This window comes from Dendrobates tinctorius, unplaced genomic scaffold (assembly GCF_039654945.1).
Source record: "Dendrobates tinctorius isolate UK_male_01 unplaced genomic scaffold, ASM3965494v1 ptg000028l, whole genome shotgun sequence".
Lineage (NCBI taxonomy): Eukaryota > Metazoa > Chordata > Amphibia > Anura > Dendrobatidae > Dendrobates > Dendrobates tinctorius.
This window is the reverse complement of record NW_027361696.1, coordinates 8,868,343-9,012,521: the sequence shown is the minus strand read 5'-3', so window position 1 is coordinate 9,012,521 and position 144,179 is coordinate 8,868,343.

The window sequence follows — 144,179 nt, the reverse complement described above, 5'->3', positions numbered from 1 at the left end:
GCACACACACACGGCTCCATTCATTACACACATGGCTCCACTCCGTACACCTCGTACACACACGGCTCCGCTCTGTATACCTTGCACACACACGCTCCGCTCCATACACCAAGTGCACACACAGCTCCGCTCCGTATACCTCGTATGTCATGGTTAGGACATGGTTAATGTCCTGTTCCCACAGGGTTAACTTTTGCCGGCCTCTCTTTGGATCTGGGAGGGGTATTTATACTCACTCCAGACTAGCATTCTCTGTCAGCTATACTGTTATTCTGGCTGTGTGTCTGACCGACCCCCCTGGTGTGGGTTTATTCTGCATTGCTTGTTTGACTCCCGTGTATGACCCGGCCTGTTCCCTCACTCTGTACTCCGTCTCTCGTTTTGGTACTATTGTCTTCTCCGGTTCTGACCTCCTGGCTTGGCTATTGTTACTCCGTTGCAGTTTGTCCCTATTGTACCATCCATTACCCGTTCTGGTTTTCTGATCTATTGCTACGTCCTGGCTATTCGCTCTGTCTAACCCTTTGGTACTGTCCTGCTATCTCGTGCTTAGACCCGGCTTGATCTGGTTTCTGTCTCTGTCTATGCCCCTTGGTAACATTGTCTTGTAGTTACCTTTCTAGGAGTTTCCCTGCAGCTCCTAGCTCTGTGCAGCTTAGGCCATGCCCCCAGCAGTCACGTGCTTCAGGTCCTGGAGCATGCATCGTCACTGCTGCTGCCCACTCCACAGGTATATTTGAGCACTGTTTTTGTACTCAGGACACGCACACTGGCTCAGTGAGCAAGTGCAGTGCGGTGTTCCTGACATCGTACACACTCCGTGCACCTCGCACACACATGGCTCCGCTCCGTACACCTGGTACACCACGAGTCCGCTCCGCACACCTCATACACACACAGTTCTGCTACAGGAACCCTGTAAACCCCTCCTGACCCCACACATAAACTTCTCCTCATCCAGTACCATGAAAACCAGCACAGCAGTCCTGCATACACTGAGGCCCCTGATCATATGACTCCTGACTCCTCCCCTCCTGTGATCTCATCACAGGTCCTGTGCACACAGAGCAGCGCAGCGACGTCATTGCTGGGATTTATAGGATGATGTGGAAATGGCTGGCACAGTGCTCATGTGGCGCCCCGGGGGCTCAGTCGCCACAGAGGTACTGCACCTCCTCCTGAGGTGTGGTATCCCACCATCCAGGTAAGGTGGAGACTCCTGACCACGCTCCAACACCTGCACCCCACACCACAAAGTAGTATAGCAAAGCACCTTCGGCGGCTCCCTGCTTGGAGTATAGCAAAGCACCCCTTGGTGGCTCCCTGCTTGGAACACAAAACGTGCTGGGAGGTGGGTGGAGTTAGATGACATTTCTAGGAGCGGGAAGAGTTTAAGTGGGTCAGTCAGTAGTTGGTTGGAGAGAGAAGAAGATCCCTAGAGAGAGGGATAGATGGATGGAAGTGCTGCAGCAGATCCCAGTGACCTGGGTCTGCTGGCACGGGAAAGGGAGAAAGAGAGCAACATAGACTGAAAGCCTGACTCTCCATAGAAAGAAAGGATTAGTACGGAATGTGAGGAGTAAAAGAGAAGAGAGGACGTGGGTGAGAAGAGAACCCTTCCTAGAAGTTCTAAGCGCAAGGCCGGGGCCCGGTCCCCGAGGTTGTATGGATACTAATGGTCCTGCAGCAGACACCGGAGGAATAGAAGTAGTGACCACTTTATTCCCACACAAGACTTGGGGGCACAACAGCAACTGGATAGTGAGCCGGGACTCAGTAGCAAGGAGTCCCCGAAGCAGGCTACAGCTGTCTGTCGTACAAGTAGAGTTCATAGGAACATCAGACGAGAGGAACTCCAGTGTAACTCAGTACTAGGAGTGCTTCATCTAAAGGCGCTATAAGAAGAGACGTTCAGAAAAGCACAAGTTGTCGGAGTGTTGGAAAGGAGTGCTTCATCTTGCCTGTAGGTTGACTGAGTCCCAGACCTGGAGGACACGGCGTGGAAGCAGGCACCTGTTTGTACACAGACTGTGAGTAAAGCTTTGGAACTACATGCTCTGGTGTTCTCCACTTATTCCTGTGTCAACCTGCCTGGCACTGCTACATCCCCTGCGCCTGACACTACACCACCTAAGTGTCACCATACCTACTCTGCCCTGGGACAACAGCCCTACCTGTGGAGGGCTATACCATCAATGCTGCACCACACCATCTGTCCCAGAGGATCTGTCTGCAGCATCGACCTAACATCTACATTGCCGAACACCACAGGTGGCGTCACGACTTATTCATTGACACTGAACATTTACAATGGGCCACGGGCCGGGCCACAGCTACTGTGACAACTCCCATTGAGATCCACCGGGCCTGGTACCGAGTACCCCACAGCCCTGGGTGTGAGGGCGTCCCACTCTCAGCTGGATGAGGGGAGATTGCGCCTAGTCTAGGAGTTGTGCCCAGCCACCAGTGCACCTGACATATGCACACAGCACTGCCGGTCAGTTGTAGGCACTATTGACATATTGACATGCAGGGCAAGGACTAATGAAGGAGGCAGGAGCTGAGGCTGGGGGCGGGGCCCACCGGAGGATTCTTTGGTGTCCCCGTGCCTCAGTCCGACCCTGATCAGGTCTACCATCAAAGAACAATTCCAAACCAAATTACAAGAGCCACTGGAATATCAAGGAATCACCTGCTACATTACAACGCTAAAGAAGAAAATAACTGGGTGCCTTTAGTAGTCACCTACAACCCAAATCTGGGGTTGCTAAGGGGAGCTGCACGGAAATTTCAACCTTTACCATACCTCCCAACCATCCCAGATCTAGCGGGGCAGTCCCGATTTTGACCCTCCCACCTGCTGTCCCGCCCGGGAGTCGATTTTTCCCGCACTGCACTGAGATAAGCCGCATGCACCACATCCTCGCCCTCCCAGAGAGACCCACCGCAGCCCCTCACAGCTAGCAATGATGTCACTAGGCTTTTCTCTTCTGTGCACACAGGACCTGTGATGAGGTCACAGGAGGGGAGGAGTCAGGTGTCACATGATCAGGGGCCTCGGTGTATGCAGAACTTTGCTGTGCTGGTTGTCATCGTGCTGGATGAGGGGAAGTTTATGTGTGGGGTCAGGAGGGGTTTACAGGGTGGATGTAGCAGAGCTGCACATGTACAAGGTGTTCAGAACGGAGATGTGTGTGTACGAGGTGTACGTGTGGTAATTGCAGGTACGCAGGATGCAGTGACGAGTCGCAAGACAATTTGGTGCTTTCTAAAATAACGTTTATAAGACTAGAAGGAACTTTCCTCAGTTTTGCCCTGATCCCCAACAGGGGTATCACTCGTTGCCCTCGCAGGGGCTATAGACAAGCAAACACAAATAGGTAGAACACGACTACTTCCGGCAATAGCCGGTCACTATAGGGCCGCGGTATGGCCGACTACGGGTCCTTAATTGTAAAGTCAACTTAGCTGTCCAGACGTCCCTCGCCGTTCGGGTTGGTGGTCTTTCGGCGTAGCAGTTGCTGGGCCCAGTTGCTGAGGCATTGATGGAGTCTTTGCGCTGGTGACACTGGAGGCCCACAGGCCCCGGCGGAGTCCTTGGACAGGTGGGCCGCAGGCCCTGGCCTGGGGCAAGCGGTAGCGATGGGTGGTGGCGAATGACAAGCCACCCGCGCAGCTAGCGGCTGCGACGGGGAGTCCGCGGTCAGCAGAGGCCCGGCCCCTGATGCGGACCAGAGTGGGGCAGTGGTGGTCGCCGACAGCATGGTACCTGCCACGGCCACAGGTGAGAGTGAGGCTGCGGCGAGTGTCAGGGAACAGGCCACAGCCGCAGGCTGAGGGGCAGCGGCGGCGGCAGCCACGGGTGACCGCGGGTGGGCTACAGCCGCGGGCTGAGAAGAGGCAGCAGCGGCCGTGGGTTGAACTGAGGCCGCAGTGGCCGTGGGCTGGAGTGGGGCAGCAAGTCTCGGCTGGTCGCCTTGGCACCGTCCCTCTGGAGTCCTCGGTGAGAGTCCTCTCTGGCACTGGTGGGTCGCTCTAGCTTCCGGTCGCTCTAGCTTCCAGTCGCTCCCACGCTTTCCTGCAGTCTCTGTCCCGGTCTGCTGACTCATTGTCCGGGGAATTCCCCGCCTCCTTTATACTGGTCCCTCCCCCAGCCCATCTGTCTGTCAGAAGGGTCCATCCTCGAATTATGGGTCCCGGGGACCGTTTGCCCCGAAACCCAGATGACGGCTCCTTTGGTTCCGGCCCGGACACTCGACAGGGGCCGTTCCTCCCACATACGGAGCAGAGCCGTGTGTGTACGAGGTGTACAGAGTGGAGATGTGTGTGTATGAAGTGTACGGAGCGGAGCCGTGTGTGTACGAGGGGTACGGAGCAGAGCCATGTGTGTATTTCCAGGAAGAAAAGAAAGACCGCACTCCTGATGCTGATGAAATATCGCTGGGTTTATTAGTACATGCTGTACATGTCGGCCGGGGGAGTGATAAAGAAGTGGAGAAAACAGCTGACAATGGCCGTTTCGTGCTACCTGTTGAAGTGCTTTGGTAGCGCGAAACGGCCGTTGTCAGCTGTTTTCTCCCCTCCTTTATGACTCCCCCAGCCGACATGTACAGCATGTACTAATAAACCCAGCGATATTTCATCAGCTTCAGAAGTGCGGTCTTTCTTTTCTTCCTGGAAATAGTCAACGTTGTGGATCTCCAGACCAGCACCCGCAGCTGCCAGCATTGAGTGCTCTGGATACCGCACACCACTAGTAGTCATATGGTAACAGCGGTGCCGTCCGCGTTTTTTCTTTTTATATATTATTAGAGCCATGTGTGTACTTGGTGTACGGAGCGGAGCCGTGTGTGTATGAGGTGTACAGAGCGGAGCAGCGTGTGTATAAGGTGCACTGAGCGGAGATATGTACGGAGCGGAGATGTGTGTGTATGAGGTGTACAGAGTGGAGCTGCGTGTGTATGAGGTGTACGGAGTGGAGCCACGTTTGTACGAGGTGTACGGAGCGGAGCCGTGTGTGTACGAGGTGTATGGAGTAGAGCCGTGTGTATGAACTGTACGGAGCAGAGCCGCATGTGTACAAGGTGTACGGCGTGAAGATGTGTATGGAGCAGAGATGTGTGTGTGTACGAGGTGTACGGAGCTGCGTGTGTACAAGGTGTATGGAGCGGAGCCTCATGTGTATGAGGTGTGCAGAGCAGAGCCGTGTGTGCAAGAGGTGTACGGAGCAGAGCCGCATGTGTACAAAGGTGTACGGAGCGGAGCCATGTGTGTACGAAGTGTGCGGAGCGGAGATGTGTACGAGGTGTACAGAGCAGAGCCGTATGTGTATGAGGTGTAAGGAGCGGAGCTGTGTGTGTACAAAGTGTACTGAGTGGAGCCTTGTGTGTACGAAGCAGAGCCACGTGTGTACGAGGTGTACGGAGGGGACCCGCGTGTGTACGAGGTGTATGGAGCAGAACCATGTGTGTACGGGGCGTACGAAATGGAGCCCTGTGTGTACGAAGTGTACGGAGCTGAGCCGTGTGTGTACGGAGCAGAGCAGAGCCATGTGTGTACGGGGTGTGCGGAGTGGAGCCGCATATGTATGGAATGGAGCCATGTGTGTACGAGGTGTACAGAGCGGAGATGTGTGTGTATGAGGTGTACGGTGCGGAGCCATGTGTGTACGAGGTGTACAGAGCGGAGATGTGTGTGTATGAGGTGTACAGAGCGGAGCCGTGTGTGTACGAGGTGTACGGAGCAGAGCCATGTGTGTACTTTTTTGTACAGAGCGGAGCCGTGTGTGTATGAGGTGTACTGAGCGGAGCAGCGCGTGTATAAGGTGCACCGAGCTGAGATGTGTACGGAGCGGAGATGTGTATGTATGAAGAGTACGGAGCGGAGCCGCGTGTGTACGAGGTGTACGGAGTGGAGCCATGTGTGTACGAGGTGTACGGAGCGGAGCCGTGTGTGTATGAGGTGTATGGAGTGGAGCCATGTGTGCATGAAGTGTACGGAGCATAGCCGCATGTCTACAAGGTGTATGGAGTAGAGATGTGTATGGAGCGGAGATGTGTATGTACGAGGTGTACGGAGCCGCATGTGTACAAGGTATATGGAGCGGAGCCTCGTGTGTATGAGGTGTACGGAGCAGAGCCGTGTGTGTGTATGAGGTGTATGGAGTGGAGCCATGTGTGTATGAAGTGTACAGAGCCGCATGTGTACAAGGTGTACGGAGTTGAGATGTGTATGGAGCGGAGATGTGTGTGTACGAGTTGTATGTGTACAAGGTGTATGGAGTGGAGCCTCGTGTGTATGAGGTGTACGGAGCGGAGCCATGTGTGTAAGAGGTGTTCGGAGAAGAGCCGCATGTGTACGAGGAGTACGGAGCAGAGCCGCATGTGTACGAAGTGTACGAAGCAGAGCCATGTGTGTACGAAGTGTACGGAGAGGAGCGGAGATGTCTACGAGGTGTACGGAGCAGAGCAGTGTGTGTATGAGGTGTAAGGAGCGGAGCCATGTGTGTACGAGGTGTACTGAGTGGAGCCTTGTGTGTACGAGGTGTACGGAATGGAGCCCTGTGTATACAAAGTGTACAGTGCTGAGCTGTGTGTTTACAGAGTGGAGGAGAGCAGTGTGTGTACGGAGTGGAGCCGTGTGTGTATGGAGCTGATGCGTGTGTGTACGGGGTGTACGGAGCAGAGCCACGTGTGTACGTGGTGTATGGAGGGGAGCCGCATGTGTACAGGGTGTATGGATCGGAGCCATGTGTGTACGGGGAGTATGAAATGGAGCCCTGTGTGTACGAAGTGTACGGAGCAGAGCCATGTGTGTATGGGGTGTGCGGAGTGGAGCCACATATGTATGGAACGGAGCCGTGTGTGTATGAGGTGTACGGAGCGGAATCGAGTGTGTACGAGGTGTATGGAGCAAAGCCGCAAGTGTACAAAGTTTATGAAGTGGAGCCATGTGTGTACAAGATGTACAAAGCGTGGCCGCGTGTATACAAGGTGTACGGAGCAGAGCTGCATGTGTACGAGGTTTACAGAGTGGAGCCATGTGTGTACGAGGCATACAAAGCGGAACTGTGTGTGTATGAGGTATGCGAAGCCATGCATGTACAAGGTGTATGGTGGGGAGCATTCATACCTCCCAACCATCCCGGATTCAGCGGGACAGTCCTGATTTTGAGAGTCTGCCCCGGCCGGGAGCTTACTTTTCCCACGGACACAGGAGTACACGGCAGAGCCCCGAGGAGCATTTTAAAATTCACACGTGATGTTCCACTGGAAGTGACGTCCTAGAAGCTGACTGGAAATTATGTAATTTCGGGAGGAGATTATGACGGAACCATGGAGGCACTTCATGGAATGCTTTAGATCCATCATTGTCCTCCTCTGACAGAGCGGACAGTGGGATGGCCTTGGATTCGGAGATGTTGGCCATGTGAGCAGATCATGATATGTCCTGCTCAGGTGGGCACTACAATGGGAGCCGGGCTGCTACAGTATCTTTATAGAATCTTTCTTTCTCTCTCTGTTTCTTTCTCTCTCTGTTCTTTCTTTCTTTCTCTCTCTGTTCTTTCTTTCCTCTTTCTTTCTCTCTCTCTTTCTTTTTTTCGTTCCTTCTCTCTGTTCTTTCTTTCTTTCTCTCTCTATTCTTTCTTTCCTTCCCTCTTTCTTTCTGTCTCTCTGTTCTTTCTTTCTCTCTTTTATTTCTTTCTTTCCCCTCTTTCTTTCTCTCTCTAATCTTTCTTTTTCTGTTCTTTCTTTCACTCTCTGTTCTCTTTCCCATTTTTCTTTCTTTTTCTCTCTCTGTTCTTTCTTTCTTTCCCATCTTTCTTTCTCTCTGTTCTTTCTTTCTTTCTTTCTTTCTCTCTCTGTTCTCTTTCTTTCCCATCTTTCTCTCTCTCTGTTCTTTCTTTCCTCTCTTTCTCTCTCTGTTCTCTTTCTCTCTCTCTGTTCTTTCTTTTTTCCCATCTTTCTTTCTTTCTTTCTCTGTTCTTTATTTCTTTTCCCTCTTTCTTTCTCTCTCTGTTCTTTCTTTCCCCTCTTTCTTTTTTCTCTCTCTCTTTTCTTTTTTCCTCTCTTTCTCTCTCTCTGTTCTCTTTATCTTTCTCGCTCTCTGTTCTTTCTTTCCCATCTTTCTTTCTCTCTCTGACCTTTCTGTCCCCTCTTTCTTTTTCTTTCCCTCTCACTTTCTGTTCTTTCTTTCCCGTCTTTCTTTCTCTCTCTGTTCTTTCTTTCTTTCTCTCTCCGTTCTTTATTTTTTCCCTTCTTTCTTTCTTTCTTTCTCTCTGTTCTGTTTCTTTCTTTCTTTCTATTCTTTCCCCTCTTTTCTTTCTTTCTTTCTTTCTTTCTTTTTTTCTTTCTTTTTGTTCTTTCTTTCCCCTCTTTCTTTCTCTATCTAATCTTTCTTTCTCTCTCTGTTCTTCCTTTCTCTCTGTTCTTTCTTTCTCTGTTCTCTTTCCTTCCCTTCTTTCTTTCTATCTGTGCTTTCATTCTTTTTCTTTCTCTCTACTGTTATTTCTTCCCCATCTTTCTTTCTCTCTATCACTCTGTTCTTTCTTTCTTTCCCCTCTGTCTTTCTTACTGTTCTTTCTTTCTTTCACCCATTTGTCTCTTTCTCTCTCTGTTCTTTCTTTCTTTCCCCTCTTTCTTTTTTCTCTCTCTCTGTTGTTTTTTCTGTCCCCTCTTGCTTTCTCTCTCTGTTCTTTCTTTCTCTCTCTCTGTTTTTTTCTTTCTTTCTTTCTATTCTTTCCTTCTTTCCTTCTTTCCCCTCTTTCTTTCTTTCTTTCCTTCTTTCTTTCTTTCTTTCTTTCTTTCTTTCTCTCTGTTCTTTCTTTCTCCTCTTTCTTTCTCTCTCCCTCTTTGTTCTTTCTTTATCCCTCTCTGTTCTTTCTTTCTTTCCCCTCTTTCTTTTTTTCTCTCTCTATGTTCTTTTTTCTGTCCCCTCTTTCTTTCTCTCTCTGTTCTTTCTTTCTCTCTCTGTTTCTTTCTTTCTCTCTATCTCTCTGTTTGTTTCTTTCTTTCTCTCTATCTCTCTGTTCTTTCTTTCCCCTCTTTCTCTGTTCTTTCTTTCTTTATCTCTCTGTTCTTTTGTTCTCCCTCTCTGTTCTTTCTTTCTTTCTAGCTCTGTTCTTTTTTTCTGTCCCCTCTTTCTCTCTCTGTCCTTTCTTTCTTTCACCTCTTTGTCTCTCTCTGTTCTTTATTTCTTTCCTTCTTTCTTTCTGTTCTTTCTTTCCTTCCCCTCTTTCTTTCTCTCTCCCTCTCTGTTCTTTCTTTCTCCCCCTCTTTCTTTTTTCTCTCTCTGTGTTCTTTTTTCTGTCCCCTCTTTCTTTCTTTCACTGTTCTTGCTTTCTCTCTCTGTTTCTTTCTTTCTCTCTGTCTCTCTGTTTGTTTCTTTCTTTCTCTCTATCTCTCTGTTCTTTCTTTCCCCTCTTTCTCTGTTCTTTCTTTCTTTTCCCACTTTCTTTCTCTCTCTGTTCTTTTGTTCTCCCTCTCTGTTCTTTCTTTCTTTCTTTCTTTCTTTCTATCTCTGTTCTTTTTTTCTGTCCTCTCTTTCTCTCTCTGTCCTTTCTTTCTTTCCCCTCTTTCTCTCGCTCTCTCTGTCCTTTATTTCTTTCCCCTCTTTCTTTGCCTCTTTCTTTCTCCCTCTGTTCTTTCTTTCCCTTTTTCTGTCTCTCTCTGTTCTTTCTTTCTTATTTTCTCTCACCTTTCTTTCTCTCCGTTTTCTTTTTTCTCTCTCTCTCTGTTTTTTCTTTCTTTTCCTAAGTGCCAGTCAGTGTGCCCACAGTACCAGCCACTGTGCCCTCAGTACCAGTCAATGTGATCAGCAGTGCTAAATGGGTGTGGTTGGGGCATGGACATAGGTGTGACTAGTTGTGAAATGTCCCTTTGTCCCTCTTTCCCTTCTTCAAAAGTTGGGAGGTATGCCTGTACTACAAAAAGATGCCCGATTACAATCCATTTTTCCAGACCCCCCACTACTGTGTTTTAGTCAGCCCCCTAATCTAAGAAGCATCATTGTCAGAAGCTCCCTGTCCTCCCCTACAGCTGTAGGAACCTTTCCTTGCAACTAGAAAAAATTTAAAACCTGTCCATTTATAATGACCACGAACAAGATAAAGATCCCCAATTCACATCAGGACTACAAGATCCCAGGTACTTTCAGCTGCATCATATCTAATGTGATGTACTTAATTATTTCTACTAAATGTCCAACTGGGAGTCTGTATGTCGGGGAGACAGGGCAAAATCTTAGAACAAGGATGAATTCTCATCCCCACACATTAAGAGAAAAAAGAATGGATCTTCCTGTGGCCAAACACTTTTGTATGCCAGATCACAGCACCATAGGCATGAAATTACTTGCTTTGAAAGGTAATTTCAAATGTCAGAGAGACAGGAGTCTGGGAGTATAAGTTTATGACGACCTTTGACACATTCAATGAATGAATGTGTTGCATGGATTTATGTCTTTTTACATCAATTAAGGAATTTGCCCCTAAGACCTTATGGGGGCATTGCAACACAGAACCAGAACCCAATCAGAGGACTATAAAACTTTCACACTCCTTGTCTATGAACTGCTGTAATATTTATGGCCACAACTACTTATCACTCTCCCATAATGATATTTCTGCTTCATGTCATGTCACTTGTCTTATCTTTTGTATTATTTCCTTCTGTGCTGTGTTGTGCATAAATATGTGATTCTTCAGAATTTGTATTAGTCTAGCCTGAAGAAGAGACCTGAGTAGTCTCGGAAGCTTGCAATTTGTTACCATCTTTTGAGTTAGCCATTAAAAGGTATCAACCACTGAGGACTCTCAATCCATTTTTTTTAAAACATTCCAAAAACTCCTGTGAAGCACCTGAAGGGTTAATAAATTTCTTGAACGTGGTTTTGAGCTCCTTCAGAAGTGCAGTTTTTAGAATGGTGTCACTTTTGGGTATTTTCTATCATATTGATACCTCAAAGTGACTTCAAATATGATGTGGTCCCTAAAAAAAATGGTGTTGCAAAAATAAGAAATTGCTGGTCAACTTTTAACCCTTATTACTTCCTAACAAAAAAAAAAATTTGGTTCCAAAATTGTGTTGATTTAAAGTAAACATGTGGGAAATGTTACTTACTAAGCATTTTATGTGACAAATCTCTGTGATTTAAGGGCATGAAAATTCAAAGTTGGAAAATTGCCAAATTTTAAACATTGTCACCAAATTTCCATTTTTTCACAAATAAACACAAGTCATATCAAAGAAATTTTACCACTAACTACAATATGTCACTAGAAAACAATATCAGACTCACCAGGATCCATGGAAGCGTTAAAGAGTTATTACCTCATAAAGGGACAGTGGTCAGAATTGTAAAAATTAGTCTGGTCATTAACATGCAAACCACGTTTTGGGGTAAAGGGGTTAATGTCCCAGTGACCTCCCGCTATCCGGCTGGTGGAGGACGGATGCAACTGGGGGGTGGGAATTATAGGCTGCACTTTTTCGTTAACTGAATTGTAGAATCTGTCCAAAAATGTTGACTTTTGGGGACAGATGTGTGCTCTGCTGGTTTGTATACACAGGCGGAACAGACTGAGCTTGTTAACAGGCGGTGGTGCAAAAATAATGAGTTATTTGAATTAGCCGTGACCCGAGAAGTTCAGGTAAAATGTCTCAAATTCAACATGATCAAGTCAAATATAGAAATCCATTGGTTCTGAACTGACGGTGTCCACGTGCTTCACATTCTGCCTATTTGCTGAACTTTCTATTTTACTGAAATGTCAGATTTTCTTTGTAGTTTTTGGTCATTTGATGAACTTTCTGAATATTTGGTCGTTCTTGTCTTTATTTGATTCTGGTTTTGAGTATTTGGTAGAATTTTCAGTTTGGTGAAATTTCTGGTCATTTGGTAGCTGGCTAGCTGCATATGTTGACCTGGCCGTACTCATCTGTCTTGACCTAACCATGCTCATGTGTGGTGACCTGGCAATGTTCATGTGTGGTGACCTGGCTGTGCTCATGTATGGGAGAGTCTTCTCCTTATCTTCTTCTAGTCACCTCCAGCAGAGATGTGTGTACTGCAAAGGATTCTTGTCACGGCAGGTAATCAGCAGCTCATTCCGAGCAGCGGCTATTATCTCTCGGCCACTTTCAGTCTGTTCTACTCAGCGGGGCCCTATTGATTTCTGTATTTTGTAGCTGAGACTTCAGAAGCTCCACCTGAAAAACAAGCGGAAAAGGACACAGAGCAAGGATGGGGCCGAAGCTTCTACCAGATGTTTACAGGCAGAGGGCAAATCCAACACTCCCGTGTCCTTCACATCAAAGCAGACATTGGAGGTAAAAAGTATCACATACAACTGCAGGTGATATCTATTACATTATGTGCTCTTACAAAGGACTGCAGGCAACATCTACTATATTATCTGTGCTCTTACATAGGTCTGCATGTAACATCTACTACATTATCTGCGCTCTTACATAGGACTGCGGGTAACACACTGCATTATCTGTGCTCTTCCATAGGACTACAGGTAATGTCTGTTAGGTGCCAGGATTTTCCCACTGCACAGGATGGATCCCGAGTCTTGTCTGGCCCTGCAGTCTCCCATTCAGGTCTGGCGGCTGAGAATGCTGCTCAGCACAGATGTCGGTCCTGGTGTCTTGCTCAGGTTCATGCCATGCGTTTGGTTACTGATGACTGTCCAGCTAAGCCTTTAGTAACCAGTGGCATCCGGGTGCAGCCTTGTGCTCTGGAGGCCAAGTCCAGAGATTACCTTACTGAGCATGTCTGTGATGTGGCATCTTCCTATTGGAGGTTGGACGTCAGCTGCTTAGGTGATGTGGCAGCTCTGGATTTGTCCACGGGCAAGGTCCTGTTCATCTAGACATGAGCCTAATGTATAAAAGGTTCTCACAGGTGCACGCTGGTGCGCTAGTATCATTTATGGTTGGTGTGTGTGAGTGGATATGCTACCAATCTGTTTGCACGTGTGTGTTTAGTTACCACCTGAGTATAAGCCAGTTAGGGCTTTTTGTACCCGCTTGGCTTAGCATCTGTTTCCCACATGTGTGCAGCTAGCACAATGAATGTACAGGGCAAGATCCAACCAAAGAGCTGTGCTCCCTGTGAAGTCTACATGGTTTGTAGTTAGCTTTAGTTTTTGTATTTTTCTTGTGTCTCAGAATCTGTTTCGGCCATGTAGAATCATAGAATGGTAGAGTTGGAAGGGACATCCTGGGCAGTGGTGTAACTACAAAGTTATGGGCCCCAGTGCAAACTTTCACATGGTCCCCCCATGCCAAAATACATGCATATCTCCACTCGGTACACCTCGTACATACGCGGCTCCGGTCTGTACACCTCGTACACACATGGCTCCGCTTCATACACCTCGTACACACACTGCTCCACTCTGTACACCTCGTACACACATGGCTCTGCTCTGTACACCTCATACACACATGGCTCTGCTCCGTACACCTTGTACACACACGGCTCTGCTCCGTACATCTCGTACACACACGGCTTTGCTCCGTCCATCTCATACACACATGGCTCCGCTCCGTCCACCTCGTGCACACACGGCTCCGCTCCGTCCAAAATTGTATACACACTGCTCCGCTCCGTACACCTCCTACACACAAAGGCTCCACTCCATCCAAAATTGTACACACAGCACTGCTACATCCACATTGTAAACCCCTCCTGACCCCACACATAAACTTACTCTCATCCAGCACCATGTCAACCAGCACAGCAGAGTCCTGCAGACACCGGCCCCTGATCATGTGACCCCTGACTCCTCCCCTCCTGTGACCTCATCACAGGTCCTGTGCGCACATTAGAGAACAGCCTAGCGACGTCATTGCAGGCTGTGAGGGGCTGCTGTCAGTGCAGTGGGAGGGCGAGGATGTGGTGCATGGGGGGCATGTTGGCTCATTGCAGTGAGGGAAAAATAGACTCCCGGGTGGGACGCGGGTGGGGGGGGTCAAAAATAGGACTGTCCCGCGAGAATCGGAACGGATGGGAGATATGCCTGCTGGGCCCCTGACTCCCCCGGGCCCAGTCAAAGTTTCAACTGCTGCGATCATTGTAGTTACGCCCCTGCTCCTGGGCCATCTGGTCCAACCTGCTGTTCAAAGCCGGATTCACTAAATAAGGGGTCCTCAAACTTTTTAAACAGGGGGCCAGATTACGGTCCCTCGGACCGTTGAAGGGCCGGAATATAGTTTAAAAAAAATTATGAATAAATTCCTGTGCACACTGCACATAACTTATTTAGAAGTAATAAAACAAAAATAGGAACAAATACAATATTAAAAATGAAGTTAAATCATCAAACTTACCGATTTTTTGGGTTCTTCGAATATCCTACACTTCGAGTCAATTTTTTCTCTTTCTTGATATCATTGTTTCCTAGGGATTCAAAATTGCTATTAGTAAAATACCAACATATATACAGCGCTACAAAAACAATATACCAGCAATAAAACTGCCTACACAGAGACATACAGACTGCACTGCCCATCAATGCAGCCTGATCAGTGCCCATCAATGCAGCCTGATCAGTGCCCATCAATGCAGCCTGATCAGTGCCCATCAATGCAGCCTGATCAGTGCCTATCAATGCAGCTTCACCAGTGCCCATATTGGTGGAACTCCACTTTTACCTCAGGCTCAGACTGGTGTGGTGCAAGAATCCCCAATAGGCAGCATTGGTCCCTAAAAGGCAGGTAAATGTCCCCAATAGGCAGCATACGTCTCCAATAGGCAGGTAAATGTCCCCAATAGGCAGCATAGGTCCCCAATAGGCAGGTAAATGTCCCCAATAGGCAGCACAGGTCCCCAATAGGCAGCACAGGTCCCCAATAGGCAGGTAAATGTCCCCAATAGGCAGCATAGGTCCCCAATAGGCAGGTAAATGTCCCCAATAGGCAGCACAGGTCCCCAAAAGGCAGGTACAGGTCCCCAATAGGCAGCAAAGGTCTCCATTAGGCAGGTAAATGTCCCCATTAGGCAGCACAGGTCGCCATTAGGCAGCACAGGTCGCCATTAGGCAGGTAAATGTCCCCAATAGGCAGGTAAATGTCCCCAATAGGCAGAACAGTTCCCCAATAGGCAGGTAAATGTCCCCAATAGGCAGAACAGGTCCCCAATAGACAGGTAAATGTCCCCAATAGGCAGCACAGATCCCCAAGAGAAATGACAATGCTGCCCCCTACTGTTATATCGTCAATGTCTCCTATATGTAAAGTATAAGAGAAACGACAATGCTGCCCCCTACTGTTATATCATCAATGTCTCCAATGTATAAAGTATAAGAGAAACGATAATGCTGCCCCCTACTGTTATATCATCAATGTCTCCAATGTATAAAGTATAAGAGAAACGAGAAAGCTGCCCCCTACTGTTATACCTTATACATAAGAGACATTAATGATATAACAGTAGGGGGCAGCATTGTCGTTTCTCTCATACTTTATATATAGGAGACATTGATGATAAAACAGTAGGAGGCAGCATTGTCATTTCTCTCATACTTTATACATAGGAGACATTGATGATATAACAGTAGGGGGCAGCATTGTCGTTTCCTTGATACTTTATACATAGGAGACATTGATGATATAACAGTAGGTGGCAGCATTGTCGTTTCTCTTATACTTTATATATAGGAGACATTGATGATATAACAGTAGGGGGCAGCATTGTCATTTCTCTCATACTTTATACATAGGAGACATTGATGATATAACAGTAGGGGGCAGCATTGTCGTTTCCTTGATACTTTATACATAGGAGACATTGATGATATAACAGTAGGGGGCAGCATTGTCATTTCTCTCATACTTTATACATAGGAGACATTGATGATAAAACAGTAGGGGGCAGCATTGTCGTCTCTCTTATAACTTATATATAGGAGACATTGATGATATAACAGTAGGGGGCAGCATTGTCATTTCTCTCATACTTTATATATAGGAGACATTGATGATATAACAGTAGGGGGCAGCATTGTCATTTCTCTCATACTTTATACATAGGAGACATTGATGATATAATAGTAGGGGGCAGCATTGTCATTTCTCTCATATTTTATATATAGGAGACATTGATGATAAAACAGTAGGAGGCAGCATTGTCGTTTCTATTATACCTTATATATAGGACACATTGATGATATAGCAGTAGGGGGCAGCATTGTTGTTTCTCTTATACTTTATATATAGGACACATTGATGATATAACAGTAGGGGGCAGCATTGTCGTTTCTCTTATACCTTATATATAGGAGACATTGATGATATAACAGTAGGGGGCAGCATTGTCGTTTCTCTCATACCTTATATATTGGAGACATTGATGATATAACAGTAGGGGGCAGCATTGTCGTTTCTATTATATCATCAATGTCTCCAATATATAAGGTATAACAGTAGGGGGCAGCATTCTCGTTTCTCTTATACCTTATATATAGGAGACATTGATGATATAACAGTAGGGGGCAGCATTGTCGTTTCTATTATATCATCAATGTCTCCAATATATAAGGTATAAGAGAAACGACAATGCTGCCCCCTACTGTTATACCTTTTATATAGGGGACATTGATGATATAACAGTAGGGGGCAGCATTGTCGTTTCTCTTATACTTTTTACATAGAACACATTGATGATATAACAGTAGGGGGCAGCATTGTCGTTTCTCTTATACTTTATATATAGGAGACATTGATGATATAACAGTAGGGGGCAGCATTGTCATTTCTCTCATACTTTATACATAGGAGACATTGATGATATAACAGTACGGGGCAGCATTGTCGTTTCCTTGATACTTTATACATAGGAGACATTGATGATATAACAGTAGGGGGCAGCATTTTCATTTCTCTCATACTTTATACATAGGAGACATTGATGATAAAACAGTAGGGGGCAGCATTGTCGTCTCTCTTATAACTTATATATAGGAGACATTGTTGATATAACAGTAGGGGGCAGCATTGTCGTTTCTCTTATACTTTATATATAGGAGACATTGATGATATAACAGTAGGGGGCAGAATTGTCATTTCTCTCATACTTTATACATAGGAGACATTGATGATATAACAGTAGGGGGCAGCATTGTCGTTTCCTTGATACTTTATACATAGGAGACATTGATGATATAACAGTAGGGGGCAGCATTGTCATTTCTCTCATACTTTATATATAGGAGACATTGATGATAAAACAGTAGGAGGCAGCATTGTCATTTCTCTTATACCTTATATATAGGACACATTGATGATATAACAGTAGGGGGCAGCATTGTTGTTTCTCTTATACCTTATATATAGGAGACATTGATGATATAACAGCAGGGGGCAGCATTCTCGTTTCTCTTATACCTTATATATAGGAGACATTGATGATATAACAGAAGGGGGCAGCATTGTCATTTCTATTATATCATCAATGTCTCCAATATATAAGGTATAAGAGAAACGACAATGCTGCCCCCTACTGTTATACCTTTTATATAGGGGACATTGATGATATAACAGTAGGGGGCAGCATTGTCGTTTCTCTTATACTTTTTACATAGAACACATTGATGATATAACAGTAGGGGGCAGCATTGTCGTTTCCTTGATACTTTATACATAGGAGACATTGATAATATAACAGTAGGGGGCAGCATTGTCGTTTCTCTTATACTTTATATATAGGAGACATTGATGATATAACAGTAGGGGGCAGCATTGTCGTTTCTCTTATACTTTATATATAGGAGACATTGATGATATAACAGTAGGGGGCAGCATTGTCATCTCTCTCATACTTTATACATAGGAGACATTGATGATATAACAGTAGGGGGCAGCATTGTCGTTTCCTTGATACTTTATACATAGGAGACATTGATGATATAACAGTAGGGGGCAGCATTGTCGGTTCTCTTATACCTTATATATAGGACACATTGATGATATAACAGTAGGGGGCAGCATTGTCGTTTCTCTTATACCTTATATATAGGAGTCATTCATGATATAACAGTAGGGGGCAGCATTGTCGTTTCTCTTATACCTTATATATTGGAGACATTGATGATATAACAGTAGGGGGCAGCATTGTCGTTTCTCTTATACTTTATATATAGGAGACATTGATGATATAACAGTAGGGGGCAGCATTGTCGTTTCTCTTGTACCTTATATATAGGAGACATTGATGATATAACAGTAGGGGGCAGCATTGTCGTTTCTCTTATACCTTATATACAGGAGACATTGATGATATAACAGTAGGGGGCAGCATTGTCGTTTCTCTTATACTTTATATATAGGAGACATTGATGATATAACAGTAGGGGGCAGCATTGTCGTTTCTCTCATACCTTATATACTGGAGACATTGATGATATAACAGTAGGGGGCAGCATTGTCGTTTCTCTCATACCTTATATATTGGAGACATTGATGATATAACAGTAGGGGGCAGCATTGTCGTTTCTCTTATACCTTATATATTGGAGACATTGATGATATAACAGTAGGGGGCAGCATTGTCGTTTCTCTTATATCATCAATGTCTCCTATATATAAGGTATAATAGAAACGACAATGCTGCCTCCTACTGTTATATCATCAATGTCTCCTATATATTAAGTATAAGAGAAACGACAATGCTGACCCCTACTGTTATATCATCAATGTGTTCTATGTAAAAAGTATAAGAGAAACGACAATGCTGCCCCCTACTGTTATATCATCAATGTCTCCTATGTATAAAGTATCAAGGAAACGACAATGCTTCCTCCTACTGTTTTATCATCAATGTCTCCTATATATAAAGTATAAGAGAACCGACAATGCTGCCCCCTACTGTTACACCATCAATGTCTCCTATATATAAAGTATAACAGTAGGGGGCAGCATTGTCTTTTCTCTTTTACCTTATATATAGGAGACATTGCTGATATAACAGTAGGGGGCAGCATTGTCGTTTCTCTTATACTTTTTACATAGAACTCATTGATATAACAGTAGGGGGCAGCATTGTCGTTTCTCTTACACTTTATATATAGGAGGCATTGATGATATAACAGTAGGGGGCAGCATTGTCGTTTCTCTTACACTTTATATATAGGAGACATTGATGATATAACAGTAGGGGGCAGCATTGTCGTTTCTCTTATACTTTTTACATAGAACACATTGATATAACAGTAGGGGGCAGCATTGTCGTTTCCTTGATACTTTACACATAGGAGACATTGATGATATAACAGTGGGGGGCAGCATTGTCGTTTCTCTTATACTTTATTTATAGGAGACATTGATGATATAACAGTAGGGGGCAGCATTGTCGTTTCTCTTATACTTTATTTATAGGAGACATTGATGATATAACAGTAGGGGGCAGCATTGTCGTTTCTCTTATACCTTATATATAGGAGACATTGATGATATAAGAGAAACGACAATGCTGCCCCATACTGTTATATCATCAATGCCTCCTATATATAAAGTGTAAGAGAAACGACAATGCTGCCCCCTACTGTTATATCATCAATGTCTCCTATATGTAAAGTATAAGAGAAACGACAATGCTGCCCCCTACTGTTATATCATCAATGTCTCCTATATATAAGGTATAAAAGAAAGGGGGCAGCATTGTCGTTTCTTATACTTTATATATAGGAGACATTGATGATATAACAGTAGGGGGCAGCATTGTCGTTTCTCTTATATCATCAATGTCTCCTATATATAAGGTATAAGAGAAACGACAATGCTGCCCCCTACTGTTATATCATCAATGTCTCCTATATGTTAAGTATAAGAGAAACGACAATGCTGACCCCTACTGTTTTATCATCAATGTCTCCTATATATAAAGTATAACAGTAGGGGGCAGCATTGTCTTTTCTCTTTTACCTTATATATAGGAGACATTGATGATATAACAGTAGGGGGCAGGATTGTCGTTTCTCTTACACTTTATATATAGGAGGCATTGATGATATAACAGTATGGGGCAGCATTGTCGTTTCTCTTACACTTTATATATAGGAGACATTTATGATATAACAGTAGGGGGCAGCATTGTCGTTTCTCTTATACTTTTTACATAGAACACATTGATATAACAGTAGGGGGCAGCATTGTCGTTTCCTTGATACTTTACACATAGGAGACATTGATGATATAACAGGGGGGGCAGCATTGTCGTTTCTCTTATACTTTATTTATAGGAGACATTGATGATATAACAGTAGGGGGCAGCATTGTCGTTTCTCTTATACTTTATTTATAGGAGACATTGATGATATAACAGTAGGGGGCAGCATTGTCGTTTCTCTTGTACCTTATATATTGGAGACATTGATGATATAAGAGAAACGACAATGCTGCCCCCTACTGTTATATCATCAATGTGTCCTATGTATAAAGTATGAGAGAAACGACAATGCGCCCCCTACTGTTAAATCATCAATGTGTCGAATATATAAAGTATAAGAGAAACGACAATGCTGCCCCCTACTGTTATATCATCAATGTCTCCTATATATAAAGTATAAGAGAAATGACAATGCTGCCCCTACTGTTATATCATCAATGTCTCCTATATATAAAGTATAAGAGAAATGACAATGCTGCCCCCTACTGTTTTATCATCAATGTCTCCTATATATAAAGTATAAGAGAACCGACAATGCTGCCCCCTATGGTTCAATTATCAATGTCTCCTATATATAAGGTATAAGAGAAATGACAATGCTGCCCCCTACTGTTATATCATCAATGTCTCCTATATATAACGTATAAGAGAAACGACAATGCTGCCCCCTACTGTTATATCATCAATGTCTCCTATATATAAGGTATAAGAGAAATGACAATGCTGCCCCCTACTGTTATATCATCAATGTCTCCTATATATAAAGTATAAGAGAAACGACAATGCTGCCCCCTACTGTTATATCATCAATGTCTCCTATAGGTAAGGTATAAGAGAAAAGACAAAGCTGCTCCTTACTGTTAAATCATCAATGTCTCCTATATATAAGGTATAAGAGAAACGACAATGCTGCCCCCTACTGTTATATCATCCATGTCTCCTATATATAACGTATAAGAGAAACGACAATGCTGCCCCCTACTGTTATATCATCAATGTCTCCTATGTATAAAGTATGAGAGAAATGACAATGCTGCCCCCTACTGTTATATCATCAATGTCTCCTATATATAACGTATAAGAGAAACGACAATGCTGCCCCCTACTGTTATATCATCAATGTCTCCTATGTATAAAGTATGAGAGAAATGACAATGCTGCCCCCTACTGTTATATCATCAATGTCTCCTATATATAACGTATAAGAGAAACGACAATGCTGCCCCCTACTGTTATATCATCAATGTCTCCTATGTATAAAGTATGAGAGAAATGACAATGCTGCCCCCTACTGTTATATCATCAGTGTCTCCTATATATAACGTATAAGAGAAACGACAATGCTGCCCCCTACTGTTATATCATCAACGTCTCCAATATATAAAGTATAAGAGAAACGACAATACTGCCCCCTACTGTTATATCATCAATGTCTCCTATATATAAAGTATAAGAGAAACGACAATGCTGCCCCCTACTGTTATACCATCAATGTCTCCAATATATAAAGTATAAGAGAAACGACAATGCTGCCCCCTACTGTTATATCATCAATGTCTCCAATATATAAAGTATAAGAGAAACGACAATGCTGCCCCCTACTGTTATATCATCAGTGTCTCCTATATATAAAGTATAAGAGAAACGACAATGCTGCCCCCTACTGTTATATCATCAGTGTCTCCTATATATAACGTATAAGAGAAACGACAATGCTGCCCCCTACTGTTATATCATCAATGTCTCCTATATATAAAGTATAAGAGAAACGACAATGCTGCCCCCTACTGTTATACCATCAATGTCTCCAATATATAAAGTATAAGAGAAACGACAATGCTGCCCCCTACTGTTATATCATCAATGTCTCCAATATATAAAGTATAAGAGAAACGACAATGCTGCCCCCTACTGTTATATCATCAATGTCTCCTATATATAAAGTATAAGAGAAACGACAATGCTGCCCCCTACTGTTATATCATCAGTGTCTCCTATATATAACGTATAAGAGAAACGACAATGCTGCCCCCTACTGTTATATCATCAACGTCTCCAATATATAAAGTATAAGAGAAACGACAATGCTGCCCACTACTGTTATATCATCAATGTCTCCTATATATAAAGTATAAGAGAAACGACAATGCTGCCCCCTACTGTTATACCATCAATGTCTCCAATATATAAAGTATAAGAGAAACGACAATGCTGCCCCCTACTGTTATATCATCAATGTCTCCAATATATAAAGTATAAGAGAAACGACAATGCTGCCCCCTACTGTTATATCATCAATGTCTCCTATATATAAAGTATAAGAGAAACGACAATGCTGCCCCCTACTGTTATATCATCTATGTCTCCTATGTATAAAGTATGAGAGAAATGACAATGCTGCCCCCTACTGTCATATCATCAATGTCTCCTATATATAAAGTATAAGAGAAATGACAATGCTGCCCCTACTGTTATATCATCAATGTCTCCTATATATAAAGTATAAGAGAAACGACAATGCTGCCCCCTACTGTTATATCATCAATGTCTCCTATGTATAAAGTATGAGAGAAATGACAATGCTGCCCCCTACTGTTATATCATCAATGTCTCCTTATATAAGGTATAAGAGAAACGACAATGCTGCCCCCTACTGTTATATCATTAATGTCTCCTATATATAAGGTATAAGAGAAATGACAATGCTGCCCCCTACTGTTATATCATCAATGTCTCCTATATATAAGGTATAAGAGAAACGACAATGCTGCCCCCTAATGTTACATCATCAATGTCTCCTATATATAAAGTATAAGAGAAACGACAATGCTGCCCCCTACTGTTATATCATCAATGTCTCCTATATATAAGGTATAATAGAAACGACAATGCTGCCCCCTACTGTTATATCATCAATGTCTCCTATATATAAAGTATAAGAGAAACGACAATGCTGCCCCCTACTGTTATATCATCAATGTCTCCTATATATAAAGTATAAGAGAAACAACAATGCTGCCCCCCACTGTTACATCATCAATGTCTCCTATATATAAAGTATAAGAGAAACGACAATGCTGCCCCCTACTGTTATATCATCAATGTCTCCTATATATAAGGTATAATAGAAACGACAATGCTGCCCCCTACTGTTATATCATCAATGTCTCCTATATATAAAGCATAAGAGAAACGACAATGCTGCCCCCTACTGTTATATCATCAATGTCTCCTATATATAAAGTATAAGAGAAACGACAATGCTGCCCCCCACTGTTACATCATCAATGTCTCCTATATATAAAGTATAAGAGAAACGACAATGCTGCCCCCTACTGTTATATTATCAATGTCTCCTATATATAAAGTATAAGAGAAACGACAATGCTGCCCCCTACTGTTATATCATCAATGTCTCCTATATATAAGGTATAAAAGAAAGGGGGCAGCATTGTCGTTTCTTATACTTTATATATAGGAGACATTGATGATATAACAGTAGGGGGCAGCATTGTCGTTTCTCTTATACTTTATATATAGGAGACATTGATAATATAACAGTAGGGGGCAGCATTGTCGTTTCTCTTATATCATCAATGTCTCCTATATATAAGGTATAATAGAAACGACAATGCTGCCTCCTACTGTTATATCATCAGTGTCTCCTATATGTTAAGTATAAGAGAAACGACAATGCTGACCCCTACTGTTATATCATCAATGTGCTCTATGTAAAAAGTATAAGAGAAACGACAATGCTGCCCCCTACTGTTATATCATCAATGTCTCCTATGTATAAAGTATCAAGGAAACGACAATGCTTCCTCCTACTGTTTTATCATCAATGTCTCCTATATATAAAGTATAAGAGAACCGACAATGCTACCCCCTACTGTTACACCATCAATGTCTCCTATATATAAAGTATAACAGTAGGGGGCAGCATTGTCTTTTCTCTTTTACCTTATATATAGGAGACATTGCTGATATAACAGTAGGGGGCAGCATTGTCGTTTCTCTTATACTTTTTACATAGAACACATTGATATAACAGTAGGGGGCAGCATTGTCGTTTCCTTGATACTTTACACATAGGAGACATTGATGATATAACAGTGGGGGGCAGCATTGTCGTTTCTCTTATACTTTATTTATAGGAGACATTGATGATATAACAGTAGGGGGCAGCATTGTCGTTTCTCTTATACTTTATTTATAGGAGACATTGATGATATAACAGTAGGGGGCAGCATTGTCGTTTCTCTTATACCTTATATATTGGAGACATTGATGATATAAGAGAAACGACAATGCTGCCCCCTACTGTTATATCATCAATGTCTCCTATGTATGAAGTATGAGAGAAACGACAATGCTGCCCCCTACTGTTATATCATCAATGTCTCGAATATATAAAGTATAAGAGAAACGACAATGCTGCCACCTACTGTTTTATCATCAATGTCTCCTATATATAAAGTATAAGAGAACCGACAATGCTGCCCCCTATGGTTCAATTATCAATGTCTCCTATATATAAGGTATAAGAGAAACGACAATGCTTCCTCCTACTGTTATATCATCAATGTCTCCTATATATAAGGTACAAGAGAAACGACAATGCTGCCCCCTACTGTTATATCATCAATGTCTCCTATATATAAAGTATAAGAGAAATGACAATGCTGCCCCCTACTGTTATATCATCAATGTCTCCTATATATAACGTATAAGAGAAACGACAATGCTGCCCCCTACTGTTATATCATCAATGTCTCCTATATATAAGGTATAAGAGAAATGACAATGCTGCCCCCTACTGTTATATCATCAATGTCTCCTATATATAAAGTATAAGAGAAACGACAATGCTGCCCCCTACTGTTATATCATCAATGTCTCCTATAGGTAAGGTATAAGAGAAAAGACAAAGCTGCTCCTTACTGTTATATCATCAATGTCTCCTATATATAAGGTATAAGAGAAACGACAATGCTGCCCCCTACTGTTATATCATCAATGTCTCCTATATATAACGTATAAGAGAAACGACAATGCTGCCCCCTACTGTTATATCATCAATGTCTCCTATGTATAAAGTATAAGAGAAACGACAATGCTGCCCTCTACTGTTATATCATCAATGTCTCCTATGTATAAAGTATGAGAGAAATGACAATGCTGCCCCCTACTGTTATATCATCAATGTCTCCTATATATAACGTATAAGAGAAACGACAATGCTGCCCCCTACTGTTATATCATCAATGTCTCCTATGTATAAAGTATAAGAGAAACGACAATGCTGCCCTCTACTGTTATATCATCAATGTCTCCTATGTATAAAGTATGAGAGAAATGACAATGCTGCCCCCTACTGTTATATCATCAATGTCTCCAATATATAAAGTATAAGAGAAACGACAATGCTGCCCCCTACTGTTATATCATCAGTGTCTCCTATATATAAAGTATAAGAGAAACGACAATGCTGCCCCCTACTGTTATATCATCAGTGTCTCCTATATATAACGTATAAGAGAAACGACAATGCTGCCCCCTACTGTTATATCATCAATGTCTCCTATATATAAAGTATAAGAGAAACGACAATGCTGCCCCCTACTGTTATACCATCAATGTCTCCAATATATAAAGTATAAGAGAAACGACAATGCTGCCCCCTACTGTTATATCATCAATGTCTCCAATATATAAAGTATAAGAGAAACGACAATGCTGCCCCCTACTGTTATATCATCAATGTCTCCTATATATAAAGTATAAGAGAAACGACAATGCTGCCCCCTACTGTTATATCATCAGTGTCTCCTATATATAACGTATAAGAGAAACGACAATGCTGCCCCCTACTGTTATATCATCAACGTCTCCAATATATAAAGTATAAGAGAAACGACAATGCTGCCCACTACTGTTATATCATCAATGTCTCCTATATATAAAGTATAAGAGAAACGACAATGCTGCCCCCTACTGTTATACCATCAATGTCTCCAATATATAAAGTATAAGAGAAACGACAATGCTGCCCCCTACTGTTATATCATCAATGTCTCCAATATATAAAGTATAAGAGAAACGACAATGCTGCCCCCTACTGTTATATCATCAATGTCTCCTATATATAAAGTATAAGAGAAACGACAATGCTGCCCCCTACTGTTATATCATCTATGTCTCCTATGTATAAAGTATGAGAGAAATGACAATGCTGCCCCCTACTGTCATATCATCAATGTCTCCTATATATAAAGTATAAGAGAAATGACAATGCTGCCCCTACTGTTATATCATCAATGTCTCCTATATATAAAGTATAAGAGAAACGACAATGCTGCCCCCTACTGTTATATCATCAATGTCTCCTATGTATAAAGTATGAGAGAAATGACAATGCTGCCCCCTACTGTTATATCATCAATGTCTCCTTATATAAGGTATAAGAGAAACGACAATGCTGCCCCCTACTGTTATATCATTAATGTCTCCTATATATAAGGTATAAGAGAAATGACAATGCTGCCCCCTACTGTTATATCATCAATGTCTCCTATATATAAGGTATAAGAGAAACGACAATGCTGCCCCCTAATGTTACATCATCAATGTCTCCTATATATAAAGTATAAGAGAAACGACAATGCTGCCCCCTACTGTTATATCATCAATGTCTCCTATATATAAGGTATAATAGAAACGACAATGCTGCCCCCTACTGTTATATCATCAATGTCTCCTATATATAAAGTATAAGAGAAACGACAATGCTGCCCCCTACTGTTATATCATCAATGTCTCCTATATATAAAGTATAAGAGAAACAACAATGCTGCCCCCCACTGTTACATCATCAATGTCTCCTATATATAAAGTATAAGAGAAACGACAATGCTGCCCCCTACTGTTATATCATCAATGTCTCCTATATATAAGGTATAATAGAAACGACAATGCTGCCCCCTACTGTTATATCATCAATGTCTCCTATATATAAAGCATAAGAGAAACGACAATGCTGCCCCCTACTGTTATATCATCAATGTCTCCTATATATAAAGTATAAGAGAAACGACAATGCTGCCCCCCACTGTTACATCATCAATGTCTCCTATATATAAAGTATAAGAGAAACGACAATGCTGCCCCCTACTGTTATATTATCAATGTCTCCTATATATAAAGTATAAGAGAAACGACAATGCTGCCCCCTACTGTTATATCATCAATGTCTCCTATATATAAGGTATAAAAGAAAGGGGGCAGCATTGTCGTTTCTTATACTTTATATATAGGAGACATTGATGATATAACAGTAGGGGGCAGCATTGTCGTTTCTCTTATACTTTATATATAGGAGACATTGATAATATAACAGTAGGGGGCAGCATTGTCGTTTCTCTTATATCATCAATGTCTCCTATATATAAGGTATAATAGAAACGACAATGCTGCCTCCTACTGTTATATCATCAGTGTCTCCTATATGTTAAGTATAAGAGAAACGACAATGCTGACCCCTACTGTTATATCATCAATGTGCTCTATGTAAAAAGTATAAGAGAAACGACAATGCTGCCCCCTACTGTTATATCATCAATGTCTCCTATGTATAAAGTATCAAGGAAACGACAATGCTTCCTCCTACTGTTTTATCATCAATGTCTCCTATATATAAAGTATAAGAGAACCGACAATGCTACCCCCTACTGTTACACCATCAATGTCTCCTATATATAAAGTATAACAGTAGGGGGCAGCATTGTCTTTTCTCTTTTACCTTATATATAGGAGACATTGCTGATATAACAGTAGGGGGCAGCATTGTCGTTTCTCTTATACTTTTTACATAGAACACATTGATATAACAGTAGGGGGCAGCATTGTCGTTTCCTTGATACTTTACACATAGGAGACATTGATGATATAACAGTGGGGGGCAGCATTGTCGTTTCTCTTATACTTTATTTATAGGAGACATTGATGATATAACAGTAGGGGGCAGCATTGTCGTTTCTCTTATACTTTATTTATAGGAGACATTGATGATATAACAGTAGGGGGCAGCATTGTCGTTTCTCTTATACCTTATATATTGGAGACATTGATGATATAAGAGAAACGACAATGCTGCCCCCTACTGTTATATCATCAATGTCTCCTATGTATGAAGTATGAGAGAAACGACAATGCTGCCCCCTACTGTTATATCATCAATGTCTCGAATATATAAAGTATAAGAGAAACGACAATGCTGCCACCTACTGTTTTATCATCAATGTCTCCTATATATAAAGTATAAGAGAACCGACAATGCTGCCCCCTATGGTTCAATTATCAATGTCTCCTATATATAAGGTATAAGAGAAACGACAATGCTTCCTCCTACTGTTATATCATCAATGTCTCCTATATATAAGGTACAAGAGAAACGACAATGCTGCCCCCTACTGTTATATCATCAATGTCTCCTATATATAAAGTATAAGAGAAATGACAATGCTGCCCCCTACTGTTATATCATCAATGTCTCCTATATATAACGTATAAGAGAAACGACAATGCTGCCCCCTACTGTTATATCATCAATGTCTCCTATATATAAGGTATAAGAGAAATGACAATGCTGCCCCCTACTGTTATATCATCAATGTCTCCTATATATAAAGTATAAGAGAAACGACAATGCTGCCCCCTACTGTTATATCATCAATGTCTCCTATAGGTAAGGTATAAGAGAAAAGACAAAGCTGCTCCTTACTGTTATATCATCAATGTCTCCTATATATAAGGTATAAGAGAAACGACAATGCTGCCCCCTACTGTTATATCATCAATGTCTCCTATATATAACGTATAAGAGAAACGACAATGCTGCCCCCTACTGTTATATCATCAATGTCTCCTATGTATAAAGTATAAGAGAAACGACAATGCTGCCCTCTACTGTTATATCATCAATGTCTCCTATGTATAAAGTATGAGAGAAATGACAATGCTGCCCCCTACTGTTATATCATCAATGTCTCCTATATATAACGTATAAGAGAAACGACAATGCTGCCCCCTACTGTTATATCATCAATGTCTCCTATGTATAAAGTATGAGAGAAATGACAATGCTGCCCCCTACTGTTATATCATCAATGTCTCCTATATATAACGTATAAGAGAAACGACAATGCTGCCCCCTACTGTTATATCATCAATGTCTCCTATGTATAAAGTATGAGAGAAATGACAATGCTGCCCCCTACTGTTATATCATCAATGTCTCCTATATATAACGTATAAGAGAAACGACAATGCTGCCCCCTACTGTTATATCATCAACGTCTCCAATATATAAAGTATAAGAGAAACGACAATGCTGCCCCCTACTGTTATATCATCAATGTCTCCTATATATAAAGTATAAGAGAAACGACAATGCTGCCCCCTACTGTTATATCATCAATGTCTCCAATATATAAAGTATAAGAGAAACGACAATGCTGCCCCCTACTGTTATATCATCAATGTCTCCTATATATAAAGTATAAGAGAAATGACAATGCTGCCCCCTACTGTCATATCATCAATGTCTCCAATATATAAAGTATAAGAGAAACGACAATGCTGCCCCCTACTGTTATATCATCTATGTCTCCTATGTATAAAGTATGAGAGAAATGACAATGCTGCCCCCTACTGTCATATCATCAATGTCTCCTATATATAAAGTATAAGAGAAATGACAATGCTGCCCCTACTGTTTTATCATCAATGTCTCCTATGTATAAAGTATAAGAGAAATGACAATGCTGCCCCCTACTGTTATATCATCAATGTCTCCAATATATAAAGTATAAGAGAAACGACAATGCTGCCCCCTACTGTTATATCATCTATGTCTCCTATGTATAAAGTATGAGAGAAATGACAATGCTGCCCCCTACTGTCATATCATCAATGTCTCCTATATATAAAGTATAAGAGAAATGACAATGCTGCCCCTACTGTTATATCATCAATGTCTCCTATATATAAAGTATAAGAGAAACGACAATGCTGCCCCCTACTGTTATATCATCAATGTCTCCAATATATAAAGTATAAGAGAAACGACAATGCTGCCCCCTACTGTTATATCATCAATGTCTCCTATATATAAAGTATAAGAGAAACGACAATGCTGCCCCCTACTGTTATATCATCAATGTCTCCTATGTATAAAGTATGAGAGAAATGACAATGCTGCCCCCTACTGTTATATCATCAATGTCTCCTATATATAAGGTATAAGAGAAACGACAATGCTGCCCCCTACTGTTATATCATCAATGTCTCCTATATATAAGGTATAAGAGAAACGACAATGCTGCCCCCTAATGTTATATCATTAATGTCTCCTATATATAAGGTATAAGAGAAATGACAATGCTGCCCCCTACTGTTATATCATCAATGTCTCCTAAAAATAAAGTATAAGAGAAACGACAATGCTGCCCCCTACTGTTATATCATCAATGTCTCCTATATATAAAGTATAAGAGAAACAACAATGCTGCCCCCCACTGTTACATCATCAATGTCTCCTATATATAAAGTATAAGAGAAACGACAATGCTGCCCCCTACTGTTATATCATCAATGTCTCCTATATATAAGGTATAATAGAAACGACAATGCTGCCCCCTACTGTTATATCATCAATGTCTCCTATATATAAAGTATAAGAGAAACGACAATGCTGCCCCCTACTGTTATATCATCAATGTCTCCTATATATAAAGTATAAGAGAAACAACAATGCTGCCCCCCACTGTTACATCATCAATATCTCCTATATATAAAGTATAAGAGAAACGACAATGCTGCCCCCTACTGTTATATTATCAATGTCTCCTATATATAAACTATAAGAGAAACGACAATGCTGCCCCCTACTGTTATATCATCAATGTCTCCTATATATAAAGTATAAGAGAAATGACAATGCTTCCCCCTACTGTTATATCATCAATGTCTCCTATATATAAAGTATAAGAGAAATGACAATGCTGCCCCCTACTGTTATATCATCAATGTCTCCTATATATAAAGTATAAGAGAAATGACAATGCTGCCCCCTACTGTTATATCATCAATGTCTCCTATATATAAAGTATAAGAGAAATGACAATGCTGCCCCCTACTGTTATATCATCAATGTCTCCTATATATAAGGTATAACAGTAGGGGGCAGCATTGTCGTTTCTTTTATACTTTATTTATAGGAGACATTGATGATATAACAGTAGGGGGCAGCATTGTCGTTTCTCTTATACCTTATATATTGGAGACATTGATGATATAACAGTAGGGGGCACCATTGTCGTTTCTCTTATACCTTATATATAGGAGACATTGATGATATAACAGTAGGGGGCAGCATTGTCGTTTCTCTTATACCTTATATATTGGAGACATTCATGATATAACAGTAGGGGGCAGCATTGTCGTTTCTCTTATACTTTATATATAGGCGACATTGATGATATAACAGTAGGGGGCAGCATTGTCGTTTCTATTATACCTTATATATAGGAGACATTGATGATATAACAGTAGGGGGCAGCATTGTCGTTTCTCTTATACCTTATATATAAGAGACATTGATGATATAACAGTAGGGGGCAGCATTGTCGTTTCTCTTATACTTTATACATAGGAGACATTGATGATATACAGTAACAGTAGGGGGCAGCATTGTCGTTTCTCTTATACCTTACATATTGGAGACATTGATGATATAACAGTAGGGGGCGGCATTGTCGTTTCTCTTATACCTTATATATTGGAGACATTGATGATATAACAGTAGGGGGCGGCATTGTCGTTTCTCTTATACCTTATATATTGGAGACATTGGTGATATAACAGTAGGGGGCAGCATTGTCGTTTCTCTTATACCTTATATATAGGCGACATTGATGATATAACAGTAGGGGGCAGCATTGTCGTTTCTCTTATACCTTATATATAGGAGACATTGATGATATAACAGTAGGGGCAGCATTGTTGTTTCTCTTATACCTTATATATAGGAGACATTGATGATATAACAGTAGGGGGCAGCATTGTCGTTTCTATTATACCTTATATATAGGAGACATTGATGATATAACAGTAGGGGGCAGCATTGTCGTTTCTCTTATACCTTATATATTGGAGACATTGATGATATAACAGTAGGGGGCGGCATTGTCGTTTCTCTTATACCTTATATATTGGAGACATTGATGATATAACAGTAGGGGGCAGCATTGTCGTTTCTCTTATACCTTATATATAGGAGACATTGATGATATAACAGTAGGGGGCGGCATTGTCGTTTCTCTTATACCTTATATATTGGAGACATTGATGATATAACAGTAGGGGGCAGCATTGTCGTTTCTCTTATACCTTATATATAGGAGACATTGATGATATAACAGTAGGGGGCAGCATTGTCGTTTCTCTTATACCTTATATATAGGAGACGTTGATGATATAACAGTAGGGGGCAGCATTGTCGTTTCTCTTATACTTTGTATATTGGAGACATTGATGATATAACAGTAGGGGGCAGCATTGTCGTTTCTCTTATACCTTATATATAGGAGACATTGATGATAAAAGAGAAACGACAATGCTGCCCCCTACTGTTATACCATCAATGTCTCCTATATATAAAGTATAACAGTAGGGGGCAGCTTTGTCGTTTCTCTTACACCTTACATATAGGAGACATTGTTGATATAACAGTAGGGGGCAGCATTGTCGTTTCTCTTATACCTTATATATTGGAGACATTGATGATATAACAGTAGGGGGCAGCATTGTCGTTTCTCTTATACCTTATATATAGGCGACATTGATGATATAAAAGTAGGGGGCAGCATTGTCGTTTCTCTTATACCTTATATATAGGAGACATTGATGATATAACAGTAGGGGGCAGCATTGTAGTTTCTCTTATACCTTATATATAGGAGACATTGATGATATAACAGTAGAGGGGAGCATTGTCGTTTCTCATATACCTTATATATAGGAGACATTGATGATATAACAGTAGGGGGCAGCATTGTCGTTTCTCTTATACCTTATATATTGGAGACATTGATGATATAACAGTAGGGGGAAGCATTGTCGTTTCTCTTATACCTTATATATAGGAGACATTGATGATATAACAGTAGGGGGCAGCATTGTCGTTTCTCTTATACCTTATATATTGGAGACATTGATGATATAACAGTAGGGGGAAGCATTGTCGTTTCTCTTATACCTTATATATAGGAGACATTGATGATATAACAGTAGGGGGAAGCATTGTCGTTTCTCTTATACCTTATATATAGGAGACATTGATGATATAACAGTAGGGGGAAGCATTGTCGTTTCTCTTATACCTTATATATAGGAGACATTGATGATATAACAGTAGGGGGCAGCATTGTCGTTTCTCTTATACCTTATATATAGGAGACATTGATGATATAACAGTAGGGGGCAGCATTGTCGTTTCTCTTATACCTTATATATAGGAGACATTGATGATATAACAGTAGGGGGCAGCATTGTCGTTTCTCTTATACCTTATATATAGGCGACATTGATGATATAACAGTAGGGGGCAGCATTGTCGTTTCTCTTATACCTTATATATAGGAGACATTGATGATATAACAGTAGGGGGCAGCATTGTCGTTTCTCTTATACCTTATATATAGGAGACATTGATGATATAACAGTAGAGGGGAGCATTGTCGTTTCTCATATACCTTATATATAGGAGACATTGATGATATAACAGTAGGGGGCAGCATTGTTGTTTCTCTTATACCTTATATATTGGAGACATTGATGATATAACAGTAGGGGGAAGCATTGTCGTTTCTCTTATACCTTATATATAGGAGACATTGATGATATAACAGTAGGGGGCAGCACTGTCGTTTCTCTTATACCTTATATATTGGAGACATTGATGATATAACAGTAGGGGGAAGCATTGTCGTTTCTCTTATACCTTATATATAGGAGACATTGATGATATAACAGTAGGGGGCAGCATTGTCGTTTCTCTTATACCTTATATATTGGAGACATTGATGATATAACAGTAGGGGGCAGCATTGTCGTTTCTCTTATACCTTATATATAGGAGACATTGATGATATAACAGTAGGGGGCAGCATTGTCGTTTCTCTTATACCTTATATATAGGAGACATTGATGATATAACAGTAGAGGGGAGCATTGTCGTTTCTCTTATACCTTATATATAGGAGACATTGATGATATAACAGTAGGGGGCAGCATTGTCGTTTCTCTTATACCTTATATATTGGAGACATTGATGATATAACAGTAGGGGGCAGCATTGTCGTTTCTCTTATACCTTATATATTGGAGACATTGATGATATAACAGTAGGGGTCAGCATTGTCGTTTCTCTTATACCTTATATATTGGAGACATTGGTGATATAACAGTAGGGGGCAGCATTGTCGTTTCTCTTATACCTTATATATAGGCGACATTGATGATATAACAGTAGGGGGCAGCATTGTCGTTTCTCTTATACCTTATATATAGGAGACATTGATGATATAACAGTAGGGGGCAGCATTGTCGTTTCTCTTATACCTTATATATAGGAGACATTGATGATATAACAGTAGAGGGGAGCATTGTCGTTTCTCTTATACCTTATATATAGGAGACATTGATGATATAACAGTAGGGGGCAGCATTGTCGTTTCTCTTATACCTTATATATTGGAGACATTAATGATATAACAGTAGGGGGCGGCATTGTCGTTTCTCTTATACCTTATATATTGGAGACATTGATGATATAACAGTAGGGGGCGGCATTGTCGTTTCTCTTATACCTTATATATTGGAGACATTGGTGATATAACAGTAGGGGGCAGCATTGTCGTTTTTCTTGTACCTTATATATAAGAAACATTGACGATATAACAGTAGGGGGCAGCATTGTAGTTTCTCTTATACTTTATACATAGGAGACATTGATGATATAACAGTAGGGGGCAGAATTGTCGTTTCTATTATATCATCAATGTCTCCAATATATAAGGTATAAGAGAAACGACAATGCTGCCCCCTACTGTTATATCTTCAATGTCTCCTATAAATAAATATAAGAGAAACGACAATGCTGCCCCCTACTGTTATATCATCAATGTCTCCAATATACAAAGTATAAGAGAAACGACAATGCTGCCCCCTACTGTTATATCATCAATGTCTCCTATAAATAAAGTATAAAAGAAACGACAATGCTGCCCCCTACTGTTATATCATCAATGTCTCCTATATATAAGGTATAACAGTAGGGGGCAGCATTGTCTTTTCTCTTTTACCTTATATATAGGAGACATTGATGATATAACAGTAGGGGGCAGCATTGTCGTTTCTCTTATACTTTTTACATAGAACACATTGATATAACAGTATGGGGCAGCATTGTCGTTTCCTTGATACTTTATACATAGGAGACATTGATGATATAACAGTAGGGGGCAGCATTGTCGTTTCTCTTATACTTTTTTTATAGGAGACATTGATGATATAACAGTAGGGGGCAGCATTGTCGTTTCCTTGATACTTTACACATAGGAGACATTGATGATATAACAGTAGGGGGCAGCATTGTCGTTTCTATTATACCTTATATATAGGAGACATTGATGATATAACAGTAGGGGGCAGCATTGTCGTTTCTCTTATACTTTATACATAGGAGACATTGATGATATAACAGTAGGGGGCAGCATTGTCGTTTCTCTTATACTTTACATATAGGAGACATTGATGATATAACAGTAGGGGCAGCATTGTCGTTTCTCTTATACTTTGTATATTGGAGACATTGATGATATAACAGTAGGGGGCAGCATTGTCGTTTCTCTTATACCTTATATATAGGAGACATTGATGATAAAAGAGAAACGACAATGCTGCCCCCTACTGTTATACCATCAATGTCTCCTATATATAAAGTATAACAGTAGGGGGCAGCTTTGTCGTTTCTCTTACACCTTACATATAGGAGACATTGTTGATATAACAGTAGGGGTCAGCATTGTCGTTTCTCTTATACCTTATATATTGGAGACATTGATGATATAACAGTAGGGGGCAGCATTGTCGTTTCTCTTATACCTTATATATTGGAGACATTGATGATATAACAGTAGGGGGCAGCATTGTAGTTTCTCTCATACCTTATATATAGGAGATATTAATGATATAACAGTAGGGGGCAGCATTGTTGTTTCTCTTATACATTATACATAGGAGACATTGATGATCTAACAGTAGGGGGCAGAATTGTCGTTTCTATTATATCATCAATGTCTCCAATATATAAGGTATAAGAGAAACGACAATGCTGCCCCCTACTGTTATATCTTCAATGTCTCCTATAAATAAATATAAGAGAAACGACAATGCTGCCCCCTACTGTTATACCATCAATGTCTCCTATATATAAAGTATAACAGTAGGGGGCGGCATTGTCGTTTCTCTTACACTTTACATATAGGAGACATTGTTGATTTAACAGTAGGGGACAGCATTGTCGTTTCTCTTATACCTTATATATTGGAGACATTGATGATATAACAGTAGGGGGCAGCATTGTCGTTTCTCTTATACCTTATATATAGGAGACATTGATGATATAACAGTAGGGAGCAGCATTGTCGTTTCTCTTATACCTTATATATTGGAGACATTGATGATATAACAGTAGGGGGCAGCATTGTCGTTTCTCTTATACCTTATATATTGGAGACATTGATGATATAACAGTAGGGGGCAGCATTGTCGTTTCTCTTATACCTTATATATAGGAGACATTGATGATATAACAGTAGGGGGCAGCATTGTCGTTTCTCTTATACTTTATATATAGGCGACATTGATGATATAACAGTAGGGGGCAGCATTGTCGTTTCTCTTAGACCTTATATATTGGAGACATTGATGATATAACAATAGGGGGCAGCATTTTCGTTTCTCTTATACCTTATATATAGGCGACATTGATGATATAACAGTAGGGGGCAGCATTGTCGTTTCTCTTATACCTTATATATAGGAGACATTGATGATATAACAGTAGGGGGCAGCATTGTCGTTTCTCTTATACCTTATATATAGGAGACATTGATGATATAACAGTAGAGGGGAGCATTGTCGTTTCTCTTATACCTTATATATAGGAGACATTGATGATATAACAGTAGGGGGCAGCATTGTCGTTTCTCTTATACCTTATATATAGGAGACATTGATGATATAACAGTAGAGGGAAGCATTGTCGTTTCTCTTATACCTTATATATAGGAGACATTGATGATATAACAGTAGGGGGCAGCATTGTCGTTTCTCTTATACCTTATATATAGGAGACATTGATGATATAACAGTAGGGGGCAGCATTGTCGTTTCTATTATACCTTATATATTGGAGACATTGATGATATAACAGTAGGGGGCGGCATTGTCGTTTCTCTTATACTTTATATATAGGAGACATTGATGATTTAACAGTAGGGGGCAGCATTGTCGTTTCTCTTATACGTTATATATAGGAGACGTTGATGATATAACAGTAGGGGGCAGCATTGTCGTTTCTCTTATACCTTATATATAGGAGACATTGATGATATAACAGTAGGGGGCAGCATTGTAGTTTCTCTTATACCTTATATATAGGAGACATTGATGATATAACAGTAGAGGGGAGCATTGTCGTTTCTCTTATACCTTATATTTAGGAGACATTGATGATATAACAGTAGGGGGCAGCATTGTCGTTTCTCTTATACCTTATATATTGGAGACATTGATGATATAACAGTAGGGGGCAGCATTGTCGTTTCTCTTATACCTTATATATTGGAGACATTGATGATATAACAGTAGGGGGCAGCATTGTCGTTTCTCTTATACCTTATATATAGGAGACATTGATGATATAACAGTAGGGGGCAGCATTGTCGTTTCTCTTATACCTTATATATAGGAGACATTGATGATATAACAGTAGGGGGCAGCATTGTCGTTTCTCTTATACCTTATATATAGGAGACATTGATGATATAACAGTAGGGGGCAGCATTGTCGTTTCTCTTATACCTTATATATAGGAGACATTGATGATATAACAGTAGGGGGCAGCATTGTCGTTTCTCTTATACCTTATATATAGGAGACATTGATGATATAACAGTAGAGGGCAGCATTGTCGTTTCTCTTATACCTTATATATTGGAGATATTGATGATATAACAGTAGGGGGAAGCATTGTCGTTTCTCTTATACCTTATATATTGGAGACATTGATGATATAACAGTAGGGGGAAGCATTGTCGTTTCTCTTATACCTTATATATAGGAGACATTGATGATATAACAGTAGGGGGCAGCATTGTAGTTTCTCTCATACCTTATATATAGGAGATATTAATGATATAACAGTAGGGGGCAGCATTGTTGTTTCTCTTATACATTATACATAGGAGACATTGATGATCTAACAGTAGGGGGCAGAATTGTCGTTTCTATTATATCATCAATGTCTCCAATATATAAGGTATAAGAGAAACGACAATGCTGACCCCTACTGTTATATCTTCAATGTCTCCTATAAATAAATATAAGAGAAACGACAATGCTGCCCCCTACTGTTATATCATCAATGTCTCCAATATACAAAGTATAAGAGAAACGACAATGCTGCCCCCTACTGTTATATCATCAATGTCTCCTATAAATAAAGTATAAAAGAAACGACAATGCTGCCCCCTACTGTTATATCATCAATGTCTCCTATATATAAGGTATAACAGTAGGGGGCAGCATTGTCTTTTCTCTTTTACCTTATATATAGGAGACATTGATGATATAACAGTAGGGGGCAGCATTGTCGTTTCTCTTATACTTTTTACATAGAACACATTGATATAACAGTAGGGGGCAGCATTGTCGTTTCATTGATACTTTATACATAGGAGACATTGATGATATAACAGTAGGGGGCAGCATTGTCGTTTCTCTTATACTTTTTTTATAGGAGACATTGATGATATAACAGTAGGGGGCAGCATTGTCGTTTCCTTGATACTTTACACATAGGAGACACTGATGATATAACAGTAGGGGCAGCATTTTCGTTTCTCTTATACTTTATACATTGGAGACATTGATGATATAACAGTAGGGGGCAGCATTGTCGTTTCTCTTATACTTTATACATAGGAGACATTGATGATATAACAGTAGGGGCAGCATTGTCGTTTCTCTTATACTTCATTTATAGGAGACATTGATGATATAACAGTAGGGGGCAGCATTGTCGTTTCTCTTATACTTTATACATAGGAGACATTGATGATATAACAGTAGGGGGCAGCATTGTCGCTTCTCTTATAATTTATACATAGGAGACATTGATGATATAACAGTAGGGGGCAGCATTGTCGTTTCTCTTATACTTTATACATAGGAGACATTGATGATATAACAGTAGGGGGCAGCATTGTCGTTTCTCTTATACTTTACATATAGGAGACATTGATGATATAACAGTAAGGGGCAGCATTGTCGTTTCTCTTATTCTTTGTATATTGGAGACATTGATGATATAACAGTAGGGGGCAGCATTGTCGTTTCTCTTATACCTTATATATAGGAGACATTGATGATATAACAGTAGGGGGCAGCATTGTCGTTTCTCTTATACCTTATATATAGGAGACATTGATGATAAAAGAGAAACGACAATGCTGCCCCCTACTGTTATACCATCAATGTCTCCTATATATAAAGTATAACAGTAGGGGGCAGCTTTGTCGTTTCTCTTACACCTTACATATAGGAGACATTGTTGATATAACAGTAGGGGGCAGCATTGTCGTTTCTCTTATACCTTATATATTGGAGACATTGATGATATAACAGTAGGGGGCAGCATTGTCGTTTCTCTTATACCTTATATATAGGAGACATTGATGATATAACAGTAGGGGGCAGCATTGTCGTTTCTCTTATACCTTATATATTGGAGACATTGATGATATAACAGTAGGGGGCAGCATTGTCGTTTATCTTATACCTTATATATTGGAGACATTGATGATATAACAGTAGGGGGCAGCATTGTCGTTTCTCTTATACTTTATATATAGGCGACATTGATGATATAACAGTAGGGGGCAGCATTGTCGTTTCTCTTATACCTTATATATTGGAGACATTGATGATATAACAGTAGGGGGCAGCATTGTCGTTTCTCTTATACCTTATATATAGGCGACATTGATGATATAACAGTAGGTGGCAGCATTGTCGTTTCTCTTATACCTTATATATAGGAGACATTGATGATATAACAGTAGGGGGCAGCATTGTCGTTTCTCTTATACCTTATATATAGGAGACATTGATGATATAACAGTAGAGGGCAGCATTGTCGTTTCTCTTATACCTTATATATAGGAGACATTGATGATATAACAGTAGGGGGCAGCATTGTCGTTTCTCTTATACCTTATATATTGGAGACATTGATGATATAACAGTAGGGGGCAGCATTGTAGTTTCTCTCATACCTTATATATAGGAGATATTAATGATATAACAGTAGGGGGCAGCATTGTTGTTTCTCTTATACTTTATACATAGGAGACATTGATGATATAACAGTAGGGGGCAGAATTGTTGTTTCTATTATATCATCAATGTCTCCAATATATAAGGTATAAGAGAAACGACAATGCTGCCCCCTACTGTTATATCTTCAATGTCTCCTATAAATAAATATAAGAGAAACGACAATGCTGCCCCCTACTGTTATATCATCAATGTCTCCAATATACAAAGTATAAGAGAAACGACAATGCTGCCCCCTACTGTTATATCATCAATGTCTCCTATAAATAAAGTATAAAAGAAACGACAATGCTGCCCCCTACTGTTATATCATCAATGTCTCCAATATATAAGGTATAACAGTAGGGGGCAGCATTGTCGTTTCTTTTATACTTTATTTATAGGAGACATTGAAGATATAACAGTAGGGGGCAGCATTGTCGTTTCTCTTATATTTATTTATAGGAGACATTGAAGATATAACAGTAGGGGGCAGCATTGTCGTTTCTCTAATACATTATATATAGGAGACATTGATGATATAACAGTAGGGGGCAGCATTGTCGTTTCTCTTATATTTATTTATAGGAGAGATTGATGATATAACAGTAGGGGGCAGCATTGTCGTTTCTCTTATACCTTATATATAGGAGACATTGATGATATAACAGTAGGGGGCAGCATTGTCGTTTCTCTTATACCTTATATATTGGAGACATTGATGATATAAGAGAAACGACAATGCTGCCCCCTACTGTTATATCATCAATGTCTCCTATATATAAGGTATAAGAGAAACGACAATGCTGCCCCCTACTGTTATATCATCAATGTCTCCTATGTATAAAGTATGAGAGAAATGACAATGCAGCCCCCTACTGTTATATCATCAATGTCTCCTATATATAAGGTATAAGAGAAACGACAATGCTGCCCCCTACTGTTATACCATCAATGTCTCCTATATATAAAGTATAACAGTAGGGGGCAGCATTGTCTTTTCTCTTTTACCTTATATATAGGAGACATTGATGATATAACAGTAGGGGGCAGCATTGTCGTTTCCTTGATACTTTATACATAGGAGACATTGATGATATAACAGTAGGGGGCAGCATTGTCGTTTCCTTGATACTTTACACATAGGAGACATTGATGATATAACAGTAGGGGGCAGCATTGTCGTTTCTCTTATACTTTATATATAGGAGACATTGATGATATAACAGTAGGGGGCAGCATTGTCGTTTCTCTTATACTTCATTTATAGGAGACATTGATGATATAACAGTAGGGGGCAGCATTGTCGTTTCTCTTATACTTTATATATAGGAGACATTGATGATATAACAGTAGGGGGCAGCATTGTCGTTTCTCTTATACTTTATATATAGGAGACATTGATGATATAACAGTAGGGGGCAGCATTGTCGTTTCTCTTATACTTTATATCTAGGAGACATTGATGATATAACAGTAGGGGGCAGCATTGTCGTTTCTCTTTTACTTTACATATAGGAGACATTGATGGTATAACAGTAGGGGGCAGCATTGTCGTTTCTCTTATACTTTATATATAGGAGACATTGATGATATAACAGTAGGAGGCAGCATTATTGTTTCTCTTATACCTTATATATAGGAGACATTGATGATATAAGAGAAACGACAATGCTTCCCCCTACTGTTATATCATCAATGTCTCCTATAAATAAGGTATAACAGTAGGGGGCAGCATTGTCGTTTCTCTTATAATTTATATATAGGAGACATTGATGATATAACAGTAGGGGGCAGCATTGTCGTTTCTCTTATACTTTATATATTGGAGACATTGATGATATAACAGTAGGGGGCAGCATTGTCGTTTCTCTTATACTTTGTATATTGGAGACATTGATGATATAACAGTAGGGGGCAGCATTGTCGTTTCTCTTATACCTTATATATAGGAGACATTGATGATATAAGAGAAACGACAATGCTGCCCCCTACTGTTATAACATCAATGTCTCCTGTATAAAAGGTATAACAGTAGGGGGCAGCATTGTCGTTTCTATTATACCTTATATATAGGAGACATTGATGATATAACAGTAGGGGGCAGCATTGTCATTTCTCTTATACTTTATATATAGGAGACATTGATGATATAACAGTAGGGGGCAGCATTGTCATTTCTCTTATACTTTATATATAGGAGACATTGATGATATAACAGTAGGGGGAAGCATTGTCGTTTCTCTTATACTTTGTATACTGGAGACATTGATGATATAACAGTAGGGGGCAGCATTGTCGTTTCTCTTATACTTTATATATAGGAGACATTGATGATATAACAGTAGGGGGCAGCATTGTCATTTCTCTTATACTTCATATGTAGGAGACATTAATGATATAACAGTAGGGGGCAGCATTGTTATTTCTCTTATACTTTATATATAGGAGACATTGATGATATAACAGTAGGGGGCAGCATTGTCATTTCTCTTATACTTTATAGGTAGGAGACATTGATGATATAACAGTAGGGGGCAGCATTGTCGTTTCTCTTATACTTTATACATAGGAGACATTGATGATATAACAGTAGGGGGCAGCATTGTCGTTTCTCTTATACTTTATACATAGGAGACATTGATGATATAACAGTAGGGGGCAGCATTGTCGTTTCCTTGATACTTTATACATAGGAGACATTGATGATATAACAGTAGGGGGCAGCATTGTTGTTTCTCTTATACTTTATATATAGGAGACATTGATGATATAACAGTAGGGGGCAGCATTGTCGTTTCTCTTATACTTTATATATAGGAGACATTGATGACATAACAGTAGGGGGCAGCATTGTCGTTTCTCTTATACTTTATATATTGGAGACATTGATGTAACAGTAGGGGGCAGCATTGTCGTTTCTCTTATACTTTATACATTGGAGACATTGATGATATAACAGTAGGGGGCAGCATTGTCGTTTCTCTTATACTTTATATATAGGAGACATTGATGATATAACAGTAGGGGGCAGCATTGTCGTTTCTCTTATACTTTATATATAGGAGACATTGATGATATAACAGTAGGGGGCAGCATTGTCGTTTCTCTTATACTTTATATATTGGAGACATTGATGATATAACAGTAGGGGGCAGCATTGTCGTTTCTCTTATACTTTATATATAGGCGACATTGATGATATAACAGTAGGGGGCAGCATTGTCGTTTCTCTTATACTTTATACATTGGAGACATTGATGATATAACAGTAGGGGGCAGCATTGTCGTTTCTCTTATACTTTATACATAGGAGACATTGATGATATAACAGTAGGGGGCAGGATTGTCGTTTCCTTGATACTTTATACATAGGAGACATTGATGATATAACAGTAGGGGGCAGCATTGTTGTTTCTCTTATACTTTATATATAGGAGACATTGATGATATAACAGTAGGGGGCAGCATTGTTGTTTCTCTTATACTTTATATATAGGAGACATTGATGATATAACAGTAGGGGGCAGCATTGTCATTTCTCTTATACTTTATATGTAGGAGACATTGATGATATAACAGTAGGGGGCAGCATTGTCATTTCTCTTATACTTTATATATAGGAGACATTGATGATATAACAGTAGGGGGCAGCATTGTTGTTTCTCTTATACTTTATATATAGGAGACATTGATGATATAACAGTAGGGGGCAGCATTGTCGTTTCTCTTATACTTTATACATTGGAGACATTGATGATATAACAGTAGGGGGCAGCATTGTCATTTCTCTTATACTTTATATGTAGGAGACATTAATGATATAACAGTAGGGGGCAGCATTGTCGTTTCTCTTATACCTTATATATAGGAGACATTGATGATATAACAGTAGGGGGCAGCATTGTCGTTTCTCTTATACTTTATATATTGGAGACATTGATATAACAGTAGGGGGCAGCATTGTCGTTTCTCTTATACTTTATACATTGGAGACATTGATGATATAACAGTAGGGGGCAGCATTGTCGTTTCTCTTATACTTTATACATTGGAGACATTGATGATATCACAGTAGGGGGTAGCATTGTCGTTTCTCTTATACTTTATATATTGGAGACATTGATATAACAGTAGGGGGCAGCATTGTCGTTTCTCTTATACTTTATACATTGGAGACATTGATGATATAACAGTAGGGGGCAGCAATGTCGTTTCTCTTATACTTTATACATTGGAGACATTGATGATATAACAGTAGGGGGCAGCATTGTCGTTTCTCTTATACTTTATACATAGGAGACATTGATGATATAACAGTAGGGGGCAGCATTGTCGTTTCTCTTATACTTTATACATAGGAGACATTGATGATATAACAGTAGGGGGCAGCATTGTCGTTTCTCTTATACTTTATACATAGGAGACATTGATGATATAACAGTAGGGGGCAGCATTGTCGTTTCTCTTATACTTTATATATAGGAGACATTGATGATATAACAGTAGGGGGCAGCATTGTCGTTTCTCTTATACTTCATTTATAGGAGACATTGATGATATAACAGTAGGGGGCAGCATTGTCGTTTCTCTTATACTTTATATATAGGAGACATTGATGATATAACAGTAGGGGGCAGCATTGTCGTTTCTCTTATACTTTATATATAGGAGACATTGATGATATAACAGTAGGGGGCAGCATTGTCGTTTCTCTTATACTTTATATCTAGGAGACATTGATGATATAACAGTAGGGGGCAGCATTGTCGTTTCTCTTTTACTTTACATATAGGAGACATTGATGGTATAACAGTAGGGGGCAGCATTGTCGTTTCTCTTATACTTTATATATAGGAGACATTGATGATATAACAGTAGGAGGCAGCATTATTGTTTCTCTTATACCTTATATATAGGAGACATTGATGATATAAGAGAAACGACAATGCTTCCCCCTACTGTTATATCATCAATGTCTCCTATAAATAAGGTATAACAGTAGGGGGCAGCATTGTCGTTTCTCTTATAATTTATATATAGGAGACATTGATGATATAACAGTAGGGGGCAGCATTGTCGTTTCTCTTATACTTTATATATTGGAGACATTGATGATATAACAGTAGGGGGCAGCATTGTCGTTTCTCTTATACTTTGTATATTGGAGACATTGATGATATAACAGTAGGGGGCAGCATTGTCGTTTCTCTTATACTTTGTATATTGGAGACATTGATGATATAACAGTAGGGGGCAGCATTGTCGTTTCTCTTATACCTTATATATAGGAGACATTGATGATATAAGAGAAACGACAATGCTGCCCCCTACTGTTATAACATCAATGTCTCCTGTATAAAAGGTATAACAGTAGGGGGCAGCATTGTCGTTTCTATTATACCTTATATATAGGAGACATTGATGATATAACAGTAGGGGGCAGCATTGTCATTTCTCTTATACTTTATATATAGGAGACATTGATGATATAACAGTAGGGGGCAGCATTGTCATTTCTCTTATACTTTATATATAGGAGACATTGATGATATAACAGTAGGGGGAAGCATTGTCGTTTCTCTTATACTTTGTATACTGGAGACATTGATGATATAACAGTAGGGGGCAGCATTGTCGTTTCTCTTATACTTTATATATAGGAGACATTGATGATATAACAGTAGGGGGCAGCATTGTCATTTCTCTTATACTTCATATGTAGGAGACATTAATGATATAACAGTAGGGGGCAGCATTGTTATTTCTCTTATACTTTATATATAGGAGACATTGATGATATAACAGTAGGGGGCAGCATTGTCGTTTCTCTTTTATACACTATATATAGGAAACATTGATGATATAACAGTAGGGGGCAGCATTGTCATTTCTCTTATACTTTATAGGTAGGAGACATTGATGATATAACAGTAGGGGGCAGCATTGTCGTTTCTCTTATACTTTATACATAGGAGACATTGATGATATAACAGTAGGGGGCAGCATTGTCGTTTCTCTTATACTTTATACATAGGAGACATTGATGATATAACAGTAGGGGGCAGCATTGTCGTTTCCTTGATACTTTATACATAGGAGACATTGATGATATAACAGTAGGGGGCAGCATTGTTGTTTCTCTTATACTTTATATATAGGAGACATTGATGATATAACAGTAGGGGGCAGCATTGTCGTTTCTCTTATACTTTATATATAGGAGACATTGATGATATAACAGTAGGGGGCAGCATTGTCGTTTCTCTTATACTTTATATATTGGAGACATTGATATAACAGTAGGGGGCAGCATTGTCGTTTCTCTTATACTTTATACATTGGAGACATTGATGATATCACAGTAGGGGGTAGCATTGTCGTTTCTCTTATACTTTATATATTGGAGACATTGATATAACAGTAGGGGGCAGCATTGTCGTTTCTCTTATACTTTATACATTGGAGACATTGATGATATAACAGTAGGGGGCAGCAATGTCGTTTCTCTTATACTTTATACATTGGAGACATTGATGATATAACAGTAGGGGGCAGCATTGTCGTTTCTCTTATACTTTATACATAGGAGACATTGATGATATAACAGTAGGGGGCAGCATTGTCGTTTCTCTTATACTTTATACATAGGAGACATTGATGATATAACAGTAGGGGGCAGCATTGTCGTTTCTCTTATACTTTATACATAGGAGACATTGATGATATAACAGTAGGGGGCAGCATTGTCGTTTCTCTTATACTTTATATATAGGAGACATTGATGATATAACAGTAGGGGGCAGCATTGTCGTTTCTCTTATACTTCATTTATAGGAGACATTGATGATATAACAGTAGGGGGCAGCATTGTCGTTTCTCTTATACTTTATATATAGGAGACATTGATGATATAACAGTAGGGGGCAGCATTGTCGTTTCTCTTATACTTTATATATAGGAGACATTGATGATATAACAGTAGGGGGCAGCATTGTCGTTTCTCTTATACTTTATATCTAGGAGACATTGATGATATAACAGTAGGGGGCAGCATTGTCGTTTCTCTTTTACTTTACATATAGGAGACATTGATGGTATAACAGTAGGGGGCAGCATTGTCGTTTCTCTTATACTTTATATATAGGAGACATTGATGATATAACAGTAGGAGGCAGCATTATTGTTTCTCTTATACCTTATATATAGGAGACATTGATGATATAAGAGAAACGACAATGCTTCCCCCTACTGTTATATCATCAATGTCTCCTATAAATAAGGTATAACAGTAGGGGGCAGCATTGTCGTTTCTCTTATAATTTATATATAGGAGACATTGATGATATAACAGTAGGGGGCAGCATTGTCGTTTCTCTTATACTTTATATATTGGAGACATTGATGATATAACAGTAGGGGGCAGCATTGTCGTTTCTCTTATACTTTGTATATTGGAGACATTGATGATATAACAGTAGGGGGCAGCATTGTCGTTTCTCTTATACTTTGTATATTGGAGACATTGATGATATAACAGTAGGGGGCAGCATTGTCGTTTCTCTTATACCTTATATATAGGAGACATTGATGATATAAGAGAAACGACAATGCTGCCCCCTACTGTTATAACATCAATGTCTCCTGTATAAAAGGTATAACAGTAGGGGGCAGCATTGTCGTTTCTATTATACCTTATATATAGGAGACATTGATGATATAACAGTAGGGGGCAGCATTGTCATTTCTCTTATACTTTATATATAGGAGACATTGATGATATAACAGTAGGGGGCAGCATTGTCATTTCTCTTATACTTTATATATAGGAGACATTGATGATATAACAGTAGGGGGAAGCATTGTCGTTTCTCTTATACTTTGTATACTGGAGACATTGATGATATAACAGTAGGGGGCAGCATTGTCGTTTCTCTTATACTTTATATATAGGAGACATTGATGATATAACAGTAGGGGGCAGCATTGTCATTTCTCTTATACTTCATATGTAGGAGACATTAATGATATAACAGTAGGGGGCAGCATTGTTATTTCTCTTATACTTTATATATAGGAGACATTGATGATATAACAGTAGGGGGCAGCATTGTCGTTTCTCTTTTATACACTATATATAGGAAACATTGATGATATAACAGTAGGGGGCAGCATTGTCATTTCTCTTATACTTTATAGGTAGGAGACATTGATGATATAACAGTAGGGGGCAGCATTGTCGTTTCTCTTATACTTTATACATAGGAGACATTGATGATATAACAGTAGGGGGCAGCATTGTCGTTTCTCTTATACTTTATACATAGGAGACATTGATGATATAACAGTAGGGGGCAGCATTGTCGTTTCCTTGATACTTTATACATAGGAGACATTGATGATATAACAGTAGGGGGCAGCATTGTTGTTTCTCTTATACTTTATATATAGGAGACATTGATGATATAACAGTAGGGGGCAGCATTGTCGTTTCTCTTATACTTTATATATAGGAGACATTGATGACATAACAGTAGGGGGCAGCATTGTCGTTTCTCTTATACTTTATATATTGGAGACATTGATATAACAGTAGGGGGCAGCATTGTCGTTTCTCTTATACTTTATACATTGGAGACATTGATGATATAACAGTAGGGGGCAGCATTGTCGTTTCTCTTATACTTTATATATAGGAGACATTGATGATATAACAGTAGGGGGCAGCATTGTCGTTTCTCTTATACTTTATATATAGGAGACATTGATGATATAACAGTAGGGGGCAGCATTGTCGTTTCTCTTATACTTTATATATTGGAGACATTGATGATATAACAGTAGGGGGCAGCATTGTCGTTTCTCTTATACTTTATATATAGGCGACATTGATGATATAACAGTAGGGGGCAGCATTGTCGTTTCTCTTATACTTTATACATTGGAGACATTGATGATATAACAGTAGGGGGCAGCATTGTCGTTTCTCTTATACTTTATACATAGGAGACATTGATGATATAACAGTAGGGGGCAGCATTGTCGTTTCCTTGATACTTTATACATAGGAGACATTGATGATATAACAGTAGGGGGCAGCATTGTTGTTTCTCTTATACTTTATATATAGGAGACATTGATGATATAACAGTAGGGGGCAGCATTGTTGTTTCTCTTATACTTTATATATAGGAGACATTGATGATATAACAGTAGGGGGCAGCATTGTCATTTCTCTTATACTTTATATGTAGGAGACATTGATGATATAACAGTAGGGGGCAGCATTGTCATTTCTCTTATACTTTATATATAGGAGACATTGATGATATAACAGTAGGGGGCAGCATTGTTGTTTCTCTTATACTTTATATATAGGAGACATTGATGATATAACAGTAGGGGGCAGCATTGTCGTTTCTCTTATACTTTATACATTGGAGACATTGATGATATAACAGTAGGGGGCAGCATTGTCATTTCTCTTATACTTTATATGTAGGAGACATTAATGATATAACAGTAGGGGGCAGCATTGTCGTTTCTCTTATACCTTATATATAGGAGACATTGATGATATAACAGTAGGGGGCAGCATTGTCGTTTCTCTTATACTTTATATATTGGAGACATTGATATAACAGTAGGGGGCAGCATTGTCGTTTCTCTTATACTTTATACATTGGAGACATTGATGATATAACAGTAGGGGGCAGCATTGTCGTTTCTCTTATACTTTATACATTGGAGACATTGATGATATCACAGTAGGGGGTAGCATTGTCGTTTCTCTTATACTTTATATATTGGAGACATTGATATAACAGTAGGGGGCAGCATTGTCGTTTCTCTTATACTTTATACATTGGAGACATTGATGATATAACAGTAGGGGGCAGCAATGTCGTTTCTCTTATACTTTATACATTGGAGACATTGATGATATAACAGTAGGGGGCAGCATTGTCGTTTCTCTTATACTTTATACATAGGAGACATTGATGATATAACAGTAGGGGGCAGCATTGTCGTTTCTCTTATACTTTATACATAGGAGACATTGATGATATAACAGTAGGGGGCAGCATTGTCGTTTCTCTTATACTTTATACATAGGAGACATTGATGATATAACAGTAGGGGGCAGCATTGTCGTTTCCTTGATACTTTATACATTGGAGACATTGATGATATAACAGTAGGGGGCAGCATTGTCGATTCTCTTATACTTTATATATAGGAGACATTGATGATATAACAGTAGGGGGCAGCATTGTCGTTTCTCTTATACTTTATACATAGGAGACATTGATGATATAACAGTAGGGGGCAGCATTGTCGTTTCTCTTATACTTTATACATAGGAGACATTGATGATATAACAGTAGGGGGCAGCATTGTCGTTTCCTTGATACTTTATACATAGGAGACATTGATGATATAACAGTAGGGAGCAGCATTGTCGTTTCTCTTATACTTTATATATAGGAGACATTGATGATATAACAGTAGGGGGCAGCATTGTCGTTTCTCTTACACTTTATATATAGGAGACATTGATGATATAACAGTAGGGGGCAGCATTGTCGTTTCTCTTATACTTTATACATTGGAGACATTGATGATATAACAGTAGGGGGCAGCATTGTCGTTTCTCTTATACTTTATACATAGGAGACATTGATGATATAGCAGTAGGGGGCAGCATTGTCGTTTCCTTGATACTTTATACATAGGAGACATTGATGATATAACAGTAGGGGGTAGCATTGTTGTTTCTCTTATACTTTATATATAGGAGACATTGATGATATAACAGTAGGGGGCAGCATTGCAGTTTCTATTATACCTTATATATAGGAGACATTGATGATATAACAGTAGGGGGCAGCATTGTTGTTTCTCTTATACTTTATATATAGGAGACATTGATGATATAACAGCAGGGGGCAGCATTGTTGTTTCTCTTATACTTTATATATAGGAGACATTGATGATATAACAGTAGGGGGCAGCATTGTTGTTTCTCTTATACTGTACATATAGGAGATATTGATGATATAACAGTAGGGGGCAGCATTGTCGTTTCTCTTATACTTTATATATAGGAGACATTGATGATATAACAGTAGGGGGCAGCATTGTCGTTTCTCTTATACTGTACATATAGGAGATATTGATGATATAACAGTAGGGGGCAGCATTGTCGTTTCTCTTATACCTTATATACAGGAGACATTGATGATATAACAGTAGGGGGCAGCATTGTCGTTTCTCTTATACCTTATATATAGGAGACATTGATGATATAACAGTAGGGGGCAGCATTGTCGTTTCTCTTATACCTTATATATAGGAGACATTGATGATATAACAGTAGGAGGCAGCATTGTTGTTTCTCTTATGCTTTGTATATAGGAGACATTGATGATATAACAGTAGGGGGCAGCATTGTCGTTTCTCTTATACCTTATATATAGGAGACATTGATGGTATAACAGTAGGGGGCAGCATTGTCATTTCTCTTATACCTTATATATAGGAGACATTGATGGTATAACAGTAGGGGGCAGCATTGTTGTTTCTCTTATGCTTTGTATATAGGAGACATTGATGATATAACAGTAGGGGGCAGCATTGTCGTTTCTCTTATACTGTACATATAGGAGATATTGATGATATAACAGCAGGGGGCAGCATTGTTGTTTCTCTTATACTTTATATATAGGAGACATTGATGATATAACAGTAGGGGGCAGCATTGTCGTTTCTCTTATACTGTACATATAGGAGATATTGATGATATAACAGTAGGGGGCAGCATTGTCGTTTCTCTTATACCTTATATACAGGAGACATTGATGATATAACAGTAGGGGGCAGCATTGTCGTTTCTCTTATACCTTATATATAGGAGACATTGATGATATAACAGTAGGGGGCAGCATTGTCGTTTCTCTTATACCTTATATATAGGAGACATTGATGATATAACAGTAGGAGGCAGCATTGTTGTTTCTCTTATGCTTTGTATATAGGAGACATTGATGATATAACAGTAGGGGGCAGCATTGTCGTTTCTCTTATACCTTATATATAGGAGACATTGATGGTATAACAGTAGGGGGCAGCATTGTCATTTCTCTTATACCTTATATATAGGAGACATTGATGGTATAACAGTAGGGGGCAGCATTGTCGTTTCTCTTATACTTTACATATAGGAGACACTGCTGATATAACAGTAGGGGGCAGCATTGTCGTTTCTCTTATACTTTATATATAGGATACATTGAGGATATAACAGTAGGGGGCAGCATTGTCGTTTCTCTTTTACTTTATATATTGGAGACATTGATATAACAGTAGGGGGCAGTATTGTCGTTTCTCTTATACTTTATACATTGGAGACATTGATGATATAACAGTAGGGGGCAGCAATGTCGTTTCTCTTATACTTTATACATAGGAGACATTGATGATATAACAGTAGGGGGCAGCATTGTCGTTTCTCTTATACTTTATATATAGGAGACATTGATGATATAACAGTAGGGGGCAGCATTGTCGTTTCTCTTATACTTTATATATAGGAGACATTGATGATATAACAGTAGGGGGCAGCATTGTCGTTTCTCTTATACTTTATATATAGGAGACATTGATGATATAACAGTAGGGGGCAGCATTGTCGTTTCTCTTATACCTTATATATAGGAGACATTGATGACATAACTGTAGGAGGCAGCAGAGTTGAGCGACTTTTGGTTTTTTAGGGTCGCGTTTCGTTTCGTGAAACCCGACTTTTCCAAAAGTCGGGTCGAGCAAGATCGGCCGATTATAGGGAAAAGTCGGGGTCGTCCCGAAACACGAAACCCAATGTAAGTCAATGGGGAATAAAAGTCGGCAGTGAGAGGAGGACAGGAAACACACCTACAGTGCCCATTTGAATGCCAAAAGCATCAATTCTTCTTACTTAAGCTTGTCAACCTTAATTAACTTCATAATACAAGTTACGCACTGAAAAATGGGGGTTATTTGGCTAAAGTTGTGGGGGGGGAGGGCTGGCTCCAGGTTTTCATGTGCCCTGGGTGAAAGAGCGCCCCTTTAACACATACCACAACTCATCATGCTCCGATACGGCAGAGAAATAGCGGTATAGTACAATGAAAAATACCTCACTTTTTACATGTCATGACGAGGCCCATCTATTTCTCCATACAGAATCATTGGTCCCATATAATGTTTGAAACAGTATATGATGAGCTCCACATAATGCTACAGTATATGTTGGTCCCCATGGATGAAGCTCCACTGTCTTATGGGCCCAAATAATGCTCCAAACATAATGGGCCCCATTTCTAATGCTCTAGTGTATAATGGGCCCTGTAAATGCTGCTCCAGTGTCTGATGTCCACCTTTGGAATGTTCCAGTGTATGGTGGGCCCCATCTATCATTCTCCAGAGTATAGTGCTCCCCAAAAATTGCTGTCCCAACATTGAAAACAATCAAATAAGTCTCCTCGCTAGGGAATCCCTGTACTAGTCTGGATTCCTCGTCGTCCCCATCTTCCATCTCACTGCACAGTATTTCAACTTTGCAAGTGCTGTGATCCTTGGCAAGCAGGGGGGGCCCACTCGTTGGCGACGGCACTGGCACAGGGCCCCTGATAGTACGGTGGTGTGTCTGATGGCGGGTGGGCTGAACCTGCACTTTCATCTGCAGCTTCCTCTTTGTCACCGTGTAAGATGGAACTGTATATGGGAAGGGTAACCTGAGTTTCATCAGGGTCAGATTCAGGTCGTGTAGCGTGCGAGGGGAATGTAGTGGTCTGGGTCAATGTACCAGCAGATTCATCGAGCAGTGGCTGGGAATCAGTGCACTTGTGTCGCCCCCAGGAGTACGGTCGCCACAGTGGCATTACCTTCTTCCTAGGGAGTGTGATGTCATGCTTGGGAGCAACGAAGGATCTCTCTAGCAGGTTAACTGATTGGGTGGCGTTATTCCCACGAGTCATGACCCTCCAAACAGCGTTCATGAAGGCAAAGTGTTTGTTTTACGTGGGCAGTATGGTTGCAAAGCTAAACCTTAAAGGAATGTCCAGAAGGGCACCACCAGGAGTGGAGCCTACGGTTAAATTCGACTCCACCTGGGAAACCTCAACCATGCCAGCTACAGAACAGATGCACACATTGCAAGCTTAATTCCGTTAACGAACGAGACTCCGTCATGCCCCGCGGTCCGAGTCCGGCTTACTAGAGGGACACGTGAGGCTCTGGCACATGAGATTGGCCAATAACTGGTGTGTCATGCCCTTACATGTCCGTGGCTGCATGTGCGCTACACTGAAAAGGCCAGCGTTTGTCGCTTACAGGTGCAGATAACCCGCTGAACAACGTTAGTGATGGGGATCACTGATTACAATTATTACCCGCGAACAATGATTTCCCAGTAAGTGCAGGTCAACCGCAGTTCCGGAATTAGGCCTAACCGTCATTCCTGAAAAAATGAAAAACTTACGTGTGCAAACCACAGGTGCTGTAGCTTGCTTAACAGCTCGCCAGCCGTTCTCACGCCCAGTATGGATTACACGTGATTGCACAAAGGTGAGAAAGGGTACCGTATCCCCAGATAACATGTATGGATAGCGTACACATTCAATATATATGTCTATACATCAGGAGGCAGGCTCAGACGGTGTTAGGCCCAGTATGGATTGCACGTGATTGCACAAAGGTTAGAAAGGGTACCGTATCCCCAGATAACATGTATGGATAGCGTACACATTCAAAATATATGTCTCAGGAGGCAGGCTCAGACGGTGTTAGGCCCAGTATGGATTGCACGTGATTGCACAAAGGTTAGAAAGGGTTCCGTATCCCCAGATAACATGTATGGATAGCGTACACATTCAAAATATATGTCTCAGGAGGCAGGCTCAGACGGTGTTAGGCCCAGTATGGATTGCACGTGATTGCACAAAGGTTAGAAAGGGTACCGTATCCCCGGATAATATGTATGGATAGCGTACACATTCAAAATATATGTCTCAGGAGGCAGGCTCAGACGGTGTTAGGCCCAGTATGGATTGCACGTGATTGCACAAAGGTTAGAAAGGGTACTGTATCCCCGGATAACATGTATGGATAGCGTACACATTCAAAATATATGTCTCAGGAGGCAGGCTCAGACGGTGTTAGGCCCAGTATGGATTGCACGTGATTGCACAAAGGTTAGAAAGGGTACCGTATCCCCGGATAACATGTATGGATAGCGTACACATTCAAAATATATGTCTCAGGAGGCAGGCTCAGACGGTGTTAGGCCCAGTATGGATTGCACGTGATTGCACAAAGGTTAGAAAGGGTACCGTTTCCCCGGATAACATGTATGGATAGCGTACACATTCAAAATATATGTCTCAGGAGGCAGGCTCAGACGGTGTTAGGCCCAGTATGGATTGCACGTGATTGCACAAAGGTTAGAAAGGGTACCGTTTCCCCAGATAACATGTATGGATAGCGTACACATTCAAAATATATGTCTATACATCAGGAGGCAGGCTCAGACGGTGTCAGGCACAGTATGGATTTGACGGCCCAGACTACACAGCGGAGGAGCAGGGAGAGGTAAAGATTGCAAATGCTGGGGCCCTGCCCAAGCAAGGGGGGCCCACTCGTGGGCGTCGGTACTGGCACTGGGCCCCTCATAGTACGGTGGTGTGTCTGATGGCGGGTGTGCACCACCACCGTCAGAGACACTTGATTGCACTATGAAGGACCCTGTACCAGTGCCCGCGCCCAAGAGTCGGCCTACCCACCTGTCCAGGGCAACGGCACTCGCACGGTGTCGTGCGCTAGGTGGTGACCCCGGCCATGGGGGGGGAGGCAGCACAGTTAGGGAGTTTTAGAAAGTGGCATATGTTGATGTTGGACATTCAGCTGATGCAAAAGGTGAAATAGGTCAAGTCCCAGGAAGAGGTGGACCAAAGCAAGCCATTTTTCTGTCACCCTATGTGTCATCAGAGGAAGGTGGGACAAAATCCTTGGAAACCCATGCGTGGTTCATTTTAATGAAGGTTAGATCATCCACATTTTGGGTTGACAGACGGGTCGTTTTTTCTGTCAGGATTGATCCAGCTGCACTGAAGACTCTTTCCGATAGCACACTTGCAGCTGGGCAAGCGAGCTCCTGTAAGGCATATTGTTCCAATTCAGGCCAGGTGTCCAGTTTAGCGGCCCAATAGTCAAAGGGGAATGACCTGTGTGGGAGAACATCGATATGGGAGGAAAAGTAGTTTGTAACCATAGTTGACAACTGCTGTCTCCTGTCATTTTCCATCGATGCAGTATTACCAGTTGTGTGAGCGGTACTTGAAAAATCAGTCCACAACATTGTCATGAAACCCTTGTCTCCAACGCCACTTCTGCTGTGTGCACCACGAACACCTCTGCCAAGCTGCCCCCGGCCCGTACGGCTCGTGTGAGAACCATCACCGCTGCTGTGTGCTGGGAATGCCTCTAGCAACCGATTTACCAGAGTTGCTTGTTTATTAGCCAATATTAGGTCAAGGTTCTCCTGTGGCATGATGTTTTGTAATTTGCCTTTATAGCGTGGATCCAGGATGCTGGCCAACCAGTAGTCGTCATCGTTCATCATTTTGGCAATGCGGGGGTCCCTTTTTAGGATCTGCAAGGCATAATCTGACATGTGGGCCAATGTTCCCGGTGTCAATGATGCACTGCGAGTGCTGGTTGGAGGAGCACTTTCTGGCAAATCCACATCCCTCCAGTCACGCACAAACCCTGTACCAGACCTTGCCACGCCAACATTTTCACTTGCCCCACGAGATGCATCCTCCTCCCCTAAGTAATCATCCCCATCATCCTCCTCCTCCTCCTCTTCTTCCTCCACCTCGTCCAGGAGAGGTCCCTGAGCAGACAATGGCTGAATGTCATCAAGGATTCCCTCCTCCTCTTCCTCCTCATCAACATTGGCTGCACACACCTGCTCCTTAAGGTGCGTCAAAGTTTGCATGAGCAGAAGCATAAGTGGGATGCTCATGCTTAGGATGGCGTCGTCTGCGCTTACCAGCCGTGTGCATTTCTCAAAACACTGAAGGACTTTACAGAGGTCTTTCAGCTTCGACCACTGCACACCTGTCAACTCCATGTCTGCTCTCAAAGTGCCTGGCCGTGTATCCTCCCACAAATGCATTATGGCCTGCCTCTGCTCGCACAGCCGCTCCACCATGTGCAGGGTGGAGTTCCACCTTGTTGCAATGTCGATAATGAGGCGGTGGTTGGGAAGGTGGAGCAATCGCTGCAGCTTCTGCATACGAACGGAGTGTACAGGCGACCGGCGGATGTGCGCGCACAGTCTTCGCACATTCTGGAGCAGGGCTGTTAACTCCGGATAATTTTTGAGGAAGCACTGCACCACCAGGTTCAAGGTGTGAGCCAAGCAAGGTATATGGCTGAGTTTTGAAAGGGCTATGGCTGCCACAAAATTACGGCCGTTATCACTAACTACCTTGCCTGCCTCAAGATGTACACTGCCCAGCCATGACTCAGTTTGTCGCTTCAAATACTCGGCCAGCACCTCGGCGGTGTGTCTGTTGCCCAAACACATCATCTGCAACACAGCCTGCTGATGCTTTCCACTAGCTGCTCGATAGGGGGACACATCGTGTGCAACAGTGGCAGCTGCAGATGGAGTGCTCGTACGACTGCGCTCTGTGGACGAGCTTTCGCTTCTGGAGGAGGAGGAGGAGGGTCGAACGCCTACAGCCAACTGTTTCCTATACCGTGGGCTAGGCAGCACTGTCCCACCACCGCTGTCCCCTGTGGACCCTGCATCCACCACATTAACCCAGTACGCAGTGATGGACATGTAACGGCCCTGGCCATGCCGACTGGACCATGCATCAGTTGTGAGGTGCACCTTTCCGCTCACTGACTGCTTGAGTGCATGGACAATGCGGTCTTTCACATGATGGTGGAGGGCTGGGATGGCTTTGCGAGAGAAGTGGCGACTGGGTAGGTCATAGCGTGGTACTGCATAGGCCATGAGTTCGCGGAAAGCTGTGCTTTCCACCAACCTAAAGGGCATCATCTCAAACGAGATTAGTTTGGCAATGTGGGCGTTCAAACCCAGTGTACGCGGATGAGAGACTGAGTACTTTCTTGACCTACTCATAGTGTCTGGGAGGGTGAGCTGGACTTGAGAGCTGCATATGGTGGAAGTAGCGGTGGACAGGGCGGACTGAGAGAGGGTTGATGATGGTGATGGAGTTGGTGTTCTTTCTGATGGCCTAGAATCAGTCTTTCATTGATATAACAGTGGGATTCCCTGACTGCTGTGGCCTTGCAACGACACCTCAACATTTGCTGCTGTGCTAACCGGTGGGCTTACAGTGGGGGAAACAATGTAGTGTTGCTGACTACCTTCGTTGTGATCAGTTGCACATGTGGCACTTGAGGTTTGGTGTTGTGTCCACGCTTGCAAGTGCATGCTGGTTAAATGTCTAAGCATGCAACTGGTATTCAAATTTTTCAGATTTTTCCCTCGGCTAAAGGTCTTTGCGCACTTCTTACAGATAACCTTGGCCTGATCATGAGGATTTTGTTCAAAAAAGTGCCACACTGCACTCTTCCTACTTTGGCAGACATTTTGCGGCCTAGCACGCTGTGATCTTTTGACCCTCTGGACAAGCTGTCCAGCAACTCTTTTGATGTTTGGAACCTGTCTTTGGAGTGCTCCGGGCCTGCCAGATAACAGCTGTTGCGATGTCGATGTCTGCTGTGGATGCTCCTCATCTGAGCTATTGGAAGCAGCACCCTCTTCCCCCAATGGATGCCAATCTGGGTCAACAACTGGGTCATCCATCACCTCCTCTTCAATGTCATGTGCACCTTCCTCTGTGTCACCATGTATGGTGGTATAGTGTGCGGGAAGGGGCACCTGAGTCTCATCAGGGTCAGAATCTGGCTCTGTACACTGCGAGGACAATGTAGTGCTCTGAGTGAATGTACCAGCAGAATCATCCATCAGCGGCTGTGCATCAGTGCACTCCATGTCAGATTCATCTTGGCCTGGGTAATTCACCATTTGACTTGATAATCCAGGCATGGTATGTGAAAACAGCTCCATGGAGTAATCAGTAGTATGGCCTGCGTCATCCTTCAATCTTGGTTGGGGTGAAGGACACAAGGAAAGGTGTGGTTCATGAACATGAGCCTCCAATGACGACTCAGTGCTTTTACTTTTTACAACTGAAGAAGAGGAGGCGATAGAGCTGGAGGCTGAGTCAGCAATGTAAGACAAAACTTTTTCCTGATGCTCTGGCTTTAAAAGCGGTTTGCCAACTCCTAGAAAACTAAGCGTTCGAGGCCTTATGTAGCCAGACGATGACGCAGGCTCAAGACCTCCTGCATTCGGTCCTATTTTGCTCTTGCCACTACCATCAGATCCACCACCAACACCATCATTACCAGCTGCCAACCCCCGCCCAATTCCACGGCCTCTTCCACCAGCATTCCTCATTTTTGGTAGAAATGTAGACAAAATCCAACAAACTATATAGTAATGTAAAACAAGGTACAAGGTGTCTATAGGACAGGGGAGATTTTGAATTTCTGCAGACACTTGTGGACACTGGACACTTTTGGATTGTGTGAGGCCCACTGATATCTGAGCGCTATGTGACAGGCTCGATGGCACAGCTGTGACCAAAGTGACTAGAGGATAAGGGAGATTTTGAATTTCTGCAGACACTTGTGGACACTGGACACTTTTGGATTGTGTGAGGCCCAATGAATATCTGAGCGCTATGTGACAGGCTCGATGGCACAGCTGTGACCAAAGTGACTAGAGGATAAGGGAGATTTTGAATTTCTGCAGACACTTGTGGACACTGGACACTTTTGGATTGTGTGAGGCCCAATGAATATCTGAGCGCTATGTGACAGGCTCGATGGCACAGCTGTGACCAAAGTGACTAGAGGATAAGGGAGATTTTGAATCTCTGCACACACTTTTGGACACTGGACACTTTTGGATTGTGTGAGGCCCACTGATATCTCAGCGCTATGTCACAGGCTCGATGGCACAGCTGTGACCAAAGTGACTAGAGGATAAGGGAGATTTTGAATCTCTGCACACACTTTTGGACACTGGACACTTTTGGATTGTGTGAGGCCCACTGATATCTGAGCGCTATGTGACAGGCTCGATGGCACAGCTGTGACCAAAGTGACTAGAGGATAAGGGAGATTTTGAATCTCTGCACACACTTTTGGACACTGGACACTTTTGGATTGTGTGAGGCCCACTGATATCTCAGCGCTATGTCACAGGCTCGATGGCACAGCTGTGACCAAAGTGACTAGAGGATAAGGGAGATTTTGAATCTCTGCACACACTTTTGGACACTGGACACTTTTGGATTGTGTGAGGCCCAATGAATATCTGAGCGCTATGTGACAGGCTCAATGGCACAGCTGTGACCAAAGTGACTAGAGGATAAGGGAGATTTTGAATCTCTGCACACACTTTTGGACACTGGACACTTTTGGATTGTGTGAGGCCCAATGAATATCTGAGCGCTATGTGACAGGCTCGATGGCACAGCTGTGACCAAAGTGACTAGAGGATAAGGGAGATTTTGAATCTCTGCACACACTTTTGGACACTGGACACTTTTGGATTGTGTGAGGCCCAATGAATATCTGAGCGCTATGTGACAGGCTCGATGGCACAGCTGTGACCAAAGTGACTAGAGGATAAGGGAGATTTTGAATCTCTGCACACACTTTTGGACACTGTACACTTTTGGATTGTGTGAGGCCCAATGAATATCTGAGCGCTATGTGACAGGCTCGATGGCACAGCTGTGACCAAAGTGACTAGAGGATAAGGGAGATTTTGAATCTCTGCACACACTTTTGGACACTGGACACTTTTGGATTGTGTGAGGCCCAATGAATATCTGAGCGCTATGTGACAGGCTCGATGGCACAGCTGTGACCAAAGTGACTAGAGGATAAGGGAGATTTTGAATCTCTGCACACACTTTTGGACACTGGACACTTTTGGATTGTGTGAGGCCCAATGAATATCTGAGCGCTATGTGACAGGCTCGATGGCACAGCTGTGACCAAAGTGACTAGAGGATAAGGGAGATTTTGAATCTCTGCACACACTTTTGGACACTGGACACTTTTGGATTGTGTGAGGCCCAATGAATATCTGAGCGCTATGTGACAGGCTCGATGGCACAGCTGTGACCAAAGTGACTAGAGGATAAGGGAGATTTTGAATCTCTGCACACTTTTGGACACTGGACACTTTTGGATTGTGTGAGGCCCAATGAATATCTGAGCGCTATGTGACAGGCTCGATGGCACAGCTGTGACCAAAGTGACTAGAGGATAAGGGAGATTTTGAATCTCTGCACATACTTTTGGATACTGGACACTTTTGGATTGTGTGAGGCCCAATGAATATCTGAGCGCTATGTGACAGGCTCGATGGCACAGCTGTGACCAAAGTGACTAGAGGATAAGGGAGATTTTGAATCTCTGCACACACTTTTGGACACTGGACACTTTTGGATTGTGTGAGGCCCAATGAATATCTGAGCGCCATGTGACAGGCTCGATGGCACAGCTGTGACCAAAGTGACTAGAGGATAAGGGAGATTTTGAATCTCTGCACACACTTTTGGACACTGGACGCTTTTGGATTGTGTGAGGCCCAATGAATATCTGAGCGCTATGTGACAGGCTCGATGGCACAGCTGTGACCAAAGTGACTAGAGGATAAGGGAGATTTTGAATCTCTGCACACACTTTTGGACACTGGACACTTTTGGATTGTGTGAGGCCCAATGAATATCTGAGCGCTATGTGACAGGCTCGATGGCACAGCTGTGACCAAAGTGACTAGAGGATAAGGCAGATTTTGAATCTCTGCACACACTTTTGGACACTGGACACTTTTGGATTGTGTGAGGCCCAATGAATATCTGAGCGCTATGTGACAGGCTCGATGGCACAGCTGTGACCAATGTGACTAGAGGATAAGGGAGATTTTGAATCTCTGCACACACTTTTGGACACTGGACACTTTTGGATTGTATGAGGCCCAATGAATATCTGAGCGCTATGTGACAGGCTCGATGGCACAGCTGTGACCAAAGTGACTAGAGGATAAGGGAGATTTTGAATCTCTGCACACACTTTTGGACACTGGACACTTTTGGATTGTGTGAGGCCCAATGAATATCTGAGCGCTATGTGACAGGCTCGATGGCACAGCTGTGACCAAAGTGACTAGAGGATAAGGGAGATTTTGAATCTCTGCACACACTTTTGGACACTGGACACTTTTGGATTGTGTGAGGCCCAATGAATATCTGAGCGCTATGTGACAGGCTCGATGGCACAGCTGTGACCAAAGTGACTAGAGGGAGATTTTGAATCTCTGCACACACTTTTGGACACTGGACACTTTTGGATTGTGTGAGGCCCAATGAATATCTGAGCGCTATGTGACAGGCTCGATGGCACAGCTGTGACCAAAGTGACTAGAGGATAAGGGAGATTTTGAATCTCTGCACACACTTTTGGACACTGGACACTTTTGGATTGTGTGAGGCCCAATGAATATCTGAGCGCTATGTGACAGGCTCGATGGCACAGCTGTGACCAAAGTGACTAGAGGATAAGGGAGATTTTGAATCTCTGCACACACTTTTGGACATTGGACACTTTTGGATTGTGTGAGGCCCAATGAATATCTGAGCGCTATGTGACAGGCTCGATGGCACAGCTGTGACCAAAGTGACTAGAGGATAAGGGAGATTTTGAATCTCTGCACACACTTTTGGACACTGGACACTTTTGGATTGTGTGAGGCCCAATGAATATCTGAGCGCTATGTGACAGGCTCGATGGCACAGCTGTGACCAAAGTGACTAGAGGATAAGGGAGATTTTGAATCTCTGCACACACTTTTGGACACTGGACACTTTTGGATTGTGTGAGGCCCAATGAATATCTGAGCGCTATGTGACAGGCTCGATGGCACAGCTGTGACCAAAGTGACTAGAGGATAAGGGAGATTTTTAATCTCTGCACAAACTTTTGGACACTGGACACTTTTGGATTGTGTGAGGCCCAATGAATATCTGAGCGCTATGTGACAGGCTCGATGGCACAGCTGTGACCAAAGTGACTAGAGGATAAGGGAGATTTTGAATCTCTGCACACACTTTTGGACACTGGACACTTTTGGATTGTGTGAGGCCCAATGAATATCTGAGCGCCATGTGACAGGCTCGATGGCACAGCTGTGACCAAAGTGACTAGAGGATAAGGGAGATTTTGAATCTCTGCACACACTTTTGGACACTGGACACTTTTGGATTGTGTGAGGCCCAATGAATATCTGAGCGCTATGTGACAGGCTCGATGGCACAGCTGTGACCAAAGTGACTAGAGGATAAGGGAGATTTTGAATCTCTGCACACACTTTTGGACACTGGACACTTTTGGATTGTGTGAGGCCCAATGAATATCTGAGCGCTATGTGACAGGCTCGATGGCACAGCTGTGACCAAAGTGACTAGAGGATAAGGGAGATTTTGAATCTCTGCACACACTTTTGGACACTGGACACTTTTGGATTGTGTGAGGCCCAATGAATATCTGAGCGCTATGTGACAGGCTCGATGGCACAGCTGTGACCAAAGTGACTAGAGGATAAGGGAGATTTTGAATCTCTGCACACACTTTTGAACACTGGACACTTTTGGATTGTGTGAGGCCCAATGAATATCTGAGCGCTATGTGACAGGCTCGATGGCACAGCTGTGACCAAAGTGACTAGAGGATAAGGGAGATTTTGAATCTCTGCACACACTTTTGGACACTGGACACTTTTGGATTGTGTGAGGCCCAATGAATATCTGAGCGCTATGTGACAGGCTCGATGGCACAGCTGTGACCAAAGTGACTAGAGGATAAGGGAGATTTTGAATCTCTGCACACACTTTTGGACACTGGACACTTTTGGATTGTGTGAGGCCCAATGAATATCTGAGCGCTATGTGACAGGCTCGATGGCACAGCTGTGACCAAAGTGACTAGAGGATAAGGGAGATTTTGAATCTCTGCACACACTTTTGGACACTGGACACTTTTGGATTGTGTGAGGCCCACTGATATCTGAGCGCTATGTCACAGGCTCGATGGCACAGCTGTGACAAAAGTGACTAGAGGATAAGGGAGATTGGATTGCTTTTAAAAAATCAGTTTGCAGAGCAGTGGTTAAACAGCAATGCCAGCCTGTCAAGAAGCCTTAAAAGGCAGCCCAACAACCAACACCACTGATACACCACAATATAGCCTCCCCTTGCACTGCACACACAGTGACTGGTGTGTTGTGCAGGTCAAATTGCTAGCAGCAGAAGCAGTTTTTTTTTCTTCTCAGCAGGACAAAAAAAAAAATTGGGATTGCTTTTAAAAAAGCAGTTTGCGGAGCAGTGGGTAAACAGCAATGCAGGAATGTCAGGAAGCCTTAGAAGGCAGCCCAACAACCAACACCACTGATGCACCACTATATAGCCTCCCCTTGCACTGCACACAAAGTGACTGGTGTGTTGTGCAGGCCAAATCGCTAGCAGCAGAAGCAGTTTTTTTGTCTTCTTCCCTGCCTAACGCTCTCCCTACAGAATCAGCAGCAACCTCTCCCAATACTGAGATCGGCAGAAGTAAGATGGCGGTCGGCGTGCACGCCCTTTTATACCCCCTGTGACGCCCACCAAAGCAAGCCAATCACTTGCATGCCCTTCTGAAAGATGGTGGTGACCCCTGCCTATGTCATCACGTTGCCCACAGTGTCCGTGGATCCTGATTGGCTGAAAAAGAGCGCAAAACAAACTTTTGAAACGCGACTTTGGCGCGTAAGTCACCGACCTCGTGGCCGACCTCATCCTAGGGTCGGGTTTCGTTTCATGAAACCCGACTTTGACAAAAGTTGGCGACTTTTGAAATTTTTCGACCCGTTTCGCTCAACTCTAGGAGGCAGCATTGTCGTTTCTCTTATACCTTATATATAGGAGACATTGATAATATAACAGTAGGGGGCAGCATTGTCATTTCCTTGATACTTTATACATTGGAGACATTGATGATATAACAGTAGGGGGCAGCATTGTCGTTTCTCTTATATTTTATACATTGGAGACATTGATGATATAACAGTAGGGGGCAGCATTGTCGTTTCCTTGATACTTTATACATAGGAGACATTGATGATATAACAGTAGGGGGCAGCATTGTCGGTTCTCTTATACCTTATATATAGGAGACATTGATGATATAACAGTAGGGGGTAGCATTGTCATTTCTGTTATACTTTATATATAGGAGACATTGATGATATAACAGTAGGGGGCAGCATTGTCGTTTCTCTTATACATTATACATAGGAGACATTGATGATATAACAGTAGGGGGCAGCATTGTCGTTTCTCTTATACTTTATATATAGGAGACATTGATGATATAACAGTAGGGGGCAGCATTGTCGTTTCTCTTATACCTTATATATAGGAGACATTGATGATATAACAGTAGGGGGCAGCATTGTTGTTTCTCTTATACTTTATATATAGGAGACATTGATGATATAACAGTAGAGGTCAGCATTGTCGTTTCTCTTATACTTTATACATTGGAGACATTGATGATATAACAGTAGGGGGCAGCATTGTCGTTTCCTTGATACTTTATACATAGGAGACATTGATGATATAACAGTAGGGGGCAGCATTGTGGTTTCTCTTATACCTTATACATAGGAGACATTGATGATATAACAGTAGGGCGCAGCATTGTCGTTTCTTTTATACTTTATACATAGGAGACATTGATGATATAACAGTAGGGGGCAGCATTGTCGTTTCCTTGATACTTTATACATAGGAGACATTGATGATATAACAGTAGGGGGCAGCATTGTCGTTTCTCTTATACCTTATATATAGGAGACGTTGATGATATTACAGTAGGGGGCAGCATTGTCGTTTCTCTTATACTTTATATATAGGAGACATTGATGACATAACAGTAGGGGGCAGCATTGTCGTTACTCTTATACTTTATATATAGCAGACATTGATGACATAACAGTAGGGGGCAGCGTTGTCGTTTCTCTTATACCTTATATATAGGAGACATTGATGATATAACAGTAGGGGGCAGCATTGTCGTTTCTCTTATACTTTATACATAGGAGACATTGATGATATAACAGTAGGGGGCAGCATTGTCGTTTCTCTTATACTTTACATATAGGAGACATTGATGATATAACAGTAGGGGGCAGCATTGTCGTTTCTATTATACCTTATATATAGGAGACATTGATGATATAACAGTAGGGGGCAGCATTGTCGTTTCTCTTATACTTTATACATTGGAGACATTGATGATATAACAGTAGGGGGCAGCATTGTCGCTTCTCTTATACTTTATACATGGGAGACATTGATGATATAACAGTAGGGGGCAGCATTGTCGTTTCTCTTATACTTTACATATAGGAGACATTGATGATATAACAGTAGGGGGCAGCATTGTCGTTTCTCTTATACTTTATACATAGGAGACATTGATGATATAACAGTAGGGGGCAGCATTGTCGTTTCTATTATACCTTATATATAGGAGACATTGATGATATAACAGTAGGGGGCAGCATTGTCGTTTCTATTATACCTTATATATAGGAGACATTGATGATATAACAGTAGGGGGCAGCATTGTCGTTTCTATTATACCTTATATATAGGAGACATTGATGATATAACAGTAGGGGGCAGCATTGTCGTTTCTCTTATACATTATATATAGGAGACATTGATGATATAACAGTAGGGGGCAGCATTGTCGTTTCTATTATACCTTATATATAGGAGACATTGATGATATAACAGTAGGGGGCAGCATTGTCGTTTCTCTTATACTTTATACATAGGAGACATTGATGATATAACAGTAGGGGGCAGCATTGTAGTTTCTCTTATACTTTATACATAGGAGACATTGATGATATAACAGTAGGGGGCAGCATTGTCGTTTCTATTATACCTTATATATAGGAGACATTGATGATATAACAGTAGGGGGCAGCATTGTCGTTTCTCTTATACATTATATATAGGAGACATTGATGATATAACAGTAGGGGGCAGCATTGTCGTTTCTATTATACCTTATATATAGGAGACATTGATGATATAACAGTAGGGGGCAGCATTGTCGTTTCTCTTATACATTATATATAGGAGACATTGATGATATAACAGTAGGGGGGAAGCATTGTCGTTTCTCTTATACTTTACATATAGGAGACATTGATGATATAACAGTAGGGGGCAGCATTGTCGTTTCTCTTATACTTTATACATAGGAGACATTGATGATATAACAGTAGGGGGCAGCATTGTCGTTTCTATTATACCTTATATATAGGAGACATTGATGATATAACAGTAGGGGGCAGCATTGTCGTTTCTATTATACCTTATATATAGGAGACATTGATGATATAACAGTAGGGGGCAGCATTGTCGTTTCTCTTATACTTTACATATAGGAGACATTGATGATATAACAGTAGGGGGCGGCATTGTTGTTTCTCTTGTACCTTATATATAGGAGACATTGATGATATAACAGTAGGGGGCAGCATTGTCGTTTCTCTTATACATTATATATAGGAGACATTGATGATATAACAGTAGGGGGCAGCATTGTCGTTTCTCTTATACTTTATATTTAGGAGACATTGATGATATAACAGTAGGGGGCAGCATTGTCGTTTCTCTTATACTTTATACATAGGAGACATTGATGATATAACAGTAGGGGGCAGCATTGTCGTTTCTCTTATACTTTACATATAGGAGACATTGATGATATAACAGTAGGGGGCGGCATTGTTGTTTCTCTTATACCTTATATATAGGAGACATTGATGGTATAACAGTAGGGGGCAGCATTGTCGTTTCTCTTATACCTTATATATAGGAGACATTGATGATATAACAGTAGGGGGCAGCATTGTCGTTTCTCTTATACTTTATATATTGGAGACATTGATGATATAACAGTAGGGGGCAGCATTGTCGTTTCTCTTATACTTTATACATAGGAGACATTGATGATATAACAGTAGGGGGCAGCATTGTCGTTTCTCTTATACTTTACATATAGGAGACATTGATGATATAACAGTAGGGGGCGGCATTGTTGTTTCTCTTATACCTTATATATAGGAGACATTGATGGTATAACAGTAGGGGGCAGCATTGTCGTTTCTCTTATACATTATATATAGGAGACATTGATGATATAACAGTAGGGGGCAGCATTGTCGTTTCTATTATACCTTATATATAGGAGACATTGATGATATAACAGTAGGGGGCAGCGTTGTCGTTTCTCTTATACTTTATATTTAGGAGACATTGATGATATAACAGTAGGGGGCAGCATTGTCGTTTCTCTTATACTTTATATATAGGAGACATTGATGACATAACAGTAGGGGGCAGCATTGTCGTTTCTCTTATACCTTATATATAGGAGACATTGATGATATAACAGTAGGAGGCAGCATTGTCGTTTCTATTATACCTTATATATAGGAGACATTGATGATATAACAGTAGGGGGCAGCATTGTCGTTTCTCTTATACTTTATATATAGGCGACATTGATGATATAACAGTAGGGGGCAGCATTGTCGTTTCTCTTATACTTTATATATAGGAGACATTGATGATATAACAGTAGGGGGCAGCATTGTCGTTTCTATTATACCTTATATATAGGAGACATTGATGATATAACAGTAGGGGGCAGCATTGTCGTTTCTCTTATACTTTATACATAGGAGACATTGATGATATAACAGTAGGGGGCAGCATTGTCGTTTCTCTTATACCTTATATATAGGAGACATTGATGATATAACAGTAGGGGGCAGCATTGTCGTTTCTCTTATACTTTATATATAGGAGACATTGATGATATAACAGTAGGGGGCAGCATTGTCATTTCTCTTATACTTTATACATTGGAGACATTGATGATATAACAGTAGGAGGAAGCATTGTGGTTTCTCTTATACCTTATACATAGGAGACATTGATGATATAACAGTAGGGGGCAGCATTGTCGTTTCTCTTATACCTTATATATAGGAGACATTGATGATATAACAGTAGGGGGCAGCATTGTCGTTTCTCTTATACCTTATATATAGGAGACGTTGATGATATAACAGTAGGGGGCAGCATTGTCGTTTCTCTTATACTTTATATATAGGAGACATTGATGATATAACAGTAGGGGGCAGCATTGTCGTTTCGCTTATACTTTATATATAGCAGACATTGATGACATAACAGTAGGGGGCAGCGTTGTCGTTTCTCTTATACCTTATATATAGGAGACATTGATGATATAACAGTAGGGGGCAGCATTGTCGTTTCTCTTATACCTTATATATAGGAGACATTGATGATATAACAGTAGGGGGCAGCATTGTCGTTTCTCTCATACCTTATATATTGGAGACATTGATGATATAACAGTAGGGGGCAGCATTGTCGTTTCTCTTATACCTTATATATAGGAGACATTGATGATATAACAGTAGGGGCAGCATTGTCGTTTCTCTTATACCTTATATATAGGAGACATTGATGATATAACAGTAGGGGGCAGCATTGTCGTTTCTCTTATACTTTATATATAGGAGACATTGATGATATAACAGTAGGGGGCAGCATTGTCGTTTCTCTTATACCTTATATATAGGAGACGTTGATGATATAACAGTAGGGGGCAGCATTGTCGTTTCTCTTATACTTTATATATAGGAGACATTGATGATATAACAGTAGGGGGTAGCATTGTCGTTTCTATTATACCTTATATATAGGAGACATTGATGATATAACAGTAGGGGGCAGCATTGTCGTTTCTCTTATACTTTATACATAGGAGACATTGATGATATAACAGTAGGGGCAGCATTGTCGTTTCTCTTATACTTTATATATAGGAGACATTGATGATATAACAGTAGGGGGCAGCATTGTCGTTTCTCTTATACTTTATATATAGGAGACATTGATGATATAACAGTAGGGGGCAGCATTGTCGTTTCTCTTATACTTTATACATAGGAGACATTGATGATATAACAGTAGGGGCAGCATTGTCGTTTCTCTTATACTTTATACATAGGAGACATTGATGATATAACAGTAGGGGGCAGCATTGTCGTTTCTCTTATACCTTATATATAGGAGACGTTGATGATATAACAGTAGGGGGCAGCATTGTCGTTTCTCTTATACTTTATATATAGGAGACATTGATGATATAACAGTAGGGGGCAGCATAGCATTGTCGTTTCTATTATACCTTATATATAGGAGACATTGATGATATAACAGTAGGGGGCAGCATTGTCGTTTCTCTTATACTTTATACATAGGAGACATTGATGATATAACAGTAGGGGCAGCATTGTCGTTTCTCTTATACTTTACATATAGGAGACATTGATGATATAACAGTAGGGGGCAGCATTCTCATTTCTCTTATACTTTATATATAGGAGACATTGATGATATAACAGTAGGGGGCAGCATTGTCGTTTCTCTTATACCTTATATATAGGAGACGTTGATGATATAACAGTAGGGGGCAGCATTGTCGTTTCTCTTATACTTTATATATAGGAGACATTGATGATATAACAGTAGGGGGCAGCATTGTCGTTTCTATTATACCTTATATATAGGAGACATTGATGATATAACAGTAGGGGTCAGCATTGTCGTTTCCTTGATACTTTATACATAGGAGACATTGATGATATAACAGTAGGGGCAGCATTGTCGTTTCTCTTATACTTTACATATAGGAGACATTGATGATATAACAGTAGGGGGCAGCATTCTCATTTCTCTTATACTTTATATATAGGAGACATTGATGATATAACAGTAGGGGGCAGCATTGTCGTTTCTCTTATACCTTATATATAGGAGACGTTGATGATATAACAGTAGGGGGCAGCATTGTCGTTTCTCTTATACTTTATATATAGGAGACATTGATGATATAACAGTAGGGGGCAGCATTGTCGTTTCTATTATACCTTATATATAGGAGACATTGATGATATAACAGTAGGGGTCAGCATTGTCGTTTCCTTGATACTTTATATATAGGAGACATTGATGATATAACAGTAGGGGGCAGCATTGTCGTTTCTCTTATACTTTATACATTGGAGACATTGATGATATAACAGTAGGGGGCAGCATTGTCGTTTCCTTGATTCTTTATACATAGGAGACATTGATGATATAACAGTAGGGGGCAGCATTGTGGTTTCTCTTATACCTTATACATAGGAGACATTGATGATATAACAGTAGGGCGCAGCATTGTCGTTTCTTTTATACTTTATACATAGGAGACATTGATGATATAACAGTAGGGGGCAGCATTGTCGTTTCCTTGATACTTTATACATAGGAGACATTGATGATATAACAGTAGGGGGCAGCATTGTCGTTTCTCTTATACCTTATATATAGGAGACGTTGATGATATTACAGTAGGGGGCAGCATTGTCGTTTCTCTTATACTTTATATATAGGAGACATTGATGACATAACAGTAGGGGGCAGCATTGTCGTTACTCTTATACTTTATATATAGCAGACATTGATGACATAACAGTAGGGGGCAGCGTTGTCGTTTCTCTTATACCTTATATATAGGAGACATTGATGATATAACAGTAGGGGGCAGCATTGTCGTTTCTCTTATACTTTATACATAGGAGACATTGATGATATAACAGTAGGGGGCAGCATTGTCGTTTCTCTTATACTTTACATATAGGAGACATTGATGATATAACAGTAGGGGGCAGCATTGTCGTTTCTATTATACCTTATATATAGGAGACATTGATGATATAACAGTAGGGGGCAGCATTGTCGTTTCTCTTATACTTTATACATTGGAGACATTGATGATATAACAGTAGGGGGCAGCATTGTCGCTTCTCTTATACTTTATACATAGGAGACATTGATGATATAACAGTAGGGGGCAGCATTGTCGTTTCTCTTATACTTTACATATAGGAGATATTGATGATATAACAGTAGGGGGCAGCATTGTCGTTTCTCTTATACTTTATACATAGGAGACATTGATGATATAACAGTAGGGGGCAGCATTGTCGTTTCTATTATACCTTATATATAGGAGACATTGATGATATAACAGTAGGGGGCAGCATTGTCGTTTCTATTATACCTTATATATAGGAGACATTGATGATATAACAGTAGGGGGCAGCATTGTCGTTTCTATTATACCTTATATATAGGAGACATTGATGATATAACAGTAGGGGGCAGCATTGTCGTTTCTCTTATACATTATATATAGGAGACATTGATGATATAACAGTAGGGGGCAGCATTGTCGTTTCTATTATACCTTATATATAGGAGACATTGATGATATAACAGTAGGGGGCAGCATTGTCGTTTCTCTTATACTTTATACATAGGAGACATTGATGATATAACAGTAGGGGGCAGCATTGTCGTTTCTCTTATACTTTATACATAGGAGACATTGATGATATAACAGTAGGGGGCAGCATTGTCGTTTCTATTATACCTTATATATAGGAGACATTGATGATATAACAGTAGGGGGCAGCATTGTCGTTTCTCTTATACATTATATATAGGAGACATTGATGATATAACAGTAGGGGGCAGCATTGTCGTTTCTATTATACCTTATATATAGGAGACATTGATGATATAACAGTAGGGGGCAGCATTGTCGTTTCTCTTATACATTATATATAGGAGACATTGATGATATAACAGTAGGGGGGAAGCATTGTCGTTTCTCTTATACTTTACATATAGGAGACATTGATGATATAACAGTAGGAGGCAGCATTGTCGTTTCTCTTATACTTTATACATAGGAGACATTGATGATATAACAGTAGGGGGCAGCATTGTCGTTTCTATTATACCTTATATATAGGAGACATTGATGATATAACAGTAGGGGGCAGCATTGTCGTTTCTATTATACCTTATATATAGGAGACATTGATGATATAACAGTAGGGGGCAGCATTGTCGTTTCTATTATACCTTATATATAGGAGACATTGATGACATAACAGTAGGGGGCAGCATTGTCGTTTCTCTTATACTTTACATATAGGAGACATTGATGATATAACAGTAGGGGGCGGCATTGTTGTTTCTCTTGTACCTTATATATAGGAGACATTGATGATATAACAGTAGGGGGCAGCATTGTCGTTTCTCTTATACATTATATATAGGAGACATTGATGATATAACAGTAGGGGGCAGCATTGTCGTTTCTATTATACCTTATATATAGGAGACATTGATGATATAACAGTAGGGGGCAGCATTGTCGTTTCTCTTATACTTTATATTTAGGAGACATTGATGATATAACAGTAGGGGGCAGCATTGTCGTTTCTCTTATACTTTATACATAGGAGACATTGATGATATAACAGTAGGGGGCAGCATTGTCGTTTCTCTTATACTTTACATATAGGAGACATTGATGATATAACAGTAGGGGGCGGCATTGTTGTTTCTCTTATACCTTATATATAGGAGACATTGATGGTATAACAGTAGGGGGCAGCATTGTCGTTTCTCTTATACTTTATATATAGGAGACATTGATGATATAACAGTAGGGGGCAGCATTGTCGTTTCTATTATACCTTATATATAGGAGACATTGATGATATAACAGTAGGGGGCAGCATTGTCGTTTCTCTTATACTTTATACATAGGAGACATTGATGATATAACAGTAGGGGCAGCATTGTCGTTTCTCTTATACTTTATATATAGGAGACATTGATGATATAACAGTAGGGGGCAGCATTGTCGTTTCTCTTATACTTTATATATAGGAGACATTGATGATATAACAGTAGGGGGCAGCATTGTCGTTTCTCTTATACTTTATACATAGGAGACATTGATGATATAACAGTAGGGGGCAGCATTGTCGTTTCTCTTATACCTTATATATAGGAGACGTTGATGATATAACAGTAGGGGGCAGCATTGTCGTTTCTCTTATACTTTATATATAGGAGACATTGATGATATAACAGTAGGGGGCAGCATAGCATTGTCGTTTCTATTATACCTTATATATAGGAGACATTGATGATATAACAGTAGGGGGCAGCATTGTCGTTTCTCTTATACTTTATACATAGGAGACATTGATGATATAACAGTAGGGGCAGCATTGTCGTTTCTCTTATACTTTACATATAGGAGACATTGATGATATAACAGTAGGGGGCAGCATTCTCGTTTCTCTTATACTTTATATATAGGAGACATTGATGATATAACAGTAGGGGGCAGCATTGTCGTTTCTCTTATACCTTATATATAGGAGACGTTGATGATATAACAGTAGGGGGCAGCATTGTCGTTTCTCTTATACTTTATATATAGGAGACATTGATGATATAACAGTAGGGGGCAGCATTGTCGTTTCTATTATACCTTATATATAGGAGACATTGATGATATAACAGTAGGGGTCAGCATTGTCGTTTCTCTTATACTTTATACATTGGAGACATTGATGATATAACAGTAGGGGGCAGCATTGTCGTTTCTCTTATACTTTATATATAGTAGACATTGATGATATAACAGTAGGGGGCAGCATTGTCGTTTCTCTTATACATTATACATAGGAGACATTGATGATATAACAGTAGGGGGCAGCATTGTCGTTTCTCTTATACTTTATATATAGGAGACATTGATGATATAACAGTAGGGGGCAGCATTGTTGTTTCTCTTATACTTTATATATAGGAGACATTGATGATATAACAGTAGGGGGCAGCATTGTCGTTTCTCTTATACCTTATATATAGGAGACATTGATGACATAACAGTAGGGGGCAGCATTGTCGTTACTCTTATACTTTATATATAGCAGACATTGATGACATAACAGTAGGGGGCAGCGTTGTCGTTTCTCTTATACCTTATATATAGGAGACATTGATGATATAACAGTAGGGGGCAGCATTGTCGTTTCTCTTATACTTTATACATAGGAGACATTGATGATATAACAGTAGGGGGCAGCATTGTCGTTTCTCTTATACTTTACATATAGGAGACATTGATGATATAACAGTAGGGGGCAGCATTGTCGTTTCTATTATACCTTATATATAGGAGACATTGATGATATAACAGTAGGGGGCAGCATTGTCGTTTCTCTTATACTTTATACATTGGAGACATTGATGATATAACAGTAGGGGGCAGCATTGTCGCTTCTCTTATACTTTATACATAGGAGACATTGATGATATAACAGTAGGGGGCAGCATTGTCGTTTCTCTTATACTTTACATATAGGAGACATTGATGATATAACAGTAGGGGGCAGCATTGTCGTTTCTCTTATACTTTATACATAGGAGACATTGATGATATAACAGTAGGGGGCAGCATTGTCGTTTCTATTATACCTTATATATAGGAGACATTGATGATATAACAGTAGGGGGCAGCATTGTCGTTTCTATTATACCTTATATATAGGAGACATTGATGATATAACAGTAGGGGGCAGCATTGTCGTTTCTCTTATACATTATATATAGGAGACATTGATGATATAACAGTAGGGGGCAGCATTGTCGTTTCTATTATACCTTATATATAGGAGACATTGATGATATAACAGTAGGGGGCAGCATTGTCGTTTCTCTTATACTTTATACATAGGAGACATTGATGATATAACAGTAGGGGGCAGCATTGTCGTTTCTCTTATACTTTATACATAGGAGACATTGATGATATAACAGTAGGGGGCAGCATTGTCGTTTCTATTATACCTTATATATAGGAGACATTGATGATATAACAGTAGGGGGCAGCATTGTCGTTTCTCTTATACATTATATATAGGAGACATTGATGATATAACAGTAGGGGGCAGCATTGTCGTTTCTATTATACCTTATATATAGGAGACATTGATGATATAACAGTAGGGGGCAGCATTGTCGTTTCTCTTATACATTATATATAGGAGACATTGATGATATAACAGTAGGGGGGAAGCATTGTCGTTTCTCTTATACTTTACATATAGGAGACATTGATGATATAACAGTAGGAGGCAGCATTGTCGTTTCTCTTATACTTTATACATAGGAGACATTGATGATATAACAGTAGGGGGCAGCATTGTCGTTTCTATTATACCTTATATATAGGAGACATTGATGATATAACAGTAGGGGGCAGCATTGTCGTTTCTATTATACCTTATATATAGGAGACATTGATGATATAACAGTAGGGGGCAGCATTGTCGTTTCTATTATACCTTATATATAGGAGACATTGATGACATAACAGTAGGGGGCAGCATTGTCGTTTCTCTTATACTTTACATATAGGAGACATTGATGATATAACAGTAGGGGGCGGCATTGTTGTTTCTCTTGTACCTTATATATAGGAGACATTGATGATATAACAGTAGGGGGCAGCATTGTCGTTTCTCTTATACATTATATATAGGAGACATTGATGATATAACAGTAGGGGGCAGCATTGTCGTTTCTATTATACCTTATATATAGGAGACATTGATGATATAACAGTAGGGGGCAGCATTGTCGTTTCTCTTATACTTTATATTTAGGAGACATTGATGATATAACAGTAGGGGGCAGCATTGTCGTTTCTCTTATACTTTATACATAGGAGACATTGATGATATAACAGTAGGGGGCAGCATTGTCGTTTCTCTTATACTTTACATATAGGAGACATTGATGATATAACAGTAGGGGGCGGCATTGTTGTTTCTCTTATACCTTATATATAGGAGACATTGATGGTATAACAGTAGGGGGCAGCATTGTCGTTTCTCTTATACTTTATATATAGGAGACATTGATGATATAACAGTAGGGGGCAGCATTGTCGTTTCTATTATACCTTATATATAGGAGACATTGATGATATAACAGTAGGGGGCAGCATTGTCGTTTCTCTTATACTTTATACATAGGAGACATTGATGATATAACAGTAGGGGCAGCATTGTCGTTTCTCTTATACTTTATATATAGGAGACATTGATGATATAACAGTAGGGGGCAGCATTGTCGTTTCTCTTATACTTTATATATAGGAGACATTGATGATATAACAGTAGGGGGCAGCATTGTCGTTTCTATTATACCTTATATATAGGAGACATTGATGATATAACAGTAGGGGGCAGCATTGTCGTTTCTCTTATACTTTATACATAGGAGACATTGATGATATAACAGTAGGAGGCAGCATTGTCGTTTCTTTTATACTTTACATATAGGAGACATTGATGATATAACAGTAGGGGGCAGCATTGTCGTTTCTCTTATACTTTATACATAGGAGACATTGATGATATAACAGTAGGGGGCGGCATTGTTGTTTCTCTTGTACCTTATATATAGGAGACATTGATGATATAACAGTAGGGGGCAGCATTGTCGTTTCTCTTATACATTATATATAGGAGACATTGATGATATAACAGTAGGGGGCAGCATTGTCGTTTCTATTATACCTTATATATAGGAGACATTGATGATATAACAGTAGGGGGCAGCATTGTCGTTTCTCTTATACTTTACATATAGGAGACATTGATGATATAACAGTAGGGGGCAGCATTGTCGTTTCTCTTATACTTTATATATAGGAAACATTGATGATATAACAGTAGGGGGCAGCATTGTCGTTTCTCTTATACTTTATATATAGGAGACATTGATGATATAACAGTAGGGGCAGCATTGTCATTTCTATTATACCTTATATATAGGAGACATTGATGATATAACAGTAGGGGGCAGCATTGTCGTTTCTCTTATACTTTATATATAGGCGACATTGATGATATAACAGTAGGGGGCAGCATTGTCGTTTCTCTTATACTTTATATATAGGAGACATTGATGATATAACAGTAGGGGGCAGCATTGTCGTTTCTATTATACCTTATATATAGGAGACATTGATGATATAACAGTAGGGGGCAGCATTGTCGTTTCTCTTATACTTTATACATAGGAGACATTGATGATATAACAGTAGGGGGCAGCATTGTCGTTTCTCTTATACTTTATATATAGGAGACATTGATGATATAACAGTAGGGGGCAGCATTGTCGTTTCTCTTATACTTTATATATAGGAGACACTGATGATATAACAGTAGGGGGCAGCATTGTCGTTTCTATTATACCTTATATATAGGAGACATTGATGATATAACAGTAGGGGGCAGCATTGTCGTTTCTCTTATACTTTATACATAGGAGACATTGATGATATAACAGTAGGAGGCAGCATTGTCGTTTCTCTTATACTTTACATATAGGAGACATTGATGATATAACAGTAGGGGGCAGCATTGTCGTTTCTCTTATACTTTATACATAGGAGACATTGATGATATAACAGTAGGGGGCGGCATTGTTGTTTCTCTTGTACCTTATATATAGGAGACATTGATGATATAACAGTAGGGGGCAGCATTGTCGTTTCTCTTATACATTATATATAGGAGACATTGATGATATAACAGTAGGGGGCAGCATTGTCGTTTCTATTATACCTTATATATAGGAGACATTGATGATATAACAGTAGGGGGCAGCATTGTCGTTTCTCTTATACCTTATATATAGGAGACATTGATGATATAACAGTAGGGGGCAGCATTGTCGTTTCTCTTATACGTTATATATAGGAGACATTGATGATATAACAGTAGGGGGCAGCATTGTCGTTTCTCTTATACTTTATACATAGGAGACATTGATGATATAACAGTAGGGGGCAGCATTGTCGTTTCTCTTATACTTTATATATAGGAGACATTGATGATATAACAGTAGGGGGCAGCATTGTCATTTCTCTTATACTTTATATATAGGAGACATTGATGATATAACAGTAGGGGGCAGCATTGTCGTTTCTCTTATACTTTATATATAGGAGACATTGATGATATAACAGTAGGGGGCAGCATTGTCGTTTCTCTTATACCTTATATAAAGGAGACATTGATGATATAACAGTAGGAGGCAGCATTGTCGTTTCTCTTATACCTTATATATAGGAGACATTGATGATATAACAGTAGGGGGCAGCATTGTCGTTTCTATTATACCTTATATATAGGAGACATTGATGATATAACAGTAGGGGGCAGCATTGTCGTTTCTCTTATACTTTATATATAGGCGACATTGATGATATAACAGTAGGGGGCAGCATTGTCGTTTCTCTTATACTTTATATATAGGAGATATTGATGATATAACAGTAGGGGGCAGCATTGTCGTTTCTCTTATACTTTATATATAGGAGACATTGATGATATAACAGTAGGGGGCAGCATTGTCGTTTCTCTTATACTTTATATATAGGAGACATTGATGATATAACAGTAGGGGGCAGCATTGTCGTTTCTATTATACCTTATATATAGGAGACATTGATGATATAACAGTAGGGGGCAGCATTGTCGTTTCTCTTATACTTTATACATAGGAGACATTGATGATATAACAGTAGGGGGCAGCATTGTCGTTTCTCTTATACTTTATATATAGGAGACATTGATGATATAACAGTAGGGGGAAGCATTGTCGTTTCTCTTATACTTTATACATAGGAGACATTGATGATATAACAGTAGGGGGCAGCATTGTCGTTTCTCTTATACTTTATACATAGGAGACATTGATGATATAACAGTAGGGGGCAGCATTGTCGTTTCTCTTATACTTTACATATAGGAGACATTGATGATATAACAGTAGGGGGCAGCATTGTCGTTTCTCTTATACTTTATATATAGGAGACATTGATGATATAACAGTAGGGGGCAGCATTGTCGTTTCTCTTATACTTTATACATAGGAGACATTGATGATATAACAGTAGGGGGCAGCATTGTCGTTTCTCTTATACTTTATACATAGGAGACATTGATGATATAACAGTAGGGGGCAGCATTGTCGTTTCTCTTATACTTTATATATAGGAGACATTGACGATATAACAGTAGGGGGCAGCATTGTCGTTTCTCTTATACTTTATATATAGGAGACATTGATGATATAACAGTAGGGGGCAGCATTGTCGTTTCTATTATACCTTATATATAGGAGACATTGATGATATAACAGTAGGGGGCAGCATTGTCGTTTCTCTTATACTTTATACATAGGAGACATTGATGATATAACAGTAGGGGGCAGCATTGTCGTTTCTCTTATACTTTATACATAGGAGACATTGATGATATAACAGTAGGGGGCAGCATTGTCGTTTCTCTTATACTTTATATATAGGAGACATTGATGATATAACAGTAGGGGGCAGCATTGTCGTTTCTCTTATACTTTATACATAGGAGACATTGATGATATAACAGTAGGGGGCAGCATTGTCGTTTCTCTTATACTTTATATATAGGAGACATTGACGATATAACAGTAGGGGGCAGCATTGTCGTTTCTCTTATACTTTATATATAGGAGACATTGATGATATAACAGTAGGGGGCAGCATTGTCGTTTCTATTATACCTTATATATAGGAGACATTGATGATATAACAGTAGGGGGCAGCATTGTCGTTTCTCTTATACTTTATACATAGGAGACATTGATGATATAACAGTAGGGGGCAGCATTGTCGTTTCTCTTATACTTTATACATAGGAGACATTGATGATATAACAGTAGGGGGCAGCATTGTCGTTTCTCTTATACTTTATATATAGGAGACATTGATGATATAACAGTAGGGGGCAGCATTGTCGTTTCTCTTATACTTTATACATAGGAGACATTGATGATATAACAGTAGGGGGCAGCATTGTCGTTTCTCTTATACTTTATACATAGGAGACATTGATGATATAACAGTAGGGGGCAGCATTGTCGTTTCTCTTATACTTTACATATAGGAGACATTGATGATATAACAGTAGGGGGCAGCATTGTCGTTTCTCTTATACTTTATACATAGGAGACATTGATGATATAACAGTAGGGGGCGGCATTGTTGTTTCTCTTGTACCTTATATATAGGAGACATTGATGATATAACAGTAGGGGGCAGCATTGTCGTTTCTCTTATACATTATATATAGGAGACATTGATGATATAACAGTAGGGGGCAGCATTGTCGTTTCTATTATACCTTATATATAGGAGACATTGATGATATAACAGTAGGGGGCAGCATTGTCGTTTCTCTTATACTTTATATATAGGAGACATTGATGATATAACAGTAGGGGGCAGCATTGTCGTTTCTCTTATACTTTATACATAGGAGACATTGATGATATAACAGTAGGGGGCAGCATTGTCGTTTCTCTTATACTTTATACATAGGAGACATTGATGATATAACAGTAGGGGGCAGCATTGTCGTTTCTCTTATACTTTACATATAGGAGACATTGATGATATAACAGTAGGGGGCAGCATTGTCGTTTCTCTTATACTTTATACATAGGAGACATTGATGATATAACAGTAGGGGGCGGCATTGTTGTTTCTCTTGTACCTTATATATAGGAGACATTGATGATATAACAGTAGGGGGCAGCATTGTCGTTTCTCTTATACATTATATATAGGAGACATTGATGATATAACAGTAGGGGGCAGCATTGTCGTTTCTATTATACCTTATATATAGGAGACATTGATGATATAACAGTAGGGGGCAGCATTGTCGTTTCTCTTATACTTTATATATAGGAGACATTGATGATATAACAGTAGGGGGCAGCATTGTCGTTTCTATTATACCTTATATATAGGAGACATTGATGATATAACAGTAGGGGGCAGCATTGTCGTTTCTCTTATACTTTATACATAGGAGACATTGATGATATAACAGTAGGGGGCAGCATTGTCGTTTCTCTTATACTTTATACATAGGAGACATTGATGATATAACAGTAGGGGGCAGCATTGTCGTTTCTCTTATACTTTATATATAGGAGACATTGACGATATAACAGTAGGGGGCAGCATTGTCGTTTCTCTTATACTTTATATATAGGAGACATTGATGATATAACAGTATGGGGCAGCATTGTCGTTTCTCTTATACTTTATATATAGGAGACATTGATGATATAACAGTAGGGGGCAGCATTGTCGTTTCTCTTATAACTTATATATAGGAGACATTGATGATATAACAGTAGGGGGCAGCATTGTCGTTTCTCTTATACTTTATATATAGGAGACATTGATGATATAACAGTAGGGGGCAGCATTGTCGTTTCTCTTATACTTTATATATAGGAGACATTGATGATATAACAGTAGGGGGCAGCATTGTCGTTTCTCTTATACCTTATATAAAGGAGACATTGATGATATAACAGTAGGAGGCAGCATTGTCGTTTCTCTTATACCTTATATATAGGAGACATTGATGATATAACAGTAGGGGGCAGCATTGTCGTTTCTATTATACCTTATATATAGGAGACATTGATGATATAACAGTAGGGGGCAGCATTGTCGTTTCTCTTATACTTTATACATAGGAGACATTGATGATATAACAGTAGGGGGCAGCATTGTCGTTTCTCTTATACTTTATATATAGGAGACATTGATGATATAACAGTAGGGGGCAGCATTGTCGTTTCTCTTATACTTTATACATAGGAGACATTGATGATATAACAGTAGGGGGCAGCATTGTCGTTTCTCTTATACTTTATACATAGGAGACATTGATGATATAACAGTAGGGGGCAGCATTGTCGTTTCTCTTATACTTTACATATAGGAGACATTGATGATATAACAGTAGGGGGCAGCATTGTCGTTTCTCTTATACTTTATACATAGGAGACATTGATGATATAACAGTAGGGGGCGGCATTGTTGTTTCTCTTGTACCTTATATATAGGAGACATTGATGATATAACAGTAGGGGGCAGCATTGTCGTTTCTCTTATACATTATATATAGGAGACATTGATGATATAACAGTAGGGGGCAGCATTGTCGTTTCTATTATACCTTATATATAGGAGACATTGATGATATAACAGTAGGGGGCAGCATTGTCGTTTCTCTTATACTTTATATATAGGAGACATTGATGATATAACAGTAGGGGGCAGCATTGTCGTTTCTATTATACCTTATATATAGGAGACATTGATGATATAACAGTAGGGGGCAGCATTGTCGTTTCTCTTATACTTTATACATAGGAGACATTGATGATATAACAGTAGGGGGCAGCATTGTCGTTTCTCTTATACTTTATACATAGGAGACATTGATGATATAACAGTAGGGGGCAGCATTGTCGTTTCTCTTATACTTTATATATAGGAGACATTGACGATATAACAGTAGGGGGCAGCATTGTCGTTTCTCTTATACTTTATATATAGGAGACATTGATGATATAACAGTAGGGGGCAGCATTGTCGTTTCTCTTATACTTTATATATAGGAGACATTGATGATATAACAGTAGGGGGCAGCATTGTCGTTTCTCTTATAACTTATATATAGGAGACATTGATGATATAACAGTAGGGGGCAGCATTGTCGTTTCTCTTATACTTTATATATAGGAGACATTGATGATATAACAGTAGGGGGCAGCATTGTCATTTCTCTTATACTTTATATATAGGAGACATTGATGATATAACAGTAGGGGGCAGCATTGTCGTTTCTCTTATACTTTATATATAGGAGACATTGATGATATAACAGTAGGGGGCAGCATTGTCGTTTCTCTTATACTTTATATATAGGAGACATTGATGATATAACAGTAGGGGGCAGCATTGTCGTTTCTCTTATACTTTATATATAGGAGACATTGATGATATAACAGTAGGGGGCAGCATTGTCGTTTCTCTTATACTTTATATATAGGAGACATTGATGATATAACAGTAGGGGGCAGCTTTGTCGTTTCTCTTATAACTTATATATAGGAGACATTGATGATATAACAGTAGGGGGCAGCATTGTCGTTTCTCTTATACTTTATATATAGGAGACATTGATGATATAACAGTAGGGGGCAGCATTGTCGTTTCTCTTATACTTTATATATAGGAGACATTGATGATATAACAGTAGGGGGCAGCATTGTCGTTTCTCTTATACTTTATATATAGGAGACATTGATGATATAACAGTAGGGGGCAGCATTGTCGTTTCTCTTATACTTTATATATAGGAGACATTGATGATATAACAGTAGGGGGCAGCATTGTCGTTTCTCTTATAACTTATATATAGGAGACATTGATGATATAACAGTAGGGGGCAGCATTGTCGTTTCTCTTATACTTTATATATAGGAGACATTGATGATATAACAGTAGGGGGCAGCATTGTCGTTTCTCTTATACTTTATATATAGGAGACATTGATGATATAACAGTAGGGGGCAGCATTGTCGTTTCTCTTATACTTTATACATTGGAGACATTGATGATATAACAGTAGGGGGCAGCATTGTCGTTTCTCTTATACTTTATATATAGGAGACATTGATGATATAACAGTAGGGGGCAGCATTGTCGTTTCTCTTATAACTTATATATAGGAGACATTGATGATATAACAGTAGGGGGCAGCATTGTCGTTTCTCTTATACTTTATATATAGGAGACATTGATGATATAACAGTAGGGGGCAGCATTGTCGTTTCTATTATACCTTATATATAGGAGACATTGATGATATAACAGTAGGGGGCAGCATTGTCGTTTCTCTTATACTTTATACATAGGAGACATTGATGATATAACAGTAGGGGGCAGCATTGTCGTTTCTCTTATACTTTATACATAGGAGACATTGATGATATAACAGTAGGGGGCAGCATTGTCGTTTCTCTTATACTTTATATATAGGAGACATTGATGATATAACAGTAGGGGGCAGCATTGTCGTTTCTCTTATACTTTATACATAGGAGACATTGATGATATAACAGTAGGGGGCAGCATTGTCGTTTCTCTTATACTTTATACATAGGAGACATTGATGATATAACAGTAGGGGGCAGCATTGTCGTTTCTCTTATACTTTACATATAGGAGACATTGATGATATAACAGTAGGGGGCAGCATTGTCGTTTCTCTTATACTTTATACATAGGAGACATTGATGATATAACAGTAGGGGGCAGCATTGTCGTTTCTCTTATAACTTATATATAGGAGACATTGATGATATAACAGTAGGGGGCAGCATTGTCGTTTCTCTTATACTTTATATATAGGAGACATTGATGATATAACAGTAGGGGGCAGCATTGTCGTTTCTCTTATACTTTATATATAGGAGACATTGATGATATAACAGTAGGGGGCAGCATTGTCGTTTCTCTTATACTTTATATATAGGAGACATTGATGATATAACAGTAGGGGGCAGCATTGTCGTTTCTCTTATACTTTATATATAGGAGACATTGATGATATAACAGTAGGGGGCAGCATTGTCGTTTCTCTTATAACTTATATATAGGAGACATTGATGATATAACAGTAGGGGGCAGCATTGTCGTTTCTCTTATACTTTATATATAGGAGACATTGATGATATAACAGTAGGGGGCAGCATTGTCGTTTCTCTTATACTTTATATATAGGAGACATTGATGATATAACAGTAGGGGGCAGCATTGTCGTTTCTCTTATACTTTATACATTGGAGACATTGATGATATAACAGTAGGGGGCAGCATTGTCGTTTCTCTTATACTTTATATATAGGAGACATTGATGATATAACAGTAGGGGGCAGCATTGTCGTTTCTCTTATAACTTATATATAGGAGACATTGATGATATAACAGTAGGGGGCAGCATTGTCGTTTCTCTTATACTTTATATATAGGAGACATTGATGATATAACAGTAGGGGGCAGCATTGTCGTTTCTATTATACCTTATATATAGGAGACATTGATGATATAACAGTAGGGGGCAGCATTGTCGTTTCTCTTATACTTTATACATAGGAGACATTGATGATATAACAGTAGGGGGCAGCATTGTCGTTTCTCTTATACTTTATACATAGGAGACATTGATGATATAACAGTAGGGGGCAGCATTGTCGTTTCTCTTATACTTTATATATAGGAGACATTGATGATATAACAGTAGGGGGCAGCATTGTCGTTTCTCTTATACTTTATACATAGGAGACATTGATGATATAACAGTAGGGGGCAGCATTGTCGTTTCTCTTATACTTTATACATAGGAGACATTGATGATATAACAGTAGGGGGCAGCATTGTCGTTTCTCTTATACTTTACATATAGGAGACATTGATGATATAACAGTAGGGGGCAGCATTGTCGTTTCTCTTATACTTTATACATAGGAGACATTGATGATATAACAGTAGGGGGCGGCATTGTTGTTTCTCTTGTACCTTATATATAGGAGACATTGATGATATAACAGTAGGGGGCAGCATTGTCGTTTCTCTCATACATAATATATAGGAGACATTGATGATATAACAGTAGGGGGCAGCATTGTCGTTTCTATTATACCTTATATATAGGAGACATTGATGATATAACAGTAGGGGGCAGCATTGTCGTTTCTCTTATACTTTATACATAGGAGACATTGATGATATAACAGTAGGGGGCAGCATTGTCGTTTCTCTTATACTTTATACATAGGAGACATTGATGATATAACAGTAGGGGGCAGCATTGTCGTTTCTCTTATACTTTATATATAGGAGACATTGACGATATAACAGTAGGGGGCAGCATTGTCGTTTCTCTTATACTTTATATATAGGAGACATTGATGATATAACAGTAGGGGGCAGCATTGTCGTTTCTCTTATACTTTATATATAGGAGACATTGATGATATAACAGTAGGGGGCAGCATTGTCGTTTCTCTTATACATTATATATAGGAGACATTGATGATATAACAGTAGGGGGCAGCATTGTCGTTTCTATTATACCTTATAGATAGGAGACATTGATGATATAACAGTAGGGGGCAGCATTGTCGTTTCTCTTATACTTTATATATAGGAGACATTGATGATATAACAGTAGGGGGCAGCATTGTCGTTTCTATTATACCTTATATATAGGAGACATTGATGATATAACAGTAGGGGGCAGCATTGTCGTTTCTCTTATACTTTATACATAGGAGACATTGATGATATAACAGTAGGGGGCAGCATTGTCGTTTCTCTTATACTTTATACATAGGAGACATTGATGATATAACAGTAGGGGGCAGCATTGTCGTTTCTCTTATACTTTATATATAGGAGACATTGACGATATAACAGTAGGGGGCAGCATTGTCGTTTCTCTTATACTTTATATATAGGAGACATTGATGATATAACAGTAGGGGGCAGCATTGTCGTTTCTCTTATACTTTATATATAGGAGACATTGATGATATAACAGTAGGGGGCAGCATTGTCGTTTCTCTTATAACTTATATATAGGAGACATTGATGATATAACAGTAGGGGGCAGCATTGTCGTTTCTCTTATACTTTATATATAGGAGACATTGATGATATAACAGTAGGGGGCAGCATTGTCATTTCTCTTATACTTTATATATAGGAGACATTGATGATATAACAGTAGGGGGCAGCATTGTCGTTTCTCTTATACTTTATATATAGGAGACATTGATGATATAACAGTAGGGGGCAGCATTGTCGTTTCTCTTATACTTTATATATAGGAGACATTGATGATATAACAGTAGGGGGCAGCATTGTCGTTTCTCTTATACTTTATATATAGGAGACATTGATGATATAACAGTAGGGGGCAGCATTGTCGTTTCTCTTATACTTTATATATAGGAGACATTGATGATATAACAGTAGGGGGCAGCATTGTCGTTTCTCTTATAACTTATATATAGGAGACATTGATGATATAACAGTAGGGGGCAGCATTGTCGTTTCTCTTATACTTTATATATAGGAGACATTGATGATATAACAGTAGGGGCAGCATTGTCGTTTCTCTTATACTTTATATATAGGAGACATTGATGATATAACAGTAGGGGGCAGCATTGTCGTTTCTCTTATACTTTATATATAGGAGACATTGATGATATAACAGTAGGGGGCAGCATTGTCGTTTCTCTTATACTTTATATATAGGAGACATTGATGATATAACAGTAGGGGGCAGCATTGTCGTTTCTCTTATACTTTATATATAGGAGACATTGATGATATAACAGTAGGGGGCAGCATTGTCGTTTCTCTTATACTTTATATATAGGAGACATTGATGATATAACAGTAGGGGGCAGCATTGTCGTTTCTCTTATAACTTATATATAGGAGACATTGATGATATAACAGTAGGGGGCAGCATTGTCGTTTCTCTTATACTTTATATATAGGAGACATTGATGATATAACAGTAGGGGGCAGCATTGTCGTTTCTCTTATACTTTATATATAGGAGACATTGATGATATAACAGTAGGGGGCAGCATTGTCGTTTCTCTTATACTTTATACATTGGAGACATTGATGATATAACAGTAGGGGGCAGCATTGTCGTTTCTCTTATACTTTATATATAGGAGACATTGATGATATAACAGTAGGGGGCAGCATTGTCGTTTCTATTATACCTTATATATAGGAGACATTGATGATATAACAGTAGGGGGCAGCATTGTCGTTTCTCTTATAACTTATATATAGGAGACATTGATGATATAACAGTAGGGGGCAGCATTGTCGTTTCTCTTATACTTTATATATAGGAGACATTGATGATATAACAGTAGGGGGCAGCATTGTCGTTTCTCTTATACCTTATATATAGGAGACATTGATGATATAACAGTAGGGGGCAGCATTGTCGTTTCTCTTATACTTTATATATAGGAGACATTGATGATATAACAGTAGGGGGCAGCAGATCAACAACTTAATCACTTTTGTGTTGCAACTCCTCATCATATACAATATCTCGACTCACTGTCCACATGCTGACCCCGTCCTGTGTTATTTTCATTCACTGATGACAAGCAGAGATCTAAAAAATGATAAGACACAAAAACATTTTTTGCATAACCTTAATTTTTTTTAATCAAATATTTTTTATTATGAAAATTCTTTTTGTGACACAACAGTAAAGCATAACCTTTATTTGTATTACACATTAATTTTAATAACATTCATTACGATTAACCCTTTATTAACTGCAACAATTAACTGGGACATTTTCGCTCAATATCAGGATTTTCACTGGCAACATCAGGATGCTGGATAGTCAGTGGGTGGCAGATAGCGCCCCCTGGTGATGAAACAGCACTATGTCCTCCGGGGCCAGCGCATTACAGATACTGTCGGGATGTCGCAGACATTACACAGTTTCTCCTGCCAGGATTTGGGATAAAATGCTTTTCCCGCAGGTTTACAAAGGTGATAGAAGCAGGGGATGGGCCCCTCCACCTAAGGCCTTATTCACACATCAGTTTTCGGTCTGCATTTTCCTCAGACAGCACAAGGACACGTTGCATTCTATGGGGAGAGTCACATTTACACTTATTTTTCACATAAAAATACAGTGCCATGTTTTACTCTGGTCCAATTCAAGTGGATGGGTCCAAAATATAAATACTAATGGCATTGGTGCCAAGTGATAAAAATGGATAAATGGAAGAGAAAGATGAAAAAAGCCTAACAGGCAAGTGTGAACAAGGCGTTAAGCCAGGCCTGCGCAGCAGACGTCCGCGGAGCTGTCCGGGAGATGCGGCTCCGTCATTCAGACACAAATACATTTGGACACTGTGGTGCTGGAACTAGGGCAGACCAGTGCTCGTCAGCCCCGACATGCAGCAGCGTGACAAGGTCAGCATGCTGGTGGCGCCATCCCACTGCTGCCAGCACCCAGGCTGCACAGGCTGAGGAGACATCGGGCTTATAAGCGCTCAATGGAGAAGCTAAGAAATGAGGGGGCCGGTGATAGGGTACATAAAGGGGCAATGGAGGACATTATGGGGCATTTGGCAGATTGTGAAAGGAAATAACAATATAGGGAAGGGCAGTGGGGACAGTATGCAGAGAGGCATTGTGAGAAACATATTATGGAGAGGATGTAGAATAAATATCAGTTGCACACTCCTTTTAAATGCAAACAAGATTACTTTTATTGAAGTTCAATACATAAGAGCAACCTTTGAATGTCAACGCGTTTCGGCCAAATAGGCCTTTTTCACAACAGTTGCACTCAGTAGGTATTTTCTTCTAGAAAGGGATTTTTCTTCCCTTGCAGTGCAGTGTTAAGTCTGGAAGGTATTGTTCAAGAAATATCCTTGAGTAGGTAGATGAATGTGGAAAGCCTGTATTTCACATGTCCCAGACCGGGTGGTTGCTTTAACATTATGACATTATAAGTTGACATTATGGTGAGGGGCACTATAGTGAACATTATGGAGAGGGGCAGTATAGGGGGATATTATGGAAAGGGGCTGTGAGAGTGGGCATTATGGTGAGAGGCACTATGGTGGACATTATAGAGAGGGGCACTATGGTGGACATTATGGAGAGGGGCAGTATGGGGGGCATTATGGAGAGGGGCACTATGGTGGACATTATGAAGAGGGGCAGTATGGGGGGACATTTTGGAGAGAGGCACTATGGTGGACATTATGGTGAGGGGCACTATGGTAGACATTATGGAGAGGGGCAGCATGGGGGACATTATGGAGAGGAGCACTATGGTGGACATTATGGAGAGGGGCTGTGAGGGTGGACATTATGGCCAGGGGCACTATGGTGGACATTATGGAGAGGGGCACTATGGTGGACATTATAGAGAGGGGCACTAGAGGTGGACATTATGGAAAAGGGTACTATGGTGAACAATATGAAGCGGGGCAATATGGGGAACATTATGGAGAGGGGCAGTATGGGGGAATAATTTGTGCAAGAAGCACAATGAAGGGCAATTGTTTATTCAGGGGCGCAGCATATCAGATATTTATTTGTCAGTACAATAATACTTTTATTCTTAAAGGCACCGTGTCAGGTTGTGTTGCTGAAGACAGAGAAGATGGAGATCTGTGGAGACGATCTTTGGGCATGAAATCTCATCATGGCTTCTGGGCAAATCTGAGAACAAAAGAAGAACAACTTCAGTCAGAACAGATGTCACCTGTAAGGTACCTGGACGTAAATTCGTGATACTGCCTGTGTATCATAAGTACTGTGGTTCTTGCATTATGAGTAAGGTTGATCGAATAGCTTTGGATAACTGCTTATCCGAATAGCTATAGCACTTACCGAATAGCTGTATCGGTAACCCGGATAACTTGAGCGCTCCCGACAATCAGCTGTTCTGCACCGCAGCTGCTCAGGGATCACCCACACCTAGGATCCCCCCACACCCATGACATATCTGCACAGGGATTACCCACACCCAAGATATATCTGCACAGGGATCACCCACACCCAGGATATATCTGCACAGGGATCACTCACACCCAGGATCTATGTGCACAGGGATCACCCACACTCAGGATCGATCTGCTCAGGGGTCACCCAAACCCAGTATCTGTCTGCCATCCATGTACAGGGAAATTAGATACAGTGCCATGGGTTGGAAACTTATTGATTATGTTGCTCACCATGGCAAAGGATCATCAAGATCTCTGGAGATGACCTTGTAACCTTGAAGTTATTGATATTTTGCTACAATTTTGGTTCTCAGTCCTCAGATAGTTCTCTTCTCCTCTTTCTGTTCTCCATGCTTAATGTGGCAGACATACAATGCAAATATTGAGGAAAAATTCTATTTTATCTGGTTTCAGGTGTGATGTTGATATTGCCCAAACCTGTTACTTGCTACAGGTGAGTCTGAACGAGCATCACATGCTTGAAACAAAGTTGTTTACCTACAATTCTGCCAACAATTGTGTCATTTTTGGGGGTTTTGTGTGAAATTATGTCCAGTTTGACTTTTTTTTCTGTTTTTTTGTGTTGCGTTGTTCCAATACATACAAAGGAAATAAACCTGTGTATAACAAAACATGTGTAACTACAATATTTTTTTCTGGCAGAAATACTTCCTCTTCTGGAATAATTTCAAGGGTGCCAACACTATCAGCCATGACTGTATATTGCTGTAAATCAAGTCTCTGCGGACAGGACTTGCACATCGCTCCGCAGTAATTACTGTTCCCATTGGCCGCTGATAATGTGCAACCGATCAGAAGTGAAATGACATTACCGAGATACAGTTAAATGCTTGAATATAACTGCACTGAGCTGAAAGCAGGAGGATAACGGCGCACAATCAGTGCAGGGATTAACATCACTGACCAATGTTATTCTGCTGGAGCCTCCAGGTGGGTGACGACCCATCCAGTCTCACAGGAGGCTGATGACAAACAGAATCATCGAAAGGTGGAAATAGCTGAAAGTTCACTGGGCTTTTATAATGATTTCCAGGTGGCAATAACATGGCTGTAGTAAGAGGCGCGACCAGCAGGTGGCAATCATACCCTTCCCTGCAGACGATGCTAGGCTCTGATTCACACCATGTTTTGGTCACCTTTGAAAACTGCATCTTTTGTGGTGTGAACAGTCCATACAAAGGACCTACATTACAACAAGAGATTTTGTGACCTGCAGTCAGATGCGATGATAGACAAAGTGCAGGTAGTGAAAGTACAAAAGAAAAGCAATTTTTATAAAGAGTGTAACGGGTGACACGGTAAAGGATAACCCCTTTAAAGGAATGATGTAGGGAGCAGTTAAGTGCGCATCTGCTTTCCTTTTTTATGTAGCAGCGGCCATGGGGTGGGCTCATTTAATCATGTTTTACCCATCATACAGGTCACATTGTTAGCAGCAGCACGTCTGTACATAAGCAATATGCTTCCGACCAACAATCATTTTTACGACTAGATAAAGTCAGGACAGGTGAGTGATCTGTCGCTGGGCATGATTACACATGGCAACAATCCGGGGCTTCTAGCCTGGCCTGTAAGGAGATAGACAGGACCACGGGTAACTGCATGCCGGGTCCAGAACTAGAAAGGCTGCATCCTTTGTTCCCGGTAGGAAGCCTGAGTGGGGCAGACCTTCCCCTGCTGTCTGGGGGCAGCCTGAGCAAAGAGGACCTTCCTGGGGACGGAGAAGGGCAGGGAGAGCCAGAAAAGGGCATGAAGCAGCAGATTCATAAAAGGAAAAAGTACGCGAAGCGGAGCAGTCTGCCGCCGGCTGGAAGCAGCGCAGAGAGCAGTGCGCAGAGCGGTGAGCAGCGCTCTCTGCTTCCCCCACCAGACAGTACCGATGTGGCGATGGGCTGTATAGAAGGAGCCCTCGTCGCCTGCAGAGTGGAGCCGTACCAGCAGAGTAGAGCCATGCAAGCAGAGCGGAACAGAGTGGAGCCGTGTAGAGCTGTGTCAGAAGAGCATAGCTAAGCCGAGTGCCGTACCCGGCATGATAGTGAGTACTGCACACGCTCTGCCCAAGAGTGATCACATACTTGACAGACGCCTGCATACAGGTCCACTGTTTGTGGACGACCAACTGCCAGCTCCCCGCTACCCTCCATGCTAGGAGGTGACCCTAGTGAAAGCACAGACTGCACTATGAGTGCGACGCAGAGAAAGAGAGACAGAAGGCTAGGACAGAACCTCGCTACCAAGGACTTGTGTACACCGCGGAGCGAAGTCCTGTTCCGGCGGTTCCCCACACTAGACTCAGTACCGTGCTACTGTAAATACGTTTGAGCATGGAAAATCTTTCTGCCTCTCACAGACCTCACCGAGACGTCACGTGCCGCTGTTGTCGGTGCCACCATTGGCTCCCCGCCTGTTACAGACCTCACCAAGACATCACGTGCCACTGTTGTCAGTGCCACCGTTGAAACCCCGATGAGCTGCACCCAAGAAGACTACGGACTGATACGTTTGACCTCTTTATTACTGAACTTTCGTTCGTCCCTGACCTATCCTGCCACTCTCCCAGTTCTGCCCCATTCCCTTATCATCACCCTATAATCCCTTACTCCCTTGCGTGGAGTACATTCCCCTGTCAATAAAACTGTTAATTCTTGCTCTGCCTGTGTCCCGTCACTGCATCCTGTGTTCCTGCTCGTACTTTTACAGGTCTAGGAGTCATCACCGCATGTAAAAGACCCATGAGATCCCTGGAAGTGGCCATGCTGGGGCTCTCCTTGAAAGCACCTCGCATGGTGACAGACGAGCCGCTGAACTTGTCCTCTCTGGCATGCAGACTTCGGCCATTCTTCCTCTCTTCCTTATATCACTTCCTGGTACAATAAAACCATCTCATGTCACTAATGGAAGGTTTTGGTGCAGTTATGGATGTGATCACTCAGGACAAAGAAGTATCGCCCATAAAGGTGAGGAGCATGGTCGTGGCAGCGGTGGACCTGCCATGTGACGACGGGATGGCTCCTTAGGCTGGGGTGGAGGCCCCTTACTCTACGGACACAGATGCAGGGGATTATGTCACATTATCAGATCTACTAATTCTTTTTTGTACATTATACATTCAAAGAGGATCCACGTTTCTGGAAGACCCTGGAAAACAGGATGGGGTCTCTGAATTGTCAGTAGAGAAACTGTGGAGTAAAATGGCTGCAACAGCAGCGAAATCAGCTCCACAGTGGACACATGGAGGACCACAATATCTGCATGAAATGTCCACAGTGTTCACATTGAACAATACTCCGCCATTCAGGGGCCGACACTGATAAAGGTTCATGCCGACCCACGTGTAGAAAAAAACATTACACACATTCACACACTGCACGCAGGGTCGGACAGGCCCACCGCTGCTCCATGGGCCCCCAGCCAGTGGCGTGTCACTAATAGCAGCAGCTATTGGGTGCCAGCAGAGCAGCAGCGGGTGACAGGAGGCAGAAGCTGTCTGCTCTGGCTAAAGCCTATCCCCGCTGCTAAAGAGAAATGAGTATTCACTTTTCCCCATGCTTTCATGGGCGTGGACAGGATCTGAATATTCATTTCACTTTAATAGCAAGCAGTGTATAGCTACAGGCTGTGGCTAACACTTCCCGTTATCAGAGCTGGCAGACCAGGGCCCCCGCTACCCCAGGGGCCCCCAGCCAACGCGGCCGCTATGGAGCAGTAAGTCGGGGGGGCTGGCGCCCCATTCAACTATATCAGCATCATAGATGCCGATAGAGTTGAAAAAATAATTGAGGAAAGAGTGTCAGAGGAAGCTCCCTCTCCCATCATTCCCCTCTGCCTCTGATATAATGGTGACACCAAAATATTAAGTTAAGGGTACCATCATTTCTGTTCAGGCCTATTTCATGAGTTTTATTTTTTTTTTAAGTTCTGTGGAAGCATGGTTGAAGAGCAATGTCTGACTTTCATTTGATTGTGTTCATAGATTTTTTATTTGTCATTACTTTTGTCAGATTCAAGTTATTTCTTTGACCATTGTGGGGTTTTCTGTTATGATTGGGTTACCGAGGAGGAAAGCAAGACCAAGCTAAGCCACAGAAAACCAGAGAGGTTGGTAACTAAGCGGATTGCAGACCCCTGATCCTATCCACACAACTAGTAGTAGTCGTGGAGCGTACCTACGATGATCCTAGATGCCTCGACACAGCCGGAAACTACATAAGCCTAAAGCAAGAAAGGGGAAATCTAAACTGCCCCAGAGCAGACCCCAAAGGAATAGATAGCCCACAAACATAAATTGTCGGTGAAACAAGATGAAAACACAAATGCAGGCAGGAAAATAGACTGAGCAAACGGTGGGGCCCACACTAACTAGACAGGACAGGAAAGGAAAGACTCTGTCTACAATCACGCAAAAAACCCTGCAAAAAATGCCCAACACGTCTGATAGAAAAATACTGAAGTCACTAGACTTCGCCCACTATATCAGCACTCTGGCATATTCTGAAAGCAGAGCAAAAAGAGGCCAATCTAATAAGGGACAAAAACAAACTGGCACAAGCAGTAACATAAGGATGGAAATTCAGCACAGCCCCAGCCGGAGCTGGCTGACCACACAAAACTGAAATAGACAAAATCAGATCAAATGTGAGCAATAGCAAAAGAACACATAGCTGAGCATGCAGGGACTGAGCTGGAAGCTAAGACCTCAGGAGGCAGGAAAAAATCACCAGCAGGGATAGAGGGATTCGGCTGTCTTAAATCCAGTCAGAAACTCCAGATCTCCAGTCATCCTCCTCATTATCAGGTGGCAGGCCTCTGTTAATTAGATCAGCTCCATTACCTCCAGTAACCACCAGAGGGAGCCCGGAAAGAGAACTTGCGATCCCTCTGTCAATATAACCAGCTCCACTACCTTCACTAGTTACCAGAGGTAGGCCAGAAAGCGAATTCACAACAGTTTTCTGTCATTAAACGTGGGGTACCAACAAATTTGACCACTTGTGTATATTATATACATATTGGCTGTGATTCATTAAAGCTCCTGTGCCAGTATTATACCGCAAAAAGCTTTGAAAATTCGCATAACTCGAGGTTGCTTTAAATTTTTGCAACTTTTTTCACTCACACCATTTTCACCCGGTTACAATGTGCTCACTACTCATCTGACACTGCTAATTCATGAACAGGTGTCATAAGCATCTGACTCCAGCACAAGGTAGCTGTGAATAATGCCCAGTATGTATATAATACCACCAAAAAATGTGCAGACCCACATAATACTGACATACACACCGTCAGCATCACAATCCCTTATATGAAATACAATTTCCAGTCCGGCAGCGTCTGGCTATGTCAGCCATCGTACAGTACCAGGGACCACTCATTACACCCACAATATGCTGGTCAGAAGGAAAATAATGATATTGCATAGATCACGATGCTGCGCAGAAAGCGCCCGCACTGGTGTGCACAGTGCATGTCGCACCATATTTTCCTGCACTTGCTCAACGTTTCCTATGGTTCATCTATGCACTTCAGTGATTCCAGCCCAGAAGGCCCCAGAGTTCACACTTCACCCCCAGGTCCCCTCATTATGTGATTTAGCGGATACTTGTCTATGGAGTCATGTAGACAAAAATGATTTTCTGTGTGTCGCTCATATGGCGATACCGGAGCCATTCATGTATGACGCTGCTTATCTCGGAGGAATCTCACACTACAGGCTCTAGGCTTAGATAAACTTAGGCCTTAAAATAACCTCATACCTGCAGATTTCCCCAGGTGAAGAGTTTGCATAAAGCCTGTTACACCTATGTGATACCTATGTATCTGCAACAATAGACTTCTATTAGAGCCGGGTGCGGCCTCGTGACAAGGAACATACAGGACATAACTGAGAAACATAAATCAACATTAGAGGTTTTGTCACAGGAGCAGCGCACACAAACCTGGAGCTCGATCAAACTATGACCTGCAGTACTGATTCACAGTTAAGGTTATGTGCACACAATGCATTTTTTATGCGTTTTTGCTGTGTTTTTTTACGTGCGTAAATGCTCCAAAAACGCAGTCTAAAACTAAACAAGGTAATTCAATGACAATCCTGAAGTATTGTGCACATGATCAGTAAATTTCCATCCATATTTGCAGCCTTTTATTTTCTACAGCATGTCAATTCTTTTTGCGTTTCTGCAACATTTTTGACTCATTGACTTCAACTGATCCAGTCAAATCTGCAGCAAAAATGCAGGTGTAAAAAGATTTGCGTATTTGCTGCAGATTTGCTGCCAAAAATGCTGCAAATTGTCCAAGGGAAATGTCAGATGGAGGAAGAGTGTGTGGGCGGAGAATATGTGCGTGTGTCTCTGTGTGTGGGTGGAGAATATGTGCGTGTGTCTGTGTGTGGGCAGAGAATATGTGCGTATGTCTGTCTGTGTGTGTGTACCCAGGCGTCATCTGATGAGACTACTACTCCCATCCGGCTACATCTTTTGTCACATATAACAGACAGCATGAGCCAATGAAGGGAGAATAGTCTCATCATCTGGTGCCTCTGTTCAATTGTAAATCAAAACATTTACATATTCACATACAAAATACATACTCACCAAACGCCTAGTCCCAGATGCCCGTGTCTCCTGCAAACAATCAAAAATAATAAACCAACATATAATACTATCCGGTCTGCCATTTAATAACGAGTGTCCCACGGCGATCTCACGTGTAGAACAGTCACATCGGGAGATGTGACCATTCTACCCTGCCTCCTGTGATACCCTCACAGCAGGTAATCGCTGTGTATCACTGAGCCGCCATGAGAGTTCACCAGAGTTCATCAACTGATCAGCTCTGGTGCTCTCACTTACAGCACCGCTGAGTGGGAAAATTCTCACACAGCAGTAGTGCTATAAGTGAGAGCACCAGAACTGATGAACTCCGGTGAACTCTCACGGTACCGCAGTGATACACTGCGAGAGTGATTACCTCCTGTCAGTGTAGCACTGGAGGCCGGGTAGAATGGTCACATCACCCGACGTGACTGTTCTACACGTGAGATTGCTGCAGGACACTCGGTATTAAATGGACTATGTCAGACAGGATAGTATTATTGTCACGGGGCCGATGTGGGAAGACAGGGGACAAGGAACCTGGGCCCCCGAACTGCCCCTCAGGCTAAGGGGGTGCCCTGACTTTCCTTAACTTGGGGGTACACTTGAAGGTAGTGAGGCCCAAGTCACCGACCTGTCCCTATCTCCTGTTTAGCCCTGAGCTGAACCCCAACCCCCTCCCCAGGAGGTGAAACAGGGAAAAAAGTGAACTGCACCAATATAACAAAAGGAAAACTAAGACAGACACCTCGGGGTTAAATCCACTAAAAAGCAAAACTTAGCTTTCTCTGTTGCAATGCACCGTACAGCAGAGTTTGACACCAGATCAAGGTAAAAGCTGAAGTTTCACTGCACTCAGCCAGCTCCTGACTCCAGCTTGGTTGGTCTCCAAAGAGGAAGTATATCACCAACAGTTAGCTGAAGCATCAGGTGACCTCCTAAAAGAAGGTGGGAGTGGTCACCACCTGCATCAGCAAACTGACCAGCCATGTAATTACACCAGCGGCCACCGGGGGGAAAAACTGATATTAACGCCCAATGGCCTGAAAGGAAAAAAGGTCCAATATGCAAAGCAAAATCTGCCACAGATCCAAAAATGGATTGTGACAATCATATGTTGGTTTATAAATTTTTGATTTTTTGCAGGAGATGAGGGAGTCGGGGATTACGCGTTCAGTATGGTAAATTTAGATTAGATAAAGGAGTCTGTGATTATTTCAAATAAAGGACTCTATTCTGGGTGTCTATGTTTTATACAATATCACTATAAAGGCTACTAATGGATAGGTGTCTTATAGACCATTACCAACCTGTGGGCTTGATGTCTCGTGACATCAACCCCTCAAAGATAAACCCCACTTGCCACCACTACAAGAGAAGGGAAGAGCGAGGCTAAGTACCAGAATTGGCGCATCAATACATACTGTATATACAGAATTATAACTAATAATAACTTTCACGTTCTGGTCCGGTCACCAAACAAAATAATAACAAACAAATAAAATAAACAACAGCCGACATAAATATATACATAAACTTATTATTTTAAAATAAAATAACCACAAACTATACAAATATATACAAGACTAAACTAACCAACACCCCACACTAAAGCCAACTATTCCCAACCCCCACACTGACCTGAGTACTGGTTCTGCGTCTCATGCCTCAGTCCATGTCCAATGTCTATAGGCCAGATCAGGCAGAGCCAGTTTTTCCCCCAAACACCCCAGTGTCCCATAGTCCCACAGAATGACCCCACCCCCCCTTTTCCTAACACCCAACCTAACACCTACACCCAAATTTATATCCCTATATACAATATATACAGAAACAAACACTACAATAACCACAAATCACAAAGCCCAAGTTCGGCACCTCCAGCCCTCACACAAAACAAAAATCTACAGTGTCAGCAGCAGCCCACAACCAGGAAAGGCGATGACCAGACTAGGGCAAACTAAAAGAACAGCCCCTCCAGGAGGAGAGCGACCCTACGTGTGCCCAGTCTCTCATAATCCAGAGAATGCACCTTCACCAGGTTACCGAGTGTGGTCCTAAACACATCGTCCACTGGGAGGATTTTCCATTGCATTGATACTAAGCACCATGCTTTCCACGTGTGATACCTATCCACTGTACTAGCTAGAAATAAGGTGCAGCGATCCCAACCACCAAGGTCTCCGAATGCTCCATAGGCCCATTCTGCATAAGAGAGACTGGCCAGCCGAGACCAGCCAATGGAAGAACCCACCCTGTTGTACACCTCTGTGTTAAAGGAACAACAAAGCAGGAAGTGGTCCATACTTTCCAGCATGGTACCACAATGCTCCCGAGGACAGTTCCTGTCTCTCATTCCTGGAAGAAAGGCTGAAACTATTCCCTACAGAAGAATACCCACAGAGGAGCCCTCTCTTTCCAGGGTTTGCAATATTGATCTTAATGAAGGTATCCACAAGGAATGTCACAGGGTAGACCATGCCCAACCCTGCTAGTCTACTTGTACGGTAAGTAACCTTCCTCTTGACCAAGTTCAGTTTATTCCCCCATAACAATTGGAAGAACAAACTGTAGACCCGAGTCCAGAGAGGCTCTGGCAAGATGCACACACTGCCCAGATAAATCAGAAAAGGGAGCAGGTAAATTTTGATCAGGTTTACCCTTTCAATAAAAAATCATTTCACTGGCGCTTAGAGTATATCGTGCTGCAAAATTAGACAAAAAAACACTATTTTGTCAGATTAACCAATCAATAAAATAAAATAAAAATAATTTTGCGCACAAAAAACCTTGCTAGACTGTAAGATTATTTGTAATAAATTTATTGTCATAAAAAATCTCTATAAAACTAACACAATAAACCAAGAAGAAACTTTTTTGTTAGTTAAAGGAGGCAAATAAGGTATAAACTTGCTAATTCCATGGATAGCACAGTACCAGTAGTATATAAAGGCTCATCTGAACATGCTTATAAGAAAGGGGCCTAATTATGAATGTTTGATCAAAAGGAGAACCGCAATATTGCAGTATTAGTGACTCACTAATAATTTCATAGATGTAATACAGAGCTATTGCACATTGCCCAACATGTGTATGTATGCCTAAGAGGGCCTATTAGAGGAGGAAGGGTCACAATAATAAGCACACAAAATTGATATAGCGCTATATCTGCCCCAATAGAGGATCTATTTAAATTAGATCCACAGAGGTCATGCAGTAGTCTAGATGGTACCTATATAAAAAAAAGCGATGTCAAAAAATATATAAAAAAATATATCGCACCACCTGCAAAATTGCAAAAAATATTTGGTATCCAGAATATAGTCCAAACAATAAAAATCCTAAGGAGTAACCATTGGTATATACTGTAGTTAGGGAGAAAATGGCAAATTGTTTACAGTCACATGAAGACTGCCCCGGCCGGTGGCAGTTCCTCCTACTAAATAAATAGTTAGAGCACTCTTTGTATATAATAAAAATACCTTTTAAAAGCTCAAGAAGATCCAAAGACTAAAGCCAGCTGAGAGCAAGCGACTCCGGTACGCGTGGTCTGTACCTGCGCCTCCGCTGTCTGCGATAGTGAGAGCAGGACCTAGCGTGACGCGGAGGTCACGTGATCAAACGCGATCCGGAATGAAACACCGTTGCTGGAGAGCAAAGCGGCGCGTCTCTCTGTAATAGGTGAGAGAAGTTTGCGCCGGTCAGTTGTGGAAAGAATCCCGGTCGTCTAGGTTAATACCTGCAAATCTGCTGGTGGATGGAGGTAGAAGCAGGACTTGGCATGACACGGGTAGTCACGTGGTCGGAGCTTGCTGCTGGCTAGAAGAAATACGGGTTGCAGAAAGGACCAAGAAACATCCCTTTCCCTTAGGATCAAAGACCAACTCTTCCACTAGTTCACCTTCTGAGTGGCGATTTCTAGCCTGCTGTCCCAATTTTGCTTGGGATAATCCCACTGGCCAAATTCGATGCCAAGGACTTTTGCAGAGACTTAAGGTCCTGGAAGGGTGTCCGGGAGATCAAAACCAGGATCTCCTCCTCCCAGCCAGAGACTCTCACACTTATCCCGGTTGATCTTAGTCCAAGTAGTGATCTACCTCTGACATCAGCCACCCAGCCTCCTCATGAGAGGAAACAAAAACAGTGAAGTCATAAGCATATGCCACCACCCTCAGAGTGGCTTTTGGTGCTGCCCAGTCCATCCCAATCCAAACCAATGGTCCACGCTCCACCTTCCTAAGAAGTAGGTCAATCGCAAACACGTACAGCAGCAGGCTCAAGGGACAACTCTGGCGAAGACCAGACCCAACCTCAAAAGAGACGCCAATCCTACCGTTCACAAGCGGGAAATGCACTGCCCCACTGTACAAGGTCTTAAGCCAATCAACAAATCCCCCGGCAGGCCATATCTCAGGACAAACCAGAGGTACTCGTGATTAATATGATCAAACGCTTTTGCCTGGTTCAATCACAGCATGTACCCCTTCCAGTGACCAGCCTTAGGCTACTTTCACACTAGCGTTTGGAGGCGCAGAGGACACTAGCCGTGAAGCTCTGCCCCCTGCTGCGCCTCCTCGAGTCAGCTCCGCCTATGGGCGCATGCCGCTGCATGTGGCCTGCGTACCCAATCTTTAGCACTGGTTACACAGGCCGTGTGCAGGTATGCTTTTGCCGCCGCATGCGCCCTTTTGACGGTTCGCCGGCAGCACCAAAATGCAACACGTTGCGTTTGGCACAGGTCGGCGCACCGTTAAAAGGGTGCATGCGGCGGCAAAAGCATACCTGCGCACGGCCTGCATACCCAATGATAAAAATAGGGTACGCAGGCCGCATGCGCCCATAGGCGGAGCAGACTGGAGGCGGCGCGGCAGGGGGCGGAGCTTCACGGCGAGCGTGCGCTGCGCCTCCAAACACTAGTGTGAAAGTAGACTTACCCTGCTCCACTGCATCTCGGACACAGAGTACAGGACTAAATGTGCTGCGGCCTGTAACAGAACAATGCTGGGCCTCCAAAAGGAGTAGGGGTGCAAATTTCACCAGCCGATTAAACAGCACCTTTGCTAGAACCTTCCTGTCCGCATAGAGAAGAGCTATGGGATGCCAATTCTCCATGCAAGATGGGTCCTTACCGTTTGACAAGATGATCGGGGCAGACCTCATTGACTTTGCCAGAGTACCCGAGGAAAGACATTCATTAAATACCTGAGTCAAGAGGTGAACCAAAGCGTCCTTAAAGGTCTTATAGAATTCAGATGTTAAGCAATCTGTACCGGGCAATTTTTGGGGGCAAGCCCTTCAATCGCCAACTTAACTTCCTCTTCCCTAATCATCTCTGTCAAAACATCAAGAGAGGGGTCTACCCCTTGTTCAGGGACGACTTCAGCCAGGAAAGCCGGCATCTCATCCAAATCAAGATCCCTCTACCCCAAGAGGTGTGCGTAGAAGGATCTGACATGCTCCAGGATCTCTTATCTGGATCACCTCAGGGACCCCGTAGTGTCTACTAGGTCGCCCTCCCAGGGCTGTGGGGTACTCGGTACCAGGCCGGTGTAGGCGGGATGTGTCACAGCAGCGAGGACCCGGTCCGTGGCCCTGGGCGCCCAATTAATAGGGGGAGCTTGAATGGTGGAATGTAGTTAATGGAATAGTTCGTGACGCCACCTGTGGTGTTCGGCAAGCGGATGTTAAGCAGACGCTGCTCAGATCCTCTGGGGCTGGTGGTGTGTTGCAACCAAGATGGTGAAGCTCCCCACAGGTGAAGCTGTAGCCCCAGGGCAGTGTAGATGTGGAGTTAGAGGAGAGGCACAAGCAGTGTAGAAGCTGGTACCCAGATGTAGCAGTGCTGGGTGTGTTGGCGCAAGAATCAATGGAGGACACCAGGGCTTGTAGTTCCAAAGCTTTACTCACAGTCTGTAGTACACACAGGTGCCTGCCTCCGTACTGTGTCCTCCGGGTCAGAGGCTCAATTAACCTCCAGGTCAGATGGAATGCTCCCTTTCAACGTTCCGCCAACATGTACCTTTCTGAACGTCTCTTCTTATAGCGCCTTCTTGTGTGAAGATCTCCTAGTACTGAGTTACACTGGAGTTCCTCCTGACAGATGTTCCCAAGAACTCTACTTGTACAGCAGACAGCTGTAGCCTGCTTCGGGGACTCCTCACTCCTGAGTCCCGGCTCACTATCCAAGTTGCTGTTGTGCCCCCAAGTCTTAGATGGGAGTAGTGCATTTACAACCCACTACTCCACCGGTGTCTGCTGCAGGACCATTAGCATCCATACAACCCCGGGGACCGGGCCCCAGCCTTACGCTTAGAACTTCTAGGCAGGGTTCTCTCCTAACCCATGTCCTCTCTGTTCCCTTTTTCTCCTTCGTTCCGTACTAATCTCTCTCTCTTATGGAAGATCAGGTTTCAGTTCAATGTCTTTCTCCTTCTTTCCTTTCCCGTGCCAGCAGACCCAGGTCACTGAGGTCTGCTGCAGCACCTCCTTCCTCCATCCCTCTCTCAGGGATCTTCTTTCCTCACTTCTCTCTGAGTGGCTTCCTCTCCCAGACTGACCTGTAATCCTAAACATTCCCGCTCTTTTATGTATTCTCAACTTCACCCGCCTTCCAGCATGTTTCGTGTTCCAAGCAGGGAGCCACCAAAGGTGCTCTGCTACACTCCAAGCAGGAGCCGCAATGTGGCTTTGCAAACTACTGTGTTGTGTGTAGTGTTGAGCGACTTTTGGTTTTTTAGGGTCGAGTTTCGTTTCATGAAACCCGACTTTTCCAAAAGTCGGGTCAAGCAAAATCGGCCGACTATAGGGAAAAGTCGGGGTCGTCCCGAAACACGAAACCCAATGTAAGACAATGGAGAATTAAAGTCGGCAGTGAGAGGAGGACAGGAAACACACCAACAGTGCCCATTTGAATGCCAAAAGCATAAATTCTTGTTACTGAAGCTTGTCAACCTTAATTAACTTCATAATACTAGTTACACACTGCAAAATGGGGGTTATTTGGCTACAGTTGTGGGGGGGGAGGGCTAGCTCCAGGTTTTCATGGGCCCAGGGCCAAAGAGCGCCCATTTAACACATACAACTCATGATGCTCCGATACGGCAGAGAAATAGCAGTATAGTACAATGAAAAATACTTCACTTCTTACATCTCATGACTGATATCCATTTTAAATTCTCCAATACCTCCAAAAACGGACAGTATATAACTCCATACAGTATTATGGACAGCGCTTAGTGCGCTATACAGAGTAATGAGGCCCATATATTTCTCCATACGGAATCATTATTCCCATATAATGTTTCAAACCGTATATGATGAGCTCCACATAATGCTACAGTATATGTTGGTCCCAATGGATGAAGCTCCACTGTCTTATGGGCCCAAATAATGCTCCATGTATAATGGACCCCATTTCTACTGCTCTAGTGTATAATGGGCCCTGTAAATGCTGCTCCAGTGTCTGATGTCCACCTTTGGAATGCTCCAGTGTATGGTGGGCCCCATATATCATTCACCAGAGTATAGTGCTCCCCAAAAATTGCTGTCCCAACATTGAAAACAATTACATAAGTCTCCTTGCTAGGGAATCCCTGCACTACTCTGAACTCCTTGTCGTCCCCATCTTCCATCTCACTGCACTTGGCTGTTTAGACCCTCCCACCGGTAGAGACACTTTTGCGTACTATGCGGTGCCCTGTGCCAGTGCCATCGCCCATGAGTATGCCCCCCCACCTGCTCAAGGAACCTGCACTTTCATCTGCACCTTCCTCTTTGTCACCGTGTAAGGTGGTATAGTATGCGGGAAGGGGAACCTGAGTTTCCTCTGGGTCAGATTCTGGCTGTGTTTATAGTGCGAGGGGAATGTAGTGGTCTGGGTCAATGTACCAGCAGCATCATCCAGCAGTGGCTGGGCCTCAGTGCACTTGTGGCGTCCCCAAGAGTACGGTCGCCACTGTGGCATTGCCTTCCTCCTAGGGAGCGTGTTGTCAAGCTTGGGAGCAACGAAGGATCTCTCTAGCAGTGAAACCAACACACAACACATTTCCCTTTCCAGGCCAGCAGGGAGACCTCTGAACCTGACTGCTGAGGAGCTGCTCTCTGTGGTCGGGAGGAGGTAAGTTTGTGCACTCTGTGCAGGGAAGGGGAAGTGTGTGGACGTGAGAAGGGGAGCTGGAGGATGAGCAGAGTTAAGGCTCACTCCTAGCTGGAGCGCATGGTCCGGATTCCGGTCTCCGAGTTTGTAGGGACACTGACGTTCCTGCAGCAGAAACCGGGGAAAGTAGCAGCTATAAATGCTCTATACCCAACTAAGGCTCGGAGGCCCCAGCATCGACGAGTGCGAGGCAGAAGGAAAAGGCTACAGCTGTCTGCCATACAAGTAAAGTCTGAGGAACATCTGTTAGACAGGAGGCGTTTCAGTGAACCATGGTCCTGTGAGCGCTTCCCCCACAAGCGCTAGAAAGGAGACGTTCAGGAAGGTACATGTTGGCGGAGTGTTGGAAGGGAGCTTTCCATTCTGGTCCCGGAGGTTGGCAGAGGTCCTGACCCGGAGGACACAGCACGGAGGCAGTCATATGTGTAACCTGCAGACTGTGAGTAAAGCTTTGGAACTGCACGCTCTGGTGTCCTACAGTTATTCCAGCACCGCTACATCTGGGTACCAGCATCTACACCGCCTGTGCCTTTCCCCATCACTACATCTACACTTCCCTGGGACTCCAGCTCCACCTGTGGGGAGCTTCACCATCAGTCCCAGAGGATCTGCATGCAGCGTCGGCCTAACGTCTATGTTGCCAAACACCACAGGTGGCGTCAAACTATCTATATAAACTCTTTACCATTATACCACGCCATTTACATGGGCGCCCAGCGCCACCGTCCGGGTCACCGCTGCTGTGACACATCCCACTGACACCGGCCCGGTACCGAGTACCCCACAGCCCTGGGAGGGCGACCCATATGCGGACTGCTGATCGGGCGGCGTTATTCCCACGAACCTCCAAACAGCGTCCCTGAAGGCAAAGTTTTTGGTTTCCGGGGGCAGTATGATTGCAAAGCTGAACCTTAAAGGAATGTCCAAAAGGGCACTGTCATGATCTGACAGTTTTAAATTGCACTGGGTGAACTTTTTTTACTTTGGAAAGTTCCAAGGTGTCTTGACTGTCCCCGGTGGTGGTTTTGATATTGCACTTTAGGTTTTTGTGCACTTAATCATGTATCAGGTGTGACACCCTATAAAGGTGTGCTAGGGGTGTGCAATCACTGCCTGTGATATTGTGAGTTTGGGTTCACTTTGAGTGGGAGAGCCTGGAGGAAGGATGGAGCTGGTGAGGAGTCCTGCGCAGCTTAGCCAGGGGGGACGTGTTTCAGCTATGGTGTCTGGACGAAGGGCTGGCATGGCGTGGTGGAGTCGCAGTGATGGTGTCAGCGGGAAGTGTCTGCATGGTCTGGTGGAGTGGCTACTATGGAGAGTGGCACTCACCATGTGGGACTTGGCCGCTGAGCTGGACTCAAGCATGCTTGACTTCGTGTCAGAGGCTGAACTCATCCTTGGGACTCTGTTGCTGAGCAGCTGCGACTGGTGGTGGACTCGGCTCCAAGGCTGCACTAAGGTGAAGGATCCTGTTATGGTGATGGATCCGGGTGGAGGAGAAGACGCACGCAGGTGGTGGGCTCCGTTGCTAGGAGCGCACGCAACAGAGCAAAGCTAAGTGGTGTTTCCCCTGTATTGTCTCTTTCCTCATGTGTGTTATTAGTGCAGTGGTGGGATTAGTCTCCGCACCGACCCATTCCCTAGTGAGGGTTTAGGGTCAGGGTGAGCAAGGGCGTTAAGGTACGCGTGCGGCGACAGGTGCGGAGCCTGTTTAGGGAATGTAAGGAGTGCAGGGACACTGGCTCAGGGGAGCTTAGGAGGTCTCCATGTCCCCATTCCCTATCACAGGGCCCACCATTGTTAAAGTTTCCCAGGTTCCCCCTTTATTATTTGATTATTGTATGTATAACGTGTAATACCTAAATTCGCCAGGTGGAGGCGGCGTATCCACCTGCACGTTTTATTATTTAAATGCGCCCCACTGGAGGCGGTGTATCCAGGGTCACGTGTGTTATGGGTCCGCCTTGCGGTAACATCTGCGCCCAGAGACACGTGACCATGACAGGCACCACCAGGAGTGGAGCCTGTGGCTTAATTGGACTGCACCCGGGAAACCACTACCATACAAGCTACAGAAAAGATGGACAGATTGCAAGCTTTGTCGATTCTGTGTGTGGTGTGGTATGTCCGTTTGTAGTTGTGCTAGCGATTTCTCAGCTTTATTCTGTTAAAGACCGAGACTCCGGCATGGCCCCGCGGTACGCGTCAAGCTTACTAGAGGGATACGCGAGGCTGTGGCACGTGAGATCGAGCAATAACAGGTCTAGCATTCCAGTACATGTCCGGGGCTGCATGCACGCTACACTGAAAGGACCAGCTTTTGTCGCTTACAGGTGCAGATAACCTGCTGAACTCCGTTAGTGATGGGGATCTGGGATTCAGATTATTCCCCGCAAACGATGATTTCCCAGTAAGTTCAGGTCAACCGCAATTCCGGAGTTAGGCCTAAACGTCATTCCTGAAAAAATTACGTGTCCAAACCACAGGTGCTGTAGCTTGCTTGACAGCTCGGCAGCCGTTCTCAGGCCCAGTATGTATTCAACAACATTGTAGAAAGTTGATAAAGGGTACAGTTTCACCGGATAACACGTAAATATGTAGCCTAGTTTACACATTAAAAATATATGTCTATAGATCAGGAGGCAGACTCAGATGTTCTCAGGCCCAGTATGGATTTGACCAGATTGTACAAAGTTGAGAAAGGGTACTTTATCACTGGATAGCAGGTATATAGCATAGTTTAAACATGTAAAATCTCCGTGTTCTCAGTATGGATTACACAGCAATCTAAAAAGTGGAAAAAAGGAAATGCATTTGAGGCGTACACAACTATATACTTTTGGTGCTATTTTTAAATCTTCATATATATTTCTGTCTCAGTAATACAGTCCAGCCTGTCCGCAATAGGAAGTGAGATGCATACAATTAGTGACATAAAGGCTATTGATTGCAGAAATCTAGGAATTATTATTCATGGTAAAAACTTCCGTCACAATTCTCATAGGCGATGCTGACCCTCAATTAATTTGTGTGTTGAGATAGTGAAACATTTTTTTGTGAATAAAGTCTTGCTGTATCGCACTTCCGTTGATTCCATCACTGTTACTCATCTCAGTCCAATTTTTATCACAGGGAGCGATGTAAACATGGTGCTCACTGGCTATCATGATCTGTCACGTAACTTTGGAGTGCAAAAGACAGAAGCCACAGGCCGTAGGCGATTCTATTTGATTGGCATGAGAGGGCACATTTTGAAATGTGCACCGGAATGTCACACGTTAGTGAGTAGGAAAATTGTGAAAGCTGATGATAAACCACCACTGCATGTAATTGTGAGTCGACGTCCATAAGAAATGGAAGCCACTGATCATCTGGAGCTAGAGCCCGGCCAGCAGGACAGGGCATAGCTACATCTTAACCATCATCTTTCAGTTAAATCAGTTTGTAGTGGCAGTCCCAGTGAAGGATTTGACAGCACAGACTACACAGCGGAGGAGCAGGGAGAGGTAAACATTGCAAATGCTGGGGCCCTGCCCAAGCAAGGGGGGCACACTCGTGGGCGTCGGTACTGGCACTGGGCCCCTCATAGTACGGCGGTGTGTCTGACAGCGGGTGTGCACCACCACTGTCAGAGACACTTGATTGCACTATGAGGGACCCTATGCCAGTGCCCGCGCCCAAGAATCGGCCTACCCACCTGTCCAGGGCAACGGCACTCGCACGGTTTTGTGCGCTAGGTGGTGACCCCGGCCATGGGGGGGGGCGCCCACTTAGGGAGGTTTACAAAGTGGCATATGTACATGTGGGTCAGTCAGCTGCTGCAAAAGGCGCAATAGGTCAAGTTTGCGGAATAGGAGGACCAAAGCAAGCCATTTTTCTGGCAACCTATGTGTCATCAAGGGAAGGTGGGACAAAATCCTTGAAAACCCATGCATGGTTCATTTTAATGAAGGTTAGATCATCCACATTTTGGGTTGACAGACGGGTCCTTTTTTCTGTCAGGATTGATCCAGCTGCACTGAAGACTCGTTCCGATAGCACACTTGCAGCTGGGCAAGCGAGCTCCTGTAAGGCATATTGTGCCAATTCAGGCCAGGTGTCCAGTTTAGCGGCCCAATAGTCAAAGGGGAATGACCTGTGCGGGAGAACATCGATATGGGAGGAAAAGTAGTTGTTAACCATAGTTGACAACTGCTGTCTCCTGTCACTTTCCATCGATGCTGTATTAACAGTTGTGTGAGCGGTCCGTGAAAAATCATTTCACAACATTGTCATGAAACCCCTGTCTCCAACGCCACTTCTGCTGTGTGCACCACGAACACCTCTGCCAAGCTGCCCCCGGCCCGTACGTCTTGTGTGAGAACCATCACCGCTGCTGTGTGCTGGGAATGCCTCAACCAACCAGTTAACCAGAGTTGCTTGTTTAGTAGCCAATATTAGGTCAAGGTTCTCCTGTGGCATGATGTTTTGTAATTTGCCTTTATAGCGTGGATCCAGGATGCTGGCCAACCAGTAGTCGTCATCATTCATCATTTTGGCTATGCTGGGTCCCTTTTTAGGATCTGCAAGGCATAATCTGATATGTGGGCCAATGTTCCCGGTGTCAATGATGCACTGCGAGTGCTGGGTGGAGGAGCACTTTCTGGCAAATCCACATGCCTCCAGTCACGCACAAACCCTGTACCAGACCTTGTCACGCCAACATTTTCACTTGCCCCACGAGATGCATCCTCCTCCCCTAAGTAATCATCCCCATCATCATCCTCCTCCTCCTCTTCTTCCTCCACCTTGTCCAGGAGAGGTCCCTGAGCAGACAATGGCTGAATGTCATCAAGGATTCCCTCCACCTCTTCCTCGTCAACATTGGCTGCAGACGCCTGCTCCTTAAGGTGCGTCAAAGTTTGCATGAGCAGACGCATAAGTGGGATGCTCATGCTTAGGATGGCGTTGTCTGCGCTTACCAGCTGTGTGCATTCCTCAAAACACTGAAGGACTTTACAGAGGTCTTTCAGCTTCGACCACTGCACACCTGTCAACTCCATGTCTGCTCTCAAAGTGCCTGGCCGTGTATCCTCCCACAAATGCATTATGGCCTGCCTCTGCTCGCACAGCCGCTCAACCATGTGCAGGGTGGAGTTCCACCTTGTTGCAATGTCGATAATGAGGTGGTGGTTGGGAAGGTGGAGCAATCGCTGCAGCTTCTGCATACGAATGGAGTGTACAGGCGACCGGCGGATGTGCGCGCACAGTCTTCGCACCTTCTGGAGCAGGGCTGTTAACTCCGCATAATTATTGAGGAAGCACTGCACCACCAGGTTCAAGGTGTGAGCCAAGCAAGGTATGTGGCTGAGTTTTGAAAGGGCTATGGCTGCCACAAAATTACGGCCGTTATCACTAACTACCTTGACTGCCTCAAGATGTACACTGCCCAGCCATGACTCAGTTTGTCGCTGAAAGTACTCGGCCAGCACCTCGGCGGTGTGTCTGTCGCCCAAACACATCATCTGCAACACAGCCTGCTGACTCTTTCCACTAGCTGCTCAATAGGGGGACACCTCGTGTGCAACAGTGGCAGCTGCAGATGGAGTGCTCGTACGACTGCGCTCTGTGGACGAGCTTTCGCTTCTGGAGGAGGAGGAGGAGGAGGGTCGAACGCCTACAGCCAACTGTTTCCTATACCGTGGGCTACGCAACACTTTCCCACCACCGCTGTCCCCTGTGGACCCTGCATCCACCACATTAACCCAGTGCGCAGTGATGGACACGTAACGGCCCTGGCCATGCCAACTGGACCATGCATCAGTTGTGAGGTGCACCTTTCCACTCACTGACTGCTTGAGTGCATGGACAATGCGGTCTTTCACATGATGGTGGAGGGCTGGGATAGCTTTGCGAGAGAAGAAGTGGCGACTGGGTAGGTCATAGCGTGGTACTGCATAGGCCATGAGTTCGCGGAAAGCTGCGCTTTCCACCAACCGATAGGGCATCATCTCTAACGAGATTAGTTTGGCAATGTGGGCGTTCAAACCCAGTGTACGCGGATGAGAAACTGAGTACTTTCTTGACCTACTCATAGTGTCTGGGAGGGTGAGCTGGACTTGAGAGCTGCATATGGTGGAAGTAGCAGTGGACAGGGCGGACTGAGAGAGGGTTGATGATGGTGATGGAGTTGGTGTTCTTTCTGATGGCCTAGATTCAGTCTTTCATTGATATAACAGTGGGATTCCCTGACTGCTGTGGCCTTGCAACGACACTTCAACATTTGCTGCTGTGCTAACCGGTGGGCTTACAGTGGGGGAAACAATGTAGCGTTGCTGACTACCTTCTTTGTGATCAGTTGCACATGTGGTACTTGAGGTTTGGTGTTGTGTCCACGCTTGCAAGTGCATGCTGGTTAAATGTCTAAGCATGCAACTGGTATTCAAATTTTTCAGATTTTTCCCTCGGCTAAAGGTCTTTGCGCACTTCTTACAGATAACCTTGGCCTGATCATGAGGATTTTGTTCAAAAAAGTGCCACACTGCACTCTTCCTACTTTGGCAGACATTTTGCGGCCTAGCTTGCTGTGATATTTTGACCCTCTGGACAAGCTGTCCAGCAACTCTTTTGATTTTTGGAACCTGTCCTTGGAGTGCTCCGGGCCTGCCAGATAACAGCTGTTGCGATGTCGATATCTGCTGTGGATGCTCCTCCTCCTCATCTGAGCTATTGGAAGCAGCACCCTCTTCCCCCAATGGATGCCAATCTGTGTCAACAACTGGGTCATCCATCACCTCCTCTTCAATGTCATGTGCACCTTCCTCTGTGTCACCGTGTATGGTGGTATAGTGTGCGGGAAGGGGCACCTGAGTCTCATCAGGGTCAGAATCTGGCTCTGTACACTGCGAGGACAATGTAGTGCTCTGAGTGAATGTACCAGCAGAATCATCTATCAGTGGCTGTGCATCAGTGCACTCCATGTCAGATTCATCTTGGCCTGGGTAATTCACCATTTCACTTGATAATCCAGGCATGGTATGTGAAAACAGCTCCATGGAGTAATCAGTAGTATGGCCTGCGTCATCCTTCAATCTTGGCTGGGGTGAAGGACACAAGGAAAGGTGTGGTTCATGAACATGAGCCTCCAATGACGACTCAGTGCTTTTATTTTTTACAACTTCAGAAGAGGAGGCGATAGAGCTGGAGGCTGAGTCAGCAATGTAAGACAAAACTTTTTCCTGAAGCTCTGGCTTTAAAAGTGGTTTGCCAACTCCTAGAAAACTAAGCCTTCGAGGCCTTGTGGAGCCAGACGATGACGCAGGCTCAACACCTCCTGCATTCGGTCCTATTTTGCTTTTGCCACTACCATCAGATCCACCACCAACACCATCATTACCAGCTGCCAACCCCCGCCCAATTCCACGGCCTCTTCCACCAGCCTTCCTCATTTTTGGTAGAAATGTAGACAAAATCCAACAAACTATATAGTAATGTAAAACAAGGTACAAGGTGTCTATAGGACAGGGGAGATTTTGAATTTCTGCACACACTTGTGGACACTGGACACTTTTGGATTGTGTGAGGCCCACTGAATACCACTGCGCTATGTGACAGGCTTTATGTCGCAGGTGTGAAAAATGTCACTAGAGGATAATGGAGATTTTGAATTTCTGCACACACTTGTGGACACTGGACACTTCTGGATTGTGTGAGGCCCACTGAATATCACTGCGCGATGTCACAGGCAGAAATTGGCTAGTGTATGACAAACTACAAGGTGTATATAGAATTGGGCAGAATAGGAATCTCCCTAGAGTGTAGGTCTGTAAGAATGGAACATGTCCTCGATTTATTCTTACAGTGTGACACACAGATAGCTTCACTGTGGCCGTGATAACAGCCGTTACATGGTACTGAGGAGCGTGCACGTACACGGCTGTCCGGTGTACGTAAAATTGTCAAGCTCCGTGTTTTTTAAGTATACAGACTGACACACGCTGTCTCTCTATAGTTTTGAATGTGATCAAACAGCAAATATATTTAACTGTTTGAAAACTAGACAAAACTAGAAGGTGCAGGTCTGTAAGAACGGAACATGTCCTCAACTTATTCTTACAGAGTGACACACAGATAGCTTCACTGTGGCCGTGATAACAGCCGTTACATGGTACTGTGTGAGGAGTGTGCACCGCTGTATGGTGTGAAAAAATGCACGCTCAGTACCTCACCAGGACAAAAAAAAAATTGGGATTGCTTTTAAAAAAGCAGTTTGCAGAGCAGTGGGTAAACAGCAATGCAGCCGTCAGGAAGCCTTAGAAGGCAGCCTAACAACCAACACCACTGATCCAGCAAAATATAGCCTCCACTTGCACTGCACACACAGTGACTGGTGTGTTGTACAGGCAAAATCGCTAGCAGCAGAAGCAGTTTTTGGTGTCTTCTTCCCTGCCTAATGCTCTCCCTACAGAATCAGCAGCAGCAGCAGCTCTCCCTATTCTGAGATCAGCAAGAGTAACATGGCGGTCGGCGTGCACGCCCTTTTATACCCCCTGTGACGCCCACCAAAGCAAGCCAATCACTTGCATGCCCTTCTGAAAGATGGTGGTGACCCCTGCCTATGTCATCACATTGCCCACAGTGTCCGTGGATCCTGATTGGCTGAAAAAGAGCGCAAAACAAACTTTTGAAACGCGACTTTGGCGCTTAAGTCGCCGACCTCGTGGCCGACCTCATCCTAGGGTCGGGTGTCATTTCATGAAAGCCGACTTTGCCAAAAGTCGGCGACTTTTGAAATTTTTCGACCTGTTTCGCTCAACTCTAGTTGTGTGGGGTGCGAGTGTTGGAGCGTGGTCAGGAGCACCACACCTCAGGAGGATGTGCAGTACCTCTGTGGCGACTGAGCCTCAGGGGCGCCACACTACCAGTCCTGTAACTACTTTACTATTCACTGACATTATGCAGTTTCTATAAGGGTCAGGCGAGCGGTACTTACCGTAATCCGTCTCAAAAAACAAATATGCATGTCTATCATAATGACACCTCATAAGCAAAGATTTCACTCTGAAGACCTCCTCATGGCTACCTCCAGTTTTGACAAGATGCTCGAGTTTCCTCCTCAGATCCTGATACAGGCGGTACCTGCTCAGACTCCAGAGACTCGAGAGCTTTTGGAACAATCTCGCCACCCTTTTCTTGAACATCTCCCACCATTCTGACTTACTACTACAAAGATCCAGTAAGGGTACCTGGCTCTGAATAAAATCCTCAAAGGACTGTCTTATCTCCGCTTCTTCCAAGAGAGACGAATTGAGCCTCCAAAAGCCTCTTCCCATCCGAAGGGTCTCTGTATCATTCAGAGTTAACAAAATTAAACAGTGGTTGGAGAACTCCACCTCAACAACAGACACTGCTGAAGAGACAATTTCCTCCTTTAGATAAAACCTATCTATTCTGGACCTACAGTAACGTCTATGATAGGTGAGATAGATTGGGGACCATAGATGTTTATGAGTTTGAGCTCTTGTTCCTTTATGAGGACATATAAGATCAGGCACCTCCCCATTTCTATCTCTAACCTGTCGGCATTCCAACGGTGCGGTAAAAAGGACTGTCGCTTCGCTATATGGCTAGGCCTCAAGAAACCAATAGGAGAGCCCGAGTCTCCACTCCCTTTTACCCTTAAACACGTCTTCCATGTTTGGCAGCCTGGTCTCTTGCAGAAAGAAAATGTCAGCTTCAACCCGGCTGAGAAAATTAAAGGCCGCAAATCTGGCTGTATTTGACTTTATGCTGGAGATATTAATGGACACCAGCGTCAACGGAGTGGGTACCGCCATCATTGGTGATTGAGTTAGATGGCTTTCTTCTACCCACTCCCCTTATCCTATGCCTCAGAGGAGGAATCCTTTCCGCTCTTCAACAACACAGAGGTGTCCATTCCCACATGGTTTTTAATTTTATTGTGCTCGTCTCTGGACTCTGTGCCAGTCCCTCCTTCCAAGGACCTTACATTCCCAGAAGAAGGAGACTTGGCAACCCCTGTAAACCCCGAAGAAGCCGGAACCTCACCATCAGCTTCCTCTTCAGAGCAAGAGATGTTCTCAAGCGCTTGGAACCGGTTAGAAAGACCAACCAGATGGAAGTCAGTTTTTCCTTCCTTAGGTACCTTGGACAGAGAGAGAGAATATGTTTTACCTCCCTTATTTCTCTTCTTTTTGGTGCCGAGCTTATGCTTGTCCTCTGGCCACTGCCTATTATCTTCATCCATACTTTCATAAAGGGAGGATTCTGAGGAAGTGGCATTTTCATCCCTGTGGATCCTCCTGTCATCCTCATCCAACTCATCATCCCTTGCGGCCTTAGTAGCAAGACTGGCATCCAGGACAGAGTCCGCACTTGTCTAGACACCTCAGCTGGGCAGGCGTCTTTTTATTGATTTACCTCCTTGGCCCATCAGCTTCCTCACCCTGCTAGTGCCTTTCCAAGCAGAATCAGACTCATGGCTTTCTCCATCTGGGGTCACGGCTGCATTAGCAAAGGAGCAAGGAGAACAGTTGAATGGGTGACCTAACTCCCCACAGGTGGCACCTAATCTGCAGACAAGATGCAGCAAGATGGCCGACATCCCCACACAATGCACATCTGTGCACATTGCAGTTTGCCCTGAAGTGTGTGGGGTAGAAGACCAGAGTATGATCCCTACCCAGGAAAGGCAGATGATGGAATGTGGGCAACTATACCACCTCAACACGTAAGTTTTACCAGAAGCATCCAGGCCCCTGACCAGATACCAAACTCATCACAGTTTTTCTTTGGCACCTCCACCACCTCTTCATATAGACCATGCCACGTCATGATGTCATAACAAGAAAGCGACTCGTTACAAGTCATCACAGTCATTTTCTTGACTTGGTTTTGGTGAGACACCGCCTGAATGGCAAAGTCTGGCCAGCCAGGCTCATTTTTTTCCAACTCATAAGTTGACAAGAAGAGCGCAAACCCCTCTGGCTGAACAAAGCTGACATCAAACTCAGGTGTGTTATAGGGATGCATCAAGGCCATCTTCAGCAGGAGCTCCACAACCTTAGAACTTGGAGGACACGCATCACTGTCCCTCCACCGAAGATGGACCACATTCCTACGCACACTGCCCGGCCCGGCTGTTGGGAGAGACCACACGGTATCCCGCCCTTTTTGCTCTCAGAAGGCCCCGAGGCCACGCCTCTCTATCAAGAAGGATAGATCATCCTATCGACCCTCTACTATTGGTGATCTCTCCCCCTTCTTTAGAGCCTCCAGGAGACCTTGATGCAACATGCTGTTCCCAGAGCATGGAGATGAGGAGGATGACCTATTTTCCATGGAGGTGACAGTGGCATAACTCCTGACGGGTCCTGCCACCACCAGAAGGGCAACGGGACCAACTACCATATCAACTCCAACCATTTGTCACGATCGTGGTTTCTGGAACCACTGTGTCACAGACGGTGGAAGGCCTGGACTACATGATCACCTGACTATTCACTAGAGCCTCTGATGGTGAAGTTAGACTTGGCTCCTGATGAATGCCAGGTGCCACTCTAGGGCAGACCAATGGTTGCGCAGCAGCTGTTCCCGGAGTACATACTGTATGGAGCAACAGGCAGAGGTTGTATCAGAGTGCAGCTGACCAAGTTCGTATCAGTGCAGCAGAAAGGACTTGCACTGGTATCTAACCTTACACAACGTAGACTGAAACAGGAAGGTTGGGCAGGCACCTCCCCAGTGGAGAGGAAGCAATATATTCATAATGCCTCAAAATATTAGCTGAGGAGGAAAGAGCAAGTGCATGCGTTGGCCCTTTAAGAGGGCAGGAGCGCGCGTGTACTCAGAACATGGCCAGAGACCTGGCTGGAATTGCTGCTGGGAGCCTGAGGAATAGAGGGACCAACTGCAGCGTGGGTGAGTGAACTGACACACCGGGAAACCAGCGAGGTGCTAACACAATGTTATTATTACCCACCGCCATAACCCCCTCATCCTCCACCAAACCAGCAACCACACCACTAGACAAAGAATTTTTATACTCACCACTTTCACTTCTGCTGGACCAGTGACAACAGGGGGTGACATTTTGACCTCCGCATCATCAGGCACAAGGGGCTCAGTCTCCTTCACAGAACTGTAGGCGACCTCACCCCTGGTTTTACATGTGCCCGCCGTGTCAACAGCTGATATTTACCGCTGCTTCACTGTTGATACCAGACACCGCTGATCTTACGCTGCTTTGAAGTGCGGCTGATTCTTTATATCAGTATCTTGTTGACCAGCTGCGCACTGGCAACCTTCTCCCACTGCCGCAGCTTCTCAACTAAGTGATCAGCGACAACAGCATTCAGGGGTGCCGAGGCTACTGGAGCTGGCCCCGATACTGGGCCACTCCACCCTCCGACTGAGGCGCGCACCACAGTATCGTGGCTTGACCGTTCGCCCGCCGCCTGGCTGCCTTCACTGTCCAGCCTCTCAGCTGATGCACCTCCTACTATGTCCCCACTACTACAAGCAGAGACAGAACTCTGTCCCTCACAACCATGCTCTGTAATCTCCCCGCACTTTTGCACCAGATTCACAGCAGAACCCGAGCTGGGCTGGGCAACGGGGCTTATACAGCGAGCTGACCATGCAGCCGATTCAGCAGGTACAGGGAGGGGGAGCATACACATGAAAAATCCCCTCAGGGCTGTGGGTCACTCGGTACTGGGCCGGTGGCTTAAAGGGATGTGTCATGGCAGCTGTGACCCAGTCCGTGGCCCTGAGTGTCCATGTAAAATAAGAACTGATGAGGAATAAAGTCTATTTGTAGATAAGTTTGTGACGCCACCTGTGGCACTCGGCAATAAAGGTGTTAGCCGACACTGCTTGTACAGTCCGCTGGGGTTGGTGGTGATGCAGCAGAGTTGGTTCAGCTCTCCACAGGCAGCGCTTAATCCCAGGGCAGTGAAAAGTACAGGATTGTGGATAACTGTAGTGCAGGGCTGCGTGTGTGATCAATAACTGCAGACACAAGAGTTACTGTTCCTTTTACCTTTTACTGAAGGCTTGAGCTGCAGACCGGAGAACTGTTACAGATGGAAATGGAAATCCAGCAGCCTGAAAGCAGATCAGAGTCCCTTGAACCAAGTGTTGTTGTAGGCTTCCTTTCTGCGCTAGTGTCTGAGGTCCCTGCAGCTTGAAGCTATACTCGGTCCTGTGTTCTCTACAGTCCTTAGTACTTGCCCTTATGGCAGGCAGCTCGAGCCTCTTCCGCTGTGGAAGCTCCAGGCTTTCGTATTTTGCTGTGTCTCAGGGGTTTTGGTGAGGCCAGGGGCCTGCAATCTCCTACTCTCTGGATTTGGCTACTGAGACTGTGGTTCCCAGACAGCCATGGACTCCGGTGTCCAGTATCCAGTGGACTGACATGGGGTGAGCTTCCTTACAGCTCCTCTTCCACAGGCTTTTCTTAGCTCTTTAACCTTTCCTCACTCTACTTTAGTCTGGGAAGCATCTACTTAGTGCTTCCTGCTCCTTCTCAATCAGACTCAACAAACTAACTCCTCCAGCCCAGAACTTGCTGGAAGTTCCCCTAAAACAGGGTTCAGAGATCTACCTTGTGGTCTGGAGTAGGAAAAGTGTTGTGTGTAGTGGTTACCTGATCAGGGAACTCCTCTCTGCTTCCAAGCATGTCATCACCCCATCGAGAGTGAGGCAATGCCACTGCTCATTGATTTCAACTTTCAGTCTTTTTACCTCCACCTGGAGTTGGGTCTTCCAGTTTGGAGTAACCTGCAGCTTTGGCGCTTGTGCATCGCAGCTCCTCCCAGAGCCTCGTGATAGTCTTGCTTGCTTCTTCATACTCACAGAGGTGGCTCATGACCCGGGAGCCATAGGTGGACACAGATTCATGGGGTCTCTGCAGCCCCCAACCTTCCTCTTTGAGGTCAGCATCACCTCCGTGAGCATTCAGTTTTCCTCCGGAAGGACTGCCATCTTGCACGCTTGCAAGTTTCTCCTCCATGTTGGAAGCCTTGCGGCATCTCTGGGTTTCTGCAGGCCCAGGGGCGTAGGATCCACATTGCTGCGACTCCTGATTGAGCGTCTCACCCCCGAGTTCTCTGATGTGCAGGCCGGTTGCTGGTTTCTCCTGCTCCCCGCCGGCCTGGTTCGGGGAATAGAAGCATGGGACTTTGCTCCATTGCTCATCCCAGGAAACACACTCCCTTCCTAGATAGGAGAGAGAAAAGAAAACTAAACCCACAACCAACCCACACAGGTCCCACAATAGTTTGTGGTCTATCACACCAGGTCCCTCAAAATTTTGTGGCCTATCACACACCGAGGTCCATAAAAGTTTATGGCCTTTCCTCCACCATTTTACAAAGGTCCTCTTTTTGCCTTCTTGGCATCCCGCAGGAGGTCCAATTTTTCCTTTTTTTTCCATTGATCAAAACTTGGCTCTCCCCCTCCCAGGCAGAGACTCTCACATTTGTCCCGGTTGATCATGGAACAGGATGCCACCGAGTAGCGTTCACCCTCAGACATCACCCAATCTGCCTCCTCTCTCGAGGATACAAAAAGGGAAATGTCGTCAGCGTACGCCACTACCCTCAACTCGGCCTCTGGCTCCGCCTGGTCCATCCCGACTCCCACCAATGGTCCGCGCTCCACTCTCCTTAAACATATAACAGTGGGCTCAGAGGACAGCCCTGGCGGACACCAGACCTCACCTCAAAAGGTTGTCCGACCCAACCGTTCACAAGTGGAAAAGTCTCTGCCCCATTGTCTAAAACTCTCAACCAATCAACAAACCTCCCAGGCAGACCATACCAGAGAAGGACGGACCAGAGGTACTCATGATTAACCCGGTCAAAGGCCTTGCCTGGTCTAAAGGCAACAAATACTCCTTCCAGTGACCTGCCCTGCCCTGCTCCACTGCCTCTCGGACACCGAGCACAGCACTAAATGTACTGAGTAGTGCTGGGCCCCTGAAAGGAGCCGGGGTGCAAACTTCACCAACCGATTAAAAAGCACCTTTGCCAGGACCATTCGGTCCAAATTGAGAAGCGCTATGGGATGCCAATTCTCAATACGGGAAGAGTCTTTACCCTTTGACAGGATAATCAAGGCTGAATTCCTCATTGAACTGGGCAGAATGTCTGAGGAGAGGCAGCACTCATTAAACACGTCAGTTAAGAGGGGGACCAAAAAGTCCCTAAAAGTCTTATAGAAATCGGATGTTAAGCCATCCAGACCAGGCGACTTTTTGGGCCGGAGCCCATCAATCACCCATCTCACTTTCTCTTCCCTGATTGCTTCTGCCAAAACATGAAGAGGGGATCATTCCCCAGCTCAGGGATGGTTTCAGCGAGGAAAGCCGACATCTCATCCCGATCAAGATCCCTCCTCCCCAAGAGATGCAAAAAGAAGGATCTGACCACCTCCAGGATCCCTGATTTAGATCTGTTCAGGGACCCCGTACAAACGATCAGTTCTGTCACCATCTTACAATTCACTGACATCCTGCAGTTTCTGTAAGGGTCGGGTGAGCGGTACCTCCCGAAATCCCTCTCAAAAACCAAGGATGTATGCTTATCGTACTGGCACCCCTTGAGCAAGGTCTTCACCCTGGAGATTTCCACTCGGGCCCCTCTAGTCGAGACGAGCTGCTCGAGTTTCCTCCCCAACTGCCAATACAGGCGGTACCTGTTCAGGCCCCTGAGGCTCGAGAGCTGACGGAAGAACCTTGCGACCCTTCTTTTGAAGATCTCCCACCACTCAGACTTACTGCTACAAAGACCCAAGAGAGGTACCTGACTCTGAAGAAATTCCTCAAAGGACTGTCTTGCTAGGGACGAATTTAGCTTTCATAGGCCTCTCCCCATGCGGGGAGTTTCTGTAACATTCAAAGTAAAGAAAATTAATCGGAGAACTCCACCTCAACAGCGGACACTGCACTGCACTTCCTCCTTTAAAAAAACTTATCTATCCTAGACCTACTGCTTTCCCTATAAAAGGTGAAACCCCCGTGACCTGGGGTGTGCCGGATGTGGACATCCACCAGGCGAGCTTCGCTTACTATGCTATTCAAGGCTACGCTATCATAAGCCAGGCGGTCTCCAGGACCTCCCCTATCACGGAGTCTGGTTATAGTATTAAAATCCCCACCGAAGACCACCTGTCAGCTCGTAAAAAGATAGGGCTTGATCATTAGGAAGAGACATTGATGGTCACACTTAGATTGCGGGCCATAGATATTGATAAGCCGAAGCTCCTGTCCCCTCATGAAGACGTCAAGGACCAAACATCTCCCCATTTCTAGCTTGATCACCCGTCTGCATTCCACCTCAGCGGTCTTAAAAAGGACCACTATCCCGCTATACGGCTCAGCCGCAAGAGACCAGTATGAGGGCCCACTCCTCCACTTCCTCTTTGCTTTGTGGATGGACCCCAGGTCCGTTAGTCTGGTCTCCTGCAAAAATAAAATATCAGCCTCAACCCGGGTGAAAAAATCAAAGGCCGTAAATCTAGCCATCTCCGAATTTATGCTGGCGACATTAATCGACGCCAGAGTCAACGAGGTAGGTTCCGCCATCATGGGTGATTGAGTTAGATGACCTGTTTTTTAACTGTACCCCTCAATTTCCTCTCCCCCTCTGAGGAGGATCCCGACTCACCCCTTCTCTTTAAAGACACCTAGGTGGGGGGGCGGTGCCGGATGTTGATGGAGTAGGACGTGTGGCAGAGAGCTGCCCGCAGCCACAGCTACAAAAACGGCCGTAATAACTCACAAACTCACCGGGGTTGTCCGGGATATGGTTAGAAAGCATCAGCAGAAGCCGCCGGACCGATCGGTGCCCTCCTCACAGCATACCCATCAGTCGGGACCTCTGGACGCGTTCCTCCATTCCTCCTCAGGGAGGACGCGCTCAGGTAACATGGCGGCGGCGAAGCGGGAAACTCAGGGAGGAAAGACTACACCGCTGCAGCTGGAGGATTACCGGGCCCAGATAAGCCCCGTGTCTCCACACAAAGAGCAGAGGGCACCGGATAGAAGAGGGGGAGGAGAAGGCATAGAAGAGTGTGATTCACGGCGCTGTGCAGTGGAACAGAGAGGGGGGGCTGAGCACATGGAGGGAGAAAACATGGAAACGCCAGCAGGCGCACAGGCATCGCAGCAACCAGCACAGCAGGGGGGTTACACAGTCCCCAGTGCCCCAGAATGATACAGCCAAGGGAAGACGACATGATCCTCCACAAATGGAGGGACCTGCAGAAGATTTTTGCTTGTCTGCCACCCCCTCCATGTCCAGATATATACATCCAACTGCCTTTCTTTCCAGCACCCCAGATACCCCTCTTCTACCAGACGAGGACTCACAGAGTATATCCCTGAGGGACTGGAAGCTATATATGGCACACTTATCCACGAAAGAAGACTTACAATCCATGGTACAGGATATCAAGGAGGTCTGCAGAACAGAAATCTCGGCTGTCAGACAGGACATCCAACAGATGGCTTATAGAGTAGACTCTCTGGAGAATGACCATGACGAGACGAGGAAATATGTGGCTAACTTACAAGCTACCATGACAGCACAGCACGACACCCTCCGTGAATACCAGCGCCATCTTGAGGATTTGGACAACAGGGGACGGCGACATAATATAAGAATCAGAGGCCTGCCTGAACATAACGGAGAAGAAAACCTATTCATAATTTTACAAAATATATTCAACAAAATTCTGAAGGCTCCGCCATCTCACAAAATAAGCCTAGATAGAGCTCACAGAGCCCTCCGGCCAAAAAATTCCTCCCAAACACCTAGAGACATCATCTGCTGTGTCACTGACTATAAGCTCAAGGAGGAAATCATGCAGCAGGCACGGAAGCTGCGTAATATAGAATATGAAAGTCACTCTCTTCAACTACTGACAGACCTCTCCTGGATGACCCTACAAAAGAGGAAAATGCTCAGACCTCTTCTAGACACCCTGAGAGAACATCAGATTCTCTATAGATGGGGATTTCCCTTTAGCCTCTCGGCCAGGAAAAACGGTCGTACAGCCACGCTCAGAGAGGCATCTGATCTTCCCCAATTTTGCGAGGCTCTGGAGATTCCTATGCCGAAGTTATCCAACTGGGGGGCTGATTCCCCCTCCGCCGCCCCCTCCGGAGGTCTGGCGTCGGGTGTCTTCTAAAAGGCAGCGTTCCCCTGCGTCCCCGGGTTCCGGTGGACCGGGGGGGGGCCAAACGCCCCATAAGAAATGAGACACGAAACATAGCCACACTGCAAATATTGAGCAATCCTTGTTGGCCATGCTATTCATCACTTACTAAAGACGTCTGCGGGGAGTAGACATGCCTAAAGCTAGTTGTATACTCTTTTTTTTCTATATACATTTTTGTTCAAAGATCCTGGTTTCGAAGCGGAGGCTTTATCCGTAGACCCTCACGAGTGACTCTGACTCCTGGAGCGCCCACGGCTCTAGAGGGAACTCTATTGTTATTCCAGCGTTAATTATAGACACTCGACCACAGTTCTTCTTAATTTTTTGAAGACCGGAAAGACTGATTCCGATAACTCACTGTCATTGTTGACATATTCATCTGTGATGGTTCTAAATTTTGTTTGTTGTCTCCCTTCCTTCCTAATGTGTCTTCCTAATGTGATTTATCTTTACTTGATTTACATGATGCATGCTGATATGTCGGCGACGATGGGGAGCAGTCTGGCGGAGATTCACCATGCGGGGATAAGAAAACTACATCTACTGAAGCGGGGTAGGACTAGGATCCATTCTCAACTAAATACTTACAAACACAACCATGATTCGTATAATAACTATGAATGTTAAAGGGCTTAACTCCAATGTTAAGCGACGATTAGCTCTACAGGAGTTAAAAACCTCAAAGGCAGATGTGGCGTTTATACAAGAAACACACCACGACGACACAGGCTCATTTCACTTTGCACGGAGTAAATTTTCCACAGCATATATGGCTCCCTGTGATAAAAAAAAGAACAGGGGTAGCTATCCTCATAGCCAATGGTTGCCCAATTCAAATCACTAAGGTTATCAAGGACCCCAAGGGTCGATACATCATCCTGACCGGACAACTAAAAGGAGCCCCAATTGTTTTATGCAACATATACGCCCCAAACGTGGGTCAAATACCCTTCCTTGAGCGGGTCCTAAATAAAGTTAGTCGAGAGCTTCCTTCCACATTGTTTATTGGTGGCGATTTTAATGTCCCGTTCTCAGAGGTCAGAGATAGACACTCACTGAGTGGTCGGTTGGCGGGAACACACATAGCCAGACAAGCAAAGGCCTTTCGTGCTTTGATTCACAAATATGCCCTTTTTGATTTATGGCGAGTGGCGAACCCCACCTCCCGACAATATACATTTTACTCACACCCCCATTCCACACATACACGCATAGACACTTTCCTGGGGAACCTTCCGGCAATGCGCATCACAGAGAGTTCTGAGATTGGCCAGATCACATGGTCCGATCACGCCCCTGTATTGCTGGACGTATGTGACTCTACCACAACCAGGAGGGTATGTCATTGGAGACTCAATGATCATCTCCTAAAGGTCCCCATGTATCAAACTAAGCTACAAGGCCAATTGGAGGACTACTTTCAACTAAATAAGGGGTCTGTTTCCTCCCAATCTGTCTTATGGGAAGCACATAAATCTGTCATGAGGGGTAATTGTATTTCATTAGCATCCCACATGAAAAGAGACGCGGAGAGACAGCACCGGGAACTCACCAGTCAGCTTACAACACTAGAGCGAGACATGCTCACTAAACCCTCCATTGCTAAATTAAAATCCATTGTAACTGTAAGGAATAAGCTAAAGGATCTGGCGGTTGGGAAGGTGGAGAAAATGATAGCGTTTACTAAACAACGATACTATGAGAGGGGTAATAAGGCTCACTCCCTTCTCACAGCACAGCTTAGGGACGTAAGGCACAATCCACACCCTTGGTTATCAGAGATACACGAGGACATCTGACATACGACCCCCAGGGTCATGCGGATGCCTTCAGGGACTACTACGCCGGGTTGTACTCGCTTCCCTCAACTCTTCCGGCAGACCCAGAAACAAGAGCCCATTTAATTGATGAGTATCTCGCCGCTCGATCACTCCCAACACTAGACACGGAAGCTCTTAACACACTTAACACCCCTATTACCATGGAGGAATTGAATTCCGCAATCAAGGAACTTCCAAAAGGAAGAGCCCCAGGACCAGACGGTTTCTCATATTTATATTATAAAGTATTCCAAGATACACTTGTCCCTCACATGCAGACTCTATTTAATTCATTCCTCAGTGGTAACCCGATCCCTACCTCGATGCTGAAATCCCACATAACAGTGATTCCAAAACCTGGAAAAGACCCCTCGAACTGTGCAAGCTACCGCCCAATATCATTGCTAAACACAGACTTAAAAATATTTGCAAAAATCCTGGCCACCAGATTATCAATATTCCTTCCACGGCTGATTCATGGGGACCAAGTGGGATTTGTTTTGAATAGGCAAGCGGGGGATAACACCAGACGAACGATAGACCTCATAGATGCATTAAACCACCGAGGGGAAGAAGGCTTGCTTCTCAGTCTTGATGCGGAGAAGGCCTTCGATATTCTGGGTTGGCCCTTCCTGTTTGCCACGCTTGAAAGGTTCGGCATCGAGGGGCCTTTTCTGCAGGCCGTTCGGGGCCTATATACGAATACTGAGGCCTCGATGAAGCATACCCACGCGTCATCATCTGCTTTCCCCATATATAATGGCTCTAGACAGGGGTGTCCCCTGTCCCCCCTATTATTTGTACTTTGTATAGAACCCCTAGCTGCACAGATCAGGGAGAGCCCGGATATTCAGGGAATTCAGGTAGGGGGACGTGAGTATAAGTTATCACTTTTCGCAGATGATATCCTTTTAACACTACGGAATCCCCTGATCTCTCTGCCCAACCTACACTCAATTCTAAACGAATATGGCAACCTGTCAGGCTATAAAATTAATGATACAAAAACGGAGGCTTTACCGCTTAACCTAAAACCATCGACTATCGCAACACTACAATCGGCATTTACATACACCTGGAAAAAAGACCACTTAAAATATTTAGGGATTTACTTAACAGACACATACAAAAAGCTATACCCCCATAATTTCCCCTCTTTTCTAGAAGACCTAAAATAGACACTGACCAAGTGGGAAAAGCTCAATTTATCATTCTTTGGGAGGATGGCCTCCGTTAAAATGACGATACTTCCAAGATTACTATATTTGCTGGAGACATTACCTATACCGATCCCGAGACTGGTGATCCGACGAATCCAAAAATCGTTAAATAACTTCGTCTGGGCTCACAAACGCCACCGAATTGCTCAAGCGGTGTTGATATCTCCCAGAAAATTGGGTGGCTTAGCTTTCCCTGATATATGGAAATACTACTTAGCCACACATTTGAGACCTATCCCTGCTTGGACCAATCTGACCTCAGTGGATAGATGGAGAGAGGTGGAACAGAGATGGTTGGCCCCTATTCACCCAGCTACCTTGTTGTATGGAAATTCCTCAAATGCCACAGATGCGAGTCTTTTGGGTCCCATGGTACTCACGAGACGAGTGTGGCAGGCGGCCAGGAAGGCCTTCTCATTAGCACCAACTGAATCTCCACTGACGCCATTTTTATACACAACAGCCTTACAAAATAGTTCAGATAGTCGTGTGACGACCCCATGGATCCATGCTAGACTCTTTCGTTTTGTAGCTATTATAGACCCTTGCACCAACACAATACTCCCCTTTGCGACCCTACGAGAAAAATTTAGACTTTCTAAAGAAGCTTTCTACACCTATGCCCAGATACATCACTTAGCTACATCAATGATCAAATCAACTACATTCCCCAAACTTACCCCATTTGAGGGCCTCTGCAGGCAGGGTCCATCAACTAAGGGATTAATCTCACGAATATATGACATACTCTCGTCGCATATGGAAATACAGCACTCGTACATGACAAAATGGGAAACATCTGGGAAGAGTGATTCCGAGACCAATGTGGCAGACTATCTGGGAAAGGACAGCAAAGACTTCCATATGTACCACACATAAAGAGAATCAATACAAAATACTGATGCATTGGTACCATACCCCTGAGGTCTTGAATAGACTCTTCCCCAACACTTCAGACCAATGCTGGAGATGTAAGCTAGACAAGGGTTCTTTCACCCACATTTTTTGGGACTGTAATGTCCTGGCTCCGTTTTGGAGGGAAGTGGGGGGGTTGATCCACAGAGTTTTGGGGATTGAGGTCGCTTTGGATCCATTCAATTATCTCCTGAATGTTCCACCTATGGGTATCTCAAGGGACTCGGCCAGGCTGCTCCTACACATCTGGACTTCGGCAAAGTGTCTTATATCCTCGTTCTGGAAGAAGACCTCTCCCCCTACCATTTAAGATCTAGAACAGAGAATCCAGGAAACAAGGCGACTGGAATACCTCACCGCATGTATTAATAACCAGTTGGGAAAGTATCAACGATATGGTCTCCTTGGGACCTTTTTATGAACAGTAGCACTTAATCGCCAGTGAACGCAGTTTATATATTTTGATGTGCTGATCTGTATGCAAAATGTGTCAAATTCTTCTTCATACCCTTCCCTTCCCCATCTTTCCTTACGTCTCCCCCCTGTCTAAAAGTTTCGTTATATTTGATGGAAGGAGAGAGAGGTTGGGAATTTTTTTCCCTTTCTCTTTTTCTTAAAGTGTAACCTTTCGTGTTTATGTTTTCAAAAGAAAAAAAGCTTTTTCAGATAATAAAATAAACAGTTTAAAAAAAAAAGACACCTAGGTGTCCATATCCTCCTTTACAGCACTGGACACCTCCTTCCCAGAACTAGTTTCCTCACCCCTGGACGCCGAGGTAGTCCCCCCTTCAGAGGAGTGTGAATCCCCTGGAGGATGGACCTCGCCACTCCCTGAAGGCACCCCAGATGTTGCGTCCGGTCCCTCACCCCTGACCTCTGACACAACAGAGTCATCAAGGGCTTGGAACCGATTGGAGAGGGGGATCAGAGGGGAGCCGGTGAGCCCTTCCGTAGGCACCCTAGCGGTCAGGGGGGGCATTAGATTTTTTAGCCTTGTTCTTCTTCTTCATCCAACTCTTACCGGTACGATTGGAGTCGTTTTTTTAGGCTGCTCCACCACCTCTTCATCCAGACTTTCATACTGGGAAGAGTTATCAGAAGCAGCCAACTCCTCCCTCTCCATCCTCCGGGTCTCCTTGTTCATGGCCTTCTCCCCCAGGGCCTCAGAGGCTTCGGCTGCCACCTCCTGGGTGGGGGCAGTCATCACCCCAGTTCCCTGAGGCTTATCCTGCCCCCTGTCCTTGCGGCGCCTCACCTGTTGCCACTGGTGGGCAGATGTACTAGCCTCGCCTTTCCTCACTGACCCCTCAGTTCCCCTCATGCCTCCACCCTCAGCCCCAGCAGAAGTTGCACCACTGGGGACCCCCCTTTGGCTCCCCCCCTGCCAGGCGAGAGATGGTGCTGGAAAATGAACTGGGGCAGCGGCTATACGGGTGACCTACTGTAAGTCACCACACAGGTGACACCTAATGTCACCACAGGCCGAGGTAAGATGGCCTACCCCACCACAGAAGGCACACTTCTGCACCTTGCAGCCTGCGCTGAAGTGACGGGGATCCCCGCACCTGTGGCAGACCTTCGGTTGCCCCTGGTAGAAGATCTGGATTCTGTACCTCCCCAGAAATGTTGAGGAGGGGATGTGAGTGACCGTACCTCCTGAAACCTTCAACTTTACCATGAAGGTCCAGCCCCCTAACCAAATGCCAAACTTGTCCTATTTTTCTTAGGGACGTCCATGACTTCCCCATAACGGGAAAGCCACGTCATGATGTCGACCCCAGAGAGTGACTCGTTACTTGTCAGAACGGTCACCCTCTTTACACTATTTTGGTGAGACACTGCATGTACGGCAAAGTCTCGCCAGCCGGGCTCCCCCTTTGCCAGTTCAAAATTTGACCAGAAAAGCTCTAAGCTCTCTGGCCGAACAAAACTGACATCGAAGAAGGAGGTGCCAAACGGATGATTCAGGGCAAAGATGTCCGTCGCCCTGAAGTCCATCTTCAGAAGGAGCTCCACAACCCTCGCCCTTGGCGGGCACGCTTCACTGCCCCTCCATCGAAGACGGACCACATTCCGCATGGCCACCCCATGCCCAGCTGTCAGGAGAGGACCAAACCATTTCCCTCTCCCTTTTATCTTGGAAGGCAGCCAGGCCATATCTATCCAGCCAAAAGGCCAAGTCCACCTCTCTACCCTCTACTTCGATCGTCCGTTCTCCCTTTTTGAGGGCCTCCAGGAAACGGCGCCACAAGATGCTATCCCTGAGGTCCAGAGGCGAGGAAACCCCCTGACTAGTCCCCAAGGCTCTAGCCACCACCACCGAATAACTCAGAGGACCAGTGGCCAGGGGGCAAATGGACCTCCCCCTCTATCATCAGACACCCCATTCACACTTGCCACCCCATTCACACTTGCCACCTTAGACACACTGCCACTCGCATCCTCAACCACAGACACTTCCATACCCACAACCTCCTCATCCACTCACCCCACTCTCACTCACATGCACACTGGGATCACTATCATTTTGCCTCACTTTTTGTGTATTTCCAGGTTTTGCTGTTTCTCCACTGCTACCGCCAGAATCTGACGGGAGAGCCTCTTGCTCGGGGGCTATCCCACTATGCGACGCCTGGAGATCTCTTACCAGGCCACCAGGTGGTGGGCAGGGGATGACCTCCTCCTCGCATTCCTGCTCCTCTTCTTCCTTCACCGCCTGGCCGGAGCTCCGCTGCCCCTCCGGAGCCCCACCATTCATGGCTCTGAACCAGTCGTTGTTCTCCAGCTTTTCACGGAAGGGCTTGCTGCCGGCCAAGATCTCACATCTCCAGCTTTCCAGGTCTTGTATGGATTTTTTTATCTTTCTGACCACGGCGGATAGCTCGACCTTTTTATTGCTGGAGGCCCTGTCAGACCTCTCCTTAGCTACCCTCAACTCCCCCCAGAGGGATCTTAGCTTCCTTGAGGCGTCATCATACTCGCAGAGGTGCGCATGTGGAGTGCCGCGCAGGGCCTTATGGTACTCAGTACCGGGCCCGTTGACTTCAATGGGGGATGTCACGGTGGCAGTGACCTGGTCTGTGGCCCTGGGCATCCAGTAATAAAATAGAGGAAAGTTGTGTGATGTTTAAGTGTGACGCCACCCGTGGTGTTCGGCAATGAGTGGCCAACACTGTGGTTTTGATCCTTTGGGGCTGATGGTGACACAGCAAAGAATGGTTCAGCTCCCCACGGGTAGAGCGGGGGCCCCAGGGCAAAGATATTTGATTAATGGTTCAGATGGCGGTGAACGTTGGGGTGCAGAGAAATAAGAGGACACAGAAAGGTGCAGGTTTCTTTACCTTTTACTTGCAAGTCGTTGCAATCCGGGGTACCACATACAGGTGATGGATTGATTCCGGCTCGCCTGGAGGCATAAAGGGGATCCACCCTGCCAGGTGGGGTTTGGGACCTTCCCTCTGCGCTTTGTTTTTGGTCCCTGCTGTTTATAACTAAGCTGCGACTCTCTCTTGCATGATGGTTTCTAACCTGTATGATTGACAGCGTGAGCCTAAATCACAGGTACTGTCCTTTTCACCGTCAGATCCGGGCTCTTGATCTGCTGCCATGCCTTCAGGTGTTCAATGTTGCCGAGGAACTTGCAGTCCCCTGTACTTCCAGATTCGGCTGTCAGGGCGTACACTCACTGGCCACTTTATTAGGTACACCTGTCCAACTGTGTGTTAAGACTTAATTTCTAATCAGCCAATCACATGGCGGCAACTCAGTGAATTTAGGCATGTAGACATGGTCAAGACAATCTCCTGCAGTTCAAACCGAGCATCAGTATGGGGAAGAAAGGTGATTTGAGTGCCTTTGAACGTGGCATGATTGTTGGTGCCAGAAGGGCTGGTCTGAGTATTTCAGAAACTGCTGATCTACTGGGATTTTCACGCACAACCATCTCTAGGGTTTACAGAGAATGGTCCGAAAAAGAAAAAAAATCCAGTGAGCGGCAGTTCTGTGGCCGGAAATGCCATGTTGATGCCAGAGGTCAGAGGAGAATGGGCAGACTGGTTCGAGCTGATAGAAAGGCAACAGTGACTCAAATTGCCACCCGTTACAACCAAGGTAGGCAGAAGAGCATCTCTGAACGCACAGTGCGTCGAACTTTGAGGCAGATGGGCTACAGCAGCAGAAGACCACACCGGGTACCACTCCTCTCAGCTAAGAACAGGAAACTGAGGCTACAATTTGCACAAGCTCATCGAAATTGGACAGTAGAAGATTGGAAAAACGTTGCCTGGTCTGATGAGTCTCGATTTCTGCTGCGACATTCGGATGGTAGGGTCAGAATTTGGCGTAAACAACATGAAAGCATGGATCCATCCTGCCTTGTATCAACGGTTCAGGCTGGTGGTGGTGGTGTCATGGTGTGGGGAATTTTTTCTTGGCACTCTTTGGGCCCCTTGGTACCAATTGAGCATCGTTGCAACGCCACAGCCTACCTGAGTATTGTTGCTGACCATGTCCATCCCTTTATGACCACAATGTACCCAACATCTGATGGCTACTTTCAGCAGGATAATGCGCCATGTCATAAAGCTCGAATCATCTCAGATTGGTTTCTTGAACATGACAATGAGTTCACTGTACTCAGATGGCCTCCTCAGTCACCAGATCTCAATCCAATAGAGCATCTTTGGGATGTGGTGGAACGGGAGATTCGCATCAGGGATGTGCAGCCGACAAATCTGCGCCAACTGTGTGATGCCATCATGTCAATATGGTCCAAAATCTCTGAGGAATGCTTCCAGCACCTTGTTGAATCTCTGCCACGAAGAATTGAGGCAGTTCTGAAGGCAAAAGGGGGTCCAACCCGTTACTAGCATGGTGTACCTAATAAAGTGGCCAGTGAGTGTACAGCTCCTGTTCAGCCTAGGACTCTGAGGTCCTCTTTTTATATCAGCGTTCGCTCTGGGGTCAGCTTTATGCAATTTTAGCTTCCCCAGAGCCTCTCGTCTCCGCTCCTATCCTTTCCCTTTTCACAGATCAACTCCCCGTCTCCAACTGACTGTCTTGTCATGAGCTCAGCTGCTCCCGTTTCCATGACAACTCCCTGTTTACTCTCTCAGCTGACTACTTGCTGACTCACTAACCCTATCTGCTGGCCAGAATTTATAAGGAAGCTCCCCTTTCTGACCTGCCGCAGGAATTGTCATTTAATCTATGTTACCTTGCATGGGGGCCCCCTCCTGCCTCCAGGCATAACTTCACCCCTTAGAGGGAGGCAATGTCACTGTGACAACCGGACTCTGGGGTGTCACACATGGATGCAGGAGCCATAGCCCACGGCGGATTCCTTTGCCACCTTGGTGCCCCAATTAAGGGGCACCGCTGCAGCAACCCTGCTCGTACTCGGCCTACCTCCGGGGGAAGGAGCCGGCACGGCCATGGCCTCGGGGGTCCTGCGGGTCTTCATGCTGGATCTGGGCCGACCTCCCAGGGCTGTGGGGTACTCGGTACCGGGCCGGTGTCAGGGGAGGTGTCACAACGGTGGCGGTGACCCGGTCCGTGGCCCTGGGCGCCCAATGTCTATGTGATGGTTTTTGTGGTTAATGGAATAGTAGTTCGTGACGCCACCTGTGGTGTTCAGCAAGGGAGGTGTTTAGCCGACGCTGCATGCAGATCCGCCGGGACTGATGCTGTAGTGCAGCAAGGATGGTGTAGCTCCCCACATCCTTCTGGAGAAGTGCAGGATGGTGTGGATGCTGGTACCCAGATGTAACGGTGCTGAAGGTGTTAGCAATGAAGGAATGAAGGCCACCAGAGCTTGCAGTTTCAAAGCTTTACTCACAGATCGTAGTACACACTGGTGCCTGCTTCCATGCCGTGTCCTCCGGGGTAGAGACTCAATCAACCTCCCTGGCAAGTCAGGGCTCCCCTCTCCAACACTCCGCCAACATGTACCTTTCCTGAATGACTCCTCCAATGCGCCTTGTGGTGTGAAGCACTCCAGAACTTAGTTACCCTGGAATACCTCCTGTCTAGATGTTCCTAGAACTCTACTTGTATGACAGACAGCTGTAGCCTGCTCGGGGATGCTCCTGGATCCCACCTCTCTATACGTGTTGCTGTTGTGTCCCAAGTCTGGGATGGGAGTAGTGCATTTACAGCCAACTACTCCACCGGTGTCTGCTGCAGAACCATAAGTGTCCATACAACCTCGGGGACCGGGCCCCGGCCTTGCGCTGAGAACCTATAGGCAGGGTTCCTATCCAACCCACTCCTCCTCTCTGTTCTCTTTATTCCTTCGTTCCGTACTTGTCTCTCCTTCGTACGGATGCTTAGGTTACAGTTCTACGTCTCTCTCCTTCTCCTCGGACCCGTCCTCAGACTCTCCTGACTGACTGTCCTTCTGTCAGACGGCCCCCTCTGGGACTGACCTGACCTCTCTGGGACTCACCCCAGACTGACCTGTAATTCTAAACCTTCCTAACCTTTTATATGGATCTAAACTCCACCCACCTCCCTCGTGTTATGAAGCAAGGACCCACGAAAGGTGCTCTGCTACCCTCTAAGCATGGAGCTGCAATCTGGTCCTTTGCTGAACTATCCTGTGTGCGGATGTAGGTGTTGGAGTGTAAAGGAGCCCCAACTTACCAGGATGGTGGGGCACTACACCTTAGGAGAAGGTGCAGTACCTCTGTGGCGACTGAGCCTCAGGGGTGCCACAGATCCCTTGCCTGATCCTTGGCCAGATCTTGTGACCCTAGCCAGATTGGGAGTCCTCCCACCCCCCCAGGCTTGGACCAGGAAGTGGGAGCCAGGGGCCCAGCCCCGGAGGCCAGTACCTAAATGAGCCTTCTTTCCTGGGAAGGGAGCAGACAAAAAGTCCTGGATGAAAACCTTTACCTCCCTTCCCAGGAGCTCTCTAGGCAGCACACACACAGAGCACATGGCAAGCTCCGCCTCTTCCTGTGTGATGCTCCAGAGCTGCACTCACTATTCTATTCACAGGAGCTGCTGGCAGTGGATCCTGGTGATTTGTGCACTCAGTGGCAGAACCTTCCTCAGACAACCATTAATGACGTCAATGACAGTAGCTGAGGCCAGAGGTGCAAGGATTTCTGCACAAGGCTAAGACTCTAGACTGAAGAAATGTGGATATTTTCCACATTTTGCTTCCATTTTTCCATAGTTCGCAGACCAGTGACGTTTACATATGGTGATGTCCATCTTTCCACAACTTTTCCTTCTTTGTGTCACTTTCAATGTTGAACATATAAACGTTCACTCCATTGACTCTGTAGACTGATTATATGATTATATTACAGTATTTCCATGTTCTGATAAAGTGCAAATAATTTCATGCACCAGTAGGTGGCGCTGCAGCTACAGCATAGGCATCACCTGACAGATTGCTGGCTATCCTGTGATCACAATCTTCATTTCCAAATATTAAGTCTCTTAAATTTGACACGGAAAATGTGATTATTGTGAGGAACATTGCAGAGCAGTGAAAGGTCATAGATGCGTTGCCTGGAATCACTGGAAATCTACTTGTCATGCAGGTCCCTGAGCATTAAAGGGGGTGTCTTACATATAGGACGTCTATGCAGAGTGAAGCCGCCACGGCGATCACAGTCCAGACACATATCCCGCTGGCAGAGGCTATTTCACAGGAGCGTCTCTGCATACATGTAATAGGTGAGCTGGGTCAGCCATGGGGGACCGGCGCTCCCAATAATACCCTGACCCCCAACTCCCTTCGTTATCGGTCAGTATACAATATAATTTTATGGTGAGAAATATATGACTAGATAATGACATGTCGCTCACTTCTCTTGTCTCTAGGAGCTGTCATATAGCGCAGATCGATCAGATTCTGTGCCACATGATCAGTTGAAGCATGATAGCAGGAATGTGGGATGCAGTGACGAGCAGGAGGCAAACCCAGAGTTAACGGGTGTTTTATGCAAGAATAAAAGTAGCAGTTTATGGGGAGGATTAGGGTATGTGCACACGTAGTGAAATCTGCTGCGTTTCCGCAGCGGTTTTGGCTCTGCGGAAACGCAGCACATTCTGCTGCGTTGTACAGTACCTTTATTTTCAATGGAAAAAAAAAACGCAGTGCACATGCTGCTGATTTTTCCGCGCGGTTTTGCTGCGGTTTACAGTCCGCAGCATGTCAATTGTTTGGTGCAGAAACGCTGCAGTTTTACACCTCATCCATTATGAGGTGTAAAACCGCAGGGCAAAACTGCAGATAAACCGCAGGACTTTTGGTAAATAAATTGTATTTCTAGCTACATTGGATGTGAACTCCGTTTTTTTCGGTGTAATATGCTATGCAGGAGTGTCCATCCATGATCCCTTTCAGTCAGCACTACATAGTGCATGACTTTTCTGGGGTCTTTATGTTTGTGTTCCGTATGGTTTTGTTTTATATGTAGTCGGCAGGATGCAGTCTCCGAGCGCGGACAACGACGCCCCAGACCAGGGCAGGGCCGTGAACTCAACAGTTGACGAGGGCCCTTGTTCCAGCATTTCGTTGGGATCTACGCTAAGCAACCTACCTAGATTTTCCAGCTCCAATACCATGCTATGGAGCTGGACAGAGCGAATGCGGGAGCTCTTTCGAATGCACCCGATGACTCCTGACCTGGAAGCAGAAGTAGCTCTCATGGCATTACAGTAGACGGGGAGGCTCGGAATTCAGTGATGTTAAAACCCTCGGGACACCGCAACACCTTTGACAAGGTTTTGCAGATTTTAGAACAGACCCATGGGGACCCAACCAACATGGGAGAGTTAAGAGCCCGGTTGTTCAGTCGGATGCAGGGGGAGGGGGAGACCATCACCCAGTATATGAATGTCCTCCAAGAGTTACACACGGCCATCGAAAGAAAGGATGGCGCAGGGGTAGGACCTGTTGACATTACACTACGCGACCTGTTGGTGACTGGACTGCGGGACCCGTTAGTAAAGCAGGCATTACGGGAACAGATTAGAATGAATCCACGTATAGACTTTTCAGAGGTGGCGAGGGAAGCACGCGCTCGAGAGCAAGAGCAGGGAATGGCGGTCCCCGTAGGGAAGGTCCGGAGCGTGGAGTCTTCCCTGAACGCAGTTGCGGAGCCTCAATGGGTAGAGGAAATGAAACAGGAGTTGAAGAACATCCAGGGCGAGTTGGCTGAAGTGAAAAGAAGGACGGAGTCAGGGACTGGACGGCCTAGTGTTAACCCTGGTCGGTCTGCACAGACCTGGTGCTATGAGTGCGGGGAGCCGGACCACTTCGCCCCAGAGTGTCCGCGGCGTGGGAGATACCCACCTCAGTGGCCATTAAAACTAGAGGGTTCCGGGCTGGGGGGATGCCGCTCGGAGCCAGAACCCACGTTTAGGGGTGGTGGAAGTCCCGAAGATTTGGTCGCAAAATGTCCGGTGGTATGGGCAGAAGTAGAGGGCCGGACAGTCCGGTGCCTAGTGGACACAGGGTCACAAGTGACAACTATGCCTGCAACTTATTTCCGGCAAAATTTTCCTGAAGCAGCGAGACCCCAGTGGGGACCCATGATCAGACTGGTAGCCGCCAATCAACTACCGGTCCCTGTTGCCGGGGTGGTGTGGGTACAGGTGACGCTGTGCGGTAAATTCCTCGGCCGCAGAGGAGTGGTTCTGACCCACGGAGAAACTGATAAACAGCACTCAGTCATTTTGGGCATGAACATACTGCAGGAGTTTGGCAACCTACTCCTCAATGATCCCACACATGAGACCTTGAAACAGTGGGGTTCCTGCATGGTCCAAGGACATGTATTCCAGCAGTTGGTGCGGGAAGCGCGAGTCCTCCAGGACTGCCAGGAGGGCGAGGCCCTGGGCAAAGTAATTGCGCTAGCGGCTCCCCTGCTTGTACTGCCAAAAAAGCTTAAAAACACCACAAAAATGTTGCATTTTTTTCCACTTTCTCATTGCTTTCTATGGGAGTAAAAAAGCTGAAAGAATTGACATGTTACAGATTTAAATAAATGCAGCAAATTTCCAATTCAATCAGGAAAAGTGTGTTTACATGGGTTTCTGACATCTCATAGCTTTTGCTGATAACGTAAAAAGCTTCCTGATCCTCATGAACACTGTGCTTTTTTCTTTCGCAGCGTACACGGACTGGTTTTTACCCACAGACTTCAAAGAGTTCAGGAAAATCCGCAGATAATAATAATAATAATCTTTATTTTTATATAGCGCGCCGCTAACATATTCCGCAGCGCTTTACAGTTTGCACACATTATCATCACTGTCCCCGGATGGGGCTCACAATCTAAATTCCCTATCAGTATGTCCTTGGAATGTGGGAGGAAACCGGAGTACCCGGAAGAAACCCACGCAAACACGGTGAGAACATACAAAAGGCAAATATGCACTTCTGCAGTGGAAACGCACTAAAAACGTATGTTATCTGCGAGTTGATAAAGCTTTAATAAAGCAAAGTAACACAAAGTATCCAAAACAAAGCAGTTCTATGTCAAACACGACAAACCAAAAGGAGACAAAAAACGCAGAAGAAAAAACGATAAACATGCATGGAAACCTAATATTGCCAATTGGTGCAGAAATTCTGCCACATGATAAACGCACCACATCCAACCTGTGTGAACATAGCCTGACGTCATGTGGTACCGAGTGGCAGCACACGGATGGCCCCGGGCAGCGAGGATCACACCGGTGAGGCTGGGACTGAACAATCACAGCTTATTGCAGATGACATGTTTGTATAAGTGACTTCCATGCAAACCTGCGAGTCGCTGACTGACAGCCGCTCGGGTTGTTGCCTTTGGGATTAGCAGTGACTGATGGAGATCAGCTACCTGGGTGTCTCTCCGCTGTAGATAATGGAGCCTTGTTGGACACCAGGGGAGATGATTGCTGCCTGCACTAATTTTTTTCTTCTGCCGTCCAGGTATGATGTCCTGTCAGTGAGAAGTGACATCGCCTGCGGCCAGCGTTGTCTCCAGCAGCACAGAGGCGCATTGTTCTCTGCTCTCACACCTATTGTCAGCGTTTTCTACTGGAAGGGTATATAACAGTTCCTGGCAGGTCGTCCCTCTGTATACAGAGCAGGACCACAGAGTCAGGCTGCACAATGTCACATCTGAACAGAGTTCTACTTTTAGGTTCAATTTTCATCTGTTTTCTTCTGGTCACAAAAGCCGTCATCTCTTCGCCAAGCGCTTATTACTAATCGTCGCTCGGTGGCTTTTCTCTAGTCTGCACTGGGGTTTTAGGATGGTGCCACACCAGAAAGTCTTCCTCCTTTTGGCGCCTTCCCCGCAGACTGCACTCCAGTTTTCTAAGAACCCCATTTTGGTGATTTAGTTCTCTTCTCCTCCATGTCCTGTCCTCCTGATGAGCGCGTGACAATACACAGAAGCTCAGATCTGCGGATGCAATCTGGCGGTAAGGGCCGCAGCCTGTCCCTCTGACGGGAGGAGCTGGATTTCAGTGCAGCAGAAAGTCACACTGGACGGTGCCGCGCTGCTGCTCTGGGGCTAAACCTCTAATTTGGCAAGACGGAAATAAGACGATATTCATACTTTGAAATTTTGCTGCAATTTTCACAAATCTGAGACAAAAATGCAACAGCTCCATGAAAACTGTAAGAATGTGATAAAATCATGATTGAAAAACACCCAAATTTAGAAATCAATAGCGGCATCTACTGAGGACTTCTCTTCGGTGCGGCAGTCAAGCGAACGGCAGGTAACACTCATTCAGTATCACTTTGCAAAAGCGCTGCAAGTGACGACCTGACAGCGATCCACACGGAGGGTCACTATTAAGGATATCTTACGTGATCGCATACACTGGATCTATTATGGCACTGGTCATTCATACACTGGATCCCTCACATATCCAATTGGAGTAATATATTAACCCCTTAACGACCAAGGGTATTTCAGTTTTTGAATTTGTTTTTTTCTTCCCAGAGCCATAACATTTTTATTTTTCTGTCAAAATGGCCATGTGAAGACTTGTTATTGAAGGACACCATTGGTTTTAACAAATTGTGTTCTGGAAAACGGGAGAAAAATTCCAAGTGCAGTGAAATTGCAAAAAAAAGTGCAAATCCACAGTCGTTTTTTGCTATTTTTTTTTACCATGTTGACTAAATGCTAAAACTAACCTGCCATTGTGATTCTCCAGGTGAAAGGTGGCCAGGGTGGTAGTTGTGGCAATGAGTTGTAGTGTTCCCACACCCTGGCGCCCCACAGATGAAATGCAAAGTCCTTTCTGCTGCATATGCAGTGTGCGCAACACTTTTGGTTACTATCAGAGTTCCTTCCAGTTCGGGCACTCCGGCTCCTGACTTCCCAGTTCCACAAAATACTTCAGAGTCACACTCTTTTTCCAACAGTTCAACTTTACTTATAAAAAGAGCACTTATCATCTTGGCAGCACAGTTCACATAGAGCCATGTATTCTGCACTTTCCCTGCAGACTCTATTCTTTCTGTAATCTCTCTCTCTTTCCTCCCGGCATTTGCTGCCGTACCTCTAGTCAAACTCTGTTCTCCATGCCTTCCCTTTCCCTGCCATCTGGGAATTCTCTCTGGACAGTCCGTGTCCAATCTGTGCCTTCCATGTCACCAGGTCCCTGTCAGACCCTTGTCCTTTCCAATTGGGAAAGGTGCCGGGAACACCATCTCAGCTGCTCCTGCCCCAGTCTTAGACCCCAGATCCTTCTGGGGATGGTCCTGTTGAGCTGGTGCCTGACTGCACTATTCTTCAGCCTGGGGCCCCTTCCTGCCATAGCAGCTTTATCCCCATGACCTGCAACTGTCTCATCCGCTGCATGTACCTTGCCCTGTGCAAGGCTGCCGGACTTCTGCCTCTAATCAGGAAGTGCCTGTCCTATAACTCCCTGTTCTGTGCTGCTCTGCTCTGTAACCTTTCCCATTTGCTTAACCCCTATGCTGCCTCCATCTATTCTGTTATGCCCCCTCTATTCTAACCCTGTTTTTACTCTATGCTAACTTCTAGCCCTAATCCTAAACATATACACAGTACATTTACATGACATCACAGTACATTAACATTACCTTTCACATTAATGAACAATAAGGTGCCGCATGTGATTGTGCGAACAGCGTCCAGGGGAGAGGAGGCACGTGATGTTCCCCGCCACCTCCTTACACTGGTCATTATGAGTTCATAGACACCAAACATGACTAGGCTCTTTTTGTTTAAGTGGTAAAAAAAAGTCCAAAATTTGTTTTAAAAAATGGCGCCATTTTCCAAAACCTATAGCATCTCCATTTTTCGGGATCTGGGGCTGGGTGTGGGCTTATTTTTTTGTGTGCCGAGCTGACATTTTTTGATTCCTCTTCATTACATTTTATTGCAAAGCAGAAGCGGTCAAAATATGTAATTCTGATGTTTTTAATTTTTTTCTCATTACGCTGTTTAGCGGTCTGATTAATTATTTTTTTATATTGATAAATCGGGCGAATCGAAACGCTGTGATACCAAATATGTGTATATTTCATTTTTATTTTGGAAAAGGGGGTGGTTTGAACTTTTATATATTTCTTTATTTTTCTAATATTTTCAAATACTTTTTACTTTTTGCATGCTTCAGTAGTCACCATGGGAGACTAGAAGTTGCACTACTTTGATTGCTTCTGCTACATACAGGCGATGATCAGATCGCCTGTGTGTAGCAGAGATTTTTACTTGCTATGAGCGCCAAACACCGGTCTGCTGCAGACTTCGGATTGTCATGCCGACCCATCGGTGACCCACGATCATGTGATGGGTCACCGATGGGCGGAATTAGCGACGCGCTTGCAGTTGGCACAGTTAAATGGTGCTGTCAGAGATTGACAGCAGCATTTAACTAGTTAACAGCCATGGGTGGATCGCCATTCCACCCGCGGCTGATGTGGGCACATGTCATCTGTATAGATCAGCTGTCATGTGCCCAGAAAAGTGCGGGCTCAGCGTCAGAGCACGCACCAAACAGGAGGAGTCCGGCGTGGGCATACTATTACACCCAATGTCGGAAATTGGTTAAAATATAGCTTTTAATATATATATATATATATATATATTAAAAATGCAACCTGGTCGTTCACATACTGAATCTTTCCTGGCACTGGTTGTTCATACACTGGATCTCTCCTGGTGCTACTCATTCATACACTGGATCTCATTTGACTCTGGATAAATTCTTGCACTGGTCATTCATACACTGGATCTCTCCTGGTGCTAGTCATTCATATACTGGATCTCTCCTGACACTGGTCATTCATACTTTGGATCTCTCCTGACACTGGTCGTTCAAACAATGGATCTGTTTTGGTGCTGGTCATTCATACATTGGATCTCACCAGACATTGGAAGTTCAAATACTGGATCTCTCCTGGCATTGGTCATTCAAACACTGGATTTCTTCTGGCACTGGTCATTCATACACTGGATCTCTTCTGGTGCTACTCATTCATACACTGGATCTCATTTGAAACTGGCTAAATTCTTGCACTGGTCATTCATACACTGGATCTCTTCTGGTGCTACTCATTCATACACTGGATC